Genomic DNA, 143,207 nt, shown 5'->3' on the forward strand with positions numbered 1-143,207 from the left:
GATTTCACCCGCATAAATGTCTCTCTTCTGAATTCATGGAATGCATAATTAATCTCCCTTATTAATGTACAGATCCATGGAATTGATCAGTTTCACAAACCCTCACTGAGTATACGTACTAGCTGGCATGGCATATGGTATTTACTTTTAAAGCAAACATATAGACCACTGTATAGAGTGCCATATGTTTGATTTTGGTGACGGCATGGGTTGGTAATGTAAACATGACATACAGCAAAGAGAGCTCCTTGAAGAGTCGGCCCGAGGGGAAAAAAGCAGCATTGCAGCACAATGGTTACAATGCACTGTCAAGGCCTCCCGTTGCCAAGGAAACAACAGAGGTTATTGACATGATTTTACAAGAGTTCTCAGGAATCCTACATTTGCATAATTTTGTCAATTTCCTTGGTGCTTCTATGTCGGAGCGACTAGCAGCAAAAGCACCTGAGGCTACTTCCACACCCTTTAACATTATATATAACATACAAAAGCATATGTGAACTGTGGATTGGTAGTAGAGGTCTGTTTTTGTTGCACTACACTACACAATTACACCTTATTACTGTTTCCCCCTATGAGTATACTACCTCACAGACATGTATGTATATATGTGCATGAGCAAAAATGTATGGGTCCGCCAGACCACGTCAGCAGTATAGAGCTTTGTTAATTGCCACATTAATTAGGTTTATCATCAAAGATGGCCTCAGTGTCTGCCAATCTGCTGACTGCTGAGTAAAATTGGAATGGAAGGAGGATGATTTTACTGGCTGCCCTCTGGATTCAGGGAGGGTGGAGCAGACAGGATTCATCTTCTGTTACTGATCTGCTGTCAATGATTTATCACTTTGTTTTTCTGTTCTAAAAGCATATGAGCACTGGATCATTGTGGTTCTATATCAAGGCACAGATAGCAAGAAAGTCTACCGGTTGTTTATCAAGTTCAGATGTGGGGAAGGAATTTCCATGTTGGGTATATTGAGAGTGCATATGCTTGTTGAGCTATGGACACAACATGCCTCTGCATGGGGGCTGAAGAGAACAGTGTTTGTTGGGGGGTAGTCAGACTGGAAAGTAATAAAATATACTTACTCAAATACCGCAGAGGGAACTGCACTAATTTACACATGCAATTATCTGTGAGTACAAGTCATTATGCAGATCAAGGTTGTTTGTGTTTTTGCCACTTACAGGCAGTGGAACCAGCTGAAAACACAGTAGACCTGTTATCACCTTATAACGTTGTTACGACAAATCTCTTTGCAAACGGTTGCCTGTTCACACATCCAACTGACACCAAGAAACATAAGCGTTTATTCGTAGTCGGTTACGGTCACTTGGGGAATCTAAGAACAATATTCATTACCTCATATTCTAACTCAGCTTTGTTTCTACTAAATTGGCTCTTTAGCAGCTACTTTTTCCACTACCTATTAGTTGTTTACTTTATATATTTTGTGCTGAGCAGGTTTAGAGTTTATCACAGCTTTTCCACCAAAATCAACAAGGTTGTTGTGAGCAAAACCAAAACAACGAAAATGCTTACAGATGAGAATTTGAATGAGAGTTTAAATCTCTGTAACTGCTGGTGACCCTTTTCATAATACACATAGCCTTGATCCATTGTTTTTTAAAATATTGTGCAACTTGAAGAACACTGTTGTATTATTCAGCTGTGTGTGTGTGTATGTGTGCAAGACTCTCGGCTTGTGTGAGTTTATGTCTAATCTGGTGCTTCGCAGGCTGATCTGATGTGATGGATGTGTCTGGAGAGACAGACCTCAAAGTCGTTAATTGAAAATTGAGACAGTGTTGAGATGATGTTATTGATTTCCACGCTCTCGGCGAGCAGTATACCGAAGTCCGTGCCATTGCGAGAAATGGTTGAAGAGGTGATGCGGGAACAACGCTGGGGTCAAAGGAAGATAGAGAAAATGGGATGGGGGTGGAGGACGAGGAGCGGAGAGGGCAAAAGTAGGAGAGAAGGGGATCATGAGGTGAGGGGATGCAGTAAAGCGGGGTTGAAAGATGGACATTATGAGCCCTTTAAATGCTTGGAAAAGACCTACCATCTTTTGCAGCTTAATTTATGTTACGAGCATAACCCTAAACCTCTGGCTATCATAAAGCCAATGAAGGCTCACAGCTAAGGGAACGGCCCTTCTAACCTGTGCCTTTTCTTCGCTGCATCGATCAGACTGGAGCGAACCAGTCCCCGGGCTGTTTATAAGTCAACATAAACCCACAAACCCTACAACCAGTGCTCAAGTAATCAATAGAGGTGGGAATCGTGTTTACTCCTGTGTTTCATGGCCTTTGAAATGTCTCAGATGGAGGGGCTCCCACTGCTTTCATCTTCTTCCTCATGCGTTTCTCTCTTTGTCAAGCACACACATAAACATGTAGACACAAAGACAAACAGTATACTCTACGTCAGTCTGTCTCTGGTGAGTTTGTAAAGGTGGTTTACACCACCTTTACAAACTCACCCTCACACACACACACACACACACACACACACACACACACACACACACACACACACACACACACACACACACACACACACACACACACACACACACACACACACACACACTATTTTGGGAAACCGTTCTATGCTTCCTAGGAACAATAGCAATCTTGGCTTGATCTGGCATGAGATGATGCAAACCTATTACGCAAATTGCCCACTGATAGATTAATCTGTTAGAATGCCAAGACTCCAGAATATAGTGAATGGGCACTTTGTGTTGAACACAGACCTGTAGGTAGAACCAAAAAAAGCTATTATAACACTGGTAACCTTTCTTGTTATGGTCAAATACTGCAGAGAACGTGACTTATTTAAATGGGAATCTGCAGGCGGTGTAGTGTCGACTTGATTGTTGCCATCCTCTGCTTGTGGTCATCTGCAATTGGACAGAACAGCCAAGACACATGTTAATACCAGGTCTGAACAGGTCTTATATTATTGGACAATTGCTGGTCATCTCCACCATCTTTCTTCTTGAATCATTAAAACACTCAAAGGCATAGATGCAGTACACACCTGGGTACTCACTGTTCCTGAAGGTAGCCCTGAGGGAGTGATGGAGACCAAAGAGAATCAGGAGAAACTGAGGATATATATCAAAGGTGACCACAGTTAGTGCTCTAAATGGAAGGCTTGGAGGAAGGGGATGTGTGTTTGATTCAGGGCTTATTGGTGTAGCATCAGTAGGCAGCTTGGTCCAAATGACCTCTTGGCCATTTACCCCCTCCCTCTGCGGTTAAATGATAGAGTGGCCCCGTTGACATTTCTAGTGGTGGGGGTGAAATAGGAATTAACCCTCCTACGGTGGTGGTGTTTAGTCACTGTGTTAACACTTTAAAGGGAATTTTTTGTAAGAGGAAAAAAATATGTTTAAGTGAAAGCAATGTGAGCACAGAACAGTGCAGATGAGTAGTGAAAAAAAAGACTCCTTCACCCCAGTCTTCAAAATTGATTTAGTTACAGAAACTATTGATATGCTTTAAATCTGAATTCTGTATCAAACTACACTAACTATTTTGGAGAATATTGGGTAAAAAGACCTTAGGCAACCATGATCAGCAAAATCCGACTATGAACGTAAAGCACGCCGTCCTGTGTTGGGACACGTGTGGTTTTATGTGGTTATACAATATCATCTTGCTGCAGCTGCACAGTGTTTGATTAAAGAACTTAGTAAAGGTAAAAAAAAAAAAATCACAAATGCAAGGAATAAATACATGTTCAAGTGCCAATGGCTGAATTGTATTTGAGCTGGAAAACCAATTATTTTACAAAAGAAATAAACAAGGATGTGGCAGGCAGCTGTATAAGTAGTGCAAGTAGCAATGATAGAAAAAAAAGGTAAAAAAAAGTGTTATACCCTGTTATAATTGCAAATGAAACCAATCAAAAACCAACTATAAAATTTGCAGTGGGAGACAGACTACACAGGTTTAAATAGGATTGAGGGACGTCTCGCAAGTGTCACAATTGAGAGTAACAATCCCCAGCTCTGACTGCAGTCTCGAATGCCAATGGGATGACATCTCTCTCTTCTTTGTCTGTCTTATAGGTAACAGCCTTAATCTGGAAAATAATAAATGAATCCCTGGGAGTTGTATTTAAAGAAAAAAAGAATTGTTAAAATGGCGGTAAAAAGTAAGTTGTAGACTGGTTTGGCCCATTTAGACACTTCCAGAGAAAGAAACACATCACCTCAGTGTTGGTGGTAAGATTGGATCAGACTATTTTTCCCCACAGCATCTTACTGCTCCCCAAGAATCCATATACACTCACATACTCGCCAGTAATCTCCTGAAGCTGTAAGTGGCTCCTCTGAGGGATTCTCATTAGTGTGCAAATGTATACTAAATATTTATTTTGGTATGTTCTTAAGCTAAATCTCCCCCATTGAAACAACCAACCAGTTTTTGCTGCATACATCCTGAAGCGCATGCCTCAAAACATGTACTGCTGTTATTAGTAGTATACATATTTACTCTTGCTGAGCTCTTCTAGTACCTTTAGTCAGTGTGCAGTCAGATAAGCTGTCTGTTACAGAGAAGAGCTACAGGTTGTTTGTTGCTTTAAATATCTGGGTATCATTATGAATCATAGGGGTTTATTAAAAGATAAGGAGCTGGCCTCTGGAGCCATTGTATGTCTGTTGATACACTGGTAGATAACAAACAACACTCATGTTGTGATTATTGTGTTATCCAAGGTTGTTTACATCTGATATGACACAGGGAGTAGTTTTATGGGAAATTAAGTTCAAAGTTCAGCAACCTTCACTCTTTTCTTTAATGTAAACAGGTCAATCATTCTTGTTAACTTGATGACTTAACATACATAAAAAATAAACTTAACATGTTTATTTTTTTGAAAATTTGCCCTCTGACAAAGAAATGAACAAACATTGAGAGACTATCAAAAAATAAATCCAGAAAATCACAAAGTTATAAATTGATTTGCATTTGATCGAGTGAAATAAGTATTTGATCCCCTAACAAAACATGACTCAGTACTTGGTGGAGAAACCGTTGTTGGCAAGCACAGAGGTCAGACGCTTCTTGTAGTTGGTCACCAGGTTTGCGCACATCTCAGGAGGGATTTTGGTCCACTCCTCTTTGCAGATCTTCTCCAAATCCTGAAGGTTTCGAGGCTGTCGCTTGGCAACTCTAAGCTTCAGCTCCCTCCACAGATTTTCTATGGGATTAAGGTCCGGAGACTGGCTAGGCCACTCCATGACCTTAATGTGCTTCTTCTTGAGCCACTCCTTTGTTGCCTTGGCCGTATGTTTTGGGTCATTGTCGTGCTGGAAGACCCATCAACGACCCATTTTCAGTGTCCTGGCTGAGGTAAGGAGGTTGTCGCCCAAGATTTCACGGTACATGGCCCCGTCCATCCTCCCCTCGATGCGGTGAAGGCGTCCTGTCCCCTTAGCAGAGAAACACCCCCAAAGCATAATGTTTCCACCTCCATGCTTGACGGTGGGGATGATGTTCTTGGGGTTATAATCAGCATTTCTCTTCCTCCAAACATGGCGAGTTGAGTTGATGCCAAATAGCTCGATTTTGGTCTCATCTGACCACATTACCTTCTCCCAAGCCTTCTCTGAATCATTCAGGTGTTCATTGGCAAACTTCAGACGGGCCTGTACATGTGCCTTCTTGAGCAGGGGGACCTTGCAGGCGCTGCAGGATTTTAATCCATTATGGCGTAGTGTGTTACCAATGGTTTTCTTGGTGACTGTGGTCCCAGCTGTCTTGAGATAATCAACAAGTTCCTCCCGTGTAGTTCTGGGCTGATCCCTAACCTTTCTCATGATCATCGATACCCCACGATGCGAGATCTTGCGTGGAGACCCAGGCCGAGGGCGATTGATGGTCATTTTGTGTTTCTTCCATTTCCGAATAATCGCACCAACAGTTGTCTCCTTCTCACCAAGCTGCTTTCCGATGGTCTTGTAGCCCATTCCAGCCTTGTGCAGGTCTACAATCTTTTCCCTGACGTCCTTAGACAGCTCTTTGGTCTTGCCCATGGTGGAGAGGTTGGAATCTGATTGATTGATTCTGTGGACAGATGTCTTTCATACAGGTAACGAGTTGAGATTCAGAGTACTTTCTTAAAGTGAAAGGACTAATCTAACCGGTATGTGGGAGCCAGAATTCTTGCTGGTTGGTAGGGGCTCAAATACTTATTTCACTCAATCAAATGCAAATCAATTTATAACTTTTATATAATGTGATTTTCTGGATTCTTTTTTTTATATTCTGTCTCTCACTGTTAATAAACCTACCATAACAATTATAGGCCGTTCATTTCTTTGTCAGTGGGCAAACTTACAAAATCGGCAAGGGATCAAATAATTATTTCCCCCACTGTATATGAGTCAGCACCCTCTGGTAGAGTATGTTTACTGTGACATACACTGACAGATAAACTTCAAACTCCCACACTCTAAAGTGAAGCCTCTCAGTGACTACTGCTTAAGGGAAAAATTCCTCTGAATTCCTCTAGCAGATTATTAATGTGGGAAGACGCTGTCGGTCCAGCTGAAATGACTTGTGCTTGTCTTGACCTGACTCCAAGCAGAAACCACTGCAGGTGAGTAAATACCTGGAGGAGCCAGGAGCCTCTTCTTCCTGGGAAATGTCACTTCACTCTGACTTTATTGTTGGGCCCTGCAAACATATTCAACTTCTTTATGTCAGTTAACCTAAATTAAATTAAAAAGCATATTTTCCCACTTTGTTCGAGTGATATCTAGCTATGCAGAAATGTATAAGTATAGCAATAGTATCCAAAGGCTGAAAAAATGAAACCAGAACTATCTTTATGGTTACCACATGGAGAAATGTGCTGCTGTGTTTCATCATGTTAATCTGCTTTTTACTCTGTTGTAAAACATGAATGTCTATGACTGTTTTGCTCCACACATGGAAATCTTCACTAGGATTTAGTGCCAATTACAGAGTGTTCAAAGTGATACGCACACGTCAAGCCAGTGGTGGCATGTAACCAAGTATAGTTACTCAAGTATAGACCCTTTAACAGTTGGTAAACAATGATGAAGTTTGGCAGTTTGGCAACAAAAGTACAGCGGATTTCAATAGAATCTCAAGCTATGAATGCGCATTAATCACCAAAGATCGGAAATGCAAATTGACTTTCCAGATCTGTGTGAGTGGGTAGAATACATTAGAAAGTTGCCCAATATTTAGTGACAATATTTAGTGACCAGATAAATACATGTATTTGGTGAAGAAACCTAGTGTGTAACACTACACCAGCTAGACATTAACGGCATACAAGTCACTAGATGCGTATAAAATTCCATTATTTGCCATTTAGTTTTAAAATGGCAATACAAACGCAAGCATTTTTGATCAGTCCAGTGGTATTCAACACGTTTATTAGCTTGCTGCCATAGATGCCGCCAGTGTTTCGCTTTAACGAGGGACCGTGTCAACTGGTGACTCTAGGCCGAATGCATCTTTGGTTGATCGTGGTGAAGGTAAGTGTGGAAAAGACAAAAAGATCCTAGTAAAAGCCTTAAATCCAAAATTACTTAATAATCTGTGTTGAATATGTACGGCAACCATTTATGCAAGTTACAACAAGCAACCACACACTTTCTGCTGAAAGTCACAAGGCGACATGTAACATTTTTAATTAGGTGTTAAAACATGCTAAATGGTTTGATGGTTGGAGCAAAACGCCACTTCTTTGCCAACATGTGCAGGCATATTTTGATGATGTCGGCTGTAAAAAGGTTTATCTGTCAGTGACTACTGCTTAAGGGAAAAATTCCTCTGAATTCCTCTAGCAGATTATTAATGTGGGAAGACGCTGTCGGTCCAGCTGAAATGACTTGTGCTTGTCTTGACCTGACTCCAAGCAGAAACCACTGCAGGTGAGTAAATACCTGGAGGAGCCAGGAGCCTCTTCTTCCTGGGAAATGTCACTTCACTCTGACTTTATTGTTGGGCCCTGCAAACATATTCAACTTCTTTATGTCAGTTAACCTAAATTAAATTAAAAAGCATATTTTCCCACTTTGTTCTAGTGATATCTAGCTATGCAGAAATGTATAAGTATAGCAATAGTATCCAAAGGCTGAAAAAATGAAACCAGAACTATCTTTATGGTTACCACATGGAGAAATGTGCTGCTGTGTTTCATCATGTTAATCTGCTTTTTACTCTGTTGTAAAACATGAATGTCTATGACTGTTTTGCTCCACACATGGAAATCTTCACTAGGATTTAGTGCCAATTACAGAGTGTTCAAAGTGATACGCACACATCAAGCCAGTGGTGGCATGTAACCAAGTATAGTTACTCAAGTATAGACCCTTTAACAGTTGGTAAACAATGATGAAGTTTGGCAGTTTGGCAACAAAAGTACAGCGGATTTCAATAGAATCTCAAGCTATGAATGTGCATTAATCACCAAAGATCGGAAATGCAAATTGACTTTCCAGATCTGTGTGAGTGGGTAGAATACATTAGAAAGTTGCCCAATATTTAGTGACCAGATAAATACATGTATTTGGTGAAGAAACCTAGTGTGTAACACTACACCAGCTAGACATTAACGGCATACAAGTCACTAGATGCGTATAAAACTCCATTATTTGCCATTTAGTTTTAAAATGGCAATACAAACGCAAGCATTTTTGATCAGTCCAGTGGTATTCAACACGTTTATTAGCTTGCTGCCATAGATGCCGCCAGTGTTTCGCTTTAACGAGGGACCGTGTCAACTGGTGACTCTAGGCTGAATGCATCTTTGGTTGATCGTGGTGAAGGTAAGTGTGGAAAAGACAAAAAGATCCTAGTAAAAGCCTTAAATCCAAAATTACTTAATAATCTGTGTTGAATATGTACGGCAACCATTTATGCAAGTTACAACAAGCAACCACACACTTTCTGCTGAAAGTCACAAGGCGACATGTAACATTTTTAATTAGGTGTTAAAACATGCTAAATGGTTTGATGGTTGGAGCAAAACGCCACTTCTTTGCCAACATGTGCAGGCATATTTTGATGATGTCGGCTGTAAAAAGGTTTATCTGTGGGCAGTCTTCTTAAGCAGAGTTTTAAGGTACTTGTACTTTACAAATTAAGTTTTGTGTATAATCCACTATCTATCACTGAAAATATTGTTTCCGTTTTACTGACAATTTAGGTTCTTTGGTACTTTTCAGATTAAGAGTACTCGAATTATTTAGAATTATACTCCAATAGCATTAATTGCATTGTCCGCCTAACAGCAGATCAGAATGAATGCAGAAGAGATATCTTTGTTATTCCATATATTCTTCCATCTTGTCAATACCTGAAGCCTACATTACCCACAATGCAACTTGACCTGTTTGGGTGTGTTATGCCAGTATTTGGCCTTGGCTAATGTAGCCTTGTGCTACTGGCCTCAAGCAGAGATGAAAAGCACGCTACAGAGGTCTGCTAAACTCTGTTCTAGTCTTAATATTTCAATGCTCTAAGTCTTTTAAGTTTGTGTGTCCAACTGCACTAATTAGCTCGTCTCAATCGGCAGCGTGTCTCCAACTGCAATCAGTATTTCTTAGAAGTAAAGCTTAGGCAAACCTCAAACCCCTGCTTTCCAGTCCAAAACACTGAGTCCAATCGCCCAAATATTATTATCCTGAGAGAGAAAAGACAACCCAAGCGTGTTGATGTAGATTTGGTTTGTGGTGTAAAAAATGTGAGAATGAGAGTAGGCAAAAAAACTGGCACTGTCTGCTTTCCTCCAGGTATTTCTGGCTTCAGTTTCCATGGGAGTCAATGATAAAGCTCCTCGGAACTCCTGTCACTTTCAGCCACCACGGCCAAATACATAAGTCATTCATCATGAAGATACCAGCGAATACACACTAATCTAAATAAAATAAATTTCAATGGGATTTTAAAGTTGAATAATACTCAGAATGTATCAAATGTGAAGAATGTTTTAAAGTTTTCAATTAAGTTTCTAGCTGAAAGTATGTATGAGTACATACCAGTTGAAAATGTGTCAATTGGGCGGCTGTGGCGTAGTGGAGAGCAAGGTAGTTCTCCAATCAGAGGGTCGGTGGTTCAATACCCGGCTTCGGCAGTCGATGTGTCCTTGGGCAAGACACTTAACCCCAAGTTGCTCCCGAAGGCTTGCCATCGGTGTGGACTGGATGTGAATGAATGTTAGTTAGAGTCTGATGGTAGCCTGTCATCAGTGTGTGAATGGGTGAATGATATGTAATATACTACTGATTGTAAGTCGCTTTGGATAAAAGCGTCTGCTAAATGACTGTAATGTAATTTAAATTTCTTGTTTTATCATTAAATTCTGAAATGATGACTATTTCCGCATGGAATATTTCTCAAAGTATGAAAGGTAAGAATTATAAAAGTAATAGCAGTAATGACCTTATTGAGCTGAATGTTTTTATGTTTGAACACATTTTCTACTTTGAAAATTGTCTAAGGAGTTAAGTGACAAAAAAAGGCAACAGATTACTAATAAAGAGTTAGATAAACATAGCTTGTGACACCCAATGATAACGAAAGAATCTAAAAAATCTCTATGAACAAAGCATACAGACTCACACTTTATGTATCTTAGTCCTGGAATTGACATGCACTACTCTCATATGTGCACGCAAACACACATTGACACTGGCATTGACACAATTGTGCTTTATTGCTGTACAGGTAAAGTACTTATAAAACATTGGGAACATAATAATTATGAAATTTCACATACAATCTTTTTTCTTTCCACAAACACATATGTATGCCAGTTAAAATATACTGTATGTCATGTACAAAAGAAAGACTACAAGTTAAAAAAACAAAACACTATGAAAGGCAGTGAGATACCCCGGTTTAGGTGCTAAAATATTGTTTCTCCAAACAACTATACATGGACTAGGGACAATGAGATGGCCGAATGCACTGGCTGTAGCACCAGAGAGCTGATCACGGAGCAGATTCCTGACAAACAGTGATTGGCAGTTATCAGGCTGCCAGAGTAAGGTAACGCTTACAACAGACTGAGCTACGTCAGGGGATTGTATATGATGGAGCTGATATGTGCACTGATCAGTTAAGGGTGGATGTAGATGAATGAAGAGTGTTTGGATGAGAGACAGGGGACAGTGCAATGATTCACAGTGCAGTGAGAAGCAGTTCTTCACATTAGACAGCCTTTTTTATCGTTTCAGCATGAGCACATTATAAAGGACCCAGGCCCAACATGTGATCATGCAAGTTAAAAAGCACTGATACGCTTTAAAAGACAATAAAAAAACAATTTATCTCCTCATTTCATGATTTCAGTAAACATGGTAATACACAAAACCTTAATGCACACAACTAACCAGAACCCTGATCATAATGAAGGACCAATACAGAGGCTATAAATTCTCTTTCATTGGCATTGGCAAGGTTGAGTAGCTTGATCTTGGTTCCTTTCTCTTCTTTTCTTTATCACAGATAAGTTTGAATCCTTGTGTGGATGAGCTGAACCATACTATGATGAAAATGTTTTACATAGTTCTGCATTGCAGTACCGCACTACTCATGCAACCCCAATGGTAGCATACAAGGTGTGAATCATGGAGCGAATCAATACTTTATCAAAAATGCCGCATCCTTAATAACTAGCTTTAAAAAACGAACCGCATACATAACTTCTGAAGACAATAATCACATTAAGGAGTCAAGTACACTGTTTAGATACAGGCGCATGTTCCAGTAATAAGTTACACAGGGTTTCAGGCAGTGAAAGAAAACTTTGCATTTATACATTCAGCCAGTCAGTCGAAAAAACGCAGCTCAGATGATTTGCCATCTCCTGTGAATATCAGTGATCTTCTCTAATTCCTCTGAATATTTGTGCACCTTGGCGCACTGACAGCAGCTGAGATCGATCCTGTGATGGGGCTGCTAATCCGTAAGGCTGAATCAATCAGACACATTGTGGGTGATCAGTTGGAATGAGAAATCAATTAGAGCTATTGATACTTTGCGCCTCTAACAATCCGGACCGATCTTTGCAGACCAAACAGCTTGTTGAGACACACCCAGCCCATTACAGAAGTCAACACGACACCACATAAACATTGTGCAATAAAACATCCATATACAATGAAAACATCTGCCTTGCATCATAGGAACAGGGTCAAGAGGGAACCAAACAACTAATAATGAATAGAGTATAAAGAAATTTCATAGCCATAGACGATCATTCTGAAAAAAAAAAAAAAGATATTTACATTCTAAAATAAACCTCTTCTCTTTACCTTAGTCATTGCATCTAACCCAAGACATTCTTAAATCTCAGTTTCACCATCATAGACAGTATTATCTCATCTCTTCCTCATCTTTTAATTCAATCTCTGTGCTTTTCTTGCTAGAGTAAAAGCTAGAACATACAACACTGGTCACTATTTACAAAGCGGTTACCATGGAAACACCCGTAGAGCCGGTTTGATCCATTCGGAAGGTGTGTGTGTGTGTGTGTGTGTGTGTGTGTGTGTGTGTGTGGGGGGGGGGGGGTCAAAGACCAAGTGGGGAGAAAGGGGTTTGCTTGTTCGGGTCAAGGGAGGGAAAGCAGATGTAGGGAGGACGTGAAAGGGTGGTGTTCGTCTGAGCCGACGCAGCCACGGTAGGGGAATCTGTACAATAATCAAGTTCATCTGTGCGCGAGTTCCTGAGCTCTGCACAATCTTCCTAAGAACAACAAACATGTGAAACTGTTCAGCTGTTCTTGAGACACAATGAGAGTTAAGTTGTGACCCTTCGATCCTAGACTGTTGTTTTTTTCCCTTCCTCTTTTTCGCCATGTTCTTCTGATCCATCTAGAAGCAGACCGTTGAATCACCACTGACTTCCAGTAACAGCTATGATTTGGTCATTAATGTCAGTCTGTACATGTATATATCTGATTTTATAGCTATACTTGTTAGTTTAGATGTATCTTTCACAAGTTGTTTCACTTTGGCACAGCGTTTCATGTTCACAACATAAACTGTATACCTTTCAGCTAAAGTTATGTTATGTTGGCTTTACCTTTATACCTTAAACCAAAGCAGGATTGGCTTTTTTTTTTGGGATCCCCGTTTCCTAGTAAAGGTTTAGGTTGCATTTTAGCTGGAGGTTTTTGTTCCTCAAAGGCTGGTGGTTACAATGGGGAAGAGAAGTGCACCATGGGATATTACTGAGGTTACCCTGACCCCTGGTTGCTCGTTGCCAGGGCCGCAGTAGCACTTAGAGCCCAAACATGAGAAGCTAAGTGAGAGCTGTACCTGAAAGGTTCCCATGTGTCAGCCAGTCCACTGATGCTAAAAAAACTGGATGTGTACAAAGGCGTTGGTCGACATGTAAACTTCAGAGCGGTCTGAGAGGTCTCGGTGGCGCACACACGAGCATTCATGGGAGCATCACAGGACAGCACGTCAAGTATAATCAGCACCATATTCTGGGGTGGAACTCCTTCGCGTGCAGCAGAACAACATGATACAGACAGACTAAAAGGGCCATTTGATATCTGAATGCTATGAAATCACTGCTAGTCTGATCTTTAAATCAAACTCCCATTGATGGACGTCATACATATGGTCTCAGAAGAACTGAAAATAAATAATAATCTGTCTCTTTCTGTTTATAACATCTTTGATTACATAAATAGCACCACGTGGACCTCTACTGTGTCTGAATTCCACATTGTTTTCAAGGATAACCTTTGTCAGTGTTACAGAGTGCTGATCTTATATCACAAAGCTTGGGGAATCTTCCACAGTCGAGGTCAGGAGGCGCGGAGGCAGGACCTTCGGCCCAGGGACAAGGCTCACACTTTTGGGGCTTGGAGCTTTAACCTAGCCCCTGGGCATTGAGGTTACATGGTCCACATAAAAAAAAAAGAGCAGGGCCAATACATGTGACTGCTTCACACAACCTCTGTCATGGAGAGGCCTTCCTTTTGGTCCAGAGCAGCGTGGGGGGCAGGGTCAGGGACCGAGGTGGGCGGTGCTTCCAGTCACCCCGCCCCTCACACTGCGCTTGCCGCCATCGCAGAAGCTCCCCAAGGGTGGCGCTCTCCTCCCTGTTGGACAGACGTAACCGCTGGAACACCTGGTGAGCAGAGGTGAGGCGAGGAAAAAACAGAGCATGTTAACACTTAAACCTCACACTAAATAAAGATTTTTTTTCCAGAATGGATTGACACGCAGATGACAGGAAGCTGAAATGACCAGGCTGTGATTGGAGGAAGTAGGGAGAGGGGCGTGTGAATGACAAGCCGTGCTTTTACATAAAGAAAAAATAAAATCTTATTGTCATTGCAAAAGCATCCTAAAATGGACAAAGATATTTCAAATACCATCATGTCTCCATTGGACATGACCACCTACAGGGCAAGAAAAATAGGGCAGCTTTGTCTGATTCATCATCTTGAAAGAGGCAGTGATCACTGGGCTGGCTTCTCCTCTCAAAGTAGGACAGATTTTCTCATGAATCATTCTAATAACCAACACTGAGATGAATCTGGAGCCAGTACCATGCCATCTCATGAGACAGTTGATACAGAAGAAAGCAGTTGGGGGGGAGAAATCCCTTCTCTGACTGACAGCTCTAACAGCGACCCATTTCCATATTCTGTCTCTGGACCCCTCCATACATCACCTCACAGAAGGTCTTGTGAATTACACAAGGGACCTTTGCACAGTGAGCAGATCAAGTGGCTCCTGTTCTTTCTTGGAGACATTCAGAGTCAAATGCCCAAAGGTGCACACATGCTCATCGTTCTGTGTAAAGAACATCAGTCATCTGCCAGTCAACACCCATGTAAATCACTCAGACAGGAATTCCAATCTGCCTCAGTTGGTAATACCAGCAACAGGACCGAGCCCTACTGATCAAGACCTGATTAGGAAATTGAGGTTGTTATGGTGGCAGTTGATGGGCTGTGAAAGTGCAAATAACTGTTCCCTCATACTCAGATAAGATCTAAGGGATAAGGTTGGCATTACTTTACTTTATATTATTCTTACTGTTAAAAAATAAAAAAACACTAAAAGCAAAAACGTGTTGTTCTGTCTCGCAGCGCTTTCTAACCCAACTGTCCTGCCATAGCATTCCTTCACTAGGAACAACTGGTTCCTACTGAAGATGAAAATCTTTAAATAACGCTCATAAGTATATAGTTAAAAAAAAGGTTAAGTAATACCCTAAAACACATGGGTACTGTGGTTTTCAATAAATGTGACTCAGCGAGGAGTAACTAGTACATTTATCATGGACTATATATATGGACTAGCCCCTCCTCCGCTTTTTATCACTGCTGGAGTTGAAGCTGTAAGCTAAATTAAGTCCGCATGACATTAAATGCAACATTTTCTCTGCATATTGCCAAGCATACAGTACATTTAGTGATGCATTCCACATAGCACTCAGGCACACATAGTACACAGACACTCCAATAAATGCACATTGTACACATTACATACTTTGACATACACACATAGGCAGGATCACATGCACATATCTGGACAACTGCACACCTGTGAGTGTCCATATGCACATGCACTCAAACACACATACACATTGATTGCCTGCACAAGCACGATACTCAGCGACCTAATCCATAATTTACACCTCCCTGCCAGGCTATTCTCTGCTCTGGCGCCAGCCAGGAACACCAGCTACCGGAACAGTAGACAAGTAGGAACACCGTGTCCTTCTGCAATGCATGACTGGACATGGACACCCACACACACGCACACACAAACACACACTCAATGTAATGAACATCAGATACCAGATCATAATCCAATAATTCTGAGAGAAGAACATTTTGAGAGATTCATAGTTGTGGCCTTGATGCTTGTTTTTCTATTATAAACACTCATCGTCGGAGTGTCACAGTAATATGGTATTGCTGCATTTAGATATCACATTTACCCTCATGCTTAAACCTCTCTCTCATGGCAAGTATGTGGGCATTCGAAAATCACACTTATGTGTGGCTCTAATTTCAAAACCACGGGCAATAGCATGCTGCTAGAACAACTTATTGAAACCTGGCTGCAGGGATTTCCTCTCATGCAGCCGTATAAGCTTTCATCAAGGCCAGTCAAGTTCTTCCACACCAAAAAAACATTAATGGACATGGTTTTCTTTAGTGTTGTCTTAAAGAAGGGATTCATTGTATGCTGCAGCATTGAGGTTTCTTTTAATTCAAACCTAGCCCAAATCATTAAAGACTGCCCAAGAACAGAAGTATACAAAACATAACTTTGACGGTAGGGTCTGTGTTTCAAATGTAAGTAGAATTATCGTCTCACGGTTGTATGCCATCCGCCAGTGTTCTTGAGAGAAACTGACAACCCCCCAAAAAAAACAGATGCCTCCTGCCACAGCTGTCCCTGATAGAATATATATATATATATATATATATATATATATATATAATTGGGTCGTGTTCAGAGAGAGAAAACTGCTGTCGATTTATTTTGTCGTCCCCCTGATACGGGAAAACACAAGCACTCACTAATTCAGCAACTTGCGTTTTTACTTGTATTTACCTATACGATCTAGTCTACCAAAACTGATATGAGTGCCATAAAATAATATGAAATTGTTGTAACAATTTCATATTATTTTACAAAAATAAAATTAAAATAAAAAATATAAAAAATAAGTTACAAAAATAAAATTTAAATCTTATGAGGACACCCAGATTCTTCCATTGAAACATCCTTATACATCTGACATTTGAACCGCGCCCTTGCTCACAAGAGCATGGGGGAGGGAGTCCAAATCCAAACCAACATGTTTAAGGATTGGTAATGTTATGGTAATAATATGGTAATGCCTGAAGTCTAGTGGTCACTCCAAACTGTCAGTCACAGGCAAAGTGCCGTACGGCCACAGAGCGTGACAATAACCTCTGTGCTTCTCCTAGGAAAACACACAAACTAAATGCTTGTATGTTTTCTGATTCATCACTCATGCTGTGTGTACATCACATATACACCCTGCACTCTGCAGAGAATTTAAATTATTTACAATATATTGGTGCCTCTAATAAACAGCCACAGCTTTAATCATTACAACACCAGGACAAGGAAAAATAATAACACCTATTCTAGATCTTTTTCAAAGAAGCTATAACAGAGACTTCCCTAAATGCTGTGTATTTCTAGAACCAGTTTATCCAGGAGGAGTAAAAAGCAATGGGCAGCAAAAGAGAGGGACTGATTAGAGGGAGAGATGTCGATGGCCATTGATGACCTCTGTGTGAGCTCTTTCCTGGAAATTTCACAATGGGTTAGGTCACGTGGGGATTCCAGAGAAACTGCTATGATACCTTTATTCACACATATGCTTTAACCCGGCCTAACATGGGGGATTCATTCTGTCCATCTCATCCTTAGTGTTCTTATTCTGAATGAACATGTGACACAGTCCTTCTCCCACTTTAAACATCATTACTTCTGCCTAGATTATATATATTGAAGGCAAGAAACTAAGAATATTAATGTCTGTACCATCCAATCATTTAGTTGGCAGGCAGTCCGCCTATTCTTTGTATGATTAGCTTAGACCGCTGTTGACTACTACCTACAGGAACCAAAACAAGCCAGTCCATTCATTCCTAATGGAGTTGTCCATCCCCCTCTTCTTCCTTCATCCTCTCCTTTTCATTTATCCCATTAGATCTGCTAATCCTATACAAACACGGTCTGGAATGCAGCTAATTGAAAGGCATTCTGGGTCACAGAGTTGTTCCCATCTTTTGAATGAACTCATGGTAATGAACCTGTTCCAGACAACACACCAGATTACTGAAGTAAAGAATCAAGATACACGTTACAATGAAAGCAGCAAGCAACCACACGTTTACAGACCAGTTCTAACACAGAGATACATTTAGACACATGAGGAAGATGGTTGTTTTTTTTTTTACCAATATCCATTAAATTGCTTTTTCTACATTTTCAAATTTTCAGCAATTTCAACTTAATTCTTCATTTTCAAAACTCTTATTTCTTGCATATTTTTCCTCAGGCACTTGCAACCTTGAAGTAACTGTCACATTGCTGCATCAAGTGAAAAAATATTTTAAACAAAAAAGACAAAGAAAATGGGAGAAATTTGCTCCCTTTAATCCCAAAACAGAAGTTTATAGAAATCCTCACAAAGGGAGGTATCAACCTTATCTATTCAAACTGTCAGCATTATAGTAGGTTATAGTTTAAATACATGAAAACACACTTAAGCACTTGAAATTACCAGATGAATCATTCCCAATTTTAATATCAGTGCCAATGCAACAAAATCTCAAAGAATGATACTGTTATAAGAATATGCTGACTGGTCATGTGCACCCCATCCTCTCACACAAGAACTCCATGGAGATAAACTGATTTAGAGATATCTTGCAATCTGGCAGTTTAAAAAGCATCTCACTGAACAACAAACAATGTAGATAGCTTCAAATGAAAAGGAAAGCTGATGAGCAGGTATACAGATGCAGAGAGTCGAGCTAGCTCCAAGAGCGGCAGTTTCCTTACAGAAATGAGGGATAAAAGAAAAGGGGGGAAAAAGCAGCAGCGTCACGGATTCTCGGATCAGACTTGTCAGCCCAGACAGAAGAAAGGGCAGACAGCTAATCTGATTCCAGACCAGTGTTTTAAGGACAAAGAGCACAATAAACAAGTGGAGCTGGTGAAGCTAAAAAGCAGTGGTTTTCAAGATTTATCCTACAAGGGCCCACATTTTCAGAAAATTTGAATCTTTGGATTAAAACTACCAGAAATCTTGATCAAATCAGAATTTCCCTGCCTTAAAGGGGCAGTTCAGCCCAAAATAAAAAATACACATTTACCCTATTAGCTGTACTGCTATTCATCAATCTAGATAGTTTTGGTGTGAGTTGCCATATCGCCGTAGAGACAGCCTTGTTGAGAGCACTTTCATGTGGGAAGTATTTACTTTAAACCAAAGTTCAAACATAAACTGCTCACAATGTCTGTGGATTATCACCAGTAACTGGGTCATGATTTCTAGAAAGAGACATTGCTGTAGAGTTAAAAAAAAAAGAAAATTGTAGGGCAATTTGAGTACCAGAAGCCTAGTGCCATATAGTCCCGTTATATAAGAGAGACGGCAGACATCTCTAGGGCTAATCCCTCCAACACTAGGCAACTCACATCATAACAATCTAGACTGATACATAGCACTACAGGTAAGAGGAAAAATATGTATCTCTGATTTAGGTGTGAACTGTCCCTTTAAATACTGGTTATTATTGGAATACATTTTTGTTCAGTTATCGATACGGGAGCAAACCAAACGTTCTTTAAAGCCATTCTATAGGAGGGTAAATCCTTCATACTAAAAATAGACTGTGGGTCGGGTATTACTAAAAACTCAGACAAAAATTCTGAGGCTCCTTTTTTTTTTAATGATAAGGATCATAACTTTCATGATCCCACACTGGGCCTATGAAAAACACTGCTATTGAGGGTGGAGATCAGCGAGGAATGGCATACACTCACCACATCCCTACATGTGAACAGGTCTTCCAGTGAACCCCCCTGCCCCCCCCTCGCTGTTTTAGAGGGCTGCCCCCGCACCGAACGGAGAAAAGTTGAGATGACCCCTCTGGAAGATAAAGGAGGCAGTGAGAGTAACAACCAAGCTCATTAGAATCAAAGAGAGAGATAGAGAGAAACAGTCAGAGTTATTTCCATACAGCTCTATAACTCACATATTCTGAGTAAAAACTTGGAAAAACTAGACTATTAAATTAGCAGCACCAATGTGGCAGCCTCAAACGCCTGAATTCACCCCTAATGTTAAGGCAACCTGCGGACTGTGAAGTGGGTACATTGTGTGCCCTCCACATCTCTAGTGGCAGTATCTTATGAATGTCCTTAGCTTCTCTGAAAGTGGGACACTCTGTGCTTTGTTCATTCTTGTGCTTCATGCACCACCGACAGTGATACTCAATCATTGACTGAAGCGGTTTGTGATGAATCTGAATCAGTTTTCTTGTGGTGAAACTTTCTGGAACTGGACAAAACAGCTGCATCATGGAATACAGGATGCAGCAACACAGAATATTAAGCAGAGCATTTACAGCGTGAACGCCGTTATGCAAGACATTTTCCCTAGTATGTAACCTGCATTATTTTGACTTCCAGATGAAACCAATGTAGTGGTGCAGTAAAGGCTACAATGGTAACATATGTGGCTCGATTGTTGTTATGACAGCCGGTGTCTTCAATAAATCAAATTTCCTGTTGGAGTTTGCGGGTTCACTGCTCAGCCTGTGGACATGATCTTAGTAACAGCAGAGGGGACGTTTGAGTATATGTGTGTGTGAGTTATGTCGCTTTGGACGTGCTCAGCAGCCACATTTTTAATATAGTTTAAAACTGTTTCGACCACATCTTTCATGTTTTAGAGGTTTAAGAACAATTCGCAGCGTCTTCAGAAGTTCAAAAAAATGCTATGTGGTTGTACATAAATATAAGACAACGCGGTTGCTTTCTTTAACCTGTTTTTGTGTTTACTTTTTGTGACTATTTTGTGATTTAAATAAAGTGATTTTATCTACAGCTCAGCACACTGGTAATGACTGCTGGTCAACATAGTACTTATGAGCTGGAAACATACATACAAACACATTCAGTGTAAAGATAGTTGAACGGGCAAAAGAGACAGGGCCGGTGGACACTCAAACACACGGAAGAATGTTAGCAGAATATCTCCTGCAGCCGGGATGGAGCCGGATAGTGAAGCAGTCAGATCCTGTGTACATTAGCTGTTCATCAGTATTGATTGTATTATTTGTAACCAGATCTAGTCTTTTCTCTCCTTGTGAATACAGGTTGTAACAATTCAACTTCTATGGACTCCAATTATCAAAAGTGGAAGTTATAAGAAGCTTTTAAATCAAACACAGAATTATTTGCTCATCAAGCTAATTCTTTAGGTTTGGTTTATGACTTAGTGGCAAGACAAAAGGGATGAAGAGTGTTGTTATAATATTGTGGTAAATCAATATCAAAAGAGAATATGAAGCTGCCCTTTGTTGATAAAAGTCAATCCTATTGAATGTCTGAGGTGAAGGTACAGCACAGGATAATAGTCATGAGAGCTTTGTGGCTTAATGTTGTTACTGGCTGTTCCTGAAGAGCAATCGCAGGCAATGTGAGTAAAGTGAGTGTGATCAAGCTAGTAAACCCATCTATGTTTATATCTTTAAATAACTAAGGCTTTTTAAAATACATGCATTTATCAGTTTGTGGTGTCTTAGATTTAAAAAAGTTGTTGTCACTTGGCCATCAGAGTTTTATCAATTGCAAAGGCGTGTGTGTGTGTGTGTTTCTGCATGAGAGCATGCGTGTGTGCTGATTGTGCAAGACATTTAATTTAATCCAGTAACCATACACCTGTCTACAGAGCCAGCGAAAGATCACATGTCATGAGTGATACATGTTGTTCAAAGAGGCCACTTTCCTGTCCACTCAAAATGTCAACCAACCCACAACAAAATACAGGCATGATATACAGTAGTCACTTTGTCACTGTCTGTGCGTTAGTGTGCGTTTGCGCTGTTAAGTGCCTGTCTCTGTGTGTTTACCTGAGTATGATGGCTGTCCATGTGTCTGTGCAGAGCTGTGGAACTGGAGGAGTTTGACTTGCTGTGGCTCTCATCCTCCAGCGAACCTGAACACACATTAACAAAAGGACATTAAAAAGCAAACAATCTGACTGCGAGTCCTCCCACACAGATTGAAGGACGTCACACCCTTCAAACACAAGCAGGGGTTGAAAAGTCTTTTCTCACGCAGAAGGAAATAGAACAGACACTGTGTTTGTCAATTATCTGAGAATTTAAAGAACACTGTGATCACTTTTAGCAGCTGAAAACTTTGGGTCCTCTATTATGATATCAGTGGTGTTCTTTCCTTATTTCTCAGATCATTTCATTTAGTCATGTAATTCCCCTCCGCCCCTTCTTCAGTGACCGTGCAGTGCTTTTATTTCTGGCATCTAGATGAATAAGTGATTATGTGATAATGTTCAGTCACATATCTTTGTACAGACATTCAACCTGGACTTGATATTTTTTTTCTTCACTTCACTTCACAGGTTGAGTTTATGTATTATTCATTTATCATTTAATTCTTGTTTTGATCTAGAATGTATTATCTCTTTCACCCTTTGTATCGATCCACTTGGACTTGGCATCTATGTGAAAAGTACTGTGATTTGAATTATCCGTGTAAATGTGCAATATGCGGGTTGTTACCGTTGGAGATCTGGTTTCCGTTTTCTACAGGGGCGGGGCTTTGGGAGTGAGGATGTGTGTGGTTGTTGGCGTTCTTGTCCTGTAGCTGCAGAGACGGCGAGGTGGGGGCAGAGCCACAATCTTCCCTTCCTGGCAGATTGATATTAGAATTGAATCCTGGGAAGAATAAAGCCAAAGGACAACACAATATATGTCAGTACATGTAATATACAGTAGACATCAGATAAAGTCAATATTTATTATAAATCATGCATAGTATTTGTGGGGTATAACAAATTGCAAAACAGTGCAGGGAGTATGTTTTTTAAATTGGTTTCATGCAAACTACTGAAATTTTGGTAATACATTACAATTTTATAATTCAGCTAATCATGTGTTCATTTCCAGTAAGTTCTCTCCAATTACTCCAACTCTTCCTATCTCATCAAGCCTTTTAAAAATGATTCATCTGCTCTGTCTGGCAGGAAGGTGACTCCACATGACCTGCCTCTGCCCCTGCTGCTGCTCCTCGGGGCTCATATGCTGTGACACACGGGATGAGTAAAAGACATGCCGGTACATATGTGCATGGGAGTGTGAATGGGAATTCGTCAGCTGCCGTCCCACACTGAGAATGTGTGCCTCCTGGTCCCCCCATGGTCACAAGATGCCTAAATATAAACTTTGCCATCTCTACTATAGGTCCCACGGGACAGGTGTGTGTTTCCGAGGCACAAAAGGCCAGGTAGAGGGAGGGTTCCCATGTGAGCGTTGCATGCTTGTGCAGAGTCGCGGTGAGTATTTGGATTAGTCCAATAAAGATTCTAATGAGGTAGAAGTTTGACTTTTATCCAGTTTTGGCAAATTTTATATGTTGTTGTCCAGGCATGGGGTGTCGACAGTTATTTCCTGAAGCCTGAAGACCACTTTCCCCTGGCATTCCTGTGGTTTTCTCATTCCCTATGGATGAGTAAGGGGAGGAGGAGGAGCTAGAGGCAGCTGCTCTTCACAGAGATGTCTGGGAGAGCAACTGTAACCCCTGGCCACTCCCACAGCGTCAGGTATCACTCTAACAGCCGAAAGGGAACGGAAGCACGGCCATCCCGCTAAGCCCATCGGCATCCCTCTGCGCTCTGATCTAAGAGGACCGCCTTGCTTTGCCCACTCAAAATAACAGTGAGGTTGTGAACCACAGTGCCAGGATCACCTGTCACACAGACTGTTTCCATGACGCCAGCTCCTTGCTTACGCAGGTCCAGATGCTGACGAAGAGTGAAGCGCAAGATGTCACTTGAGGCACAGGAGGTCAACTTCCTGCCCCCTGAACTACTTACGTTAATAGACGTATGACACACACAATTGTGTCTCATATAAATCACCAGATCCAGAGTAATATGAGACTCAGGCAAGATGACTGATTATTGACACCAACACTTTCACTAGATTGTCATTTTTCAACTGTTCAGGGTGTCCTGTTTGCTGCTGCCGGGCAGTATCGCTGCTTTCAGTAGAACATGAATGAGCTGTTAAATATTTGATATCCATCCTCATCATTGTGCTGCTCATGTATTATTAACCCAGCCACAACAAACACACTTGGAGGAAACAGAGACTCGGACAAAAACACAGTTTGTACCTTCTCAAGCTGAAGTATCAACAGGAAATTCACAATCATAAAGGCACCACAAAGTAATCTCTTTGTGTGTTTGGAACCTCTGACCTGAGGATCCTCCCTTTTCATTGTCTAAGTGTGACAAATACGTTTGGCCCGTTTTTCCAAAGGTCAACCTGTGCATCAGTGTCAGAGAGCCTGTATGTGCTCTGAATGTAGCGCATTGAGCTACAACACACACAAACCCAAGCTAGATCATCCTTACAGCCCAGCACGATGCTAAATGGGCAACACCGGCTAGCTCATTAGGTAACATGTAAGGAGGCAGCTGCTGCGGCCAAAGGGCACTGCATTGGAGACTGTAACAAATGGGTTGCCTCAAGTGGGCCAACGAGGGTGGCTGGCTACAACACCTGAATCAATGGAAGGAGTTTCTAAATCCAGAGAAGGGGGATTTATGAGAACGTCTGCTGGGTGCTGCCTCCATCTCACCTCCCGATCCACGCAAACACAGAGCATGTGTGTAAATCCGCATACAGACTCACACCCCCACACAAAAAACAGGGGGTTATTACTTACCCACAACTGTACACTGCTCCTGCTTTACAAGAGTTAATCACCCAGTACCCAATAAATCATGTGGCACAGAGCCGGCTGAGACTTTGAACATGAACTCATCACAGTAGATAGAACACATAATGGACACATGCACTCCTGCTCATATGTGCATGTGCACGTGCACACACTACCACAAATACCCACAGTCTGGTGGGTTGAATGGGGCACAGTGTGAAAAATTACAACAAAGCAAAGGTTAAATGCCCACCCGCCTTACATATACCCACACACTAACAGGTACATATTGGTGGTTTGACCTGATTGGGCCCAAGTTATCCCAACAGCAAAAGGACCATTGACCCATGAATGTAGGTGCATTTAATTACAACCATTACCATCATGTATCCTCTTTTGGTGTTCAAAAGGAAATATGTGCTATAAATTCCCCTTTGCTAGTGATTTAGATGTGTGCGAGAGTGTGGGGTGTGGGTGTGCATGTGTGTGTGAGCATTACTGACAAACCTCCATCACGCATTTTGCGGCCAGAGTTGGACTTCCGCAGCAGGGTGCGTCCAGAGCTGAACAGAGTGTTGAGCTCATCCAGGGGGCTGGTCAGGGGTCTGCCATTGGCTGGGTTGAACAGCAGGGGAGAGGAGGAGCATGAGTGTGCCCTCCGAGGCTCAGGACGTGACATCTTCGCTGGGGAGTAGGGAGGTGGCTTTCCAATTGGTTCCCCACTTGTCCTATGAGAGGATGATGTTTTGGGGGAGTCCGAGCCCCCTGCGACGGATGCTGCTCGGGTCAGAGACAGGAAGTTAGTCTCAGGCGGGAAGGGGAAGTGTGAAGGAGGTCTGTAGGGAGGCGGTGGGGCGTTGGGGGGAGGAGGTGGAGGTGGAGGGGTGAGAGGAGGTGTGGACTTCTTCTCTGGCATGAGGACAGTGAGGCTAGGGGAGGAGTCAGCCCTCTGCCGGGCATACTGTGGGGACAAAGGGCTGTCTGGGCCGGTGGCATAGTTCAGGTTGGTCTCGAACACCGGCAGCTTCTTAACCTCTAGTGGGGTGAGGGGCGACTCGTCCGACGCAGGAGAGCAGGTGACGGGGGAGGGGGAAACACCAGGAGAGGTGGACGGTGGGGAAGCAAGTTGGGGAAGGGAGCAGGGATGTCACAGCTGCCATCTTTGCCGTGCTGAGTTTTGGGAGCTCCGCTGTTGGACGTGCTCTGTGAGTGAGCGGTATCCATGGCAGCGGTCACCCCTGCTGACATCCGTTTGGTGTCCCTGCTTTGAGCATGAGATGCCCCTAATCCCACCAGGTTCAGGCCTAGTGCCTCCAGTTTGGCAGCCTTGCTAACCACAGTGGAAGGCGTTGCACTATCCTCGTGAGGGAAATATTTCATCTCTTCATAGACTGCCTCTGAGTCAGCCAGCTCTGGACTATCAGGGGGCTCCTGGAGACTTCGAGCCCGCGGCTGGGAGCCCAACATCTCTATGTACACGTCCTCTTCATCTTGGCCCTGGTAAAGGCTCAGCCCTACCCCTTGTGGGGCATCTACAGAGGCTGCTTTCTGCAGCAAACCAGCAAACCCTCCGAATCCCCCGGCACGGGAGAGCAAGGCTAGCTTGACATCGGCAGGACGCAGCTGGTGGATGTGGTGGGCTACAGCGTTGATCTCCTCATACGAGCCCGAGAGCTTAGTGTTGGGACTGCGCTTCGGTTTTGGGGGTGGCACCTTTCTCATGGTTGTGTAGTCGTCACTGTGGGGACGGGGCTTGGACAAAGCTGAGGAAATTATAAAGGCAGCATTAAGTACAGAGAAAGTCAAGGCACTAAAAAAAAGCACCATCTGTTTCATCTTTTAAAGACTAGAAGGGGGCGATTTACCTGCAGGGTCTGTCGGGGACAGCTGGGATTTAGGAGGGCTTCCAGCTGGTGAACCATACCCCTCTGGAGTAGGGCATTCTTTGGCCGACATCGTCAACCCTGCACTAACTACTTCATAAGATGCACTCAGACGAGTGTTGGGGTCCCTCTTTGGTTTGGGCGGTGGTTGCTTCCGGGGAGAGGAAAGACCTCCCCCACCTGCTGAGTCCTCATTGGTATGAGCTACCTGCTGCAGGGCTGGTTTGATGACTGGACTGGCAGAGGAATGGACCATGATCTCCATGGGGAGGGGGATGGGTACTGAGCTGGACCGAAAGTGGCGAATAACTCGACCGCCCCCATTGACAGGACCCTCATAGACTTTCCCGCTTTTCTCCACAACCCTACGAATTGGAAGAAAAACATCATTTATATATTAGTGGTAGAAAGAGAAAAAATATTTGACCATTTGTATCATGTCCATCACCTGTGCTTCATTCATGATTTTAACAGAAGAAGCACAAAAGTTACAGTCCCAACCTTTTTTCCCATCCAATGGTTTTCTGATCCAGATTGATTAATGATGTCATTTAGATCATCAGTATGCTCTAACTCAATGTAGGCCGGCTTCAACTGTCATGCCACAAATATGAGCTAAAGAGGCCAATTGGAGGATAAAGACATAAGAGATTATGCTTTAAATCTAATCTCCTACCAGTGATAACATCAAGTTTGATATTTCGTTTGCTAATCTGTATGAGCCATCTGTTGGTTCCATGATTGCAGGCAGGGGGGGGGCTCGAGCATCTGTGTAGATGATGGGGGAAGGCTTTTTTTTTTTTTTTTTAAACCGGCAAAGAAATTAGGTGAGTTTGGGTGAATATTATCCCCTTTACAAATGGACAACAGTGACTTCTTTTCATTTTTCAGGATGTATTGCTTTATCCTAACGTTAAAACTCAACCTAATAATTAAACATATCAAAAGTACAAAACACGTCTGTGCGTCGTTTTGTCTCAACTCGTATTGCTCAATAAAATGATATGCTATAGTGAGTAAAGTTGAAGTTATCTGGAAGCAAAACACTTTTTTGTGTCAGTGAGTCAGACAAGAAATCTTAAAACAATGCAGTGAGCACACATATATTTTGTCATTTTGTCAGTAATTATTGAGACATTAGCATATTAGTTACCAATCATTGTTAAGCTGAGATGAAAGTCTGTATTATTAACAATGGTAATAATCAGCACAAATGGTAATGCTTCCTCTGCAGAGAAAAAATATGCTGTTGAAATAATAAATGCATCATTTATGCAGTGTGCCATAGAGCACATACAATATATCACATATATATGCAGGTTTATTAGGGCTGAAATGCACAAGTCATATTTCATATCTTGGAAATGGGAGTTTTCAAGATGATGGGTTGCTCATTTAGCACACTCTAAGAGATTCTTTTTTTTTAACCGTTTTTAACTCATGTCATTCTATTTGCTCCCGGAATGGTATGTTATATTAGGATGAGATGAGTTAGAGATAAGGATAACACAATAAGTGCAACACAATACTTATACAATCTGATAATGCTACTTATTATCGGTCTATCTATCCAATGTATAATTAAAAGCCTACAGTGCACAGTGATACAATCATTACTGGAGATGTGTCGCGCCACATGGGTACTCTCATGCAGAAACAAACAAATGTAAATGATTCCTTTATATAATCAATCCTGTGAATGACAGTAACTGCAGCTTGTTGAATGAATGAATTATACTGTAGTTTGTAATAAAAGCCCTATTTCAGTGAGAATATAGTCTTGACGGGTTGCATTAGCGTGAAGTAATCAGCAGAATGGTGAATGTCTAGGATCCAAACTACAGGTGAACTTTTTAATCAAATTAATATTTTGCAAGAACAAGGACAAAATAACATCAGAAATACAAACGGCAAATGGGGAAAAATCAACAACTGCACATCGATATTGCTTGAATCCTCTCGTATCTTTGCCTTCAGATCTGAATGAAGGCGTGTGAATCGAGAGGGTGTGTTCGCTAATTTACCTCCTGACAGGCTGATCCTCCTCCTTGCCCACCGGCTCGGGTCTCTCACCAAGTGGTGGGCTGTTGCCAAGGGTGTTGAGAAGGCTGTTGCCATGGCAGCGTAGGCGGTCGCTCTCCCGTGCGATGTCGGATGCATTCTGGATGACCAACTGGTCGTAGGTTCGCAGCCCCATGTCTTCCGCCCCCTGCAGGAAACGCTGCACGCTGCCCTCTGCTTTCTGCTGTAATGACAGCCTATGACGAACCCGCTGTCTGGCCAGCCAGCCACGCACAACTGAGACATGAGGAAGAGGAAGGAGAGGAAAACAGAGACGTCAGAGCTGAAACACAGATGAGCAACATGTGTTGTTGGTTCATTGTTTTGGATATTACCTTTCTGGCAGGTGATGATCTTTTTATGGAGTTGGTAGCAGCGGTCGTTGAGCTGGTCTGCCTGCCAGTATCTCAGAAAAACTTTGCTGCTGCCCATCTACACAAACAACAACACAAGTCATCATTTATGTACTCTACACCGCCATCATCATCAACTCTAGGGGTCCGGCTGATCTTCATTTGGGAATCTGAGAAGCGTGTTACTCGCTAGCTGAGTGATGGGAGAGAAGTGATGTAGCGATGATGTATGACAATAGGTGGGTGTGTGGAGTGTGGGGAGGGTATGGGGTTTGCATGTTGACTGCATTCACTTCCTGGATTTAGAGGACGTCAGAGGTCACTCCATACCAGGTGCACAGAACTGTGGGGGTGTACATACTTCGACAGACACTATTCATTCCAACACACGCTACTTGAAGAAGTGGTGTGTGTCAAGCAGAACTGCATGAAAAGGTGTCTGCAGCGCATTGTGGAGGAGTGTGTGAGCGTGTGTGAGGCGGGAGCTGATGTGACCTGTAGGGTCACACACTCAGACACAACAGCAGTGTGGCAGACAGGACAGAAAGGGGGGCGGACGGGTCCACGCTGCTGTGTGTGTGTGTGAGGAGAATGATGATGAGGCGGGACAGCTGGAGCGAGTTGTCAAAGATTCCATGGGATCTTTCAAATAGAGGGTCAGGGATTAAGTTATTTGGCAAATCTTTTGTTATTGCTGGAGACAGAAAAAGAGGCATGACATAGACAGACACACACACGAACAGAAAACACACACCTGCCATCCCTGGAGTTTGGACTGTTGCAGAACTGAGCGACATCTCTCTTCTGGTGACAATTTCTTCTTGTCTCCCAACGTTGGTACCACAAGGTCTTTATACCTGAGACACACAAATAAAAACGGAAAACATTAGAGCTGGAATGCTCAAATTAAAAACTGAGATGGGAGATAGCAACACCTCCTTTCTTCAGAAACAATGGGTTTAAAGGTCAGTAGGGTCATACGGCAGCCGAGCCGAACAGCATCTGTTCCTATTGGTGTTGCCCTAGGCAACTGTTGGTATGAATGGTCAGCTGGACAAGGTGGTTTGTTTGTGCCTTGGACATTGAAAGGGGGCTGAAAGGGAGAGTGAGCAAGAGAAATGTTGAAAAATACAGCAGAAGACACAGAAGCATAAGCAGAAGAAGAAGACCCAGAAGCAAAAGCAGAAGAAGAAGACCCAGAAGCAAAAGCAAAAGCAGAAGAAGCAGAAGAAGAAGACGCAGCTGAAAAGAAGAAGAAGACGCATAAGCAGAAGAAGTAGAAGAAGAAGAAGAAATAGTTAAAATGGTTTAACTGGCCGCAGTGTGTTTCTTCTGGCAAATATTTTAGGTTGCTCAACTAACTAATAATAAATATAGTACATTATTGTATTTCCCAAGATCTACTGCTGTACAACATTATGCATCCCCTGCTGCTTTACTGATTATCTACTAAAATGCATATATAAAAAAAAAAAACATTTCCCCCTTCATATGAAGTTACTTCCTAGGCACCCCTTTGAGACCCTTCCACCTGCTCCGGAAATTTCAGCAGCCACACAGGTCGAACTGTAGGATTAAACTTAATTGTAAAGAAGAAGAAGAATTAGAAGAAGAATTAAAAGAAGTAGAAAAATCGGAATTAGAACAAGAGCAGAATTAGAATTAGAAGAAGAAGATTTAGGATTAGAAGAAGAATCAGAAGACACAGAAGAAGAAGAAGAAGAAGACGAAGAAGAAGAAGAAGAAGAATAAGAAGACGAAGAAGAAGAAGAAGAAGAAGAAGAAGAAGAACGAGAAGACCCAGAAGCAAAAGCAAAAGCAACAAAGAGAAGAAGAAGACGCAGCCAAGAAGAAGAAGACGCAGAAGCAGAAGTAGAAGTAGTAGAAGTAGAAGTAGTAAGGAAGCAGAAGAAGAAATTGTTAAAATGGTGTAACTGGCCACAGTATGTGTTTCTTCTGGCAAATATTATAAAATGCTAAACCGCTTCAAAACTAATCATAAATATATTATAGTATCATATTTTCCAAGAACTACAGCTGTATAACATTATGCATCCCTTGCCGCTTTACTGAGAATCTAATAAAAGGCATAATCAACAACAGATTTCAAACACAACTCCTTAGTTTATCCTTATAATTCGGTCTAGGACCTGTAGGTTAATATGACAATATTACATTTTTCAATCAGCGGGCTGATGATATCACACATACGAGGAAAAATAGTACAAGCAGATGGCTGGAAGCATAAACCACTTGTGTTGTCAATAGTGACTAAGTAGGTGCACGTGAATGTGGGATTTGTTTGATTTGCAGGAGTGGGGTCTGTCTGAACTCTCCCTAACCCTCTCTCTGTATGGTAATACCAGTCCTGCAGACAGCACACACTGTCCCTGTGGGCCCATAAAACACAAAGGAACTGTGTAAACCCATGACCTTCCCTATGAGGATATGAAAACCATCGATGGGCTCTACTTTTACAAGACCCTAGGGGGCTCCATGTGGAGTCAAAGAAATGAAATAACCCCTTTGATAAGAGTTTAAATGGAAGGAGACAGGGCATTAACATGGCTCTCTGTGACCAACAGGCCATCAGATTACTGTTAGTGAGCGTCACAGAGGTGGAAAAGGCAACGCAGCTTGAATTTAAAACCACTCACTTCCTTGCTGAAGCTGCTGCTTTCCATCAGCCAAAATTTGTTGCCACATTCTCATATTGGCTTTGTTTAGTCATGGATTTTCATCCAAGTGTTCAGTCTGATGATGATGATGGAGGTAACTCAATAACCTACAAATGTGTGTGTTTATCCATCAGTGGGAGGTAATGAGGACGTGAAGCTGCCAATATAAAAAGCATGACCTGAATGCATGGGAGCTGCATTTGGGATATGCTCTATGAATACTGATGCCTCTTTCTCATCCACCTTGTAAGAAGGAAGATCTGAGCAAAGGAACATGGTTCAAGTGGTAGTATTTGACCTTACACATTGGCACAAAATAAATCCCGCCAGAAAACACATAGTGTATCATAAAAGACAATTAAAAGCAACAGTAAAATAGATTTCCTCATAAATCACTCTGGTTACCAGGACAATAATGTAATTTGCTTTGGGCGGCCACTATGACTTAGTGAACTGGCCAGCATGGTTCTAGTGTGCAAGTGTGTGTTTTGTGTGTACACATTGGTGTGTTTGTGTTCACGAGAATATAGCAACCTCAAGATTAACGGCTGATTTATTGTCCTGTCAGTTTGATTAGTCAAGGGCCATGGCCTGTTTTGAAAGAGTGACAAATGGGCAGAGAAAAAAGAAAGGAAAGATAAAGACTGAAAGGATGAAATAAATTGAAAACAAGTATGAGCCCGGGAAGACGAAAGAAAATAAAAAAGAAATGGCGGTTCAGAAGCGGGAGCTTGTTTGGAAAGGATAAGAAATTGAGTGAGAACGAGCTCTGTGAACACAGCAGTGTAGTCCACCCCCACTCAGCAGCAGCTCCACCTTGGCCAAGGCTGTGTTCATTCATTGGCCATGTCTGTGTTGAACCCAGTGGAGGAAACACAGAGAGAAATTAATGGCACTTGGGCTCGGCTGACTGGTGTCTTTGTGAGTGGCAGCCACTCAAATTAAGCACGGCCTTAATGTATAAACAGCAGAACGGGGACACACGTCAGACAAAGGCGCACTCAAAAGGTCGTTTTGTATGGACACAAAACACTCGTACGCAATGCACACAAACCAGTGCTGGGCAGTAGCGCATAGCTGAATAAAGCACAACAGTGATAACTCTTGCAGTGGCAGTTGGATTATAATTTGAAGTTAAATGTCTAATCCCAGTAACGTGTTCATTAAATATTTTGAGGATTCAGCATGTTTGTCAGTTTATTAAAAGGTGGATTTTTTGAGTGACTTGCCAACAATGATAGAACTTTTTGCATCTTAAACATTAAACAGAAATTTACTGCTCTCTGTTTAAAACATATATGTGGTACTTCTACAACTCTTAATGCAGAATATTCTTCTAATTTGTTTGTCTTAAGTGGACTGGACAGTCTATATTACTGGCCTTTTATCACATTAAACATAACCTTCTCCCTCATTCTGGTACAAGTGCTGGCCTTGGGTCATTTGCAGTGGTGGGTTGGACTCTTGCTCGAGGGAACTTAATGATTCAGATTTGGTCTGTTGATCATTGTCTGTTCAAATCCCTATACTGTGTATACTGCTTTCCAAATTTTGTTTGCCAATTCTCATAGACGTCACTCAGCCAACAGATAACTAATCCTGCCTCTGCAAGTCAAAAGAGTTAGTCAAAGCCGCCAAACGTTGTCGACGTAGCAACCATCAGGGCTCAACAACACAAATCACCAAGCCAAACTAGACTATTTGGAGGAGAGCCTGACACTATAGAAAAGTCTCCATTGCTGCAGCAGTTAGTGGCTGATTGACAACAGCTACCACACTTCCATGGCCCAGGATGAAAGTCTCATTCATGACCTCCTTACTCACAAGGCCATCCCTGGCCTGGGCTACCACATTAGGGGAGCAGTGAGCATCTGCCTGCCAGACTTCCTCGTTTTTTTGGCAGCAGATCTACAGTCTCAGAACAAGAGAAGCAATGCATCTGTATTCTTAACAACGCAGCAATACAGTCGCTGAGTAAACTGAGAAGAAGGACTGCTGTTGCCCTTTCCAAAGTTGCCATCAGTGATTGAGGGAAAGATCAAATGAGCTGACGTCTCTGGAACAGCTGGAGAATCTGGAAGAGTTTACTAATTTAATTTTGCAACCCTTTGCTGGTTTAGTGTTACTAACCAGTCCACTAGAAAATCCACTAGATTCCAGGACAATGAATGAGACCAGAAACCCTTAGGTTAACAGTGCTTCTTCCCTTTACCATCAGGGGTTGCATGAATGACTAAAGGAGCTGACTTCTCTGGAACAACTGAAAGAGTTGTAATATTTGCCCATAACTGACGACAATGGATTTCCTTGCAGGGTTAAATCCCAAACTCTACCTTCAGATACTGGTCTGCTCTCCTTCTCCAGTAATCTCTTAGATGTTGAGGAGCATATGGAGATTGGAATGGTCTAGTTGTCACAGTGGGAACACATACAGTTTGCTGGCTATCAGAGGGATACAGTCTTTACTGACTGTCAAGCTAAGTGTACCAGGCATCCAGCAAAAGATCAGACCTGACAGTGATGTTGAATTTTTTTGTTTACCTCCCCTGTACCCAATTTTATGCTGTCCAGTAAAATCACCCAAGGGAATCACATGCACCAGTATTAAGCTTTCATGGATTTCTTGATGAAAGTCTTGACAAAACTGTGTCTCGCTCTGCACGATCTGCACATTGACTGGACAGCTTGTAAAAAGGAGGAACCGAGAGGCCTGTGTGTCAACTAACCAGCCTCATGTGTAAACTTGAGACTATTGACACCAACCCTACCATCACACTGCCTGTCTGACAATAGATCTCCTCCCTGGTGCTTGTCAATCTCTGGGTCATCTCTGATCCCTCTCCACTCCAGAGACTCTCAGCTGCCTTAGAGGAATACATCAAAGAGGTTTTGATGGTTTATGCAGCCATCCACTTCTCTAGATGGAGCAGGGTTCTCCTTTCTGTGTAAAAATGACGGTTCTCTCCGCCCATGTACGGACAACCGCCCTCTATATGACATCACTGAACTGTTACCTTTTGTTGGCTTCAGATCTTGAACAGCTCTGGGGTGCTACCATTAGTAAGGGAGACGACTGGTGGACATTATAAATTCTGATGTTTGCCGAATGATTGAGCAGTATTTCAGGCCTTGATGAAAGATGCTCTATATGTAACGAAGCTCTTCATGAGGTGTCCTATTAGCCAAATGGTTAAGACGCATAGCAAATATCTGAAATGTCATCTTTAAGGTTATTTAAAAAAGAAAATCTGCATACTCGCAATTAATATGTTTACCAAACCTGTTAAGTGTGGGTTTTATGTCATCCTCCTGTCTTTGTGGCAATGCTACACCTTTGCTTGGGTTAAAAAATCCAGACCAGTCTCAACCACTTATCTTGGAAGTGGATTTGTCAGATGTGGGTACTGGAGCTGTCCTCTCTCCCTGCACACCCACTGACAATAAGCTCTATCCACGAATGAAGAAAACAGTTAGTTAGTGTCTGGAAAAAAAGCTGGCCTTCTTGATGCTGAGTTATCTGCTGGTGATACCCATTGCTGCATTTATGAATATGACACTGACATGCACACACACAAACTGCTTAACAAACAGCTTTCACAAAACCCTCACCAGGAATATTTCATTCTGTAGAGGTATATCCATCAAAAACACAAAGGAGCTGGCAGATGCTTATAGACAGACAATACTACGATCTATATTGGATTCACGTCACCATTTGACATGGTTCTTCAGATTAAATTCCCAATTCATGTTTTCTCTTGTGAAAATCTATAATATATAAGTTTCAATTATCTATTTCACTTGGTGTATGTTGGACCAGGTGTCAGACGATAAACGCAGCACACTTCAACAACACCTCATGGGTTATCATTTTCGCACATACTCTTCATACTGTGAACAATTGCACATTTTATTGTATACTTTGCACAGCTCATCATCTTTGTTTAACCACGGTGCAGATATTTTTAGTTATTTTCACACATATATTTTTAATAATCTTTATTCTACATTTCTATTCTATTTTTTGATTCTTCTTGATTTGTTTTTTTTATTTTATCTTACTATATTTATTTTGACTGTTATGCACCCAAATACCAAGAGAAATTCCTATGTATGTAAAACAACCTCCATGGCAATAACCTTGTTTCTGATTGTGATTTTGCACAATACTCTACAGTGCCTTAGCTTTCCTTTTATTTTGCAAAATGAATTCAGGACAAGGAATGTGACCACAAACCCTTAAATTTACAGAATAAGAGTGTGAGCTATAGCCTTTTTTTTCCTTAAGTAGTAAAATGCTTCAATGCCTATTATTTATTTAAAGTAAAGACAAGCATTCTTGCTTAAGACAGTGATCTTGATTTATCATTCATATTTTAGAACTTATGGGACAGAAAACTACATTTTGTGAGTGTGCCAAGCTGTATGTGTATGTGTGGGCCGATGTGATGACGTATACAGCAGGGTAGTGGAAACTTTTAGGGGGGGTCATGTGACCAGCTTTGTCCTTTCCTATTATCTGGCAGGAATGTTCATTTTGATCCCTTCATGAACAAAAAGAGTGAGAGAGTGGCTGGGAGACAGACTAAAACAATTATATTATTCTCTTTTATTTATTAGAGTGGAATACTTTAAGAAGTTTGATTTGATAATCAAGGATTTCACAGAGCAAAATGACAGTGGAAGCGACAGATTATATTAGGTACATGCAGAAAATAAAAGGATAGTGAGATGGATTTGTGGAGCATTTTAAGTACGGAACAGGGATCTACCACTTTGCAGAAAAGCCAGGTACATGGTGAAAGAGCTATGAAAAGAGAGAAATAATGACGGACATTCAAGTGTGGGGGCACGGAGACCTTTCACACAATTGGCTGCTTAATGAGTGTGTGTCGGGCTGACATGGGAAATGTGATAGTGGCAGTCATCAGCGGCAATAGACTTCCAATAAACTCTAAAAACGCCATTCACGGTCATGTCGTCCTTGTAACAGCAAAAGTTGCTGTGACTTGTCGATGCTAATGTGTCAGTCAGCATGTGAGAACGTGATCCAGTCCAGTCTATGCCCTTGCATTTATTTGCAGATGTAGAGGAGGGATATGCTGCCAAGCTTTTCGGCTTACTTTGACCTGCTCGCCCGGTTACATATAAACTGACAGAGCTCACGGTGACCTGCTGGGAGGGTAATGTATCTGTACAACTGAGATCAGTGAGAGGAAGCAGAGCAATCAGTCATCTTTAAGACCTATTCCCTTAAAGATGAAGCTGAACGAGGAGAGGAAGCTGTGAAGTGAATGAATCAGCATACAGAGCAATACCTTCAGAGGACGAGTTACGACAGTTACCGCGCTACTAATTATGCAACGTGCTCCGACACTGACCTGCTGAGGAAGCCTGGGAAGGACAGGCGGACAGGGTATCCATAACGGATCATGCGCACCATCTCGAGAACACCGATGTACTGCAGCTGGGTGGACACGTGGAAGCTGTCAAAACTGTCTGGCTGACCACTGGTGTTGGGGCGCACACACTCCACAAAGTGAGGAGTGCAGGCCTGCAGCTTACTGATCACTTCTGACAGCGAGTTCTGAAAGATGGGAAAAAGAGAGGAGATACAGTCAAACTAGTCATTTTACAATCCTAACAGAAGTAGCAATATGTAGTGCTTTGATTAGCAACATTTATATGCTGTATGTACTAGCTAAAGGAAGGAAGGGCTCTGGGGATTTCTTTCTTTTGACGTTGTAACTTTATTTGCTAGAAACAGTGAGTGGAGTAAGATCAAGTCGTGTTTGAGATAAAGTGTACTGGTTTTGTCTGTTGAGGAAGCAGAAACACAAAGAGATCTTTCAAAGGGTGTGTGTGATTGTGAAAGAGTTTTTCTTCAAGCCCTGAATTCCCAGATGCTGCATCCAAGGTCACACAGACACACACATAAAGCCACACATTCTTGCAAATGCTCACACGTGTTTCTGCCAAACACTGACGTCAGTCTATTCTCTACATACCCTTAGGTACAATGATCTACCACACCTCACCCCTCGTGTTTGAACGTCACGACCAGCATTCACATTGCCGTCTCTACAAACACGCGCATGTACACACACAAATGCGTGCGCACGGGCACACAGTGGTAGTTGTTCATTGTTCATTCATTCATGGGGAGGGCTTCATGCTTGGCCTGGTACAGCATCATTCTTCAGCCCACTCTCTCCTTCCCTGAGGGACTCGGCAGCCACAAGCCCACAACTCTGATTGTGCAACACACTGGCTTCATTCACACCAAAGGTACCGCTTCTCTGAGCCACATTTCAGCCCCTCTGCGTCACCAGCAGACACTGAACTACTTTCCTCTGACTAAATATCATTGTAAATCAAAGTATCCCGCAGCGATTTCTTGAGATGAGGATTCAATTCACAAAAAACGTCAAGTTTCATTAACAAATCTTTGTATACACTTGAGATCTGAGCCAGATGCTTGCAGGTACTCTAGGTAGGGAACGGTTATTCAGTAAAATAAAGACAAAGGTAAAATGAACATGCTGGTTTTGACTTCAATTCAATTTGAATATTTACTTTTTCCACATACAGTTTAGGGCTGTTGTATATGTGCTGCAGTAAATGCTTGTAATGACAAACACTTCTTTAACAGTATGCCTGTCAAGATCCTTTTTTTTTTTTGGTTCATATTTCTTTACTATTTTGCAGAAGGACTGAGAGACTGAGAGACTTCAATGAACTCCAAAATCCATGCATTGGGCAAGAGGCATGGTACACTGACAGCTGGATGCTCGGCTATTTCAGGGCTAACATATTCAGACAGACAAACACATTCACACCTATGGACAATTTAGAGTCCAATTCCCTGACCTGCACGCATTTTCACTGTGGGAGGAAATTAGTGTGGGAGAAAACCCATGCAGGTCATTCAAACCCCACAAAGATCTGGGGGCCTGATCAGATCCTTTAAAAAAACGACAAATGTGTGTTGAGTGTATCTTACCCTCAGCTGGACAGCCACTGTGATGGGACCACAGCGTTCTAGCCTTTGCAGGAAGGAGCTTGAGCCTTTCTTTTTCAAGATCTGGTAATGAAGAGAAAACATACAACATACATATGCATAATTTTCCAAGAAGCTACTGAGGATTGAGGAATAATTACAACATAATTATCACATATGAACATCAAATTAGGCCGTGTGGCTTTGACTAGAGACCAGAAAATGACACTTATACATCTGCTTAAAATCTAATGGTCTTGATTCTGAGCAGGATGTTTGCAAACCACACTAAACAGCCACATTAGACCACTTCTCTGTCAATCCCAAATTATTCGCCTTCATTTGCTTTACAGTCCTACACGGCCCATTTTTGCCTTCTATTGTGTTATTAATTATCTCTATACTCTGTGTGTTACTGCAACATGGCCTAATGTTAGTGTTTAAGGGTGCTGGGACGGATCAGGGAGGTGAAAGGGGTCTTATGTAAGCCTGTTCTCTGGATGGCTAATGAGCCACAGAGACAGCAGGCAGGACCCCCAAGAGGTTACACAACCACCAAGCATTTCCAGTTACACATGTGTACCAATACAATATGCTTTCTAAACATAAAAAAAACCCAGAAGTGTTTGATTACATGACTGTGTGTGCATGTGTTTGCATGCTTGTGTATTTCCATCTGAAACAAATCCAATTCCCAGAGGTTTATATATATATAGCCCTATGTTGGGAAGTAGCTTAAATTAGATTGTTGGTTGTTATTTTTCCCAAAATGACCATCGCTGTGTGTCCATTGATCGGCACAGCAGTCAGTAGCCCTGTTTGAACAAAGACCTTGTGACTAATTGTCACTGATCGTATTTGTTCAGCTCATCAATTCCTTCATTCAATTTTCTTTTTTCAAAAGCTAGTATGAGTAATTCATCGAATGAAAACAATATATTAAATGACCAGAAAATGAACAAGGCCTTCAACATCATTGGATGCTCAAGTGTATTTTTGAGTTGACCATAGCAACAGTGCAACAACAGACTGCATGTGTGTTTCATGTAAGTCTTGCAGTCACCACTCTGTGAAAAGTGTACTGTACCTTGGTAAGGTCATAGCACCTCCGGGGCTGTTGGGGGACGATGTTGGCAGTGACAAGGGAGGCTGAGGGCATCCTGTGGAGCAACAGAGCAGCTTTAGGCCCCCTCAGCCCGGCACGGCCATGGGCTGCTGGCACCAGAGAACCAGTCTGAGTCAGCTTGGACTGGAATAGCTGCTGCAGTAACACACTCTCACTGGCTGCCGGGCACAAATCACATACAGAGACAGAGAAAGAAAGAAAAAAAAAAACGATGAAAAGAAGCAACAGCATTGGTGGAAACAAGGGGGTGGAGGGGAGTAAAGAAAGGTGGAATGAAGAAAAAGAAAAGAAAGAAAGAAGAGACAGAATGAATGAAGGAAAAACATAAAGAAAGAACGGAAGGAGGGAGGGAGGAACGGTGGGGAGGATGTAAACAAGAAAAAGAGAGAAGTATCAGATGATAAGTGTGGGGAGGAGGTTTAAAGTTAGGCTCCATGTAAACAATCAGTCAGGCAACAAGAGGGGGTGGACCAACACGTGGAGCGCTCCACAACAACAATGAGCTTATTCAGTGATCCAAACAACATGTGTGTACGTGGGCGTGTGGCTCTCATCTGAAAGGCTGAGAGAGAGAGAGAGAGAGAGAGAGAGAGAGAGAGAGAGAGAGAGAGAGAGAGAGAGAGAGAGAGAGAGAGTGAAAGAGGAAAGGATGACGGCAGGTAGGCGTACCAAGCAAAAAAACAAACAAACACGAGTCCTGGACCCATTTAAGGACTTAACTACACACAGTTCCAAGAGTAATTGTCTTTTCATTTGAAGCAATCATTGCCACCACCTGAATATAGACTTACATAGATTCCCTCTCCTCTCCTATTAGCTTAAGGCTTAAACTTTAAGCTGGGAGGTGATGAGATCCGTAACAGGAAACCACGTAGTACGTATGTCAGTGTGTGCGGCTGAATGGCAGCGACGCATCGTCTCGGTCTGACGGACAACAGCCGAGTGTGAGCGAAGGGCTAGCCTTTAGAAGATTAGCCTCATCATGGAAATTATAGCAATTAGGCTGCTGGATGCAAGGCTAGCCTGGCAGTCACACAACGACTGCCTGTGTGCTGCTAACCGCAACAGCCCACATCTGGCACTTTCTATAGACAATATACACACAGACGGTGCTGTCTGCTACATACGGGATGATACACACATGCACAAAAACAACCACACTTAAGACAAAGAGTGGTTCTGTGGGCTGTTAGTTTAGATGATGCCACAATGTGGTCGTACGTGTTTTATTTATTGGGTACTTACACTTCATCGTAAACAGGAGGTTCTGAGGAACAGAGTCCTTGTTTCTTGTGAGTGATCCTGTGAGATCATATGACATCTGGTGGAAAAACAAACCATACATGGACATTCACTTACACAGTGTATTTAATACTATATGCAATATAAAATAGTTGTGAATAGAGACCATCTTGGGAAGGGATCACACCAGCTGCAACACCAAATCGGGGCAGGGGGGCTAAAGTGAGCGGGCCATTGGCCCCTTTACCGCTTCTAGACCCCCAATTTCTGGCACCCTTGCTTGGGCCACACCCGTTTTCAAACTCAGTCTTCATTTCGCTCTCAACTACACACCTGTCAAATTTTGTGACGCCAAATCAAGCCAGGATTGTAAATTGGGGTGGCCAATGGCTCCTTAGGGCCTGTTCACAGTCATATAAAAACCTGGCAAAAATACTCACAACTGCTTCTGTGGTTGCTCCCGCTAGAGTAGGTGTATCCAAGACAACATAAAAATCTACCAGTTTATACTTACCTATATCTTTGTAAAAGCACCACACCAACTTCTATGGCTATACGATGTGGTAGCATACAAATATGTTTATTTGCGAATAACCTACATGTTGCAGTATTTGTTGACAGAAACTTTTTTTTTTTTACTGTGTTCATGGACAATCCACACATAGTCCTCTACATTACAATTTTCCCCTGCATACTGCTTGCTATGAATATATGAATAAATTATTATTAAGTATTTTCGGGTGCAGCCTATTTTTTTTAATCACAGTAAAGACCTTTTATTATTTTTCACTAGGTAATTGGTTAAAAAATAAAGTTTCCATACGTACGCACATCTGATTTCTTATCTGTTAGGAAATTGATTTGTTACATAAAGTTTGAGACACAACATTCAGTGAATATGTTATATATTTGGTTTTTTTTTGAATGGTGATAATTTTAGATTCTAGCAGTGGAGCAAAGGGTCTCAACTTGGTAATTTCTCCTGCATAGCGACTGTTGGTTCCATCATTGTTTCATTAAGTTGTGATTCAGGTTAAAGACTTATGGTGGGCTTTAAGAAGTCTACTGCAAAGATAGTGAGTCATGATAGATTTAATGTTATACTACGCAGCTCTACCACCTTTAAATACATGTATACATTTTCATGTAACACAGACAGACCTGTCCGGCGAAGTGGCTGACAGTGAATGCTGGGCCCTGGTCTTTGGGCGGTGGGTTTCCGTTGCCATCCTTGGTTGTAAGAGAGAGACCGCAAGTCGGATTGGAGTCCAGCTGGGTTGACAGCCTCTTGTACAGTGTCTGCTCTGCCGGCCGCAGGCTCTGGCTCTCCTCATCTAACACGCACAGCAATCCCTGAGGCTTCTGAACGAGGAACAAACACAAGCTCAGTCATGTTTACAAAGAACTCTTGAATATAAGAGTAATCAATTATTTTCATTATGACACTTTTATTGATCTCTATAGGGCATAGCTAACCCTCTGATATCAAATAACCTTTTGGGGGGCATTTTGGTCATTTTAAGTAGAGATTGTAGACAAACAGGAAACATGGGGTGAAAGGGTAACATTCAATAAATGTTGAACAACGGGAAGGTTGCAATTACATTGTAAACATCTTAACCACTGGGCCACCACCAGTCCTACCAGTAATAATCCAGTTTGAGTTTCATTTTTTTTTTTTTACACAAACCAGTTTATATGTATATCATATTTTTGGGGGATGTATAACTTTTAATTAAAGTTAAATTATGAAAAAAGAAATAGAAAATGAAACAGCTAATAATTAGCTGAAACTGTTTCCAACTTTAAAAATTAGAAGAAAGAAAATGTGATGAAAGTGTGAACTTGATCTGTGTGATTTAACAGCTTTAAAGCTTTGGGTGGGCTCGCAATGTTGGATGACATCATGAGACGCCAAACTGGACCGGACTGGTCTAAACAAGCAGAGTACAGTACCTGAAGAAAGAAGTCCAGAACGGCTGGCTGGTTGCCGGGGGAGCGAGGGGTCTCCATGGCGATGCCCTCCTGCAGACACTCAGACTGCTCCTGCTGGAATAGCACCTCGGAGACGTACTGCCTCAGCCGCTCGTTGGTCATGTTCACGCACAGCTGGAATGCACACAACACACACATCGACCTGTGAACACACACTTCAGTGCACATGGTATGAAATTCCTCTTCAGTGACACAACGCTGTATGTTTTTGTTTTCATGCAAATAAATGCACAGATACAATCTGGAACACAACCTGCTGTGGCACCAACGGGGGAAGTCAATGGGGCATAAATGAAATGACAACTCGTATATATAAGCACACCAGACACCAGAGCTGTTTACATGGACACCACATGTAAAGTAATGGATGTAACTATGTAAGGCCTTTATTAAATCTATTATAATATGGACAAAGAGTTCCTGCTGAGACACATGAACTCTTTCTAACCCAGCAGTCAACCAATCACAGCACAGGAGTCACTCAAATGGGAGTTTGTCTGGTGTGTGCGTGTGGAGCACTGGAGGGGAAAACTCATGTGTGACTTGTCACATTGATGTAATGAGAAGGAACACAAAATATGAAGTGGAACAACACAGGACAACAGTCTGCAGCAGCAAGCCGGTTTAAACTTCTCCTGAACCCAAATGTGTCACAAAGTGGAACACAAAAAAAAGTCTTACAGTGTTGTAGTCTAGGAATGAACTTGTTGTGAAACTGTTTTCAAGCCTATTTGTAGTCCAACGTCATGCCACCTGACACGAATACAGATGCCAGACTGATGCAGCCATGTGATGAGAACAAGAATCTTGTAGGTTAGGTTATAATGACTAGCTCATAAATAAAGTGAAAGTGAAAATAATCATGTTTTTTTAATTCTCAAATAAAGCCATGCAGCCCTTAGCTTTGGGGTTATTTACAAGATTTATCCATTCACTAAAAAAAAGGAATGTTTGGGGAAAAATAGAGCAAAAATAAATAAACGTGCTAGTTTTTCTCTTTGTGCAGTGTCATGTGATTGAATCAGAATAATCACAACATAACCCACATTTTGTCTCACGTCCTGCTGACTGAGAAGTGCTGATCTAGAGGTGTGTTGTGCTGTGGCGACCACGTTGGTGTTTTCTTCCATCAGTGTTTGTCTATTCTTTGTTTTCAAGCTAGTCTAGTACATTAAAGGCTTAGTCCCAGCAGGTGGTTGATCGAGTTAGCTCATTAGCAAAGTGCTGAGCAGGTACAACACACTCCTGACAAACACAGCTCTAATTAACAAGCCCTAATGACCCTGATCACGCTGCACACACGAGTTTGCATGTGTGTACAAACATGGCAGAGTGTGAGTGCCTGTTTGTCACTGATGTGTCACATCTACTGTAAGAGATCATCGAGTTTGTTTATCCAGACCTTGCTTCTCCTCTACTTCCTCTGGTGTGGGTGGTGGGTAATGTATGGGATTTGAAACAAGCTCAGCATCAACAATGGAGAAGATGTCTGGGAGGAAAGAGGTGGGCAATGTCGCCAGTCAGAGATAGTGTCTCTTTGTTTCTCCCGTTTGTTAGTCTCCGCCCCACTCTTCCCTTCTGGCACTTGCACTGTGACCCGAAGAGGAAAGGTCACGCAATCCCTCGCTTCCACTTAGATTAGAGAATATCCAGGGGAAGACTAAAACCACTGACATCTTAGTGCCACACACACACGGAAATCTTTGCTTACGTTTATTACGCTTATGTTAGCAAAGACAAGCACACACCAGCATTAATAAAGGCTGGGAGGAGATTTGGTGTTCCTGAGGGAGGGAACGTAAGCTCTGACTAGAAGGAATAAGCACTTAGCCTCTTGTGCACTATGAATTACAAGCTGTGTGTGTGTGTGTGTGTGTGTGTGTGTGTGTGTGTGTGTGTGTGTGTGTGTGTGTGTGTGTGTGTGTGTGTGTGTGTGTGTGTGTGTGTGTGAAATACAGACTTGTCTGCTTGGCTTAGAATGGTGTAGTCTATTAACAGTGAATGCTTGATGAGCACATGACAGATTTCCAGCCCATAACAGGTGAGCTGTAAAGAGTTGCACATGTTGTACTCTGTATACTATGCAATGTAATCAAACACACTGACATAGTGAAAACAACCAAGCATGGCAGACACGCTCATCCATCTGTGTACAATAGACACAGTAAAATACACACTGGGGGGTAGGACAACTGAAAGGAAGAAAGAAAGAAAGAAAGAAAGAAAGAAATAGAGAGAGAGAAAGCAAGACAGTTCAGATACCTATTCTTTATGAATCAAATTAGAATACTAGAGTTGTGGGGGTTTTTTTTAATTGCAGTCGCCTGTAGCTTTTGTATTATGAAATGGAGAAGGAGAAACTAAGTCAGCCAGTCCATATTTAAAAACCTCTCCACAAAGAAAGAGCTTTTTTGTTTTGCTATTTTTAGCTGTGCACTGTTGTGCACTGACCTCTAATACAAGATACATTTTTCTCATGTTTTTAGCAAGACTGCTGATTATCAAACATAACTGGCAAATGAGCTTACTATATGACCACAACACATGACAAAGAATTTATTTACTTTGAAATATTTTAGTAGTTTGGTTGTTGCTTGTAGTTTTTTTCAATGTGCCAAATGTTAACAATTATTTTTAGAAGAACTGTTGGGACCAACTTCATTGGAACAAGTTTTGATTCTGAAAAAAGAATCAATAATGATTTGTATCGTGACCCCAAAAATACACTAAATCATATATATAAAAATAAGATCCACACACACACACACACACACACACACTGGTTAGAAGCTGCCCATTACTCTGACATCTCCCACACAGAGCTGCCTTTGTGTCAGCCCTCAGTTCATTCAAGGACAGTCGAAAATCACGCCACAGTCAGCCACAGACCTCATCTCATTCATTACAATTATAGACCGAAATGTCTAGGCTGAAATAGATAACATTCCCAAATATTTTCACAATTTGATTAAGATCTGTTTGAAACTACATAACCACACACTATTCAGAGAGATTGCTATGGCTCAGGGCGGCCTTCTAAGCCAGTGATGTTAATCCGGGGAATGCAATGAATGCCTTTGGCTTGATTAGGAGAAGAAATCTGTCGGCTTGAAGGGGAAGAGAGGAAACAACATTGAATGGTCTCTTTTGGGTTGACTGAAAACCCACCTGCTCAAATCCATTCCTCTGAACTTCTTCAAACCCGAAGATGTCCAAGATCCCAATCTCCAATGCAGGATCACTGGAAGAAATGAACATAAAGATAACAAATTATGCACAACCACTTTAACTTCGGGTTCAACTTGAGGACTTGTTCGATTGCTTGCGTCACTCTGACAAGAATTATCATGTTTGTGTGTGTGCAACAACCCATCTGAAGAGGGTGTGCCAGTAGTAAGAAGTGTGGTTGACAAATTTATTATGTTGTGTGGTTGGTGTGTAAACAAGGCAAAGCACAAACCCATTCCAGAAGACGGAACACCAGTTATCTGACAGAGTGTGATAAGACCTCACAACATCAACAACACCAAGGATCCATTGGCCTCCATATAAGAATGTGTGTGTGTGTGTGTGTGTGTGTGTGTGTGTGTGTTTAAGTTGTTGTGTGCGAGACCTTCACATAAACCTTGGGAGTGTCCTCTGTCTTGTTGTTCAGTATTTTTTTCATTTCAGTGTACATGCATATCCGTGCATGTCATGCAATGTTAATTATTACAAACCTTCACTCTAAACTAATTGTCTGTCACAATATCAGTGTTGTCACTGCAGAGGCCCTGAGTGAGAGACGGCTCTCTAGTGATGACAGATATATTATGCTGGTGCAGTTTGTTATCAACTGCCTGGGATTCTAGAGAAATTATTTTAGCAGTAAACATTGGAGAAAAAAAAGGCAACCTGTGAGCATAAACACAGACACTTACTCACACATACACACACACACAGACAGACAGACACACAGCTGTACCCGATGCTGTCGTCTTGTCCCTGTAGGTATTCGTTGGTACTGTTGACCAGATAGCTGAAGAGGCGTCCATAGATGGCCTTCGCAAGCTGGTCTCTGTACTGCTCTGACATCTCCACTGTGTGGCGCCTAGTGATCACGTCACCTGACACAAAAGGGACATGGCAACACAATTTAATGATTAACATTTTGGTACATTTGCGGATTTAATGTCCCAATGCTTAAAAAAAGTGATTGTTTTCTGATCAGTGTGTTTTGAACATAGTCTTCCTGCGACTGAAGACACGCTGCTTGTTGTTGAAAGTTACTGCACCTTATTCAAAAGTTTTATTTAGAACTTAAACAGTGTTGAGGTCTGTCTTCTACATGTCTTTGCCGTAAAGATTACTGCAATGATAAACATACTGACAGATTAAATCTGTTTATGCGTGTGGAATAGAGAGGGCCAAGTGAGGGCAAAGGCTAGTTAGTGGATACCTTTGAAGTACTGGACGTCAGAGGTGAGGGCGGTGCTTAGGTCATTGGAGCCCACCTGCAACAATACAGCAACTGTGCAGAGGAAGATCGGAAGAGGAAGAAAGAGAAAGAAGCCGTTGGATTAACTGACAGCGACATGATGAAATTTAAATAACAGCATTAGTCATTAAAAATTAGGATGCCAGAGAGGTAGCTCTGATAACATCCCAGAAATACATGTTCTCTTCCCTACTCTGACGACAACATCACGCTGCCAGGACAACAAGCTGAGCCCCGCTCTAGATCATTCCGACCTAATCGATCAGTAGAGCTGGCAGCAGTTATTCATCAGTGGATTTCTGAGCAGAACCCATAAACAAACAGCAAAAACAGGTGACAGCAACCCGGAATCCCTTTGCTGACATCACTAGCCATGACATCACATCTCCCTGACAACCACTGACTCTTTCCCGTTCAGGCGCTGATGTCATTTGTTTACCATCTCACTAAGGTCAGGGGTCACAGGAGCAAATGTAGCGGTTGCATAATGAGGAAGTTAGAGAGAGAGGGAGAAAAAAAAAAAGAGACACCAATAGCGGGGTTTAAGAGGGATGTTTAAGAGGGATCTCTCCTCACCGTGGTTACGTTTTGGCAGAAAACCCGGCTTACCAAACAGGTGACTGTCTGGGCTTTAGCTAGTGTGCTGGCAAGCTGCCAAGCAGAACACCAAGAGACAGAGAAAGGGAGGAGCGATGACGACGAGGTAAACACGATGAGTGGGTGTGATGCACCCCTCCTTTCTGCCCCGCCCCACCTCCACACAGGGTGGAAATGTGACCCCAGTCATGTGACGGAGGGCACTGACCTCTCTCCAGCAGCTGCAGGTCAGAAGGGAAGGCTGTGTCGGCATCCGTCGATGCAGTAAAATGTAGGTCCCCAATATGGAGCACAGCAGAAAGCAGCATAAACACTGAGTCAGCCTCCTAGCAGAGAGAGAGAAAAGGGAGGGGAGTTAGACAGGAAACAAATATGGAATACTTAGTTGAGTAAAAGCAATCAAAAACGTGAATTTCCCTTTTCCCCTTGGTTAATACCAACATGCAGTATATGAAATGCTGAGGCCTTTTTTCATGATCTTAAATCCAACCTCTGGACTGGCGATATTCCATATTTTTCTTCAAGTTCACAAATGCAATGAAAAATAAGTAAATACACAGACAGAAAATCCAATGCGTTTCAACACATTCACACACTTCTTTCGCTCTGTCCCACTCTCCCTTCCTCTCTGCCCTTGAGTAGAGGACGCTTAATGGAATACCCCATTACCCACTGCTCTGAATCTCTGAGAGGGGGGATGCTCGAGTTTGAGGGTGTGTGCGTGTGTGTGTGCACTCTCTCAAGGCAGGATATTGGAGCTGATATCTGGGAGATAAACACAAGCATTAGTCTCTGTCTGACACTCTATACACAGACAGACTCCCCCTGCTTAGAAAGGGAGAAGAAAAGGGAGGCGAGGGCGCAAGGACAAAAAAAAAAAAAGGAGCGATAGGGAGCGTTAATGACGATTGACCTTTGGGTCTGGACTGGGAGTCTTCCCCTGATTGAACTTAGACAGAGCCCAATGGGTGGTCTATCACTTCCACTCTTACTCCCCCGCTCTTTCTTCTGTCCCTTGGACTCTCTCTCTTATCCAGTGGACACCAATGCCCTCTGATATAAGACGATATCTATTGCTCTATCCCTCCCGTCCCTTAAGCCTTGCCTGCGTGTATTGACTGCTGCTGGATTAAAAGGTGAGATGGTGGTCACTCACTACTGACAGATGCTGACTGGGAATCTAAGAATAGCAACTGATAATGGGACTGGGAACACAGCTGCTGTTGCACAGGACGGTCTGTACCACACACATTGCATTCACTCAGCAGGCATTAATCAATGTCTTCATATGATCTTTGGATAGATAATAGAAAATGAGTCCAATCCCTAAGAGATCCAAACATCTGGTCCGAATATGTCATTGGAAACCGATAACGCCCGTCTCATTTCAATACGTCTTGTACCTGAAGTGGGAGGACACCATGTTGTGTCCTTTGCATCACTCAGTCTCCCGCAATCCATTATGCAGTGGTCAATTGGTTAATGGAGCATGGGCAATCCTCTTCGACTTGAAATGACGTTTGACCATGTCATTATTTACCAGGTATTACTGGGATAACATTCTAGTCATATATTTTGAAATATTTGACTTCACAAATTGAACAAAATCCCATAGAATGGGCTATTAGTTTAGCTGTCTGAGAGGTTAGAGGAGGATCCAGCCCTTGGACGCAAATAACAATCAGTTTGTCAGGAAAAACCTGTGGTGAAATCTCATCAATGACCTCACACATGGCTATTTCAGAGTCTGTAACACTTTGAATGATACCCGCTGTCGCTAACCTTTTGAATAAACAGTGATAATAACAGAAGCCGTATGCAGTGCCAATGGATACCTGCTTGTTAAAGCCCAGGGCTCGCAGGGCTTGTTTGACTGCTGCCAGGCATTCCCTGCTCTGGGCCGAGGCTGTAGCAACTGGAGGGTTCTCCCCTGGATGTCCTCCACTAAGATACCTGGAGTAAAGACAGAAACATTGCACAATGTGGACCAATATTTCAGACAACCACAAAACCAAAATAATCATAAAGGACACAGTGTGTCCACTGGTCAGTGTACAGGTGCATTGGTTTCAAACATGTGTGCATATCTGTGGATGACAGAGACCTAGATCCAAAAGATTTACGAGGTGGTTTTGTGCAGTGTTACATACAGTTCCAGTCTATTTAGGAGGGAGGAGAAATAGCAAACAGGGATTTAAATCTGCAGGGTCACACAGACCCAGCAAAAACACATGGTGACACAATGTGATGCAAGAGGGGCAAGCGGATCAAATCAGAGAAAATCAGGTCAGTGGTTATCACACTGGTGATGTAGTGTGTATAAATATATATCTATAGTGGATATAATATACATACGGCAGCTGACAGACACTGACCTATGAGACAGGACATTGTTGAGGTAAAGTTCGCTTTTCTCCTCAGGCGACAGGCCTTCAGCCATCAAATAGAAGATGTTGAAGCTGTGTTGGTGAGGAGGCAGGTGGACCAGGCGAGACTTCTCCAGCATGTGGGTGTGCACACGGGCTTAAACATCAGATTTGTGTAATACTTCAATAACACGCGTGTAAATTACATTTCATCAGATGATAGTAGTAGTAGTACTGAACATTCAATGGGTGCTCACTGATCAATTTAACTGGGGTGAAATAAGGTAAACAGGACTTGGAGCACAAATTGTAGACTCATGGGCTTTTACTGCCCCCTGCTGGTGTTTGGTATTGAGCACCTGATCCCATAGCAAGTCATCACAGAGTAGATCTGTGCCTAAGATATACTGTAAATCCTGTATGTTTTATTGTCAAAGATTCTGTACTATCATCATAAGGAAGTCTAGACTTTGAAAACAATAGCTAAATGCTCATTTATTTTGACAATAAATATCAGATTTAATTCAACAATAAAGACTAAAAATGTGTGATAAAACATTTAAGGAAACATGTTATGTCAAGTATAGCTAAATCAAAACAGAATAAAGACATTTTGGAGAATGAAGTACAATGTTTTGACACAATCAGTATTTCATCCTATTCCTGTCTCTTATGGAAAATACAGACAATACCATCAATCAGTTTCCATTGAGATAAATGTAGGTTACCTCTGAGCAGTGTCCTCCTCTTGTCACAGTATTGGATGGTCAACAACTTGATAAAGCGGCTTGAGTTGTTGTTCCTCAGAGTCTTTGCATGACCGAAGGCCTCCAGAATGCAGTTAACCTGTATATTTTGTTAGACCAGAGGAAAGGTGAGTCCCAAACAGTGATTTGGAATATCCTCACTGCAGAACATGTATGCCCTTTTTTTCTTTTCCAAAATAATGACATTCCACTTACACAAAGTATCTCTCTGGTATCTCTACACCTGAATCAAAACTTCCACTTTCCACCACTAGATGTCAATATGCACCCGTTATATGGGAACTCAGTGTTTAATGTGTCCTAGGATGATCAGAGAGAGCTGACCCAGATATCGACTGCATAACGATGACTTCATCAGAAATACGTTGCTTGCAGTCCCTGGCTACACACTGCTTTGTTACCCGACTGATAGACTGTGCAGAGCAGTGAATCCTGTGTTAAACACCACGAACATGTCACAATCTGAACCACATCTACACGATGGGGAATACACGACGAGGCAGTAGTGATTTTTTTCTTATTCATATACAAGACCAGGGAGGATATTAAACTCTGACCTTAAATGCCTTGTCATTTTTTTTTATAATAATAATAAGAATGTGTCAGTATATGTTTCTATATGATTGTAGCCTCTTTTGATTTACAGGGAAATGTGCCATGTAGCAGATACAGTTTTGGCATCCTATTGTACTCTCCTATCATTTTTTTAAATCAATACTCCTTCATTAGGCTGTAAAGTTGAAGACAAATGGACTGCACCCTAAGAATAACGGCCAAATGATTTTCTCTGCTGCAAATGGTTCTGTTCTTAAGGAACAGCATCGTAGGAGATAAAGTCATCTTAATGGAAATCTCGATGATTCAATCGAACACAGGTTCTGAATGCTCCAGTGCCATCTTTGACAAATGAAAAGCTATTGAGCAGAGAAGATGAGACTACCAGTAAAGCCCCTCACTGTGTCCGATCCATACGTCTATTCTCTCCCCCAGCACGGCAACAAGAAGAACAGCAGGATACATTTACACCGCTATAACCACTGCCTCACTACCATGCCATGTGAATTTTGTTCAGAGATGACATTTGAGAAGGAACAGCAAGCAAAGTAAAGACATCCTCACAAGGTGAAAGGATGTACGATTCAGTCAGTGCCTAGCTTTGAAGAGCACACAAGTATCATGAGTTTCTCGATGAGGATTGCTTTTGCATAGCACTGAATTTGAAATGAAAAAGATGTCTAACATTACATTATTTTTCTAGCCTTTTTTTAAAAATCCAAAGTAAAGACTCCAGAGCACAAAAGCAACAAAAGGATTCAAGACTCATGCCCAGGACAGCGCGGTTTCATCATATATTCCTTAGCCATGTTAGCCTCCAGGACAACCGGAGTGACTGTTTGAAGTGTAAAAAAGAAAAATCAGGACCAGACTTACATGTTTCATTCTGGGCTCCAACGCAAAGCCTTTGGGGCTGGAGCGGGCTGTCAGGTGTCTCACGATGTGCTTACAGGCCTCTGTTTTCCCAGAACCACTTTCACCACTAGAGAGACAGAAAGAAAATGCTGTTATAATGTCCTTAGGTGATGCTATCATTGTTTAACTTTTTGTCTTCGTCTCTTATGTGTCATGTCTTAAAGGATAGGTTCATCAATTTCAAGTATACTTTAAAACAATATTAGATATGAACGTTGACAGGTTTTGCTTGCTGTGATCATTCCTTGTGTTACACTGGACATTAAGAGATAACTTCCTTTTGTGCTTCCAACATAACTGAATGGGTACAAAATCATCATGTAACATTTTCCACCAACTATTTTATATTTCTTAGTATTTTTTACCTTGTATTGCAACATCTTCATAACAATGTCCAGCACAACTCATGAAATTAAAAGGCTGCTAATAAGGGAAGCTCAACGTCAAGAGTAAAAAACAAACATATCAGTACAAAAATCAAGCATCTCTGTGTGTGTTACACTTCTCTGGATGCGTCTCTGAAGAATAGGCGTAATGCATTAGTCATCAGGGTGTTTTCCCACATCTGTCACGTCGGTTACATGTCTCCACCTACGTGACATCACTCCTTCAGGGACACCCAACCATCAAAATGACAATCTCATCCTCCTCTTTGACTCAACTAACATTGCTCAATTGATCCCCACTTTCCACACGCTGTTACAGCCACAACTTATCTGGCAGAGGGCGCCTGTTTTCAATTAATGAATTAATGGCGTTGATTGGATATTAAATCTGACATAAGGTTCCTCTACAGTGCATGCTCAGGCACTCACCGACATGCAGAGAGTTGAGACAGGCATAGTAGCACCGAGCAGATGGCTTCAGAAGGTCAGAAGCGCAGACTAATGACCGCAGTGTGCTGCGCCGCGCTGTTTGTCTGTGTGTATGTATGTGTGTTACTAGATTTCCTACTTACAGCCCTGCTGAGTGCAAAGTCCACAGGCCTTTCCACTGTCTTTTCATGTACCACTTTTTATTAGATTCCAAGGGCATTTTGTTAGAGCACTGGCCTCGGGGATAATGGCCTCTGATTGCCTGTCAATATGTAGGTGTGTGTGTGTGTGTGTGTGTGTGTGTGTGTGTGTGTGTGTGTGTGTGTGTGTGTGTGTGTGTGTGTGTGTGTGTTCTTTTGTGCGTGTGTTAGGAAATACAGGGAAAACAAGAACAGGAAACAGGAAAGCATGAATGAAAGAGAAACAAGAGATGGAGGAAAAAAGTTTATCAGTGAAAGAATGAAGGAAAAAGGTGTGTGTACATGATAATGCATTGTACGATGTCCTAGCATGTGTGTTTTGTGTGTGTGTGTGAGTGAGATGGATAGCCTGTGGCCAGGGCACATTAACTCTCTGCCAGATTGGTTACAACTCAGCGGGAATGTCACTGGAGAGCCGGAGCGGGTTTTAATTTCAATCAGGGAGCTGCCTCCGTCCAACCGAGGACAAAGAGCAGGACGCTACAACGCTCCCGGCAATCCTCCATCCCCGCGTGAACATTAAAATGGTCCACAGCTCCGCTCAGCCTGAGAGCTATCAAACCCTCAGGGAGTGTTTAACAGGTGTTTGGCAGTGAGGGGTGTGGACCAACCAGGTGGCCAGCTCAACGTCACAAAAATTTTGCACAATTATTCCGCTCTGTTGGGATTTTTGTCTCATAATCCCGAGGCAGAGAGCTCAGCGTTTGTGAGAGTGTGTGTGTTTGTGTGTTGAGGGAGGCACTAAGTACCTCAAAATGAAACACTGCGGGCGTCTCTCCTGCAGCATCATGTGGTAAGCTCTCTCTGCTGAGGAGAAGATGTGAGGTGGAAGAGAAGAGCACAGACGACCCGTGGAGCTCAGGTACAACTGACTCACCTGTGAGAGAAGGACAGGTAGAGTCAGCTAACACAATGGATTGTAACCTTATGCAATAGGGATACACACATGGGGGATAGAATGTTTGCTAAACAAGAGTCACCCTTCCTCCATTGTTTTAGGGCTGTATGTCGGGGCATAATAATAATAACACGCAAATGTTCTATATCTGATCAGCTGTCTGTTTTTTGCACACATGACATACTATTTCAGTTTAGTGGAACACTCTGTAACCGTTGTCTTAAAAAGTTACACTTTTACCCACATTTTAAAATATCCATTAGAGCTTTGAACAATTAGACTCAACTTTAGCCTGAAAATGTTGACAAGCTTTTAGTCCACTGATGTGTTTGGAGAATGTTAGTCAGATTTATGCTCTTCAAACTGGTTCTTATCTGGATATTATTGTTTCTCAGCGTAGTTTTCGAAAAATATGTACGTATATGCTTTTAAAAAACTTAATTCATAGTGATAAAGTGATTCTACAACCTGATATTTGCATTGAAACCTATAACAGAAACTAAAGTTGAAATGTTCCACAATGTACGCCTAAGAAAGACAGAGAGGTTACCCTCCATTGGCTGTCATTCTGAACTGTGATATTACTTTACTGTCACACCCTCTCTCTCTGTAACAAGTCCAGAAGATGTGTGCCAGTACTGCATTGGTGTCCGTTGAACAGAAAAAGGAGGATGGGCCGTGGACCACCAGACCAGAGGGGGTGACAGACGGCCAGCAGATCACACATGTTGTGACATATGTCCTTCTCACACCGGCTCCTCCCTGCTCGTCCACACATCCCACAGTCATGTGTGGACGCCTGGAGTGAATCCAGACACAGGCATGGATGGAACAGCCAGAGGGGGCTTGGTTTCATTCTGTCATTGCAGGAGAAAATGTCTCCCCCTCTATCCAACCCCCTCCTGGGTCCACATGGGCAAGCACTAAGCTGGCATTAATTCAGCTATTTCAAAATGAGTTATCCACTGCTATTCATAAGGTGACACACACGGCTGTTGATTGATATCACAACATTAAACAAATAATAATGAGGTTTGAAAACCATCAAAGACTGTCGGTCATTCACTGGCGGTCTCCTTTAGCTGAGGCAAATGTTCAAAATGCTGCTTTTCACCCCTAGAGATAGGGTTTTTTAAATTAATTCTTTAAAGCGGTGAGGTGGCATAATAAAGTCTGTCTTTGTGTGTGTGTGTTTGATGAAGCTAAAACGGATACTTCTCTTCCCTTGCTGATGCAGAGTCAGCCTTGTGCTGTGTATCATTGACAGGAAGACTGCATTATTTATCGACCACAAGGTCCATTTCATCTCTTCATGTCCTGCTTATTATACAGCAAACATGCCCTCCTTTATATCATGCTTTTGCATGTAAAATGCATCAAATGTAAAGACACGTTTCAAGCTTGGATCATGGTACATAGACCTGCAAATGAAATATTTAGATAGAAAGCTCGGCATATAATATAAGCCTTTGTGAAATAGAGGTTATTTAAATACCTGCTTACCAAAGTGGAGTAGATGGGCAGCTCTTTGTTTGGATTGACCAGCAGGAGGATGTGTCCAATGTAAGTCTACAAAAGAGAAGAAATAACACACCCGAATGCTCTTTTACTCGTGAATATAATTATGTAAGACAGGTGTGAGGTTGACCGTTTTGACATGCAAACAGGATGAAGCTGGTTTATAATAACTGACAGATGGGCTGAAGAACACTGAACTGAAAATAAAAGTGCCGTCACAGGCTTCTTTTTACATCAGAATTCATGGCAGTGACAATCTCTATTAGCATAAGAGTATGGTAATCAAAGGGCAGAGAAAGGTCAAGCAGGGACCTCCGACGATAGCCTCAGTAATAACCTTTGTCCAAAGCCCCCCCAAAAAAACCCTGATTCTGCTCTACCAACCCGCACACACATATTCCCTGAGGCCTTTTAGATAAAATTAACCAACTCTTGATTCCTGACCCTTTGCACTAAACTGCTATCCTTATGTTTCTCCCAAAGAGCCCCGGAGGCTGTTTGAAAGCTAGCGCTCTTTCCCCTGAGAGAGGGCAGACATTGCTAACATTCTGTAACATAGTGCTCTCTCCTTAGGCTCAAGGTTAATGACTCAAACTTATTCCCACTGCTTGCAGACACAGAGCAAGATTCACACTAAAAGTTTAGCTTTTTTTTTTTACTGAGTAAAACTTAAACAATAACTGGTGAAGACTGAATTTATTGACAGAAATGTCACAAGATTTAAACAACAGTGTCTTCAGTCATATCCTTCCCCAGTTCCTTGCTGCTCTCCTCAGGGGTTTAGCGGTGCACTGGTCCTTCTATATTGGCAGAAGGCAGCAGACCACTCATCAAAGCCCCATCTCTGACCACCCTGCTGGGAACATATGGAGCATTCACCGCCTTTGTCCTCCCCCTCTCTCTGTCCTTCATCAAATCTCTGCTTTGTTCACCTCTTTCTTCAAATGCCCCTCTATCATGTGAATAAAGGCATAGCTTAAGAATAAAAAGAAGAAGGTGAAGGAGGGCAGAAACGCAAAGAAATGAATTTATTTGGCAACATGAAAAGTGTCAATGTTCACTTTTAGAGAAAATGGATTTCTTTACATATACCAGGCTATATTTAGGAATATCTTTGCTATAAAACAGAATGGAGCATAACTCATGACTGTAGCATGTGCACCTCCTGGTAGATTAGTTATACACAATCAGATCAGGCATCCTCCTACCTCCCCATGATAGCTGCACATTGTCCTTTCTTCTCACCTTTTCTTCTTCCAAATTGGACAGCATCTCGAATCCAGTCCTCATTATTCTGGATTCTTATAATTTTCTCTTTTCTTCTTCCTGCATTTCTATTGTCATCCCCTTATCTGTTGTCCCCTGCTGTGGCTAACCCTACTGTCTGTTGCCCATCTGGGTTTCTATAATAACAGACTATTACTGCTTCTTCACAGAGGAGAGAGTGAGCTAGATAGCTCCACATTGATCTGGTTCCAGTCTTTATAGAGCTCGGTCCCCATGGAGAAGTTTGGGCCAGACTATAGTTTTAAAGGAAGGGAGAAAATGACAGGACCATAAAATGGACCAATTGTTGGAGATGAAAGCACTTTACTCCCGAATATAGTTATGGATTTATCTTCCAATCGATCTGAATGGTATTGATTTTGCTATCGTCACCAGTGTGAGTATGTGTGTGTGTTTTTAGCTAACACTCTTGCAAGTCAGCAGGCCAAACATAGAGGGGAAGGTATTCATCTGATGAACACAAAAGGGTTACAGACTAAAAAGATTTAACTATATTGAAAAAAAACTACTTTTCACCACCAATCGTTGGCTCTAAAAGTAGTCAGGGGTCAGAGGTCACAAATACAAATATTATCCGCACAATAGTGTTCAGGAGAGAAGGTGCTGTATTTGTACTGCACTGTTTATACTTCAGAAACAGAGTACACTACATGTACATAAGCTGGAGGGAAACCCACTGCGGTGCCCGTGGGTATAAAGATCGTGTGATGTGATCCAAACATCACGCTCTGAAATTCCAAGACCGTAAACAACACAACACTACGGCCCAGTTATGCCAGAGGGAGAGAGAGTGTTTGTGTGTTTCTATTTCTCTCTGTTCTATGTGTGCTTTGTGTTTGTATGCATGTTTAATGCTGAGTGGGACTTCCTGGTTCAGTTGCAGAATAAATGTGGAGTCTTACGTAGATTTGGTCGTTTCCAAAGCGCTTCTGCATCTCGTAGAGCAGGCTGCTGTCCGTCAGCTCACTGAGGGATGCCAGGTCGTCGTTGGGAGCTGGAGGCATCAGCTTGACCTGAGGAAAGCACAAGCTGAGAGTGAAGACCAACGTGCTGCCACTAAGTCGGAGTATAGTACATGACAAATGTAAAGTCTGGGACATTCCTCTGAGGCCCAAAGATATCGCAGCACACTTTGTTCCAATCAAGTTATTCATCAATGTATTTGCTCTATTTTCAAAACTTACATTTGAGAAGATCTACAATATTCTCAGGACTCAAATGCATCTATAGCACTCGTTATTTCTTAACGAGTGCATACTTGATTACTTTTCAATCATCAATTACTGAATTACTTTGTCTATTCAGATACTTCTGTGAAACACCAGAGTTATAACATACTGTGTGAGGTTCAAGATAAAAATGGAGCCTGATAGAACAGAAATGGATAAAAACTTCAAAATGTAAGTTTAAGATGGTCCAGAGCTGAATTTCTTTGGTGTGTGTCAAGATTCTCCTTCATTTATAAAAACAAGGCAAAGTAACAAATTGAATATATGAAGTATTTCTTCTTGGGGACATCTTTGTTCTCTTTGCCTTACTGTGTTTTCCGTGTGCATTAGTTTTAAGAGGACAAGGTACCTGCTCCAGTTTGCTGGCTCCAGAGCTAAAAGGGCCATCTAGGCCATTGTCCTGTGAGGGCTGTCGGCTCAGTGCTCCACCTGCATCCCTGAACATGGCACACTTCTCCAGCAGACTGTCACGCTTGGAGATAGAGAGACCCAGGGGGTTCCTGTGTGATCGGTGGACAGGCAAGGTGTTGGAAAAGACACAGAAGGTGGATTGACAGGAGGCAGATTTGGGGCAAGGGATGAGAAAAATGGGAGAGGGGGGAAGAGTATTTACAATCTATGGCGTAACCATAAGATAACAATTGTGCCAATGAAACTGTTAACCCACAAGTTCTTGACAGGAGTGTTGAGGTCATGAGAGCCGCCATCGTAGCGTTGGTCAGTGGAGGGTAGAGGAGCGGAGGGGTCCTTTAGTCTCTGCATCCAGCTCTCCTCGGCATTCAGCAGCATCTCAGCTATGGGCTCTGACGCAGAAATGTCTGGTGAAAGAGAAAATAGTTTTTTTTCACCATTCTATGCCATTATTTCAAAAAACGTAATATTGTAATCTTGTTAGCCAGAGACCATAATACTCTACACTCTAAAACAACCAGGTACACCTTTCTATTCACTCATCTCTCACCATGCCGACCCTCCTTCACAATCCCTGTGGATGAGCCTACAGTGGTGCACAATGTGAACCCCACTGTGGATCATCCAACTGTGCTTAAGAGGAAGGGGGGAGATAAGATCCCCCATCTGTAATGAGGTCTAACAGGGCACGAGGGAGGAGAATGGCTTCATCCTGTCTCCATTTGTTTCTGACTGACAACCCCCTAGACTCCCATCTCTTGCTCTGGCTTTCTTTCGTCATGTGGCGGCTGATGGAGGGGGTTTGGGGCTTCACGTGAGAAAGAGGGGGGATTGTCTCAGTCTCTGAGGGTTTGTCTCACATCTTCTCTAAGCCTATATGCTAGAAGGAGCTATCGATTAAGCCCGGAGTGAGGCAATCAGAGGTTAGATGAAGCCATGGGAGCAAATGGTTAGAGGCAGCTATGGTGTTCTATCCCATAATGGCGAGGAACCCAAAGCCCTTCTATATTACACATTTCATCACTATCACACTTTCAATGACGACACTGCATTCATCAGCAGCCTGGTTCAGTGAATGGTTTTATATCGGGTCTGTTCAGGATTAGGATCCAAAGAGTTGCTGCTTGTTTGTCTGTGGGAGGGGAATGATTGTTTGGGATCATAAATCTTCAATCCATCATTAATAATAATATATGTTTATAGCCAGTGTTTCTCTTCAAAATACATGGTGTGCATCTTTGAGGCCTTACAAATGTGATAAATGCCTTTTCCTTTCTCCTTCGACATACAGGCCTGGCTAGGAATTGATGATATGTTTCCTGTCAGTTTGAGCCGTTTCATTTGTTTGTCTTCTTCTTCATGTATTATGGCCTGCATGTACAACAAGTTGCATTACCGCTCTCTGCAACTGACAGGAATGTGATCATATTCCTGCGTCCTCGTGCAGCAGAACACGGCATTAGGGCTGAGATAGGACTTATCTGCCTACACTAAACATTCTAAAGATTCTACTGTATAACAGCCAGCACGATTTCTACACAGTAAGTTAAATGTTCAGTCTTATGAACCTAGCACAGCTCTATCAGCTTAACGGCAGATTACACTGGACTGTTGTAGCCTGACTTTGCTAACAATCTACCCCAAACCTGAGAGTTGGAGCAGCGAGCTTCATTGAGCCAACCTCACTTTCTATCATCATTCTCTATGGTTTTGTAGTAAGAGCAAATCACTGCTCCAAAGCACCACTGGTGTTCACAATATTACCGGGTACCTGTAATATAATTTAAGATGGTATAATTTAACTGGGATCTAAAATTAAAATAACACCGCTAGAGCGGGTATCATTTTTCAGATGGCAGCTGTAACAATCTGCTTTTTGCAACTAATTATTTAAATCAATAATCACCAATTAAGTATTTTCTTAACTGTAGTGCCTACCAGTCAAAGCGGAATCCTCTTAGACAGACATCCACATTCACAAAACTTGCCCCACATTGAATCAGGGAAAATAGTATTTATCTCCTCTGTTTATCTTGTAAGCTTCAATTATGAAGAAAAAACCCCAAAAACCAATACATGCCCCTTGATAATGATATGATACCTTTATGCCCGTTAGCAAATTAATCATACAAGCCTCTTTTGATTACTGCGAACACCCCGTTTTAATCAGTGCCTGTGTGTGTGTATGTGTGTACCGGCATGAGTGAGGTGTTAATGATTTATTTTATTAATAAATGAATTCTCTCTCACAGACGCACTCAGATGATCACAGCTAGGCTCAGCAGTGACTGATTATTACGGAACCTCATTCACTGTGTGCGTGTTTATGAGCTTGTGTTTTAAATGATCACGGTGCTCATTAATGCATTTGCAGCTAAATAAGTCAAAATCCATTTCGCCGCTTCTTTGCTTCATTAAGTCTTGATTGCTAAAAACACGTTGGCCCATTCCAGCATTTGTGTGTGTGTACGTGCACATGTGCGTATTTTTGTGAAGGCCTCAATGTGTTACCTGAGGGCTTGTCTTGGTTGCAGTTCAGCAGAGTCGGGTTTGCTCTGTGCCTCAGGAGCTGGCTAACGATGCTTGTCTGTAAGAGACAGGAGAAAACACCCACATCCATTGGCATTAGATCCTCAGAAAAAAAAAAAAAAAGAAAAACATTTCTAGGGCACTATTAACTGCAGCAACTTTCAAAGAGAGAAATTCTCCTATGACCTGTTTTTTGATCAGGTCATTGGAGATATTCCAACATTTGCTGCTACAGTGTAAATGTATAGCGGTAAATGTAGGATATACAGATTCTAGGACCTAGAATTTGAACACTGAGCAGATGATGAAAACAATGTATGCATATCACACATGACAGGTCTACACAAGCACTGCCCCTGACTTGAGGAGATCCTTTGCTAACAAGCGTATCTGCCATCACATGTCACAGTGGAAGAACCCGGTTGTCGTCGACACTCATTTTACCACACGGTGACGTGTGATGGCTGTCACCTCTGCCCTCTATTGTTCTGTCAAGGTTTTTTCTTTTAGTCTAAGCTCTGTCAGGCTCTCAGTTATGTTCTCCTTTCCCTCTCATTGCCCCCTTCATCTTCTTTTTCCCAATTCTCTCTTTCAACACCCCTCTTTGACTCTGTGGACTATCAGCTGTAAAGAATCCAAGACGTGTGATGCACTATGCGATTCTGTGAATACTAAGTGTGACTCCATTTATTGATAATAGACAAGAATCTTCATCGTTTCTTGGTAATGTAAGAAACATGGCGTGACCAAGCAACTGTCTCAGCAGCTAAATAAATAGAAAAACACTGTTGTGGCCGATAATTAAACACCAGAACCAACTCAACCAAAGCAGTCTAGGAAAAAAATAAACCAAATAAACCTAACACATCCCCTTCTACTTTACAACCCCATAACCAAAATAAAACGTTGGCGTTGTAGGTTTCTGCAAACCATGGACTCTCCAATATTTCAAGATATGTGTATAACAAGGTTATAGTGGTTTTACTGCCCGTGGCGCTTTTGGCAGCAAAATGCATTCTCAATTACGTTATGGTTTAGGCAACAAAACTACTTAGTCATGTTCAGTAAAAGCTCTTGTTTTGGGTTGAATTAACTATGATATTTTTGGTTTCACATGGGACACGAAACTCCTGGGTGAAAGTCCTGTGTGACTCAACTATCCACCCCATCCTCCTTCCCACATAGACTTAAATTAGAAACATATTTGTGAACTTATTAGTGAGGTGTAATTTAGGCCGCACTACCACATTTGCACAGCACCAATGCACAGTTAAAAGACTGAGCATGTCTGGAAGATTTTAATTAAATTCAGGACACCTAAAACATATTTCCACTATTTTTGCAAATTCACCTGTGCATATAGAATACTAAACAGCAAGAGACCACATTGTCATGCTTGGCCTAAATTAGCTCAGCTGGTAAAACTAACTACAACTTATGTACACTTCTCAACAGTTCACTGCATCACAAAGGCTTCTGAGATGCTTCAGTAAAAAATAATAATTATAATATAAAAACATAAAGAGGCACTCCACTGATTTTACACATCAAGATGATTTTATTCATCATAGGCAGTACTACTCAGCCTGTGAAAAAAATCTAAACATTTGCGTAACATTCTCTGTGGCTGTTAAGGAGCGTTCCAAAGTAGCAGAACTGTTTTGTACTAATTTAGAGTAAGAGACATCGTCTGCAGCTCAGAAGAGAGTGACTCAGCACATTCAGCCGACTCTGACCCACGTCAACAGCTGCTCGGCTATGAGTCTATAGCATCTCTTCCGCCCACAAACTCTGTCAGCTGCACTCACACCCTATAAATATGAACAACACGTCAGTGGCACCCCAAGATCTTAACTCTTTAATGGGTCAGGTCATTGAATTGGGTTCAGTGGGGACAGAGCAAACTCATAGCTGATGCATATTCAGATAGGCCGAGTAGTTTTTTGTAGTCCCAAATTTCCTTTTAAAAATACTTGTCAGACCTAAGAAAAATAATTAGTAATTAACTTTAAACCTTTAGAAAATTAAACTGACTCAGGTGGTTGTCATATTGCTACAGCTTTTACATGTACCTTCATTATAAAACTGAATTAATGAATCCAACCCCAGAAGGGCTCTACTTAAACATCCTGTCATTTTTGTTTGAAAATCCACACACAAAACCATTAAAAATCCTTCCCTTAAGAGAACACATCTTGAAGAGCCTCGACTCAAATCAAGGACGCCAAGAGCCAGGGTCCAACTTATCACAAGACTGAGCGAGGGAGGCTTAATTAGCTGCAGTAATAGGGCCATGTATCTTCTTAAAGGGTCAGTGTAGTACTTATGCCACGCTGCAGACGGAGTCTTTGGGTTTAATGTTCCAGCTCGTGTTACGGTTGCCAGCAAGTGTTACCAGGCAACAGTTTGCTTCTGCCTCATATCAGCAAAGCTTCTTCTTGCTGGGACCAGTGTTGTAGTTGGCTGTATGCATACCCACATACTGAACCCTTAATATCCTTACTACTGGCATGTCACTGTCAATAAAAGGGATTGGTGATAGGAAGTGTTCAGGAGGCTCAGGGAGTCGTTGGTATGGAGGAGGCAAAGCACTGGCACCAGTAAAGAGCCGATGGCTGAGGTGATTTAGCGCTGCAAGGGAAACTAATCGATTCTCCAATCCTCTAGACTGCCACTCTCAAGTCAGATGCACATACATATTGCACATACACACACCTACACACACCTACACACACACTGGAGGATACTATTCCATTTAGAAGATTGCAATCTGGAAGACTTGCACATTTTGATGTAGTGATTAACGATCATTTTTTAAACCAACAACCGGATGAAGAATCGTATGAGAGGAAAGACAGAAAGCAAAGGCAGCAACTCTGAATGAATGAAACAGAGAAAGGCTGCGAGGTAGCAGAGAGGAAGCAGGACTTTTTAAAACACACTCTAGAGGAGGTAAAATCATGGCTTCAGGCTAGATGAACCAAAGAAGTAGAGAGCGACACTAAACACCCAGTGAATAATTTTTCTTTGTCAGCAGCTCAAGCGCACAGCACAGAAATGTAATTAAATATCCAGTTGTGTCAGCAAGATGTGAATGTGTTCACTTCCCCTCCTTCGTAGTTGGACCCCTCCCAAACCGCCAGATCTCATCGCTCCAACAACTCACCTCCGCTCCATTTGGAAATCAATCTCGCTCCCCTCGGAAGAGAGACCATTAAACTGCTAATCTAAAATGCTGTAACAAACGCATGTGCAGTACTGCTCTGTGCCGGCAGCTTGACTCTTTCTAATCGATAGACCCAAAAAGAGCCGTTTATCAGAGCGTGTGCAGGGTAACTGGAGGCCACTTCCTCAGAGGAAGCACACATCCATCAATAATTTCCTCGTTATTTAATTTACTCAATTAATGATTACAATCACATCAGATCAATGGAGCTAGATGAGTAGAAATTAGGGGACTACTTAATCAATGTCAATGACATTGGGACATTTTGTTGAGCAGCTGTGAGTTACCTGTCCATATTTAGCAGCCAGGTGGAGAGGGGTCCAGAAGTTGTTGTCAGCTGGATGAGGGTCTGCTCCACTCTCCAACAACACAGACGCCACCTCTCTATAACCACTGGCACAGGCTATGTGGAGCTTTAAAAAGACAGAGAAAAAGAGATGCAGTTATGACAGCGAAATTAGTTGAAGATGGACAACAAACAATGACCAGGGGAAGAGAAAGGTCAACGCGCACACACTAACACATGTGACCTTACTTACCAGTGTGACACCGTCATCATTGGGCTGGTTGAGGCTTCCCCTTGTGGCTAAAAGTTGTCTGACATCAGAGAGCATGGTGCTAGGTCTCTGCATCTTCATGGCATGCATGGATGACACGTCCACACCTAAAACACACACAAACACAATTGAGACCCACTGTTACGGTAAGTATTTAGTAGATATGCTTCAAGAAGTAATTTGATATTTTAAGAGACGTTCTATGGCACTTATATCTGTGCGTTAAAATCGAAGCTAAAGTCCCATGAAAAAACAATGAAACAGCTAGCTTGGCTCTGTCCAAAGGATATTGGCGTACACCTCTAATTAATGCGTTGTTTAATCTGAACAAAAAACAAAGTGAAAAATGATCACAGGGCGTTATGTGTTGGACTATTTCTTGGCCGGGGGCAGTAACTTCCTGTTCTAAATCATCTTATTTTAACTCTCAGCCAGTCGATCTCATCCTTTAATACTCACACCTAAGATTCTGCTGTTCAAAACAAACTAGAAGGTTCACTGGGGTTTGCTACATGTAGGGATGAGTTACATTCAAGTACAGGGTTCTGACATATTTAAAGTTTCCCCAGTTTTAGCAGAACTAAATCTCCCAACAGGATTTGGTGTGAGTTCAGCATGGTGCTCTCTGATAGTGGTGGTGCAGTATCAGTGCTGAATTCCAACACAACCACAGTGTGCAATTTAAGGGAGGTTGTGTGTACAGCACTAGGAGGGAAAACACACTCAAACTAACAGCACACAGGAAACCTCATGCTAAAACCAAAGCCTGTCAAATCAAGTAATGGCACAAAGTGATCCTGATGTTGATGACACTTCAATAAAAAATTTGAGGTCATCCAATACTCATAAAGAGCAAGGCTACTGTAGCTCGTCTCTTTGGCCGACACAGCGGTCTACAAGGGCATCTATCCCAAACTATGAAGATCAATGCACTGCTCCACAATCACATTGGTTGCTGTAATAGCGTGGATTGATTATCAATCAATCTATATTTCACTCGGCTAAACTCTAGAGAACTAACTAATGGGACTTCTCCAGGTAGTCTGGTTGGATTGGTTAATCAATACATTTGTCTTTACAGACAAATGAGAGCCAAAGGGTGTGTAGCTTTTTGAGACATGCTCATAGGAACAGAATTATTATTCTCTACAGTGCCAATACTTGGAGGAATCCAGCACTACATGAAAAATAAATGACTCTGCTGCGACAATGTGAAGAAAATCCGAATTCCTTTTTCTCCCTGATGCAGAGACACATGGACAGTCTGTCTGTCTTTTTTTCCCCAAGCGCACAAACCTGATGGGGATAGAGAGCGTACAGCCAAGTTGCTATAGCAACAGAGTGAGCCTGTGTGAGTAAGAGTGGGTTTCATGGTGGCAAAGCCCAGCGTGGTGAAGGGTTGGGGGGGGGGGACGCAGGAGGGAGAGATCACCACGGGAGCTGGCAGACAGAAGCAGAGAAAAGTCTCAAAATATTCTGCGACTGGGGAGTCAGAGAGGGAGGCTATGTGTGTATGTGTGTGTGTGTGTGTATGTGTGTGTGTGTGTGTGTGTGTGTGTGTGTGTGTGTGTGTGTGTAGGGTGGTCTGAGCTTTGATGAGTTAGCTGTCTTCGGTCACAATCTTGAATTTGTCATTTGAACTCGGGGTCAATGGCAGATGGATGAGAGAAGACCGTCCATCATTGTCTTTATCTGTTTCTGTCTAGCTTTGTCAGCACGATTCCTGTTCGCCTTTCTCTGCGTGTCTCTCTGTATTTCTCTGGCACTTTCCCCCTTTCCTCTCCCGCTGTCACTAAATGTCTGTGCCTTTCACCACGTTGGTCTTTGTGTGCCTCCAACTCTCCTGTGCCTTTATCTCTGTTATTTGCAGCCCCTGTGTTGACCTTCTCCTTTCTCTATGGGAGACAAGTGCCCAAATCGCAATCCACCATCATTAGGCCTGTGGGTGTACTTCACCTTTACACACAAACACACAAACACACACACACACACACACACAAACACAAACGACACTTCCTGGTTAACTGCCGGTTTGACATATTAACCATCACACTATCCCTACAATTCCTAAATGAAGAGAATTAAACATTGACTTTTTCTCACTATGCTTAATGGTTTTCTTTCTGAAAGGCTGTGATAATATGGAAATGAGCCACTGTGTTTCATCGAATCACACTTTTAATGGAGCGCATGATGGATGAAATGGGAAATGAACATGTTAGCTCTCCGTTTTCTCATTGAGCAACGCAGAACAAATGAGAGGTGCGCAGAGCTTTACCATTTTCCTCCAGGTGTTTTCGGAGGATACAGCTGGTCTCTGTCCCCTCGGAGGCGTAGTCCAGAGGAATGTTTCCGTTGACGTCCTGCAGCATAACATTCACCCCGGTCTTGATCAGGCAGAGCAGAAGAAAGCAGAGGAGAGGGAAGAAAATTGAGTTTTAGCCAGAGCCATTCATCAGACTTGAAATGGATGATGAAGTGGTCACAATAATCGTGGCTTCCCTGAGGCATATACCTGAGCACAACCATGGAGACATTAGCAGACAATACAGTCAATTAAATAACTGCCCGGGGGGCGGGGCCAGTGAAGAGCGAGGGCCGTTGGTTACCGGTACCTTGGTTCATAGGGGTGAGCGTGGGTGTGCATATGTAAAGATTAATGTGTGTTTACTCAACAAGGACCCTTCCAAAGCAGTCTTCTGTTATAGCATGAGATAACATGGAAGGCTTTCCCTCAGGCTCCTTTAGCGACGGTTACTCTTACAGCGCAGTCGTTGGTCACAATATGGTTTATGATCAATTGCTTCTTTTTGGAAGAACTCCACTGCACTTTATTATTTGTGAAAATGTTGCTATGCTTTACCAGTGAAGCAGAAAGTTGTACAAGCCATGCAAAATGTATTCCTCTTCTGTCCTTTTCATTTTTATCATCCCTTCTTTGGGGTTGGGCACTAAAAGTAACATACATCCTTTCAGGAGGAAATTGTCAGCATCCAGTCATAAATCGCTTCCTGTTGTTTGACTTGACCGTAAAAGACAAGCGGGTGTAACGATCGTAGCTGGACCAGGTCTGATAACAGGGACAGGGGACTCTTAAGTGAGGATCCTTATTGAATATTTACAGCTAATAGAATTCTAACAGCCGAGTTGAAGTGCGGCAAAGAGATTTATGACCCAGTCCTTAGGCAGACAGAGAGGGAAGGGGTGGGGAAAGGGAAAAATGGGAGGAAGAGGGCTGAAAATGCGAGCAGGGAGCAACACAAGAACTGTTAATCTTAGCTCTTTGAAAACCCAGCAACAAAACCACAAGTACACTGAGCCTGAAACCATCAGTGCAACCTTGCAAAAATGTATTAAATCATAAAAAGTTTTTTTTTCAATAATGAAAAACGTTTTGATAATATTCAAAGGAAACAATTTTCATTCAAGAAATGCAGAGCAAATTACAATGCGATAAAGGCAGCACAATGCTGTCAATTCCATGTATCACAGGAAATGTTCTGGAGAGCGTTGCGGTTTCATTGTGCACCCATCTGTGTCGCCTAGTGGGAGCTGTTTACGCTCACTTAGGAGGGTTATTTAGGGGTTAACAAAGGGAATTAATTAACATTAAGAACTATCAGCTGCTGCTTGGTGACTATTCATGAGAAAACAAGAAACCTTATCTCGACGTGAAGGACAGCTTGAAGAACAAGTGATGAGATGGGTGAGTCAGAGTTGCATATTAATATGCCCCCTCCCGCCCAACCCTCCCCCCACAAACACACACACTCCATCCCCCATCCATCCCTTGCGCTCTATTGTCAAACATGGACCGCTCCAGCAATATTCCTAAGATTTGTGCTTTGCTGCCAAATGGTAATTAACTTCCTTATAAACCTGACCGCTTCACACAGGGTTCCTCCGTTTACATGTGTGTGTGTGTGTGTGTGTGTGTGTGTGTGTGTGTGTGTGTGTGTGTGTGTGTGTGTGTGTGTGTGTGTGTGTGTGTGTGTGTTTGCTAGTGTGTGTGCTGCATAGTGGGAAGTAAAGGGGTGTGCTAACCCAGACAATTCACTTCAAGATCCAGTAAAAGTCAATAAGGGTCTGGCTGGATGAAGTTAGATATATCTTGCTCCATCTGTCAGGAAGCCACTCTGTCCAAAACACAGCTGGTGTTTTGAATTCTTTTCTGTAAAAATTTGAATTTTGGTCACATTTTACTCCCAGGGAGGCAATAATTTGTCATTTAAAATAATCACAAGCCAGTAGGTAACATAATGATGTGCACTATGAAAACTGTGCTAACAAAATGAAATGCTCTACTTGCCCCCATGACCCCTAGTTGTACACAAAGAAAAACAACAATAACACACAGCAGTCACTACAGAAATAATTCATCTCAAGATCTTTCTACGGCACACAAAACTCCAAGACCAGAAGACAGATTATGGCGAAGGAAGCATGACGTGTGGACCATTGATCCAGATACATTAATCATCCTCTGAGCTAACATGATAAGTGCTGACAGATATAAACGAGTCGGCGCTAGTTGGCCTCCATGCAGGCTGTGAGGGGTTAACAAGTTGACCTCTGACCCCGACACGCTTCCCAGACACAATATGATGAATCCACCTCGGACATCCCGGAGATGTAAATCTGTTCGTACTACACTGCACGTGGGTTATAATGGCAGTTGTTACATGCAGTGACTGCCACAGAATCAATAACAACTATCAGATATGGACTGAAAGCTCTCCCTGGGGAAGTCACACTGCCTGTCACCGTAGTAACAGCCCGGAGGATTTCATCCAAAGCAGGGGTCCCTATACACTTTTGTTTTTCTTTAAAAGGTCACATATCATGCTAATTTTCAGGTTCATACTTTCATTTGTATTTGGGTTTTCTACAAGAACATGTTTACATAAGCATAATTGATAAGTATTGCTTATTCTTATGAGCCTGCATATGACATCTCCAGACAAATCTGAATGGCCTGTTGAATCACATGTTCTCTGATCCAGGCAGCCCACAAAAAAACGACTGGGGCGTCTTATTTCACAGTTTGTGGATTGGTAGACACTCCAGATACCCAAATGTATGTGCAAATGCACTGACAGAGTAGGCTTGTCATGATATGTTTCCTTTAAATCCATACTGTTGTGTTTGGGGATAGATTATCTGAATCACCTATCTAGGTATCCAAGTCAGACGTGTACAAAGTTTCAGATTTTTTTCAGATTTTCTTTTGTGGTTTTTCCTAAAAAAATGCTTTCCAGTGATAATGAACCTTCATACTTGCTTATCAAAAAGTTATGATGAAGAAATGTACCAGAGGCAACAGAGCAATTATTGTTCTCAACTGATTGCACACAACATCTGCTCAGTTGTGATCCGCTGTGCTGCTCTGTTGTGATGTGTCGTAAACAGCAGAGGCAGCTGGAAAAAAACTGTAATTCTCACACTTCTGAATCCCTGCAAAGCATTTTTGTCTTTACTTTTTGTTGACCATCATGCAGATACTAATGCTATGATAAGACTGCATTGTTGTCCACATTAAAACTAAACTCTTAATTTTAATATAAAATATTTACTCACAATTACAAACAATAAATAGTGGATTTTGTTATACCTAACCAGGAGTTTGTTCACAAATTCTGCATTTGAATGAAAATATAAAAATGTAAATTGTTAGTTAATTGAAGGTTTGGAGTTCTATTTAAGCCGATTAAAGAGCATATGAACGTACAACATTTACTTGATTTCGTTTGGTAGAGGGAGGTTTATATTATCAACAGAAAATCCACAAAAATTAGACAAAGTTCAGAAGTTCTAAATTCATAATTTACATCACGTAAAGTGGGTCACTTCTACAACTGTAACCCTGTTGGATTTTAAACTGTAAGATGAGAAATAACATTTTGGGACAGACCCTGTCCCCCAGGGATCAGATGATTGCGTTACTACCCCGGCCAAAGTTTAGACACAGAGAGCGAGTATCTCACAGGGAGCTAACATATGACAAAGAAGAAAAAAGGAAGAAGAACAATAAAAGAAAAAACTCAGTTGAAGTGCATTGGTGGTAAACAGTTTTTTTTTTTTATGTTGTTCAAGAGTCCATACTTTCAACAATGTGTATTTTCTCTCAAGGAGACATTGAAGCAGAATTTGGAGCAAGTATGCAATTAATCACTGAACAAATCTTTTAAGTCGAGAGTTTCATAAGGAACCAAATTAGGAAGACATAATTCAGCCACTACAAGACGTTAAATATGATAATTATCTTATGCGTGGCTTTGAAATCCCAAGCTAAGATGTTACACATGGAGATCAAAAGCCTCTCTTAAGGATTCCTGATGCATGTGTATGAGCCAGGTCGAACTACACTGGACTATGTTTAAATCTATACAAGAGACAATCTACTGTGTCTCTTAACTGGCAGTTAATCCTCTCAATGACCAACATTAACCAGAGCTTGAGCTAGGAATAGCTTTAGGAGTGTATTTAGGGATGGGTTTGGAATCAGAGAGTTTAGAAATGGCTTACTGCTTCTCCTGCTGTTTGGAGGCAGGAGATAAGACGGTAAACATTACTGCTGATACGGACACAGAGCAACAAAGCACGCCTCCCCTCCTCCTTTCCCCACAAGACAAGCGTTGTAACATCTATGTCAGCAAAAAAAAACTGCTCTGCTTCTCAATGAAGGAACTGGAGACAGGAAATCAAGGACAGACACAGAGGAGGAGGGGAGGGGAAGAGATGGAGGAGTAGGACGCCATAGATTAGTACATATTAGCAGCACTATTCCTTCCTGTGCCAATCAAAGATAAAACTGCCAGTCAAGACCACTATTCCAGTTCTCATTAAAATGTAAACTCGTTATATTCAGAGGGAAAGATCTCCCACTTACAGCTCTGATAAGGCTGTGGCTTGCGGCGCAGCAGAATGACTGGGCACTGGCAGGGCCTGTGGTAGAGGAGACGGGTGTCAAAATGAATGAATAGAAGGAAAGGGGGATTGCATCTCTATCTGAAATGAGGCTTGACTGAAGCTTTTTTTACACTTAGACAGGAATAACACTGGACTTTCCTGCCGGAAAAGAAACCCAAGTGCTAATCTTACCCTAAAGAAAAAAAAAGACTCCATGCAAATGTGCAGAATTTTAGAAATGATTACATTTCAAGTATCCTATCTGACTTGGCCAGTCTCCTCACAACCACATATTGTCATAATCGTCAAAACATCCACAGAAGCATTTTCAGTCGAAATAAATAAGCACTTAAATTCAAAGGACTTTGAAGCTGTGGAAGCTGAAGACATATTTTGGTGTTGCTTAAGTAAGCTGGAATAATTTTGAACTTCTCACAGTGTCGAGGGTGATTTTTGGAAGTTCTTGGAAATGTTTCTTCCTCTTCACTTTTTAGCCTGTGCTCTCTTCTGTTCTGTGGAAACATGACCTCATTAAGTAGAAACTGGTTGTGTCTTGGTGGTGAATGGGAGACATTTAGTTACTGCCTTCCAGGGAGCAGTATTAAATCTCCCTCTCCCCTCTCATGGTATTGCCTATCATGAAAGCATAACTCACTGCATAAATTGCATTTGGCGTATCCATATCACATCGTGCTCTACAAACTAGGCGGCCCGCATGAATCTTTGCTTCGAGGGATTTTAAATGCATGGGAATATGCAAACGCTCACAACATACACATGAACCACCAGTCACCACAGGCTGACAGTTTTCTCTCTGCACATCCTTTGCCTGGAAGCTCTTCAAACGTATCCATCCTCTCAGGAACGTCCCTTTCCTGCCCCCGCACACAGACAGCAATCACTCAGGACCCAATCAGCAGAACCAGTACTGGATTCTATAGAGCTCCAGACTGCAACCGTTAACCCGTGGGTCTAATCAACACCAGCAGAACAGCCCACTGAGTGACTGAACTGGATGTGCATGCCCTCCCCTGCAGCTGGCCCTGCCCTGGTTATGGACCTAATCAGTATCAACACAGCTCTTGTGAAGACAGAGCAGGAAACATCCACCACAGAGCGGGTTCTCTCTTTGATATCATGCTAATGCCCAACTTCTAAATATTCTTATTTTCCATGATTTAGCCGGGTTTGTGAGAGAAAGGCAAGCTGTGTTTCAGACCCTCTTTAATCCAAAACCCCTCATGAATGAAAAAACGCTCCACTTGGACAGAAGATTCTGGATGACTAATGTGAATACAGCCACTGGTCCAAAGCTGATTTCAAACATGGAGTTAGTATGCCAACCCATTCCAAAACACTAATCTAATTTGTAGCTGACACGCTTGGAATTGCAAGGATCAACAGAAAAATGACTAACATACAAATTGTGCTTCCATGCATGTGTGAATGTGAGTTTATTCGTGTCATTCCCCCCTAAAACACAGCAGGTTCACGTTTGCATGTGTGTTTCTTACCAGCAGCAGCAGCAGCACCACGTCTGCATGGTCACACACACACGCTACATGCAGGGCCGTCCACAGGTCTTCGTCCTGGAGGTTGACATTCAGGCCCCGTTCAATCAGAAGCTCTGCCGCGAACACATTATCATGGCGAGCACACTGCAGAATGCAATAACAGTAAATGTCCTTATTATTAGTTTTCAGAAATGTATATTTCCTGAAGCATTGCTCACTATAAACAGTACACGAGTGGTTCGGGGCATACTAATTCAAATATGAGAAAAGGATATTGTACAATCATTTAATTATTACATAGGCCCACTTGTATTGCCATGGGGCTAAAATGATAATTGATACAAAGGCATGGAGAACAGCTATTGGGACTACATAACACAATGTTTTTGCTGCAACATTTTCTTAATTTATTGACATTTTCAAGTTTTACTTTTCGCATTTCTTATCATCTGGAGAGACAACACTTCAGAATGTATAGGGGTAATGTAGGTACAAGTGTCAAAAGGGAACTATTGTCAGGCAGGTGAACCAGCTGAAGAAGTTGCGTGCAAAGACAGTTGAGAAAACACAACTGAGTATAAAAACGTTGACTGAGATTGAATGTAGCTGTAATATCAACTGTAGATAAAAAAAAATATTGTGCAGATTATGATTTTAGAGCTTCTTCTTAGATAAATCTCCTTAAGTAACATTTTTGGTAAAAAATCATCTTTAAATTAAATCAATACATTTTCCACCTTTGCAAAGTATATATTTGTGTGAGGGTCTGTACTTGTATTAATCATGCTGTGCAGACAAAAGCCATTCATAAAAAAAGACAATAACCACTTAAGTGAAGGTTAAGATTGAATTTTGGTTACAATTTGGCTTAGACTATGGGTAAGGGCTAGGAATGTAGCAGTTACAGGTACATTTTGGGGTCAACTCCAAGGACTTAACATAAGTCAGTATAATGTCTATTATATTAGTTATAATAGTGTGTGTCTTACCAGGTGTAGCAAAGATCCCCCAGAAGAAATGGGAGTGTTGGGGTCTGCTCCCTCCTTCAGGAGCCGCAACACTGCAACACAACAAACATCCATAGTGTTAACACCTGCTGTATGTGAAGACAGACAGGGTGCTTAGGGCATATAGTGAAGACGCATTGAACACACACTGATCTGTGGCAGTCACCATCCAAACCAATGTGTAGAGTGTCCTCTGACTGTCCTCGACATGTCGGCTTGGATCAGTGTTAAGGTTGTGTGTGTTCGGTAGCTCCTTGTTGCAGCGGCGGGTCAGAACGCCTCTGGGTTACACACACACATATACATCATACACTGTAAGCTCCAGTGAGTCTTGCAACCAACTCACACACTGACACAGATCGACTGAAGACGACACGAACCACTTCAAACAAGTTCACGCAGTCAGCCGTGAACACATGAGAAGACAGTCTGGGTCTGAAATAGGTCGCAGTGATTTTACTATACCGCTCATATATTATTTATTCACCATGTACCAAAGATGAATGAGACCCCAGCAGGAGAGAGCGAGCGAGATAGAGAGAGAGAGAGAGAGAGAGAAAGAGAGCGTGACAGATACATAGAGCAGGATGGACAAACAAGAGAGGGAGTTGAACACTGTGGTTTGGACATATGTGAATTCACCCACACTGACAGCACTAGATGGATACTGACTAAACCCAGGAAGATCTTCTCCCAGCAAAGCAGCCACCACTGTCACGCAATCCCACCACACACACAAACACACAAACACACACACACACAAGACTGGAGTCTTTGACCAAAGCAAATGGCTCGGTGGACAGTAACCATGGTAATTACAGTGGTAATAAGTCTATCTAATGAAACCTGCTAATGACCCCCATGAGGTCTTTTCACTTAAAGGGTCATTATGAAGACAGGCATGCTTAAATAACCTCATCCAAGCCTGCACACACAGCCACACACACATACACAACAAGCATGTTTTTAAAAACAGTAGAAGTGGGTTAATAATCTTAATAAACAACCACTTCTAATAACTATGTTGAAGATCATTCATTTGTTGCCATAATGCATTGTATACAGAGGATAATAGTAATTGGAGCTTATATATATAACAGTTTACAATACAAATAGAACAAAACCACAATATGGCCTCAAAAAAAAGCATATATGTGAACAAACACACACACACTGTGAAACAGTCTAAATACTTAAAATCTATGACTAGTTTACCTTTATAAACAAGCCACAGCTGTTACACTATATAAACCAAACTTCACTCTGATCCTTTGCATGTTTAACTATTGTTGCAAGCTTGAGCATAATAGCTGTTCTTAGGTACATCCTGGTAAAACAAATAAAGTCTTATAGAAAAGCAGCTCTGCAAGAAATCTTTGTTGTTTGTTGAAATTTTGTATAAAATGTCTTCAGAAGGTGCTGTTTAAACATTATGATTTAAAGGCACTGCAAACTATAGTCTCAAAAATGCATATTTATGTGTATACTGGTTTCCTTGCATCCTATGTATATTTCATAAACACAGATAACTATGTTCAGTTTGCATACAGTCATCTATGCCTTTACAAAGCCTATCCCAGCCCCCATATCAACGCACTTACAGTATATAATACACTAAGGCTGATTATGTTTGTTTACAATAAATAATTATTTATTCATTAAAGTAAATCATTTATTCTTTTGAGAAATTTTAAAAAGAACTGTTATCATTATCAACATGTGGCCTACATGTAGCTTATGTTGAGAGTTCAACAGCAATAGATGTTCAAAATGAAATATATCCACAAATGGCATAAATTATTTGTTAATTAGGACGACAACATTTTCAAATATTTGCTGGTTTAAGTTTTACAAATGTGAAGGCATGCTGTTGTCTAAATTGTATGTGATGTGAAGTCAATGTAGTGGGTTTGAATTTAAACTGTTGGTCGGACAAAACAAGCAATTTAAAATGATCATCTTAAGTTTAACTAGTTTCTGACATTCATCAGCTAAACAATGAATAAATTACTAAAACTATTAATTTAAATCTATAAAATAAATAATTGTGAGTGCGTTCCAAGCCCACATATTTTGTCTGTCCAATTGTTTGAGAAAAAACTAAAATTACTTAATTTTACAAAGAATGAAGGAAAGTGTTGTATTGTAACATTCAAGAAGCTGTGACTAGCAAACATTTGGTATTCTTACTTGAGACATTACTTTTACATTCATCAATACTGTCATCAGTTCATTCTCTGTCTGTTGACTAATCAGTGTACTGACTAATCATTTGGAACGCACATATAGACATACCAACAGGCCAAACACATGCTGTGCACAGACATTTCCCCACTCTTCTAATGGCCTTCAGTGCTTAATGGCCTTTAAGTGGTTGATGAGTAACAGACTGGCCAACCTTTCAGTCAATCAGAACAATTATCTCCCGTCTCCTCAATATACTGTTGGGGCTCCGACTGTAAACCACCAATTAAGGCTCATCTAGCACTGTAGTTCTTACCAGGGAATAAATAATGAGCTCTCCTTTCTGTCTATCAAACAGTTTATCATAGTGCTGCTTAGTACTGAATGTGGAGCAGCGTTTTTAAGCATGTGGTATCATATGATTTGCTTCTTCACAAAAATAAACTATTCATTAGTGCATGAGGTTCAGGAGAAGTCTCTTGACTGTAAAACTTCCCATCTGTTGGAGCCAATTAATGTTAGTATTTGATTGAAGAGCCTACCAGAGTTTTATAGCACATTATTGAATGTGTCTAAAGAGAAGTCAAAGGTCAAGAGCTACATATTGACCCTCAGGCAGTTTAGGAAAATAAAGCCAAGCATATGTCTGGCTATATGGTCATTGGGAATCAATAGTACTGTTGTACCATTGACGGACTCGTCAACACCAACCAATGTTATAGTCTGTGTCCACTGTGTCTTATTGCCTTTTGGACCAGTAGGGAGTTTGACCGCTATATGAAGTAAACATTTCAATTTAACTTTTAAGATTAGTGTAATTTAAAGGATAGGTTAACATATTTTTCATGTGTGTCTTAAAACAATATTCAGTAGTCCATGTGAAGATTGAAATATATTTATACAGCCCATCAAGAGATCTCTTTCTAAGGTGCTGCCATTGGAAGAGATGGAAGAGATGGGAGGAGTCCACTCTCCTGGGATTTTAACCAGGCCACATGTCAAGAAGCAAGTCAGTACAAGGATGGATACAAATGACTCTCTTGTCTTCAACCTCTGAAGCATTCAAAAGTTACAACTAATCTGACAAAAAGGGGCATTTCTCCAGTTAAAAATATGTGATCATATCGTACGGTTTCATATCATTAGGTGAAAAACTAGAAAATGTAGTATTATCCAAGAACCTAGATGAGGAAAACTATCTTATTAGGAGCAACAGACTGTATTTAGGAGGTGTTGCAGGTTGATAGTCTCTTGTTGTATTGTAGTTGAAACTGAAAAGGAACACCGGCCATCATAGAGAGGTTTATCTTTAGAGCAGCTGTAGCATGCTTCTCCCAGAGCAACAGAAGTCATTTTCTCTCTATGCTAAATCTTTGTATGTCAATGGGTGCTTGATTGTACTGCGTAGGCTTTGGTCTATGTAGTGTGTGTGTGTGTGTGTGTGTGTGTGTGTGTGTGTGTGTGTGTGTGTGTGTGTGTGTGTGTGTGTGTGTGTGTGTGTGTGTGTGTGTGTTACCCTCTATCAGGATGCTACTGATAGAGGAATGGCGAGTGGGTGCAAAGCAGAGTCGGCTGTCATTTTGTGGAAAATTGCAAAAACAGCTGTTCAAGAGTATGTGTAGTTTCCATGGCAACCAGATAGGAACTGGTAGCAGAGTGGAAAAGAGAGAAGAAGAGAGGTGGAGAGAGAGAAACCTAAATAGGATATAGATTGATTGACATGGGACATTTTACAGCCAAACTGCAGCTCAAAACCAAGTATAAAAAAACAGTGAATTAGTACTTTTAAGATTACTGACTACTCACCTGCTTGGCTTTAAATCTATGCATTCATTGTGAGTTTGTGTATTGTAATACCTGAATAACGCTCTTCTCTCCTATGCAGAAAATTGCTAAGTAAGTACACTTTCAGGTTCAGTTAAACAAATACACTTTCACTTCTCTTCCAAAAAGGGTTATGCTAAGAAACAATATCACAAACCTCCACAGCAAGCCATGTCAGTGAAAACAATATTATCGGTTGTTGAACTTGAACTTGTTGAAGTAGATATTAAGCAGACGCTGAAATAGCATGCTCAGGAGACAGAGTACAAGATTGAAGAAAAAAGAAAATGTACATCTTCTCAGCCTCTCTTTTTGATTCTTTGGCTTTTCTTCATCTTACTGGACTGTGATATTCCATGAATTCAATAAAATCCTTGTAATGAATCTTCCACATTTTGCGATTTTGTTCATCTAGCCACCAGACACGTTTGTCCCAATCTCCAGCATCACTCCTTGGCAGCCCCATATGAGATTCTGCTCAAATCCCTCACCCTTATCAATGCTCTTGTCTCTTCAGCCCTTAATCACACAGTCATAGCCACAAGAGGCACCGTCTCACCTCACTGCCCCATGTTTCTGAAATGAGCTTTGACATTTTTCCAAGGTTTCTATCCTGATAAAAAAAAGGTAGCGGTACAGTTTTCCAATAATACTTAACTCTAAATGTAGATAATGGTATGGTGAGTTCTGTAGAATGGAACAGGCGTCCCTATGCCCACTTGTTCAGAAATTAGACTATTTTATGGATCGCAGGTGCTAACAGTCTGAAACAATGCCATACATCTACAGCATATACATCAGGGCGTTATGCATTTTCACAAGATAACATCTGCAGTTTTCCAAGGACTAATCTGCAAAACCCTTTCAGAAATGTTAAATCACAACATTCTGAAAAATAGCCTCCATGATTAACATGATGTGACTCAATGAGTTCACAAAGTACTTTTATTTTCATGCTCTCTCTGTGATGTTGATAGGTTTTTGAGAAATGTAACTCCTGTTTGATGTTATTATTCTGGTAATGTCCATGTTGAAAATGAATCGGAAAAATGAAACACATAAAATCCCAAATCTGAAAGCGAAATATAAGTGGTAAGGCGGGAAGACTTTGGCGGCCACCGGGGATTTTTTTTTTTCGACACGCTGCATTGCTTAGATTCAGAAGTATCATCGGGTCATCATCTACTTGAGTGAATACAGCATCAACCAGAGGCCACTTGAGTGCATTTTCAAATACAAAGGTTTGTGCCCTTGATTGAGACTATGAATGAATATGAATATGATCTCTTCTGTGCAGGATAGATGCTCAGTAAGTAATAAAATGGTGACCAGACTGTGGATTCTTTTATTTTTATTTAAACAAAGATATGTTGGTCACACTAAAGCATTATCAGGAAAAAATAGGGTACGTCCCCTGGAATCCCCATAGTTAGTATACTGTATCTTTCTAAAGTTAATACAGCAGAGATGCAGGATGGATACTTATCAACATCACTGTCTCGTTCATCATTTGCTCCCTCTCATACAAAAAAAAGGAACAGTGATGAGTCATCCAGTGAACCAAAGGATTTAATTTAGGAGCTAAGCTAAACACCACTGCCAGTGAAAAGTTTCAATATGCTGCCTGATGACGCAGTAAACATTAGAGGGATCCCTGCTGTATCAGAGAGAGTCTTATGGGTTTAAATTGGATTCCAGTAAAAGATATCATGACATCCTTCTCTACCACCTCTGTGGGCCTAGGACCCCGTTCTGTCAAAAACATGACAGGTGTTTGGCATGCCTTTAATCCCTGGAATGCTCTTTTGCAGAGAAATATGATTGTATCCCTCTAACATTCATATTCACCCATTTCCCCATCTACCAGAAAAGTGGCTGCTCTGTTTGTTAAGAAGCTTTGCTGCACTGATCTGGAGGCGAGGAGTGTATCAACACATATGGCTGAACACATAACAATAGACAAGGTGCAAATATATTTCTTATTTTAGCAATGTTATGATTCAGGTTTATGCGTTGTGTCTAAAGCAGTGCACCAGAACAGACTGAAAGCTATTAGATATAAACTATTACCTCTGCTTGCTTCACTTCCTCACTATGGAGAACTGATTGGAGTCTGTGAGTCCCTGAAAAATGGATCTATACACACACTGATCAATAATTATAGTTCTGACGGATGCTCTCGAGTCGAATTGCAACACTACATGACTTCACGGCAATAAAGCATTATAACACTGAAATAAAACAAGTCCAGCAATGTCAGACGACATTGCATCCTCTGAAATGTGATGCGATGCTAGAGCAGACATGTGGCTTACTAGATGGGTCTCAATGTTTCAATCAAGAATACTTAGCAATGGACACATGTGCTGTTGGTATCTAACATTTAAAGTTGTTACCAGATGGTTTTTCAAACCATCCATGTGGCATCACATGCACTTCCAAGATTATGTGATGTAACAGTCCGCTTTCAATTTTACGCCATCTTTAATTTACATGAAACACTGCTCACCTTTCATTTGCGTTTACAAATGATTTACATAAACTTTGAACATTTATCACAATGTTTTTTGCCAATCGTCAGCTCAAATTCAATACCATTACTCTGTTAAAAGGGAAAGACATAATACAAATAGATTGTTGGGTTTCATGGCTACACTTTGTGTACAACAGCTGCTGCCGTTGCACATGTGCCTTATTTTCATGAAGTTTAAAGATTGGTTTGGGAAAAGCAATTTCACCAAATGTCAAAATGTAAGTGAGCCAGATGTTTGCATATGAAAGATAGGAATGGCAATGGACACATGTGCTGTTGGTTAGGGAAGATATTGTAGGGCTAGTTTTTTCACCTTAGCCCTACAATATCTTCCCTAACCAGATGCGTTGTTTCTGCTGCCTTTCAGTTCCTCTGGCTTTCCAATTTTTCAGTTTCCCCACAATGTTCGACTTTTCCTTTGTTCTCCACCCTGCTTCTCTTTATCTCATTCTCTTCATCTTATTTCCTGTACAAGACAGCTGATAAGAAAATAAATCCTTGTGTGGCTGTATGTGTGTGATATCTCTGATTACCTGGCTGCCTTGTCAGCACACTGAGTTTCTGCTCTATCTGTGAATGTAATTCTCAAGCTCACTCACTGAAAAATGGCTTGAATCAAGACATAACAAGGGTTCACTAATTCTCTCATCCTATTTCCCTCTCGGCCCCTTTGTGCCTTTCTTGGCCAATCTTTTCTCTTTTGCACACTCACAAGTTATTAAAAACAATGAGTTGCCAAAACGTCTTTCAATCGATTTATTTCCATTAATCATCACGTTTTGAAGATTGCTAATCTAAAAGAAAACTAATCAAGCTGGCATGTGCATAGTTTGTTCATGATAACGGCAATGTTAAAGACATCATTGTATCTCAGCTACAGATGTTCATTTTTGACATCTTTTTATGTTTCAACATATTCCATCAGTCTCATTTCACGCTCCACACTTAAACCTTCATTCATAGATCCCTTTAACGAAAATATAGCATGAAATTATCAAGAAATTGTCATATATTTCTGATAGTAACCTCTGATACAAATATGATGAAACAACTTGCATCAAATAGATGAAATCCACACTCACATAAGTTGTTTAATATTTATGTTGAGGTCTGCTTTCCAGGCAACAGACTGGGGAATATGGGCATTGTCAATGAGGCAAATGCAAATCTTTCATTCTTTTACCCCGACCCACCAGATTAACCCCTGGGCTGTCATAGTGTGTGTACACAATCCATCCTTACTTCAAATACCTCTGTAGTAAGGGGAAATGATCCAGAAATGCTCACACATTACTCTGGGGAAAGTCCAAGCTTGAAGCAAATCCTATCACTCTGTACAAAAGGAAAAGAGAGCTAACTTAAGCAGCAACGGTGAGAAAAAGTATTGGCACTCCGTTAACCAGGACCAGTGAGGAAAGCTCGAGAACCATTGTCAAAATGTAGAAAGTACTGATCCTCATAACCACGTGGTTTGGACAGATCCACTCACGAAGAGATAAAAACTGCTATACAGATAGATTACATTACATTACAGTCATTTAGCAGACGCTTTTATCCAAAGCGACTTACAGTCAGTAGAATATTACATATCATTCACCCATTCACACACAGATGACAGGCTACCATGCAACTAACATTCATGCAACATCCAGTCCACACCGATGGCAAGCCTTCGGGAGCAACTTGGGGTTAAGTGTCTTGCCCAAGGACACATCGACTGCCGAAGCCGGGTATCGAACCACCGACCCTCTGATTGGAGAACTACCTTGCTCTCCACTACGCCACAGCCGTTAGATTAAGAAGTGGGGCCAACACAGAACAACACAAATGGATCATAAAGCTTTCCAACGGTCCCTTGACTCGAGGAGTCTGTTAGAAATTAATCCATCACTGTCCCATACCAATGCAACAGTAGCCCGGTACAAGTTCACTGCCGTGGCTGCGCCTGATTGGCAGGTAGGCATTAGACAGAGGGTCAGATCTGATTGATGCCAAGCCAACAAACCCTGGTTTCAGTCGGGCTGTTGCAACGACACACCAGCTGCTCCCCCAGACCCCAGCTGAACCTCATCGGCAGCCAGAGAGTAGAGATTAACACATTGACCTGCAAAGACTGCTGGTAGGAGTGACACCGATACAGCCCGACAGCTGGGTAAACGACTGGCAAATGACTGGCATAGCACAGAAAGAAAAACAGTGAGGTTGACTAAAATAATCAATGTCATTTGGAGTAAAGTGTGAAGACCTGTTGAGTCTTATGAGTTCATTGACTATTTGATCTTCCAAAAACAGCCTGAGTACTCCAGTGTGTCTTTACTGAGAGACAAGCAGTCCTGTTGAGAGCCGAGGCCTGAGGGGAGATAGGATTTACTGCGTACCCGAACACAGCTCTCAAGAGTCCTTTTGCACAGTTGATAGTGGATAAGTGGATGTGTTTTTACTATTACTATCTTCAATGTCATCATTGCATTTATAAAAAACAGAATCAATCAAGCACCCCCAGAATAAGCAAGCTCCCATTTGTTTGAAACAAATGGCTGAATGGCTGAAACAATGCCCAGTATTCATTGTCCCTGGGCTAATATTTTAACACACTAATATTTGTTTGGATGCATTACTTTGTGTTTGTTTTACAAATCTGAAAACAAACAGGAATCCATAAACCAGCCACGTCCAAACAGTGACTCTCAGTGGATTTAAACAGTGGACATTATCATCACAGCTAAGATATTTTTGTCCTTGAGAGCAGTCAGTATCAGGATAAAAGCTCCACTCTGTTCTCCTCAGTCGAGTGGACAGCCTCCAGCATAACAAATTGTGTGACCTGCAGTCAGAAAGCTCTGTTTTGGCCCACTTGTGTGTGTGTGTGTGTGTGTGTGTGTGTGTGTGTGTGTGTGTGTGTGTGTGTGTGTGTGTGTGTGTGTGTGTGTGTGTGTGTGTGTGTGTGTGTGTGTGTGTGTGTGGATGTGTGTGAGCATCCACACATCCACACACACACACTACTACCCTTTCACTAAACCATACACCATCATAGATGCACCCACCTTCTTTGTCGTCATGGCGAATGATGGCATCCTGTACGACATCGGCGAGGCTGAAGCGGACGCGGTGCTTCTTGCGCTGCATGGGCGGCGCTCGAACCTTGATTCCACCTTGCTGGCGCTGAAGGCTCTTCTCCCTCTCGTAGTACGCCCTTATTTGGTCACAGCGCATCCTCCTGACCAGCCGCTGGCGCTGGCCAATGGGGAGAGACTCCAGCAGACACTGGTCTATCTCCATGTTCTGACGAAAGACATTACATAGCTGGAAACAACCTAATGAGGAAAAGAGAAAATCAGTGAAAACACAGCGGTCCGTAGCATTTACTCACTAAACACTTTCACACTGAGCTAATGAGACAGCACCAAAGTGTTAAAACATAGTAACACTGTCAGTCTCATCAACCAGTCACTGATGTGTTTAACTGTTTTGTGTGCATGCATGTGTGCTTGCATGTCTGTCTGCAGTTGTGTGTGGGCAGGTATTTAGGATATTTGCTGTCTGTTTAGCCGTGGGGTGAGTTGAGAGAAGCATCACAGCAGTGATTCTCCTGACTCCGCATAATCTCTCTGTCTCTCCGTGGAACTTAGCCAAACAGATCTCATCCAAGGGAGCTGCTAAACCTATTATGGTCTGCTTGGATGACTTGAATACACAGTGGTTGTGCAGTAGGTAGGCTCAGAAAGAGTTTGGCTGAGGCTGCGTTCCATATCACATACTTTCTGTTTTACTGTAAGTATGTACTGCAGCTGTAGATAATATTTGTCATTGAGAATTGAACTCTGACCCTCTTGCTCACATATCTGATAAATGTGATATCTGTAAATGAGCCGTCATCAGGCTGTCATCTGTCTGTGCTGTCTGTGTGGCTCAGCTGATGTGCAGAAGATTGTGGGTCACAATAGCCAGAAAAAGCATGCTGGCTTGCATACTGCAAAATGCCATGGGATGCCATAGGACATCCTGGTATTTTTGTCATACTGCATTTTACATACTATACTGGGGCATACTAACTATTTTTGAGACAAAATAAGTAGTATGGTAGTATGGATATTTGACTCACAGTAAGTGTAAAAATACTCGAGTAAAAATCGAGAGACACATACAAAAAAAACCTATTACATAAGGTAGGTTTTAAGTAAATGTATGTGCATCAATCTGGCATTTATAGCACTGATAACTTGACAAATTCAGGTCACAGCTACCCCGGAGGACGAGCAAAATATGAGGGGGAGGAGGATGTCTTTATAAAAATATTGTGTTTTTCTCTCTGACTCACCAACTCATCCCTCTTTGGCCCAAGCTGTCTCTATATCTCATTCCTTCTTTAATCAAAGCTCAACTTTGTTGCTCTTGTTTCCTTTGGGCCCATTTTATTTTAAGTATCCCCCCTTTGAGTATCTTTGTCTCTCCATTGATATTTAGTGGTTCTCTATATCTCTATTTCATCTCTGTAGGGTGACAGAGCACAGATCAGTCGGTTTGTTAAGGGGAAAGTTTTGTTAGTGGGACACCTTTGAAGAACTACATGATGTCCCACAACCCCATCCGTCTGTCGTTGGAGGACGGTTGCTACCTTGTGTCTACTTTATACAATAAACTTGCTTTTCTCCTCTGAGGTGCTGAGGTGTGTTTGGACTAGATCTTTATCGGGCAGAGACAAAGCCGTCCAGGCAGACAAATGGAGCGCTCAAACACCTGCCCCCTCCATTCTGGTTTGCCACACATACACACACACACACACACACACACACACACTAATACTGCACAATACACCAGTGCCATCTGCTCTGGTTAGACTTGTAAAAAAAAAGGTGTCTTTTGTGTTCAGGTTCCAGACGAGGGCGGTCAATATTGTACTGTTCATGCCAGGTGTCTGCTTCAACTGTATTTTATTTTGGTGAATTGGCTGCACATTGAGCAGACACACACATACAAACTCAAAAATACACTCAACTGGCTGCCTTTTCCAATATCAGACCACTCCATCTCTCCACAGTCCAGCTCGCTCAGTCCCCTTTCATTACCTCCTTTTTTCTCCCTATGCTCACCTCTTCTACTCGGCCCATTTTGATAGGTGACTTGGAGTAGTAGTTGTGGTGTGTGTTCACAGTGCACACTTATTAAAGTGGGTGCACTGATATATGTTTCCCTGATCTACTGTATGCTGACACATAGATCACTGCAGGGCTACAGTACAGAGCATCAAAAGCAGGGCTTATGCTATATGTACGTGCATGAATATGCATAAACCATACTAGCTCTGTCTGCTTTACCCCACACACAATGTAAATATGGTGAACTGTTTGTCTCCATCTCTGCCTTGACTTTGTGACTGTCATCTCTTCCTTCACACTCTTTGTCAACCTCATATATCATCTACTGCACAGGCAACCAAGGCTACAGTCACATGAACCCCCCATGAACCCCTGCTCATAACGAGGCATATAGAGACAGACAAGACTCACTCACAACGCATATAAAGTATGTATCAGAGGGGTATCCATGAGATAAAAAAATAAAAAAATAGATGATCAAGAACAGCTTAACACCCAGGTTTTTTTTTTGTAAATTAACTTGGTGATACAAATGCACTTGTCTTAATAAATAATGATGTATGCTCAGTGTGCTAAAAGGTTCACTTTAACAGCACAGCAGTTCACATTTGGAACTAAATGCAGTGATATGTGGTGAGGAAAAAAAATCTCTCCCTCATGCAGTATGTTGCTATATGCAATGTGGCTGAATTTGTTGTTAATATACATCATTCCCAGGAGCATTTCCTTGTCTTCCGTTTTTAGATGAACACATCAAATATGGCCAACAGCAAAGATCAATAATAATTTTACCCGCAGTCAATGAATACTTGAATATCCATTTTTCAAATGAAAACCGTATGCAAATTCCCATCAAACTACTAGATGAAAAGACACATCATTCCTCTTTGATTTCATCATTTGAAATAAAAAGTATGACACAATGTCTGCTCTGAATAGTGGTACAAAAATAGCACTCGTGTATGCTGCGGTGTGATGTATGGCTCTGAACGGACGGGTGAAATGTGAATGAGAGAGGGAGGGGACAGCAGTACTAAGTCGAATGTGAAACCGGGCTGAATGAATCTGAGAGAAATGGCGTGAGTGAGGAGACACTAAGAGAAAGAGAGAGAGAGAGAGAGACAGACAGCAGAAGCTTTCTTCTCCTGCCATCCCATCACTGGGCTTTCAGACATTGATTCAATGTGGAATCCGGCTAATAACACTGGCAGCACTGCGGGAGCTTGTAAATTAGAAAACGGCACACACACACACACACACACACACACACACACACACACACACACACACACACACACACACACACACACACACACACACACACACACACACACACACAGGCATCAGTCTGCAGACAGCATTTATTTGCATATTGATATATGTACATGTATGTAGAGATTTGGGGGTGAGACAGGTAGGGTTCTCAGAGTCAAGGAGGGACTTTATGGCATGCATCACCTCTATGATGGAATTCACTTTTTTCTTCTTTTTAATTTCCCCTCTTTCTCTGTCATCACCTCTCATATATCAGCATCACTCTCCCTCATCTCTCCTTGAGTCTGCTCATCATTCTTGGCACCACATGGCCACATTCTTCATATGTCATCCTCACCTCCTTTCCATTTCCCAATCATGCCATTCCCTCCCCTCTCTGCAACACTCCCCTAAATCACCCTCAGTTTCTCTCCATCTGTCCTTCTCCCTTACTGAAATGACTTTATCTCTCTCTCTCTCTCTCTCTCTCCGTCAGTCTGGCACTGTGTTATGAATATGCCAGACGCTCATGGGATCTGCATCTTTGGGACTCTATTTCGTCGTTCCTTCCCTCTGCCGGTACCTGCCGCATTCGCCGGTCAACTTCACACATCTGCAGCAGCTCTCTGCAGCAGCCTCACACACCCACATACAGCGTGCGTATGCACACACGCACACACACACACACACACACACACACACACACACACACACACACACACACACACACACACACACACACACACACACACAGTTTAGATTGTGCTGCTGTGACTGCAGCTGGTGGCCAGACTTCTTAAGCATCTAAACTCACGATATAATGACACTGCATATATATATAGTGAGTGCTGATACAACAGGCACACACCGATGGCCGAGGCACACACAAGTACACTTACACACACACACACACACACACACACACACACACACACACACACACACACACACACACACACACACACACACACACACACACACACACACACACAAAGAAAGAGATGGTGAATGGCTACTTACAGCATTTGATGAAATGGTAGTGAGACATTTTTCTGTTTAAGTCAGACAGTCCGCCAGTCAGGTAGAAAACGCTTGCAGGCAGGCAGAAAGGTAGGCGGGGAAGTCAGCAAGTCAAGCAGGCAGGCAGACAGTGGGCAGCTACAGGTTCCAGCAAAACTAATGCAGAGCTCGTAACCCGGCAGGATGCATTATTAATCTGGCTCCCTGCATGCTATCCAAACTCCGCTCCCCTGTCTGCATTATTCACCAGCAGCAGCAGCAGCAGCAGCTCCGGTTGCAGCCCATGCAGCATCTACAAGCGCACAGACCCAGACTCACGCACACACACACACGCACACACACACACTCACTCACTCACTCACACAGACATTCACTCCCTCGATCAACCCCGTCGGCAAGGGGAGCTGTGGTGTTTCTAGCTCTCCTCGCCCACAGACGGATAACCACTGCACAGCGTCTTCCCAGCCATGACCGTCGCACGTGCTCCGCTCGCGTCACTGACTGACAGCCGGCTCAGCCCACCTCCTGCTCAACACACCCCCAATGACGCAATGCTCTTCACCTCCATACACACCCACCCACCGGTCCCCAGTCTCCTTCTATCACACATACACACATGCAGTGACTCATAAGGATGCACGCCTCTTTGGACTATCCTCTACCATCTCAGCCGAGAGGGGGGAAAAAAAAAAAGAAAAGGAGAGGGTGGGATTAATTGTGCCTTCCTATACTAGATTCAACAGAGAGGGATTAAGAGAGAGAGAGAGAGAGAGAGAGCGCAAGAGAGGCCATCGGAGAAAACAGAAGGATGGAGATAAGATGGGGAAATTGAAGGAATGCAGATACAGCAGGGGGAGCAAGAGAAGGAAAAATAAGCAAAAGACAGGGAGAGAGAGGGAGGGTTAAATTGGATAGAAGGACAGATTTAGAGAGAGAGTGAGAGAGAAAGGGAGAATGAGAGAGAGAGAGAGAGAGAGGAGCTGCTGCAGTGCGGCGTTCGGTGCGGTGACAGGTTAAGTGCTCATCAATGGCCTTAAACTGGCCACAAATGAACTACAGATAAGTATAGTTTACTAGAATGGTGGAGGTTGAGACCAGTACATTAACACACACTCTCCATCATGCGTTTATCATGCTCCGACACACACACACACACACACACACACACACACACACACACACACACACACACACACACACACACACACACACACACACACACACACACCACATCCTCACCTCTGTTTTAACATCTACACCTGAAATAGCAACAACACTTAATTAAGAATTGTTCAACAGGAAAGTCTTTTTTAGCAACCATGTGTCAAAAGCTAAATCTATCTCTCCAAATGTTCCTCTCTGTCTGTCTCTTTCTTACACACACACACACACACACACACACACACACACACACACACACACACACACACACACACACACACACACACACACACACACACACACACACACACACACACACCATACATTATTAGCTTGCAGTGTCAGTAAGGCTGATTTGCATATATGAATACCAAAGCTCTGCATCGTAAAGAGGATTTGCACGAGGAGGGTGAGAAGGTGAGGATGAACGAGAGAGGAGAAGAGAGAGAGAAAAAGGCGGGAGAGAGAGAAGCGGGGGATGAACTGCAGATAAAAGAGAAAGGGAAGAAGATAAAGTGAGTTAGCAAGAAAGACTGCAGCGACACAATGTAGATGAGGAAAAAAAAAAAACAGCTTAATGAAGTGTGCGGTGTGGGACTAAAGCAAGATTGTGACACACATTATTTTATTTATTTTTTTAAATCTGTGCCACGCTGCTCTCTCACATCTGCAGGTTATATAGCATGCTGCACATTCTGAAGGGGGTTTTGAGCGGTTATCTCCCCTTGCTGTCAAACACGGGTATGTGGAGACGGGATGAAAGGATGTGAGAAGCAGGTAAGGATCGTGAGGGTACCGAATGGAGACAGAGCAGCCGAGAAGGAGAGGAAGGCAGAGACTAGGAGATGAATGAGTGTGTATGTGTGTGTGTGTGCGCCAGACTGAATGCTCGAGTAATTCCTGTCATAGGAAATCAGGTCACCGAAGCAACTCGCTGCATCTTCAGCAAAATACTGCCGGAGCAACTTCTCCAACATCGACCTGAGTAAAGTAAGATGCCAGGTTTATGTGTGTGTGTGTTAGCATACTGAGTCCAAATGCTGGCAAAAACTGCTCTATGCCAACTACTAAATAAATCATTGCTAAACACCACTCGTGTTTGCACCAGCACACATTTAGACACTCACCAAAGATAACACGATGACAACCCCGTTGACACTTTACCCGTGACATCCAGACCTCACCGCAGTGGATCTGACAAGAACATATCGGGCCGTTTCATCCGAATGTCGTGGAGCATAAATGGCTCATGCAGAATCCACGCCTGCAGCTATAGACACGTGAAATGCTGTATCCGAGGAGCGCTGATGTGCTGGGGCCTTGGGGCAGAAGGTAACACAAGGTCCTGATGTGAGACACCTCGCCAGAAGGGAAATGTTCTTCGGGGTTAAAGCGACAGGATAACGGAATGTAGTCCCGTTTTAACAATTTCTACCTCTCTACAGCTAGGTTTAGATAATGCACTTAAACAGCAAGGTACACAGAGAGTGCACATTACATTTACATTACATTACAGTCATTTAGCAGACGTACAGTGAAGAAAATTGAGATAGATAATAAAGAGAAGGTGTTCATTATATTGGCCATTTAGAAATGCAGCAATGGCTGGTAAAACAGTTTTTGATAAAAAAAATAAAAAAATGAATTCCATTATCAAATCGTGTGCACCAATATATCATTGTTTAGTATCAGATTTAATGCTGTGATTGGTATCTGGTAGATTTTTACTCCCTACTTCGACACAGCAATGACAAACTCTCATTATAACAGCGTTTGTCCCACAGGAGATGATAAAATGTCATTCTGATTGACAGAGCTAGCATTCTGCCATCGACACCCTCAGGTGTCAGTCAATACTGTGGCTGTGTTACAACCGTGATTTCTTTGGTTACACGCCCTTGTGTGTGTGCATAAGCTCGCATAACAGCACCGACGCTGATAATGCGGGATGTTTGATGCAGGACATTTTTCCCAATTACGGCAAAGCCAAAGGCACTTGGAATGTTTGGGGTGTGATGCATTATATATGAAAAGAGATCTCTTTGGATTAATTATTCATCAAATGGGATATATTTACACAAATAAATATTTATGTATTTTAGCAGACGAATTTGAAGTTTTGAATACTGTTTGCATGTATTGTGTAATGCTTTACATTGCCATGCAAATAAACTTTGATTACTGGCTGGAGCATGGAGGGCCTCTGCATCAACACACACAAAGCTTCATGAGCAAGCAAGCACTGTGCAGAAACAAGAATCCTGAAGTCCCAATGGACTACAAGACTATAGTGATTACAATTATTTTTGAATGAGAAACTCTCTCTCTCTCTCTCACTCTCTTTCTCTCTCTCTCTCTCTCTCTCTCTCTCTCACACACACACACAGGTTAATCTAGCGCCTTTCTATTTACGAGTTGTAGTCAAGACCACCTAAACTCAGACCAAATCATGTCAAAGTGTATCATAACCGACAAGACCAGGACTTTAAGGGGTTGAGATCGAGTCAAGACCAAGACCAGATCGGTGCTAGTCCGACATTTCATGACACACGTACAATAAAAGGTGGAAGATGTAAAACATAAACCCTCCTCAATTGAATCTGGGGGATCCACATTCCAAGAAAAACTGGAAAACAAAGAAGAGTTCCTCTTCATTCACCGCTTTTATTGCCATATATACTGTATATGTGTGTTTGTATAACAGTTCCTTTTTTTCTATGAGCAATCACAGTAAATATGTTAATAAAACAATCAGACAAAGCAAAGGAGATTTAGTAATAATCCCCAGTTGTGGTCTTGACCGTTGTTTAAACAATAAAACCCCCATTGCTCTTTGCCTGAGACCGAGTACAAATGCGTTGGATTCTGGGACAAAACCTGAGACCTTCAACAAGCTGTCTCAAGACCAAGACTGATTTCAAGTACTACAACACTGATATTTACGCTGCCTCCATTGCCTCCTTCTGTCTGTACCTTAACTCCTCTCCTCCGTACCTGCAAGGTCAAAGTAATTTGATTGTGCTGCTGCTTCTTCCAGTAGCATTTACACCTAATTTGTTGATTTTAGGGGACCAACTCTACCTTACATTTTATCATGTTGTTCTCCCACAAGGTTCTATTTTAAAAAACACAGTGAATTTTATAATTTACTAAATAAAAATCTGCTGCAATACACAGTGCTGCGGTTGTTAAGCTGTGGGGACAGCTTGTGTTTTTGTCACTACATTGGGTTTTATTGTTTCATTGCCAATAACACGGTTGTTGTTTGTGTTAATTATGCTACTGACGAAACACTCTGAAATAGCCGATTGTTTATTTCTTTATGTGAGATTTTTTTTAGGTTTTAACTAATTGGAAATTGAACTGTAAGGCATATTCTCAGGCAATGCACTGGATCATAACACCATCGTGACATATGGTATCAAAGTAAATGTTGCGAGTCGTCTCAGGCCCAGTTATATTTTACACCTGAGCTGAATTCTGTCAGACTTACTTATTACTGTTGCCTCTTCTTTCTGTACACTTATTTAAAAACAGACAAAAGTATTGCCATTTGTTTGAGCACATCTTTAAAGCCACATGATTGTTTTAGGAGGATCAATTGCAATATATGCTAAATATGTAAGTAGTGAATTTTAACGTATCACATACCATATGGATGTTTAATGACATAAATCAAAAACTGCTGAAATACTATAAAAGAAATAATAACTACAAATACAGTTTTTTCTTAGTGCAGACTCCTCTGTGTAAAATCTATAAATATAATGTGTATCAACCTTTAAAATGGATTATATTGTAATCCAACCACTTATTCATCCAAAACAGCAGCTCAATCCAGGTTTAAACTGAACAGCAGGGATTACTGCTTAATATTCATAATACAAGTTAATATCCTAGCAGCTATATTGGTCAATTCCAGTGTGGATTGTTGCCTGCAATGGGAGGATTTAAATGCTTCTCTGCATGATGCTGCAGAGCACCGAGAAACTCCACAGAATGAAATAGAGATTTATGTACCTTGCTCAGTTCTAAATCGATGTTAATTAAAGCTGCATTATGCAGTTTATGACCATTCGGGGGCAGAAAAACTCACCTATAGCCTTGACACAATATTAGTTTATACAGTTCTTATGGTTAACAACTACCTTCTGATAAATCCAGAGAAATAATAAAGCAACATTCACCCCAATAGAGTCTGTCCTCTCCAGCTACAGCTCAGCCTGTCGCAGTGTTGAGTCACTACCACTAGCAGAAAACATTTAAAATGAATTAGTGGTAAAACATGGCAGAAGAAAAAGGGTGGACAGATGAAGGTAAGAATGACGTCCATGTAAAAAAAACAAAAAAACAGCCTTCAGTACAAAAGAGATATTGTAGTTTTGCCGGTGTGGCTCACTTGCCGGTGTGGCTCACTTGCCGGTGTGGCTCACTCGCAGACAGTTGTTAACAAGTGTTGCTTTCAACAGCTCAGCGGCTCTGATCGAACAGGCATGGCTGCAGACTGACACGTCTCCTCCTCGTAAATGTGCTTTATGGGCCTGCCTGACACTCTGCAGGGCATTTCCCCGTAGCTTGCTATTTGTTTTTAAATAGAAAGAACACCAACACCCTATACTTGTGAATCCTATTGATGCATTGACACTATGCCTCAATCTCAAAAAGCAGGTAGACATTGTCAAACAGTCACTAAGGGTTGGGTATTTAACTTCACAACTTTTTTAGTAACAACAGAAAAGAGTCTGTAGCACAGACTATCGAAACCTGGTATCAAGGACAAAATGAAGACACTATTCTATTTAGGCTACATTTTTGTATGGTTCCTTGTGTTACCACAGTCATTAACATTTTAGTAGTTTGGCTTCTTTTTGTGAAATATATAAAAAAGGTAATAAAAAAGTAATGTTTTTGTATTGGCAATAGTATTGAGAAATATCAAATAATACACTGCCAACAGTAAGGACCGTTGCAAATACAATCTTTATATTATATTTACATATACTTGTTTTTGTCAAGAGAAACAGTCATACACCAGGTGTGACAAGATAGGCAATCTGCTTGGGAACAGCCTGCCCAGCATGTGAGCCAAAGACCATTCAGCTCCAGTCGCATCATACATGTGGGCACTTAGATGAACAACAAACACTCGCTGTCAGGAAGATCTGTCTGCTAAATGCACAATAAAATGTGGGGAAAAGCTAAAGCCTAAACTTCCTTTGGAATTATTTCACCTTTGAAGATAGTCACACAAACTAACAATCAAGACAAAGAGATTAACTCCCAAGATTCCCCAACAGCAAACAACAGAATGATAAGTGGCCAGACTTATACTTATACTCCTACATTGAGGGATACATTGGCTGGACTACGGAGCAGACGTGGTAAACTTATTTAATTTCACAGTTCAAGAGTCAACAGCTGGAAGGAAGAAGAAGTTAAAGGGGAGGACAGAGAGGCAACATCTGTAGCATCTCCCAGTCTGTAGATTGCTACAAATGGAGCACTGGAAGACTGATTTAACTCATTACTGTTGCTGGCCAGGGGGGAGAAATAAAAGAACATGATGGAATCGTGAGCAAGGGGGAGTAAAGTGAAAAATTGGTCTGAGTCGGGACAATTTGACAGACAAATGAAGCTAATTATAATAAGACAAAGGCAGTGTGAGACAAAAGGATATTTATATGAATCAATAACTTATGAGCCAGTGTCTCGCCCCTCACACTTCATGAATGACATATTTTCTGCCTATAATTATGTTTCTCCCTCTAAATCACCTCCGCTCAACTCTTCAACCCCACAAACTGGAGGCGAGTCCATCTCTCTCTCTCTCTCTCTCTGCCTTTGTCTCTCCTTTACTACCCTCTCCCCTCGCTCCCAGTTTCCAAGCAGCTGGCACAATGGACAACATTGGGAACATAAAGGACGGCCGCGAGCTTGGGCGAGAGACAATCAATAACCACTCAAACAAAAGCGCAGCACAGTCCTGCATGTGAGAAGCTCCCAACTGAAGGGCCACTCGGCACAGAGGCGGCGTCCTCCTCTCGCCTTGTTCTGTTCCCGGCTGACTAAGAGTGAAAACCATGACCACTGCCTGACACACACACACACACACACACTGTATTAAAGTGACTCACAGCGAGGTAACAGACGCACACACAGTTGGGTCTAACTCCTGAACCACATCACCATTCTGCTCATGTTATCATGCCATGCTCACAGCTGCTCAAATTCAAGTACCAATGTCCCCCTCAAATACCTGCTGTGTTTGTGAACAAGTTTGCGCAAACATACTGTACCATTATACTTAACCAGCTGTTTGTTCTTTTTTATTGGCAAAGCCGAGGTACTTGCCGAAGCAACAATATATAGTGACGCAAAAGGGAAGTAAGTGAGGAGAGAGTCATTCATGTTCATTTAATTGTTGGAAGCTCAAATCGTGATGGCGAGAAATAATTGAGTAATTGTTCAGTCCAATGTTATAGCACTGTCAGTGTTGCAAATTGAAACACAGACAGTGTAAATTGTGACTACTTTGAAATAAGACATTCTAGATGAAATGAAATGTTGACATGTATGCAGATATTCAACAACTATTGACTGTGTATCTAGAAAGTGGATTAGACAAGGTTGCTGTGTTTCCTCAGGGTAAGTGGTTTAGTTTGTAGCTTAACTTTGTGAAGTTGTAACAAAGTGCAAAACAAAGATCTTCCACACTCACTGTAATCCCTAAGATTTGCATGTTCTCCCATCGGGTTTATAAGAGAATTTAAACAAACAAACAAAGCAAATATAAAGACATTGGGTCACATTTCTGTCAACAATAGTTTTAATTTCAAGTTCAGATGTATTTAGCTATTCTGCTGCCTACTGGAAAACGATAAACCATTGCAAAACAACAACTTAAAAAAAAAACAGAAAGAGAGGTGAAACTTCGTTAAAAGCAAAGAGTGACAGTGAGATCAATGTAATGGCCTTTATTTAACCAAACGGATCTGAACAACTGAGAAAAGCAGCATCAAGCTGATAAAATATTAAAAAGTGACAGATTTGTTCGAGGCAGAAGGACTTGACAACAGCACAGAGTCATTGTGTCTGAAAAAAATCTGTCGAAGAACTTCTTTTTACAGAACTACATTTAAACATAGAGGTATGTTTTATCTGAATCTCTTACAACTCAACAGTAAAAATAGTAGAGTACAATTAAATTAAATTATATTACAATTACAGGTGCAATTCCCATCCCAAGTTCTTATATGGATACGATTAACAATCACTCTGTGCTTTGAGTCTGACTGAATGCTCCAAGGAAGTTGTAGCAGTCACAAAGCCTGTGTATGAACAGTCAGCAACATGTATTGAGACAACCTCCAGCCCAACGGTTCCTGTCATGTCCTGATTAATAAGTACTGGAGGAGAATGAGCTGTCAGGGTGTCAAGAACTACAGCCAACAAACAAAAAGGGAGTGAGGACTGAAAGGTAATTAAACAGACCATGCACTTGTAACCTCCACATACAGGACGGTTTATTCAAGTACTTTCTTTGTTTGTCTCTGCCATGCATGCTGCTGCACTTCCCACACCCCCAATTGTTACTGCTGCCACGGTCTGGTGAGGAAAAGGCTTTGTTGTTCCAGGAGCATGGGACAGTCTCCACTACGTGAAAACAAAGGTTCAGACAGACATAGAAGCACACACATGCTAAATATATATCGTCTTTCACTGTATCATATATCGAGATATCATCATACACAATTTAGTTGTCTAAATTGAAAGCAAGCACATAATAACTCAAATGTCAGGATTGTGTGTGAAATATTTTGACACTTAACATTACCACTCAGTTCAATGCAATAAAGAAACTGGACTCCAATGGCAACCGTCCAGTCACCAGCTTCTCCAACCTCTAAGATCCTTTACTCCAGAATAAAATAGTGCATACAGCTCAGGACAGGCTTCTCTCCGCTTAATAATGGTGGAAAATATATATATTTTTTATCCATAGTTTCACTGGAAAACTGTTATGTTCCATTTGCACTAAAGTTCTTAATAAAATGAGAAATTAATTAAATATAAGTATTTAATTCACACAGGATTATGCAAAAAAAGGCTTACCATGTGGTTATGTCGTATCGACTTACAACTTATTACCCGATTTATTGAATTACCATAAAAACCTCCTACATCGTGATATATATATTGCTATCGAATTATAAAATGACCGATAATGGGATTTAAGATTTTGGCCATATTCCCACCCGTAGATAAATATTCCAGCAGTAGATTTTGGTTAAACTTCCTGCTGAGTGGTTAGCTGATGGAAAAGGACAATCCAGTGTTCAAAATGCAGGTAAACCTTCCGAAGTCCAAAGAAAGTCTGCCTGTTTCCTCTAAAACCTCCTTCAATGAAAGAGGCGATGAGAAAACAGAAAAAGACACATAAAATATAGTTTACAAGCCAAGGAGAGAGAGAGAGGGAGACAGAGAGAGAGCGCTAGTCAGTTAATCTGTAAAAGGAGCGTTCATGTCACTGAGTTCATGAGCACTGAGTTCGGCCACAAGTCCACGCCACAGCAATCATGATGCACCACAAAAACTTGTAACTGTACCCATCTGATGTCCTTTCAACAAGTACTTCCAGTAAAATGAAAGTTACTGAAACAGTCTTAACCTACAATAAAGTCTCTGTTTAACTCATGAAGGAGACCCACATGCCAAAACCCTCCACAAAGTCTGTGTATGTGGGCATGTTTAAATGTGGGAGTGTTTGTGTGCCAGTCCAGTCACCATATCAGACCACAGTGTTGCCAACCAGCTGACACCACAGGGACGGACAGACTGACCGCACACACACACACACACACACACACACACACACACACACACACACACACACACACACACACACACACACACACACACACACACACACACACACACACACACACACACACACACACACAAGATGACTTTATGAAAGAAACACAACTCCTCATGGCGCTTTTCAACCTTGTTGAAACGCCTCCACCTTTCCAGTAGTCATGAGCAGTGAACACGAGGCACAGAGGGAACTGAAAAGATAAGAATAAATGGAGTGGAGTGGCTTTGATACGACTTCAGATTACTTACTTTGAGCACTGAAAAAATATGTTGAGTTGAGTAGCGTTTTGCTACAGGGCAGCTCTGTTCTCAGAGCGGAGACGAGCAGATAAACTGCTGACCCACTTGTGCCCCCAACCATGCCATCCAAAAAAAGCTGAGATACTTACAGCCTTTCACTCAGCTAGCTGACTTAAGAGACATGCCAGGAGGACTTTGTATTATCTGCACTGGAGCCCTTTAATGTTGAATTCTCCTCACAATACATAAAACAAGCCAACTAGTTTGTGTGATGTGTACGGAATGTATAAAAAGGACCAATCCACACACAAAAAACAGTGACCCACACCTACGGTTTCCTATAACCTGCCAGAGACATTTTTTCCACAGGTACAAATGAATCTGTCTGAAATAGCCTCATGTATATTCATCCCCTCCCTAATCATAAATAATGCACTGAGCCTACCTAGAGATGAAGCCGTACAGATTGACTTTTATCATCTTACTCCTTCTCAAAGACACCTTTACAGCATAAACTGCACCGCTAAACTCTAACTTGCAATAACTCTATAAAGTGGACTAATGTTTGAAGCTTAGTTGACTTTCGCTCCCCCTTTCACATAGCAACAATAACCTTTACAATAACTAAACTATCTGCCTTAGCGTGAACATTTATCAGCCATAAGCATACAGGTAAATGTGTTCAATGTATCATAATGGCTTTGAACCTTATACTTTGTAGTCTGCTGCTGTGATTTTCTGAATAGAACAAGAAAGTCTAGTTAGGAACGGCATCTAAAAGTTGCAAATCCATAACTAAATGTATCTATTCACATATTCTCCCTTGAACCAAACAGACAGTACTGTTCAAATGTACCTGCCACAGAAGGCCATGATACTGGATTGCCTGCTGACTGCAATGTGGTGTCCTTGGAGCTTGAACGCTCTGTTCAACAACAGCGTGGCCTTGATGGTAGCCATTAGCCACTGACGAGATGTGAAACCAACCACCATCCCACATCACCTCCACACTGTGAAACAGGGTGCACTCCAAAAAGATCTGCAGACCAGTTGATAGTTGTAATGATGGATTATATTTTCCAAATCTAGCCTAAATTGTTGAGCCTTTGATCCCCCCCATGTAATCTGCTCCACTATTCTGGATGCTGGCCAAAGTGAAGAGACACTGAGCTAAGCATTCTCATTGGCTTTGCTGGGACCTCTAGCACCCACATGTCAACTCTGGACGTTTGTCCCACAGGGGGTCAATGCAGGTCAACTTTCCAATTAATCACACAGCCAGATGAATGGCACGGGTTTTGCCAATGAACTCACAGCAGGGTTGTGCCATGCGAAGTTAGACCAGCTTTAATTCAGAGGAGCCAGGTTCACGCTCCAATGTCAGGAAGAGCAGCTTCCCTGCTGAAGTGTTCTTTAGCAAGACTTAGCAAGACTGCTGTTCAACTGAGCATGTGCTCTGATCTCCCTGTAGAGAGGGACACCAGCACTCCCAAGTTGCTAGACAACAATGCTGCAACAAGATAGTGGGTCTCTCTCTAACACACATAACACATTGTCACAACAGATTCACCATCATGAACAGCCTCTGAAGTGTGACAACCTATACACAGATACTAATTATTGTTACAGCGAGGATCTCACACATTGAGATCATTCTTTCACAATCAGCTGTTCATTCCCGGCCAGAAACACACACACATTCTTACACACTAAGCATTTCATGGTGCGTATATATATATATATATATATATATATATATATATACCCACGACAACTGCACGGAACATCTGCCTTTCCTTTCATTCCAAGTGGGCATGCCGGGAGCACCACATGACATCCATGCACATTTAACACACACACACACACACACACACACACACACACACACACACACACACACACACACACACACACACACACACACACACACACACACTTCCCTATGTCCGTCTCACATGTTCTCAAGACAGTTATCGGAGTGAGAAATCACACCTACACTCGTCATTATACTCAAAATCAGCCTTCCCTCTGATGAGAGAGGAGGGAAAAGAGAAAAAGCTGAGCCTTACCGGTGAGAGCTGGTCCACGGGAGACACCAGTGCACGGAGGAGAGAGAGAGAGAGAGAGAAATGTGTCTGCCCGACGAGAGCCGCCTCCCTGTGTGCCGCCACCAAATCAATTTCACACTCTCTCACCTCCCCGCCACTGTGATGTCATTCATTCATCCGTTTCCCCCCGTAGCCATGGCAACTCTGTCGCTTGGAGAGGCTAATTCTTTTACATCTGTCTCCCTCCCTCTCTCTCTCTCTCTCTCTCTGCCTGTCAACGTCCCTCCCCCTCTCCAGACCCCAGTGAACCCAGCCCACTTGCTCCATCTGAGGGGGTACAGTTACACCCCCTCATCCTATTCTCTGCTATCACAACGCTGTTGTAAAAAAAAAAAAAAAAAAAAAAAAAAAAAAAAACGAGGAGGAGGGTACAAAACACAAAAAGGGGAGGCGCCTGGATTCACCTCATGTGGCGAACACGCCCTGAAGAGTTTGTGGTCAAACTGGTGTACTTTTGTCAAGGCTGCCCATAAAGACAGAGCTGGCAGACAATGGGAACTGGAAGACGAGGGAGACACAACAGAGCCTGAAAAGGTGTGCTGGAAATCTCTTGGTTAGACATGAGCCATCTGTCTCATTTGCACACAGTAAACAACACATTACGGAGCCCAAATGCTAATGCAGAGATGTGTGTGTCTGTTACTCCCAAACACACTCCAGACACACATCAGCACAAACACTTGGCCAAGCAGCGTTGTGTGAGGTGATGAATAGTTAATGACCAGCACCATAATTACTACTTTGCCTCTCTGCTAATACTCCCCCATGTTGACCTTGGAAAAAAAGGGGGGAGGAAAATCTGGTCACTGAGAGACAAATCAAACAAGGACACACACTTACACACACCACCGGCCTGTCTGAAGCCACCGCCCAGCAAGCCCTCTCTTCACAACCACCACAGTGGTCGGATGTTCATCGACCGCCTCACTTAAACCATTTCCCCCTGCCCCTCGTACCAATCACCATCCTGCCGTTTTCATATTTCAAATCTTCCTTCTGCATCTCCCCTCCTGCCAACTTTCATCTCCCGCTGCAGGACTGAGAGAGTCGCTGAAAGGTATGCAACCACACGGATGGAGAGGGGCAGTTAAAAAACGGGAACAGGAAGACACACGAGGGTAATAACTTCAAAACATCCACTTGTCAGACGGTCACTGAGGAGAACATGGTCTGGAGTGGGATAAGGGACACAGAGGCAGGGGTAATAAAAGTAATCACAAAATGACCACGTAAATCAAGAAGCCATAAGAGAGGGAGAGGCGGAGAAAGTGAGAAAGAGAGGGGGGAAGAGGGTTTCTCTGGAAAAAGACAGAGATCTCCTCTCTGTCACATCTCTTCACAGATCATCTGCTTTTTAATTAGCTTCTCATGCTCTCCTCCTGGAAAATCTCTCCATCTGTCTGCATCAGTCTCACGCTCGTCATTCCTAATCTCTCTGTTGCTTCTCACACGTTTAATAGTGGTTTTGCCCAAACAGCATCTCGGCCTTGTATGTATAGGAAGTGATAGTTCACTTCAGCTGTTGACAGATGTATTCTGACATCATGAACTAAGGTCAAATGCATGCACCTTAGGGTCAGTTTACCTTGCAGGAATTTGATCCCACATTTTTCAAGTTCTTGCATAGTGCATATAGAGAATATGGTGAACACACATGGGCTAATTTAATTCATTTACTGAATTAATAGTTAAATGGGTTACACAACTGGCCAGATCATACATCTACACACTTAGAGGCCAAACGTGGCTGTGTGTGACTGCTAATACTCAACATACAGAAGTCTCCTAATGTTATTTGATCTATAAATCGCCCTGATGCAAATACTAACATTAATGCCAAGAGTCAGACTGGTGACGCTTCATTCATAGAAACAGATACAAAGAACTAGGCAGTCTCTGGCCTCTCATGAAGGTCTAGTTGTAGCCGGGCTGCGACTCCGGGTCACTACGAATAACAGCCTTAACCTTGACTTAGCAACACTTTCTATCACTTATCTACTTATCAGCCCTGTGTTACAGTGAGGTGCGTTTAAGGTCGTGGCTCTAGTTGAGATTAACCCCATCTACTCTGGAATCGGGTCAACTGGCAGAAGTGCAGTGAGAAAAATGAACGTAGACGAAAGAGTGGAGGAGGTTAGGGGGTGATGTGGATTAAATCTCTGAATTGAGGTGCATCAGGGGAATAAAATTACCAAACTAGTGGTTCAAATCTCACTCACACACACACACACACACACACACACACACACACACACACACACACACACACACACACACACACACACACACACACACACACACACACACACACACACACACACAAAGTAGGGAACCTGTAATCCAAAGCCGAAGCAATTCCCTCCACAGTATGTTCTGAGATGTTGCTTTACGGAGACATCACACATCTATTCAGGACGCTTATCTGCTCCCACAGAAATGGGCAGAGTATATGAAATATACCAGACTGACAGATAGTCCCTTATCGTCCCTTCCTCTTCGCCGCTCACATCACCCTTTTTCTCAACTATTTGCCTCACACTCTCTACTTCTTGCCTCACTCTTTCATCCAAACATGCTCCAACTGTTTGACAGGGATCCGTAGCAGATTAGCACGATAGTAGGGTGGTAGGGTATCGTACCATCGTAAGGGGGGGGGGGCGTTAAGTATTGACCTAATTTGATTTGGCATGAATGTGAGCGATGACATGTTTGAAATCAAGCACACACACATCACAGCCAGACGTTATCTTTCATCTCCGCGTAAACTCCCCCCATGGCTTCTTGGACGGATCAAAGCAGTGATTTTTTAAAGGGAATGCTTAACCAGATCTGTTCACATCATTTGCATGGCTCTGCAGCTGGGCTCATAGTCAGCCCTCTAATATACACTGTCTAGCTGCAGGCTCAAGGACCTGCTAGGTGGTTTGTGCCAGTTACATTTAATGCACCTGGCCTCGTACCCCTTTCCAGATAGGGGACACAACGGGCGGCGTCATGATCTACTCTCTTCCCTCCCACCTCTTCCTGAGAGAGACGTTTACCATCTTCCCGTCACCATCTTTGCCACGTCACACGATCTAGTCATTTCAACTCCCACTCCTACGCTCAAAATGACCTTCATAACATTGAAGCACCTATGGAGTGCTAGTTTTCTCTTACCCAGCAATCACAAATTCAAGCACAGTTTGCTCTACTTCAATTTTTACAGGAAAATACAGCTCCCCCATTCCAGTTCAACCACAAACAGGTGGGAAGCCATACATGAACACACACACACATGTAGCGGAAGCCAGTCCAGGCAAGCCCAGACATCGACCCTGACATTGATGTCCCTTATTGACAGGGTTTCCAATAATAGCCCTGGAAGGGAAACAAAGTCTGCAAGGCGGCCAGTCACAGGCCATCGGCAGCAGGCCTGCATTAATATGAGGAAGTCTTCTATAGAAAGATAAGGGTCACATGGGGAGCAGCCGCCCTCTACTCTAACAGAGACTACCATCATATAGGGCTCGGTAGACCGGTGCACCTGTTTGGTATTGGATCCACGCAGACTGAGCTGCTTTGATGACATTGTTTCATCAGATGGGGGAGAATCTCAGACCAAAGGTTTGGATTTAATGTGAGCCTGCTGGAAGTGTTCCACGCCCAAATAACATGTTGCTGCTGCTGCTGCCAGCAGCGCTTCCCACCACCTGTCTTTAGCTTTAGCTGCTGTTTGAGGCTGCCAACTGCCCGGTCACATGGGCCTCACTTAGAAGAATAGTCTGGGATTTCATCTTCATCTCAGGATCATTCAACTCAGAAGGAAAAAAAATGCCAATTATACTGTACATTAGGCCCTCTGTTTATTTGACTTCTATGTATTACATTCGAAGGAATTTGACTCAATCTAGATTATCTGATTTCCAGCACATGATCAATTGACTGTGCCTGTCAAAAGACAAAAAAAAAGTCTTCCAAAAAATCTTAAATTGTTAAACAGCAGATTCATTTAAGACAATTCTGCTTGTATTTAATTATTTAAGTTATCTAAAATAATAATTTTCTACATGGTCTCATGGAATTCCACAGTTTTTACATTTGTATTTACAATTCTTGGGAATTACTACTGCATATGTGAGATATATATAGACAGCATACAGGCTTTTTATGGCTCAAGAGGGTGCTGCGGAAATTCAGAAAAAACTGCCCTCAAGTGATGTCACTTGCAGTCTACGGCTTGATGCTAGCGGCTCTAACCCAAATGTTGCTGGTCAAGATGTAATGTGTGTGGGTTAAGAAGGTGCCAGGTTTTGACAAGGTCATGTGGAATAAAAAAAATACTCTCTTTCTTTCTACATTGATTTTCAAACTGTCCATTGTTAGTCCGACAATTTACCAGAGTGCTATTCTAATTCGGTGAAGTACTGCTTTATACGTGAGGATTTGCTCATCATATACTGTCGACCAAACACTCCTTTTTAAAATATAAAAAAGTTGATGCAGTCCTAAATACAATCGCTTTTGATTCAATTTAAATGCATGCCTCTTATAGATATTGCACATTTCCAGTCATAAATGACTCAAGTCATATTTTGCCAATTATAAATAGCACATTTGTGTGGATTACAATTTGCACTAATCAGATTTGAGGGTGAAACTAATCTAAGGCTTCCCCAGATGAACGCTAACCCCCTTAATCCCCCCCCACCCCCCTCTGTCTGCCTCGTCAGCTGTCTGCCTTCTGACATCAGATGCATCCATCCCCTCGGTGTTTGTGTGTATGTGCTGTTCTTCTGAAGGGAAGTGGGAGGTAACCGGCCAGTCCCATCCAAGAATAGTTATGCTGGTGGACACACCAAGTGTTAGACATGAAAAATCGATACAAACTTCTGACCATCAGGCCCGAATTATTCCAGGTATTCAGGACGTGGCTGTCATTTCTAGTTTTTCCATTTTGAATTTTATTGCAGCCGTGACTTTTACGACCTCGCCACACTTTCCCAGCAGACCTCTGTGTGAAAAACTATTCCCATCCTTAATCATGCATAAAAAAGGGTCATTTAAATCTTGCCAAAGCCGCGGGGCCTCAGCATTGCAACACAGCCGGCAGGCTGCTTTACATAAGTGAAACCATGGGAGGGGGCCTGTATATTCCTTGAACACCTCTGGAGCTCAGACAGCAACAGATCCATCAAAAAGCTTTCTTGTGGGGAAAAAGTATTTGTACAGCCATCCCATTCTCACCATCATCCATTATTCGCTATCATCCTCTTCGGCTCATAAATCAAATCGTAATTATCAGGGAGGGTGGTGACTAAGTCTTGAGACCCTGTGGCTCAACAGCTGACCACAGCGCAGGGAACTGGGACACAGACAGACAGTCTACAGTTTCAACACATTAGCCTCTTGCCGGCTACACCCAAAGACCAATGCAGCACGCTTCGCCATGTTCCAAAGAAGAGAAATATGAAAGAAGAACGACAAGCCAGAAGGCAACTGCTGGGAAACGGCATTATGGAACCATGCAGCTGAGGTAATCTTTTCGGTTTAAAGAGAGAGTAACACCTTCATGCTACGCTGCCATACACGGGGGCCCACAATCTGGCTGAGCAGGAGGACAGATGGGTGTAGGACACACACAAACACACACAAACACACATCTTGTTTTAAAGGGGGCTGTGACTGAAATGGCTGGTCCTCCTTGTTACATCAGTTTACCGTGATTGATTTTTTTTTTTACACAGTATTTCACAGTTACAGCTCTGCTTCCAGAGGGTTTAACGGCAACAACTTCAACACACATGCTCACTCTCAGACACACATACAAACACAACCCTTAGCCGTCTGAATGAGCCCATCTGTGCACTCTTGTGAAACAAAAGCAGAGTTTAGTGGGGTGACACAGGAGGAGTTATGTTCTTGTCTGTAACTCAGCGGCGTTCTGTCACACCAAGCAGAAAAATCTTTACAGATTGTTCTCCTCTCTCCTTACTGCTCTTTTCTGTCTGCTCGTTAAAAGGCTTCTGTTTTTGTGTCTCTGTGTGCCTCTTTTACTTTTTTTTTTTGTATCTCTCGACCGTCTCACTCTCTCCAACAGTACCACCGTCAGATGCTGCACACATCACACAACAGCACGGCGTTTGGGTGAAAGCCGCCCAAGGTCCTCTGAATCTGGAACGATTCCCAACTGACATCCAGAACCCCCGAAGGATTTTTGTGAAGTGTGTGTGTGTGCGCAGTGTGTGCAGTGATCATGCCAACAAACCTGTTTTTTCCTTTTGCTGTGCTGCCAGCCAGCACACATGCAACATATCAGTACAAACAACAGCACGCAAGAGGTAAAAAAAAAGAGAAAGAAACAAAAGGCCAGTGAGACAGACGGTGGCCATTAAAGAAGAAGAAGAAATGGCTTTTCTCCTGGTAAACAATTAAAGCAGAATGAATGCAGACATTTCACTATTTGTGAGATGTTTGTTCAATTACGGAAACACATGTAAAGAATGAAGCGTTCAAAAAGCATCATGAGAAGAAACTGCCGATGATCAAACATTGTGATATCAGGCCTTGTGTGAATGGTAAACAGAGAAACTCAAACACACATTCACACACAGCCAAACAACGACCCACACGGACAATCAGGAGACAAGTGGCACTGTACCTCACTGAAACATCTCCCTCGTAGTTCTTGATGCTTTTCTTTCCAGCTCAGGAAATAACATCCAGAGAGAATCTGATCTCAGCTGCAAAGATCTGACACTCTCAGAGAGAGAGAGAGAGAGAGAGAGAGAGAGAGAGAGAGAGAGAGAGAGAGAGAAATCAACTCGCAGCTCTCTCTACATCTACACCCATAGGCTAAAATCCTCCACTGACAAGGGGGAGAGGGGAGTGTGCCAGTTTGGGTGAATGAGGGGGGGAATTAGTTAAAAGGGGAGAGAGAGCATGAGTCAGTGAGAAATAGAGAAAGAGAGAGAGATGAGAGTGAGCGTGTGTGTTTGCGAGAGAAAAAAACAGAGTGAAACAGGAGTTTAAATCTGTAATTACAACTGCTTATCACAAGCACATAAGCAGCTGGTGGGAATGAGTTACACAGGACTTCATACACACACACACACACACACACACACACACACACACTGCACTGTGATGCTGCTGCAACTTGTGTGTTCTTGTTAGGGGGGAGGAGAACCAAACACTGAAATAATGGACTGAAAGTGAAACAGGATGATAAGAATACAGAGCAGATGTGTTGAACATGAGGGTAACTCCTACCTTACCCACTTCATGCCTTTTCATCCCCTTTACTCCAAGGATTGGTTAGAAGTAGGCTACCAGAATATTTATTTTTTTGTTATACTAAAGTAAAAGTACTTGTTTAACTGTATTCATTTGCCGTTAACACTTATGCACTACAGAATAAAGTGCATTAACATGTAATGCATGCATGTTGGTGTAGATCAAGAGGACAAAACAAGACAGAGACACAGAATTGAGCAATAATAAATAAGAAGAGCACCGATGCGTTCACAAAGACAACACATAGATGTAAGAACAGTATAAACTCGACAGCTGCTACAGCCAATTATTAACCGTAAGCAAAAACAGGCAAGATCTGTTTACACAACGCTTCGTTTCTAGCAGCTGCTGTAAGTTAGTCACGTGTTACCTGCATCCATAATAAATGAGTTTGTTGTTGTTTTTAACGTCGTTTACCTGTCTGAAGGGCATCGTGCTCAGTATGCTTTAGATGAAGCTTCTCTGTTCCTTCATTCCCCAAAGTAAAGTGCCCCAATGCATTCCTCCAATTCAAAACGTTTGACAGCAGAAATGGCTCACACACAAGGTAAAAAAATTGCTAAGTGAAATGTGGGATCCACCCATGGATGTTGGATTCCACCATGAATGTTGGCATAATTAGTATAGCTTGAACCAGCATGCACCAGTTGTGGGTGTGTTTGATTTGTGTCATTTGGCCTGCTGGCCAGGTCGTGCATTAAAGCAGTGATTAGTTAAAGGGACAGTGTGTAAGTTATAGTTGCATCTAGTGGTTTGTGGCAGGTTGCAACCAACTCAGCTCCTCTGTTTCCAAGCAAATGAGTGACCTATGGGGGCCTAAGGGTAGGGGTCGGTATCTTTAGGATTTTAGTACAACTAGGAGCTACTCTTATAACTACTCTGTTTTTTCTACATTACAGTGATCGTTTTCTTTAGAAAGATAAACATATTTTTGTTCGTTCTCCTGGCAGTTTTGACTCAGCCAGCACAGAAGTTTACAAAAAGGAAAACTTTTGGCTGACCGTTTATGCTGTGGTTGTGCAAACATAGCGGCGGTGACCGACTGAATTAGGTTTCACTTTCGTTTAACATGTTCACAGATGTATTGATTAAGTATTGGCTTTTTACTTGCATTGCACGTACAGTACCGTTGATGCTGTCAACTCGAGTATCCTTCACTTCTGTCCACTTCATCTGCTTTGTGCATGCATGTGTTTGGGTCTATGTGTGTGTGTGTGTGTGTGTGTGTGTGTGTGTGTGTGTGTGTGTGTGTGTGTGGTTGGAGGAGCTCAGCCCGACTGAAGGAGCAGAGCAAATGCACGCTGAACGCTAATGAATGACATCAAAAAATGAAATAGTACTAATAAAAAAATCCCCAGTAACATCGGGGCTTATCAATAGTTTCAGAATGTATTCCTACCTTCAGATAACGATTTAAAAGAGGCTTGAAAATGTTGAACACTTCTAGATTGTGCTGTGTATCAGTCATGGCAGACCATGTTCTCTTGTCTTCTCTAACACAGCATATTAAATAACAATATATTGTATCATAACTTCTATTCTATTGTGTATTTGTCAAAGTCTATGTCTATTTTCTGAAAAATTCAAGGCATTTCTTTTTCCCATGGGACCAGATTTCCCCAATTTCTGTGATATTTTTTGTCACTGAAATACTGGAAATAATAACATGTTTTGGTAACATTAACAAAAGAATAATGCAGGAATACATAAATACAATAAACAGACCTAGACAAATGTTCTCTGCGTGCCTCTGCCAAGCTCCATCTTGGAGCCATAAAGCAGAGTGTGGAAATCAGGAGATGGAGAGAGGAAGGGGGGGAATTGTGGCAAACCAAAAATCCTTCCCTCCTCTCTTCTCTTCCTATTTGATGTTGTTTCACTCCTCTGTAATAGGCTCATGTCCTTGAGAACAAACCAACGAAAAAAGGCAAGATTAATCAAGATGTGCTTGAACGGAGACAACTTTTAAATCTGCTCTCACTTTTCTTGCACACATGCAGATTGCAATCCCGGAGTTTCATCGTGGTTGGTTTCCAGGCAGAGGCAGAACTATATGAATTATAGATCAGCTTATATTCCAACAGATCCAATGTAGTCAGGGGAGAAGAAACTAAACCAGCTCTTACATGAACGCCATTAAAAACGAATAAACCGCTCATTCTGCCGGGTCAGTCACGTTTTTCAGATCAAAAACAATTAGTGTCTTCTCAAGCTGAATCGATTAAATATCTAAAGCACGTGGCAGGCACAGAACATGGTGTTTAGACTTTGGAGGAACGGATGGCACAATCCAGTTTGTTGGTAAACCAAATCCTCACTTAAATGAGAAATCCACGCAGTGCTGCTGCCAGTTCAGCTGCAGGGCTCTGGATCAGCCTGATTACTTTGGTACGACTGCAGCAGATCAAAGTAATCCTCAAATACTAGAGAAGAACGTACACGGAACAACCGTGTAGTACACTGAAGCGCAGTGAGACGTTGAGAGTGCTTTACATTTTGTCAGTATTTAGTGGAGGAATAGAAGATGCACGTGTGCATAAGAATGTGTGCGCGTCTATGTGCATGTGCAAATCTGTCTCTACTTGCAGTGTGTGATAGTGTTGGTTTGCAGCAGGAACAGAGCATCCTGGGTTTTATAATCAGGATTCAGGGATCACCTTTAGCCCCCCCGTCATCAGTCAGACCTGTCCTTAAACTCCCAGACAGGGAGAGAGAGGGAGGAGGGGGGAAAAGGAAAAGGACAGATGGGGACACAGAGACGCTATGGTCCACGTTTAACGCAAGGGATGCAGACTGAAAAATGGGACATTGATGGAGACAGGCTCTAAGGGACAGGGACTGATGATTCCACTGATTTATACCTCTCTCCTACAAGCAAGCAAAATAATCTGTACTGATGAGAAAGGTACTAATATCAAAGAACAAAATATCTAAATGAGCTAATCCTGTCTGTTGTACTTCCTGAGGATACGCAGTGAAGAAGTTTTTTTTATAGATTGATCTGATTCTTAAAAAAAGCAGTCTTTAAACATGACAGAGGTTTTTTCTTTTTATATTAGTGTGTCAGAAAGGTTTTCAAGTGTTTTTTGTTAGCTTCAACTAAAAATAGATGAAATAATATGTCAAATGTTCTAATGCAAATGGTGTTCGCTCTATGACTTGTGCACTGAAACAAACTTAATCACTGAAAATGTTAATATGTGTGATATCTGTCTGCTTTTTTCTGTGTGTAATAATAGATGCACCCACATCATGTGTCTGAACTCAACACAATGCCAGCTTGTGTACTCAGCAGGTCTCATTTCCTGATTCTCCGGTCTGATGCTGGTTTCTCTTTTGAGAGGAGAGCCCACAATGACATCAGCTTCCGCCAACACACCAGCCATCTCCATGGCACCACACAAAGACATTTCTGGCCCAGAGGGGAGGGGGGAGCATCATGCTTGACACGTTTATAGTAGAGGTCTTGGCACCCCATATTCTCTAATACTCTCCACCCCCTCCTCCTCCGTCTTCTTCTTTCTCTCGAACTGTGTTTGTACAGCCGCCTGCTCTGTTTACTAGATCATCAAAGAGCTGCTCTGACTTCCATGGCCGTAGTACTCCTGAGTCTGGCCTGCTCTCTCTTACAGCCTCTCTCTCCTCTTCCACTAATGGCTACTGCTATCCATTAAGTCCATTTTAAATATTTCTTACTCAGCCTTCTATTTTAGACTTTCTTCCTCCCTCCCCCTCTTTTGCTCTCTCTTTTTGTCAAATGAAGCCATGACTCCAAGGGCAAAATGCCTAGTGAAGAAGTGACCACCCACTGGGCTTTGTCTAACTTTTTGCCCCAGTGGACAGAAAGCCTGTGTGCGTGTGCGTGTGTGTGTGTGTGTGTGTGTGTGTGTGTGTGTGTGTGTGTGTGTGTGTGTGTGTGTGTGTGTGTGTGTGTGTGTGTGTGTGTGTGTGTGAATTATACAGAGGTAAAGAAAAACCCCAATGCAAAAATACTTTTACATACATTTATCTCTTCAAAACTAAAAAAAGATAGAAAATATCTGGCTAAAAAACATCAAAGGATGCCAACCTATCTGGGGCAATATAGAGCGGCATGTTATGATATTGAGATGTCTCTCTTTTACTGAGTGAAATACCATATTTTTTTAGAAAGCCATGTTAATATGTATAGGCTTTTTTAATGTGGATTAGCTTCAAAGGGTTTAGGCCTTAAACTTAACAAAATAAAATACATTTTCAATTATGTCAGTTTTTCTAAATTTTAAATAGAGGCCTTTATCTGGATATTAATTGTAGTAAGCAGTTTGGTTTTGATCTAAGAAATTAAACTAGCAGCATTATCTGAAAATGAGTCAATTTCAATAACCACAATGGAAAAATATTGTGAAGGGAGAGGATGTCCTTTTAAGGCATTCTGTCCCAAACCACTAGTCGGCGTCCATCTCCAGATGTGAATTTTTCACATTTACCTAAATATTTGAAAAAAAATATATTTTGCTTCAAACTAATGCAAATGTTTGAATCTTGGATCACCACATTTAATTTCTGTGTCTGTGTTTGACAAAATACAGAGATGCTTCCCAACCAACAAAAAATAATGAGATCAAGTGACTTGAAGTACAAATGTGTGGAGGCAAAACATAGACTTAACTGACACTGGGCACAAGCTGAGTTACATGTGGGTGGGTGTCTTACCCCGGGGCTGCCACTGCCACCAAACAAACCTTTAGTTCCAAAAATGAGCAGTGTGTTAGTTGTGTTTGTTGTTCCCTTACAGAAAATAACAGCCAAAGATATAGATCAAACTTAACTTCCTGTATACGAGGGGTGGGTGATAAATATCAGTATTTATATTTTTCCATTATCTATACTGTGTTCCACTATTATGCTTTTCATTAGGCAAAACTATTCTGTGTAAAATAAAACCTATAATAATTCATATTGTACTTTAGTTTTTAATAACCATTTACTCTGTTTCATTCATTTATAAAGTTGATGTGACTTGCACAATAAAATCGCCCAGAAGATGCATTACAAAATAAAACATTAGGTGTAACTCTCCCTCCCCCACTAGCTTAGCTTAGTTTACATGAAGTATCATCCATTGAGCACATATCACTTTTTCCTCCTGGCTCTTCAGGCATTACAAATGAATTGAGCAGGAGCTGCTTTGAATGTGCAGACATCATCTGCCTGTACAGCTGAGCCTCAGTCTAAAAATAGGCACTTTTACCTGATTGTTCCACTGTCACTGCTCAACCTCAGCTCCATTCCTCTCTCTGTTCTGTCACATTGAAGTCTTTCCTTCTTGTGGCCAACAAAGGAACAATAACCTCCACCCAGATTTCAGATGATGTCATATATTTTGCACAGAACTGTCACTTTATTGCATCTGAATTTTTAATCAGTTAATAAACTTAAATCGAATTATTACATTGAGATGATATTTTTTTGTTTGAATATCTAAAATGACATATGAGAGCTATTTAAGTAATGCTGCTGCTACAGGAGGAAGAATATTGATCAAAACAGTATGAGAATGACACACAAGTAACAAATATCTTACAAGTCAGACAAAGTCACATCATTATTTGAAGATAAAGTATTTGACTCTGACAGTTTTTTTTAACAATATTCTGTAATGATGTATAGTAGAAATGAGCATAATACAGCTGTAGCTACATGTATAAGGTCCATCCAAGAAAAGGTCATAAGAGTAAAGACCATGCAATCAACTCTTTTTCATGTCTCCTCAGGCGGAACAAGCTAGGAGACACGCAGTCTATCACTCAGCCCGCACAGATATGGCTGCTTCCTGTATTTTTCTCACCTCGCATAATCACATCACCCCAAAGTCATGCGAGGTCACCAGAACTGTGCTATGCTGCTCTCATCATAGCACCTTTTCCCACCACCACCACCACCACCACCACCACCACACCACAGTGTCCCTCTAGTCTGAAATGAGGTGACACATTTTTAAGCCAGTTTGACAGCACCCAGGAAGGTGGTGTCTCCATACAGGGACACTTTGGCTGTGGAGCGAGGGATCAGCAGCTCCAAGTGGTCCCCGATCTCCAGCTTCACGATACCTGAGGAATACAAATGTACACTTCAGATGTTGAACTGACATTTTGTTTTGTTTTTTTCTTGCTATCACCCATACCCAACTACTGACACACATATGCAGCCAATTCACAGAAATACACACACGCACACACATACATGCTGGAGAGCTTGACTTAAGAACACTGTCTGACCTTCCATAACAGCTGTTGTAAAGTCGGGTGAACATAAGCTTGACATAAACAATAACTCAGACTCGCCTCCCGTGTAGCAGGTGTTGTAAGGGTGGACGGGGTTCATGTTCTGGATGCAGCGGAACAAGATCACATACTGAGGCTCGTCTCCCACCACATTCCTCTTCCTCCGGATCACCACATGGCCCATTGCAAAGGTGCTGTCCATGTAGTAGACCTGAGCACATCACATCAGAAACACTGGGCTCAATCTATTGTATGGGTGGGCATGGGTTTTAACATGTAGAAACACTCAGGTGGGTGGTATGTAATTTGCAACCTTATTTATTATGCGTGCATCATTTGCATTTTCTCTTATTTATCTGACCTTTCTTCAAGGTCTGTTAGGCAGCTGCATGCTTAGATCGAGCTCATTGGGAGTTTTTTCTGCAATGTTTGTAGGCACAATCCCCTCCTATGTAAAATCTGGTGATCGGCAAACAGACTAGCAGCACCTCCCTGTGGAATAAGTATGAAATGACAACAAAAGCAGGCCTACCTGACTGTACACAAAGTAGTAGCCCTCCTCTGTGACTAAGATGCTGTCTCCGTCCACCTCCAGGGCGGAGCCTCTCCTCAGCCCTGCCTGCCAGGGGATACCTGTGTGCGGCTCCGAGTTATATTCTGATTAGAGAAATACAAATATATCAGAAAATATGTCAAAACACTGAGAGATAAATATGTATGGCAACAGTTTCAAATAATTAACTGTTTGGCCTGGTGGTATAAATGTTTATATACATTATATTATAAAAAAAAATGTTTTAACTCTAATGGGTCCATTTTGTTAACACTTCAAAAGTCCAAAACTAACATGAAATAGTAAAATATCAGTTAAAAATCTAAATCAAATTCAATATCACCAAACTGTCATAGCCCAGGTTAAGCATACTGTACCTTTCTGGAAGGTTTTCCTGCTATTGTTTGCCATCAACTGCAGGCAAGGCTGAGAAACTGTGACAAAACATACAACAGATAGACATGTTAATACTGCTCAGAGGTTTCCTTACAATCGGCACATTGCATCTGCTCCCTCCCTTTTTCCTTTCCGGGAAAAATGCGGCACTTGGCAACAGCGTAATGTAAATATTGGTGTCCGTTTCAACCCAGGGATTGTTAAATAGCTCAAGCTGATAGTCCCATTCTGTCCCACATCAGATGTCTTAGTTTTTAAGTGGTTATCATCCACAGCTGGCTGTCTGTTTTAAAGTAAAGACATTCTGGGGGAGATTTTTTCCTTTTCTGAATCACAGGTCTTAGCGTAAAAGGTATGTACGGATTGTGAAGCCCACTTGAGCTAAATAAATAGCTAAAAATAAAAAGTGTCATATGAAATATCATAACAAATAGGAATGGATTATAGAACTTCAAACACCATCGTAAACACTGGAAATGAGAACGGTCACATTCTGTAAATCACTCAATCTTTTTCAAAGTGTCCAATGGAGTTGTGAAACACCGCCAATCTTTATTCCACGAAAACTACAGGAAGCTTATATCTGCATTGTACATTAACAGTGACCTGTCAGACTCAAACAGCCTACCGTGTCTTACCTAATGTCTCTGATCCAGAGACCAATCTTTTCTTCCTTATAAGGGGGAGAGCATGTTGTAACCCAGGTTGGTGCAAGGTCTCTTGGCTGCTTCTCCTACTGATATTGTCACTCTGAAAAGACACAAAAAAGTGTTGATAAAAAAACAAATCATGCTGGTAAAATACTTGGGGATGATGTGGGATGTCCTAATGGAATAGTTGTCTCTCACCTGGCCTGCATGCTTGGCCTCTTGTCCCTCTTCTCTCCTGCGACCAACCTCTGATTTGAGTCCCTCTACCTCCGCTCTGAGAGCCACCAGTTGGTACAGGGACAACGCTGAAAGAGAGGAGGAGGTGACGGCAGCTAGCGTCAGCAGGAAAACCGGCCAGGACAGCCTCCCTTCACCAGTCCTTTGTCCAGACCCAGCCTTCACACCTGCCAAAACTGCCATAGCGGGGCCCATACAGTCTCCAGACAGCTCACACCGGTAGCATGACCAGTCTCAGGCCTGAACTCGGCTGCCTCTCTTCTGACTGACTCGGGCTAGGAATGGTGGATGTTTGCTTCTGGCATCAATGTTGTCTTAAACTTTACCTTAATGCCCGTCTAAAAAGCTCCACTGGCTTCCTTAACTCTCTCTTTGTCCTTCAGTAGCTGGTTCCAGTTTAGTACGCAGGAAAAAATATACTGTACAAAAAAGGGCACAACAGCTTCCCCTCTACTGTTCCGCTCAGCTAACCACATTGACAGCTTCCTGCCTGACCATACGCCCTGACTGAAGTCTCTGTCCTCTTCATCTTGCTCATTTAAAACTGGTAAAACACATCTGATCTTCTCCACATTGTAACATATAAGCCATGTGATTGTTCCAGAGTGGAAACAGGATGAACAGGTTGGCAGTGAGATGAGTAACAGTCTGGTAGGGAAACAGGGGGAGAGAAAGGGAGAAATATGTTAATTAATGACATGCACTGAAAGAAGGAAGTAGAAATATTACTTTGCAAAACAAACAAACTGCGATTCCCAGAATGAAAAAAGTGAAGTGATGCCAGGTTACATTAAAATAACAAAGAAGCTTGTTTACAACAAAACGATCCAACAAGACGAGCAATTTCAATGTATCAATTTATTGCATGTTACAGTACAGAAAATAGAAAGTGAAAATGTGTGCTTACAAAAGAAGTCAACATTGTTTTGAAATAGAAAAAAAAAAAAAAAAAAACATAAGTGAAATGGAAAAAATCTCTCAAACCGACTGCTTCATACTGAAGATAAAGATGAGACATTCAGAAGTCTGACTATTCAGATCATCAATGTGTCTTGGATGTGTCACTGTAAGTCATGGTGGATACACACTAATATTGTCAACACTGTGCAGGTCCATTACAGACTCAACATTATCACATGCCAGCTTGCAAATGCAAATTCAAAATAATGACAACACTTTCAACAGCATTCATTTCACTCTATTAACAATCATAAGAACATATAAAATATGTTCCATAGTGCATTTGCAGAATACCTGGCAAATGATTTTCTATATTGAAAAAAATAAGAGACATTCAGTTTGATTTTCATTTCTTTTCATCAACTGTAGGACAGTGACAATACATTTGGCCAAGATAAAACCCCAAAATTCTAGTTATCATTAATTTTGCTTTAGGCCAGCCACCAAAACAATAAATGAAGTGAAAAGTGAATAACATTTTTTTCTTGAATGAAGAGATGGCGCAATGAAGACTAACAGCAGAATTGCGTAAAACAAAGTGTATGGAACTAAATGGGTGTTTCCTAATGTGGCTGAATTCAGAAAGTACAACGTATTCTACCAACACATGGTTGGACAAATCTAACTTGGTTTATGGATTTGATCAAATATAAACAAATGTCTGACACTGTTCTGTGTCACTGGAGGCAAAAAGTCACACAACAAAGGAAAAAGAATACCATCTATAAGTCATGTCTTGTAAAGCCCAGTTTACATTCATAGCAACCTTTAGATCATTTTTAAGTTCATAATGACACAAACACATTTGGTCTTTTGATGTTTGTTCAATTTTGTTGGGCTTACTGTTTAGAAACAGTATCAAATATGTCTAAGGGGCTCTGTATTCAAATGGCTTTAACAGCACTGCAGTGCAGCATGCTGCATTTCTATAGCAGGAGCAGATAACAGCGTTCTAATCGTCTGGCTCTTCTCTACTCCCTAAAACACACACAGGGAAGGTTAATTAGCTCATTAAAAGCCCTCCAAGAGAGGAAAGCCATTTTGCCCAATAATCATGGGGTCCGACAAGAACATAGAATCTTCCAATTAACTTTACGATGCTGATAATAGCAACACAAAAAAAGAAAGAAATCACATTTGATCCAAAATACTGACATAATTTGTGTCAGTTCTTTAAGGATATGTTAATGTTTCAAGACTATCTTAATACAATACTCACACCCACACTGTGTGTGTGTATATATATATATATATGTATATATATATATATATATATATATATATAATGTATGTTGACAGAGTAATTGGGCGCTGTAATGGTTCCGCCTGTCGAGGGTTGCAAAGGGTCGAAAGATTTGTAGTACTACTAGGTCTTATGGTATGTTTTGGTTAAAAGTATGCCCATAAAAATGAATTGTAAACATGGGGTGCATAATATATAACATGTACAGTTCATTTGGCAGAATCCCATTAAATAGAAATCAGAAGTATGAACTTCTGTCTGAGCCAAAGAACTACATGCTTTCACCTAGGTTTGAATTATTGTAAATGGGATGACTGTATTATATCATTATAATACTCTTAATTAATCAATTTGTATTAATTCTGTATCGTAAAACATATATTATTAATTGGTGGTTAACTTTAATCCCTTAGTATGCACACAGCCACTTTGTCGGTTCAAATTTTCAAAGTACCTTTCCACGTTAGCTAACTTGCTGGCTAGCTAACTCACCACTTAGCTCATTTCACATCATATTTATTAGTACATTTTGGCAAATAAATGGATTATGTCTGCATATAATATGATCCAAGGCATGACATGGTTAATAGAACCTCTGCAAATATATTTCCATTTTATCGCTAAAGATTCACATAAATTCCTGTTAATTCTCGTGGGTATTTTCCACTCTGAATATTGACAGACTTTTGCAACCCTATTGCTATTTATAGTCTAGCCATTAAGAAATCCCTTCCTGGTTCTTATAGAGCGCAAGCGATGGGGGACAGAATCCAGTCCTTTTAATAGGACGCTTTAGTCTGAGTAAAAAACAAAATACGTCTTTCGGAATTTTCCCAGACTTTCCTTGTTGATCTGAAGGGAGGAGCAGCCACACAAAGAGGTCTATTTCTACTCAGTGGACCCTACCTTGGAAAGTACCCACTCGATTCCTCTTACTGAGACTGCTGAAGCCTCATATCACCCTCCGCTCAACTTTGGAATATTTTCTTGCAGAATTTTACATTATAAACATATCTTCACGCTCAGTATGGATAGGAGGATTACAGCGCCCAGTAACATGTCAGTGTACATATGGGTATGTGTTATAGTGCTGTACTCAGATAGACTTGAATAAATCTGCATCCATCATTTATTAACCAAACCACACACAGAGTAATTGCTCCTTACCAAACTACAGGAGCCAAAGTCCCTAAATAGTAACTTTGAGTCTATTTAACAGTAAAAACTATTCTGTGTGGCAGTTGTACTTTAACAGGATACAGTAACGGGGAGATTATCTTGTAGCTTATTCGTGTCGCACTGAAACAAGTAGTTTGACAAGAAATGTGATCTCAACAAGTTATTTTTGATAGGCATAAGTAACAAACAGAATTTTTTTTTGCCTGACCACTTAAACTGTAAGCAAATCAGTAAATTTGTTTTTGCTGTGCCTGACAAAATTTAAAATTGGTATATAGAAGTATTAATCACTACAATGTCATGTCATGCCAAGCTGATGCAATGATGATTCTCAGCAGTGCTCCTCAAAGTATTGCTCAGAAGATGTTAGCCTATTTGGGTAAATCAGAACAAATAAAAGGTGCAATGTTATGTTTTAACAAAGATATATACAGTATAGGCCTACATATTACCAGTGTCTCATTTTGGTTACCAGAAGAAGAGTATTGTTAATTCCAGTCACAATCAGTTTTCACTGAAATATTGTAGGGGCTCACATGGTTATTCTACTATGAGAAAATGTTTCAGTGATTTTAGTTCATTTCTTAAGACCCATTTACAGCAAGTCTTTTGTAGTTGTGACATGTCTTGCATTTGGGCATGTGTGCTCTTGCTTCATTCGTTTAAGGTCAAAAACATGCATTCATAGCTGGAACACAAAAGAAGCCACGAGGGAACTGTTGCCCTCCTTTATAACCTTAAAATTGTAAAATCATGATAACAAATATATTACATTTACAGAAAGTGAAAAGGTAAAAAGAATGAAATAAAATATAAACCCAGACAAAAGCATAAAAAAAATGTACATTCTTTCCAAAAATCTATGAAGTCCATCCAATCAAGCGTTCGACAGCCGTCACTTCCTCCAGCTCATATCCTGTAGTCAACAGTCAGTCCCCTGCTGTTTATTTCAGATAATGGTGACACTAGATGAGGGCTGAGCACTCTCCTCGTGGGCGTGGCTCTTCAGCAGGTCTTTAATGAACTGCTCCAAAGCAGCAAAGTAGCCCTGACACTGCCAAGTGTCGTTGTGTGTGCCCTCTGGAAAGATAGCAAGACGTTTAGTCCGCGTAGGAGACAGCTCATATAGTTGTTTCATCATGACGGGTGGGATGAGCTGGTCCGATAGACCAGACACAAACAGCGAGGGCATGCGGCACAGCGCCACCTGTCGATAGGACAGGAACTGATTCCTGTAGCACCACAAGGGCAGCAGGCGCATGGGCAGGAAGGAGAAGAGCGTCGCTGCCATGTGGGGGATGCTGAGGAAGGTGTTTTCGACAATAATGGCTGCTACGCGGTGAGGGTTGACCGATGCCAGGCGCACAGCCACAGCACCGCCCAGGGAGCGCCCAAATAGTACCACCTTTGTCTTGTCCAGATCAGGACGGGTCATGACATAGTCCAGTGTGGCCTCGGCGTCCAGGTACAGTCCGTCCTCACTGGGCTCACCCTCACTCTTTCCGTAGCCACGGTAGTCCACCAGCACCACATTGGCTTTCAGATTGACCAGCATGAGCAGGGCGTTTGGCACCCTATGACCAATATTACCTGCATTACCGTGGAAGTAAAGGATGGTGGGTGGAGCAGAGGAAGTGGGGCTGCTTTGATTGCCAGGGTTGACTCCTGGAGGCGCGTCGCCTCCCGTGTAGCGAAGCAGGATGAGGTTGAGCTTCACACCGTCCTTGGTGCGAATGTACACATTCTCGTGAGGGATTCCTGTTGGCATGGGAACATAAAGGCGAGAGGAGGAGGGCTGGTCTGGGAAGTAGAGGAGCACATCCTGGAATTTGTAGAGAATGCCTGCCACAGAGGCTAGGATAAGTGCTAGGAGAAAAAATCCTCCATACAGGTGGAAGGTGAGGATGAGGGCCAAAAGGGAGACGCGACAAGCCCCCCAGGACCAGGAGGCCAGAGTCAGGGTACAACGCTCTATTGCCCCCCACAGCCTCCAGGGCTTCTCCATGGCTACACAAGAGCTGAGTCACACAGCACACACTCTGCAAATACAGAGAGGAACAAAGAGAGAGAGCAGGAGAGAGAAGAGAAAGTGGTTTAATGTAAATGTACATAATCAAGAAACAAGTGGTTCTATTAAGAAATGGTCTGACAAAGAACACAAAGTATGTATTTAAATAATATTACAATTAGACACAGAACATCTAGCCATCAGTGCATAATAAATCACATTAGGCTAATGATCAATTAGTCCAATTTTGGGGATTATTTAATCTGAAAAATGACACAAACCCATCAGAGCCCAAAGTGATGGTTACAAATTGCGAGAGTACAATTGCATCAGTAAGAGAGAGAAAAAAATAATCTCACATTTGAGAATCTTTACCATTTACTAACTAACTAACAAACTAACTATTAAAATCTATATCTGGTATGTTTTTGCCAGAAATGACTGATTATTAAAATTGCTACCCGTTAAATGTCCATCCAAACAGTGGAATGCAGTCCTGTTTTTTTTTTTTTTAAATGTACTCAAAATGTCCAGTTTGCTAGTTAGGTCAGTAACTGTCTACGCTATTTGTGTAGGTTATATAAATCTTATTCAAAAAAGCCACCGGTATTAGGCCAATTTCTTCAAATGAGACATAGCAATAGGTGTTTATGGAACGGCAAATGATAAAAAGTACTCACTTTTATTTCTGTAACCCTAACCCTATGAGTGTAAGCTTATCTTTGGTATCAGTAACAGTATTTATGTAAAAGTCATTTAATGAATCACCTCTGTTCTGACAATGTTGTGCATCTCAAATCAAATAGTTAAGGAAAAGACCACTAGATTTAAGATTATTGTGAGGCTAACTTTACTGTCTCTCAAGGGGACTTATTTTATATAAAACACAATCGAGCATTAAATGAGGCCCTTTGTAAGTACATAGAATACTGAGGTAAAAGGTTATGTAAAACACGATCCATTCAAGGCAGAGGACCTTACACAATGGCCATAAACGAAGTTGGGAGGTTTGACCCTTAGCAGCCATGAATTAACCCCCTAATAACCCAAACAATCCCTCTTTGAGGTACTAATTCTGTAACTCAAACCATTTAGCTACTGTCCAGTGAACAGGCCATTTCAGGCCAAAACGCCTTCAACAATACTGACTGCATGCCTGGAACCACTGCTGACATTATCATCATCATCATCATCATCATTGCATTCATTGTTCAGGAGTCTCAAGTGTGTTTAGAGAATTCAAGGGCTGATGGACACCAGCTCTTGATTAAATGAAATCCCCCCAAAAACGTAACTTAACCACAGTAGAGACAGATGTAACTAACAAGTGTGCAGTGGTGGAGCTCTGCCGGACCAGGAATGAGCACCAACGAAGGGATTAACGTTACACTGAATCAAAGCTAATGTTGCCGTCTACAAAAAGGTGAAAACATTTATAGATATTAAAAAGACTGAAAAACGTCTGGACCCCACCCACACACACACACACATACATACATACATACATACATACATACATACATACATACATACATACACACCCATCCCCCACATACATACATAAACACACACACACACACACACACACACACACACACACACACACACACACACACACATACATACATACATACCCCCCCCACCCACCCATACACACACACACACACACACACACACACACACACACACACACACACACACACACACACCCCACCCCACCCCACCCCACACCCACACCCACAAGGAAGTGAATAATGAGTCACCACTAAGCACTGTAACGTTATCTCTGAACTGTCAAACAGAGCTGCTGTTTCCGTGAGGGCGATGTATCCAGCATTGAAGTGACCATCAAACCGCACCAACCCCCATCACACATCACGTTAGCTAGCTTAGCTGAGAGTTAGCAGCTTGACAGGTATGCTAGCTAGCTATCAAGCCGCCCTTTACTCCCATCACCGTATAAACTAAGCCACCCAGGTCTTCTATGGTTAGCAAGTTAGCCACATACTCACCCTTCTCTCATTGTTGGCACCTCAGCTGCATCATGAATATTTCACCAAACAGTAGACACGTAGACAGCCCCGTCACTGTCATGCGGCCCTTTAGCAGTCAAATGAAATACAGTGACAGTAAACTGGTGAGAAAAAGCAAGGTGAACTATTGTCAGGAAGGAACCGGCAAAGCTAGCTACATAACTTGCTAGCATTAGCGCTACTAGTGTGTGTCCCCCTTTCGTGAGTTCCGTGCATGTCTCAGCAGCAGAAGAAAGGTTCCTGCTTGTTCTTCTTCTTTGAAGTTTTACAGCGGCTGGCATCCTGAGTGTTACATTACTGCCATCTTCTGGAGCTAAATAACTCCTACAGTGTCTGGGATGTCATGTTTTTATGATCAGTCATGTGTCCCATAGGAAACTGATGAAACATTATCTGCGTGGCCACTTCCAAGGATACTCTAGTGTGCTCTTGGATCCTGACAATGTTCACAAAGACTGGTTGGATGTTTCCTAAAATGTGGAGTGTGCCATTCAGTTTACTCTGTCGTGACCTCATTTTTTTCTATTTCCTTCCCTATTTCTTACAATAGCCACTCTTATTTGGGTTTAATTGAAAATGCAATTGCAGAGCAGGTAATATCTGTTATTGAATCTCCGTCCTATCTATAAAAACCTGCATACCGTCTGTATATTTACATTCCTTAAAACTATAATTGTCTCTCACTAAATCTGCCCTTTTATTTCTTGCCTTAATTTGAGGTCATTTCAAATATACCAACATAATCTTAAATAATCTCTCAGGGATTACAGGCCACATTATAGCTGGAAAAAAATATTAATATTATTTCATATACTCCCAAAACTCTCATTGCTGCATTTCTGGTAGGTGGTTTTTCCCTCATTTCAAGAGTGTAGCATGTTTTGTTTTTTTGTAACTATCTCCACAATTCAATATATCCTGTCGCGACTTGTAGGGCAGACACGGGTGATGTTCTTATTGCTCCTGTACATAATCAGAGCCTGGAGCACATCTAATAAAAATTATTTTAAACAGTGTTGCAGCATGTCAAAATACTATAATAGAGAGAGCAGCAACCACTACTCCGGTCTCATATGACATTAACACAGCACACAGGGTGTTATTAACAGTGGTCTGATCTGAAGTTGTGTGCTATTCAATCTTTACCCACAAGGTGCTGCTCTTAGAAAGAATATAATCCTGAAATTCACTAAATGTAGGTTCATTTTACAGGTTCAAAGTAAAATCCCTAAATTAAAGTTAGTGGAATGCCTAATGAATAATCTTAAATGCTTTGTTATAGTGCACAAATAGATGGAGGACAGTACCTGTACCATGCATCCATGACATCAAGCCAAGCCAGGAAGTTGGTTTGTTGTGTTGATATAGGCTCCACAAGAATACGGCCACTAAAAAACTAGATTCTGCAGAAAATAGTGTTTCAAAGGTAAAAAGAAGACTGTTGACATAAATTTGTTTCAATTCGTTGACCCCTGAGAGAAATGTCCACGAATAAAATGTCCCTCATTGAAAGGAAAGTGAGGGCAGAAATCACGTTCAGCTGTACATAACACATCAGTTCAAGTTTATCTTGGAGAAAGACTCATTATCACCCCTGACAATTGTTGTACAGTATCCAATGAGATCAACAAATGAACAAAGAAAAAACAACAACGAATTTGAGCTGACCGTTTTTGACTGTATGCACTCGCACTGGTGATTACTTACATTTAACATACAATCATTTTAAGACCTACTGCATCCAATCCATCATTTATAAAAAATAACCTGACGGAGTAAAAGGCTTGTTAGATACAAATTTAAATATTATATGTTGATGTTTTTCTCTCTTCCAAAGGTTGACTATTTGTATTGCTGTAACATCTAGCTCACACTCAGTGTGACCTTGGAGGAGACAGACAGATTATGTGCAGACTAGCACAGCTGTTGGCCGTTCAGTTCTGTCCTTGAGGTTGGTTGATTTGATTCTGTGGCGTTGAAGTCAGCATCAAAACCTAGACGGAGCACGCTTCTATTCTGTTTGATAAAAGCTTCATGAGCTACCAAAATAAAGTCAACGAAACTAAGTCTGTGTGAAAGCATATAGTTAATGTAATTATCGTTGATGCAGAAATGCCGACAGTGGCAATAATGAGCCGCATAGCTGCAGCACGGATGCAGGTGAGGATATTTGCTTTCCACACGTAAGCAACGATGTGACCGTTGCTGGACAAACTGTTGTCTCGACAGAAAGATGTGAATCTGTACATTTTGGTTGGCCTATGCAAAATCTGGCAGACTGTAGGATTTGATATTCAGGCGTTTTGTATTTTTACATTTTTACATTTTTGCACAAGGAGCAACACAAAAGGTTTTGTCAGTAAAACATTCATAGAACTCAATTTTATGTAAGAGCTCACTTGGAAAATGGCCCTTAAAGGGAAAATGGTTTCGTTGAATTAGATAAGAAATGAGGATGAGGGACTATATTTTTTTTCCACAGATTGACTTTAACATTATGACCATGCTCAAGCCCCATTCGTTATTCACACTCTTTTGAAAAAGAAAAGCTAATTACAACAAAGCGTAGTGCTGCGGCCTTTTCACTGGCTGTAGCTCTTGAGAATGCATTGCAGACACTCACACACAAACACAGACATAGACACACACACACACACACACACACACACACACACACACACACACACACACACACACACACACACACACACACACACACACACACACACACACACACACACACACACAGACACACTCGTCTCTTTAGGTTATAGGAAGTGCTGCATTCTGATAGATTCAGCTTATAAGAGAGTGACAGCTGGCGAGTTCTCTCTTTTTACCTTTGACATGCCAGTCAAAACATCTATTACACACACACACACACACACACACACACACACACACACACACACACACACACACACACACACACACACACACACACACACACACACACACACACACACACATTAAAACTCTCATACACACTTACACACGCACGCTCTGCGGCTCAACTCTCGTATCCCACGACTCAATTACTTGAAATATAGCACTCCAAACAGCTGGAGGGCTTGAGCTCAATAATACAGATTCAGAGCGGCTACAGTACGGTGGGGACGGGGACGGGGACGGGGACGGGGTCTTGATGACCTCGCTGGGAATATCATATCATCAGGCCAAGGGACATGCTTGTCATTCACCTCATGCCGCGCACCCAATAGCCAAGCAATTGATACACATTGATTTCTGTCAGTCAGCATCTTTTTTGACTGCTGCTGCGACTTTATATCTTCAAGTGTGAGAGTTGCTGTCATTGCATTTTCGCTGGGTTAGTGAAAGACATAGTTGAGCTCATCTGACATCATCGTGAGTGATGACTCTGATTTGCAAGTCACTGAGTGCCACGCACGGGGTGAAAGATGTGGTGTCCATGGCTACAATAAATGTGTTGTCACCTTGGAGACAGAGCGTTGCTTTGAGTCAGAGAGGACGGCTACATAATGGCAAGTCCTCATTTCAAACACACCACAGAGGAGGGGGCAGGAGTTACATGTCACTGCAGTACAACATTAAACTGCCTTTTTTCCCCTGTCATGCACATTCATGATTTACATAGTAAGAGCTGCTGTAGCTCCTACGGCTGCTTTGTCAGTCAACAAGGTTTAATGAGATTGCACGTTGTACAGTGATGGCCTAATCAGCTAAGTGAACTAGGCAGGCCTTCCTTGCATTGTGTGCATGCAGCATAGAGTGTCCACTATGCCTGCCAAGAATAAATTGGGTGGAAATTGCTGTATGTCTCAGGCAGCAATTAGGCGGCCTCCTGTGGTGAAGACGCAGTCAATTAATAAATGCTACATTTCCCTCGTTGCCCTTGCAACTACACCTTTTTCGCATCTATGATGATATCTATTAATCTTATTAACCTGCAGATATAGGTATGTGCTTACTATTGTGTCTACGTGTGTTCTCCTGTGTGAAATTTAGGACCTGTTTTGTGCAGGGAGTGGTGACGATTTGGAGACTGAGGTTAAGCCATCCCCACAACAAAGCCATTCAGTGACGTAATAAAGAAGTATCAGCAGGGTTGGTGCAATGGTTATATGACCAAATGTATGGATGTCACATCTTTCTACAGCTGAATCCAAACAAGACAGAGATCTTAATATTTGGGGCAAAGGCCCAGAGTCAGCAACTGTCTGTACACCTTCATTCATAAGCCCTTCACAACAAGAACCAGGTCAGAAACCTTGGATTTTGACCTCAGCTTTGAAGCCCACATTACAAATTTCACCAGTGTCATTTTATCCTTTTAGAATCATAAATTAGGTAAGACCATTTCTCTCTCAGGCTGAAACAGAAAAACTAAATCCTCTAGATGTGACTATTGCGTTGCTCTCTCATTTGGTGTACCCCAAAAAGCTGTTGGCCATCAACAAGTAACACAGTAGCCCCAGTACTGAATAAGACAATACAGAGACCAAAAACACTGTATGACTGTTATTTTAAATGAATTGCATTGGTTGCCTATCAGTTTAATAAGTTAAGATTTTCTTTCTAGTATTTGAAATACTGAATGTCCTGGTGCCCGCCGTTCTCTAGGACATGCTTTCTAAGATATTCACTGTGTGTTGAGTCAGTGTTTAGTCACTATGGCCCTCGTGTCTGGAACAGTCTGCCTGAGGATCTGAAGGACTCCACCTCTGTGGACACTTTTAAAAGAAACCTTAAGACATCTTTTTTTAGCCTGGCTTTAACTTAAGGTGCCTCGTCATTTATTTCCTTAGTTTTTGTCTTTTTTCTAATCATTTGTTCTCTCTGCCTACTATTTCTATCTCTTGTAAATTTTACATTTTTAACATTTAATTGTTGTTATTTTTTTGTCTTCCAAAATTCTGTTTGTGAACATCTACATTTTTTCTCTGTGCAGTTTTGATCTTGCTTTGTGAAGCCCCTTTGGGCTGCATGAATGCTACATTTGCAGGACTTGAAGCTCCTTCTGTTCACACCTCATGGTGTTTAATATTCTCACCATGAAAAGTAGATTAAGAAAGATTGGTCACCACTCTGCCTAAAATGCTCCTATCACACCTGCAGCATCTTTAGAGTGTGAATGATCTTATCCTAAACTGTCATTAATCTCCCGGTCTTTGCCCAACCTCCTCTGATGGTAGTGATAGATAATTAGCACATTTAACCACTGTGCCAAAAATAAAGATGACAAGATGACTTTCAGAAGCTTTCTTTGGCTCCCCAGACACCTTGAACAGCCTCCACAGTGGTAACATCAGTTGCCAGAGCTGCTAAATCAGGCAGCCTTCAAATGGTTTGTTAATGCAATTCATTCAAGTTTTTTTTTAGACTAGTATCAATGCCAGCTTTTGTCAAATCAAGTCAAGTCAACTTTATTTATAGTAGTCTAATATCACAAATCACTGATTTGCATGATGGGGCTTTACAATCTAAGACACCTCCGATCGTTAGACCTTCAGTTCTGGCTGTGCATTAGTGTGCAGGTAGGAAGCTAAAGCCAGGAGACATTTAGCCACGCTTTGCTTTAAGACTGAAAGTAGGAGGCAACAGATAGCTTGGCTCTCCCTAAAGTTCAGCAATATGCCTAGCAGCACCTGTAAAGCTCACCCAATTAAATTTCACGCTGCGGGACTAATAAAGGAATCTTAAATCTTATCTTATTACACGTGCTGTGCTGGTAGCCATATTTATGATCTTTGGATAGAGATGGGCTAGTTCTTCACCCCTGCTTCCAGTCTTTATGCTGAGCTAATGACCTACTGATTCTGTCTACAGACAAAATAGTGGCATCTATCTTCTCGTCTTAGTCTTAGCAGAAAAGCGAATAATCATTGTAGCGTCCAAAACTTGTAGCGGAGTGTAAACCTTAAGATAACACGTGTTTCTGGTCCTATGCACATAGCTCACACTGGCACCGCTCGTAGGTGAAGGCAATTTCCCTCATACAAGTTGGTGACAACAACTTATTTTCTTCCTAAAAGTAAGACTTTTTTTAACACAAAAATTCCACAAAGTTTACTCCTTATCTTTATACAAAGCTTTTACTCGTTTTCCCTTGAATGGTCCAAAATGCCAACGCCAACTCTGGAAAGGGGTGGATCATCAGGAAACACTCATTTGTTGCTGTCCTGTTGACCCATGCAGGCGGTGACAGGTGATGCTTTTCAAGATGATTTTCCCAATTGCTGTGGTGGTTCCTTCCACGTGCCCTGTGAAATGGTTCATCAGTTGGCTGACTATGTTTCGGTCTTTCTCCACATTCACAAGGTTTGTGTTTACTTTATTTATCTCTGTAACATCTTACGTAATCCCTTCATAGCCTTCAGGGGTTCTAAGCCATTCCTCTGTTGGTCCTTGGAGAAAGGCTGGACCAGAGATCCATGTGTCATTTTTCATGAAAGCCTCCAAGCTTTCTCCTCTTCTTACATAATCTGCTATATTTGAGGCAGTGTTCATAAATCTCCATTGTTCTATGATTGAGTCTTTAAGGATAGCAAAGATTCGATTAGCCACAAACGAACGGCATCTGGTTTCATTTTGAAGATATCCAACCACAGCAGTGCTATCAGTCCAAAATACAGAGTTGGCTACCTCCAACTGTAACTCGTTTCTCAGCAGCTTGTCCATTTTAACAGCGATTGTTGCAGTGTCAGCTCCATTCGTGGGATGGAAGGTTGCTCTAAAGGCGCAACTCTGGCTTTTCCCATCTAGATTGTGCAGTGAACTTGGTTTCTCTCCTCCCGCAACAGTAAGTAGCTTGCTGTGCTGTAAGCGTCCTCACTTGCTTCCGTAAAGTGGTGCAACTGTGCATATGTAGGATTTCCAAATAGTTGTGGCTTGATGCATCGTCAAGCCAACCTCCCTTTGCACAGATTGCTTTCAGCTCCTGACACGGCACAACTGCCCTCATCCACATAAAAATTCTGAAGCACTGTGTCGCCACTTATGGGTCAAACTCTTTCCTGTGATCCTCAGCACACTCCTCAGAGCAAAACTGGCGCAGCTAGGTGAAGTAGCACCAAATATGTAAACAACCATTTTGTGTTTCAACAAACCTTGCGTGAGGTCTCCCCCAGGTCGCCATAGGAACATAAGAAGCTCAGAATCCTCTTTTGCCACCTTGACTTTGTGTAACATCGACTTCACAGCTGCCATATGTGCCACCGGTTCTTGCCTGAATCGTATTTAGACACCTTCAAGACGGCTGCTTAAGTCTGGTCCAGAGGAAGTTATTTGTTCAATGATGTATTTTGGTGTGATGCACCACAGTCAAACACCACCTTAACTTCTGCTTCACAGGATGGTTTATACCTAGTGGGGTATATAACAGACTTTACCAGCATTATACCTAGATCGCTGTAGAGGTCTGTCACTTAGGTGTATTACTTACATGTAAATAAATACATACAAATAAATATTTGACTGAAAATTGAATTATACTCTTACAATAATATTGAATGAAATGTCAAACTATTCCCCTAAGGCAATAACAACCTCAGCTGCCACCACAATAGCACTCATCCTCATCATCCTTACCATCATTATAAATCCCAGTTATAATAATATATTGCTGTAACAGTTAACTTGTGCCCAGAGCTCTTCACATCAGGAAAAATCTTCAACACGTCTCTCTGTGAAGGACATTTTTTAAAGGAGGTGCAACCATGAAATAGTGTCAGCAGCAAGCCCCATTTGAAAAGTGCAATATCAAGGGCATGCTGTAATTACAATGCGTTCAATTTAGCCTGTGGAGACTTCAGTCTTTGCAGAGAAGTAGAACCCACTGCCCTTGAAAAATGCAGCCGCATTTACACTTCTAAGGTAGGTCACAAGGTTTCTAAAGGTGATGTAAACTGTAGGAATGTGTGTGCATAAAGGGCCATGTTGCTATCCACTTAAAGAGCGAATTCACTCAATTTAGAGAAAGCTCAGTCACTTTGTGAAGGTCAGTCAGACCGGAAGGCGTAATAAGTGATTATTGAGTTGTTTTGGGAGATCACTCCCGGCTGAGCTGATACCAGAGGACATGTGGACTGTGGTCACCAGTAAAAAAAGACAGGGTTGTGGTCCAGATGAAAGGTTACTGTTTTATCCCGTGGGGATGGAAAGGCCATCTTTCATTTCTCATTTAATAAGCGTGTATGTGTGTGTGTGTGTGTGTGTGTGTGTGTGTGTGTGTGTGTGTGTGTGTGTGTGTGTGTGTGTGTGTGTGTGTGTGTGTGTGTGTGTGTGTGTGTGTGTGTCTGTGTGTGTGAGAGAGTGAGTGCATTTGAGTTTGGGTTGGTAAGGGGAAAATGGTAGGTTTGAAAGGAAAGGGTCAACAATGTTCTCCCAAATCTAGGTATTTGACCTATATGAAACTGATTTGTAAAGCTGATAAATAAGAAAAATCAGTGGTGTTTTCATACTACATAATGGATCTTTATTTTTAAATTAATGTTATTCACAGTGGAATAAAAGCTTACACAAGAATGTTGTGTACATTCACTGCAATATATGGGTTCTCTCAAATACCTAGTACAAAACATTGTCATTGATTAATGCATGTTATCATTGCCTTGAAAGCAATGCTTTGTGCGATGTAAGTGAGAGGTTGGTACTTATTCTTGTAGAGTGTGTGTCAGCAGGTCATGCTCTAGAGATGCTGCAGCAGTGCATTGCAAATAAAGACTAATAGCCCAGTTAGGGGGAAATAAGTCTACTCCCACTTAAACAATGCTTTGTAGGCAGCAAAGGCTCAACAGCTATCCATCCAATTAGGATCTTGTTGCATCCACACTGGACTGACTGACCAATGCTATTTATACGTCCATCAAGTAAACAGCGAGTCACATGAGATGGCTGCTATAAAATCAGAGTTAATAGTAATAGTCATATAGCACAGCATGTGATTTATAAAATTTGACATATTTACCAATACACAGTTAGTTCTCCAGGTAGAAAGAGTTCCATAGAGGAGGTTATGTGTAAAGGGACTACAGCGAGAGAGAGAGGAGACAGGAATGATTGGGCCTTTAGACCAATATCTTCATTCGTTGGTGATTTGTTCTGAAGAAAGGTCCTAAGAAAAAGTCTACAACAGATTCACAGTATTTTCTTAAACCGCAGATTTTTCTTTTTTACCTGTGTACAGGTGGTGAATCACATTTTCCTCCTCAATTAAAGGCGTGTAGATATAAATAAGAGAACAATAAGGATTTTAAATTGATCAGATTACTACAAACCAACAGGCTATCTGTTAACTTACGTGCTTTAAAATTCTGTGATCTTGTTATCTTAAAAGTGCACAGATAATATAGGAATCATAAAAAATATTTTGTTTCCTAACTGTATTCAGACTTTGTCTGAAATTAGTGAGAAAACCAGTGCAAATAAAATAGAATAGGTATGATTAAATAAGGAATAAAAAATATTTTCACATTGCAAATAAAAAATGTTCAAAAATAAGGTGGTAAACACAAGAAAACGAGGTATGCTTTTTACTTTGTAAGACATTTATGTTTATGTTCTGTTTTGTTTTTGTAAATCTAGCGAAAGGGTTGCCATTGGGTAGGTATAATAAGCTTAAGCTTCAGCCAACGCCTTTTGGGATTGTTTTGCATTCTTTTGGGAAAACTGTCAATTAGGACTGAAATGTATTATTAACACTACTTATACTACAACTCCAAACATAAAAAGAAAAAAAGAACTTGGGTAGTTCTGAAGATTAGGGAATTCTGCTGTCGTATTAAGTAGCTTAGTGGAGATAATATAACACAAAAATTGCATGGGATGCTATTACTCGTTCAGCGTTGAATTGTTAGAGTAATGTTTCATGGATTCTTTTTTCAACTTAGTACAAATCCTGAATAAATAAACGAAATGTCAGAAACTTAGTGAAAACTGCGTATGGGGATTTTAAGAGGAAATTTATGCTTAAGAACGGTTGATGAATGAGGCCCATTGAGAGGAAGGGCCAACATACAAGTCCATGTAGTGATATATGGGTCTGGCTTCCTATATCTCCCCCTTTCCAGTCATATGACCCTGTAGTAAGTCAGCGTTATAGCCTCGGAGAGCCTTGTGATTTAAAGACAAGAGTTTCAACCTGTGAATCTGGACGATATATCACTGCCTCCCCTCCTCATGTTACCTTATTTATCTCCACACTTGGCTCTTAGTTGTTGTCTGTTTCTCTCTCTCTCTCTCTCTTTCTGTTGCCCTCTCCCACACACCCAGGGAGACACACTCTCCCAGACACCTCCCCTCCTCACCCTTGAGGCCCACACAATAGGAGCTTAATGAAAAGGGACTTTACACGGCTGGGCGGCTGTGGCGTAGTGGAGAGCAAGGTAGTTCTCCAATCAGAGTATCGGTGGTTCGATACCCGGCTTCGGCAGTCGATGTGTCCTTGGGCAAGATACTTGCCGAAGGCTTGCCATCGGTGTGGACTGGATGTTGCATGAATGTTAGTTAGAGTCTGATGGTAGCCTGTCATCAGTGTGTGAATGGGTGAATGATATGTAATATACTACTGATTGTAAGTCGCTTTGGATAAAAGCGGGAGATATCCGTAAATGTCACTGTTAATGGGAAGAATTAGCAGAAAGCAGGGTGTTCTTATCTGTGTGTGAACGTGTGCATCCTGATGGCAGTGTATGATACCTGGATAACTGAGGTATAGCCTATTTGTCCCACTGTGTGTGTGTGTGTGTGTGTGTGTGTGTGTGTGTGTGTGTGTGTGTGTGTGTGTGTGTGTGTGATAGTTCACCACCCAGCAGTACATAGTGGCAGTTCACGCGGTTGATTTATGTTCCCCAGGTCGCCGCTCTGCAGACCCTGGCTTGATTACAGTGTATCGCTGCAGCTACAGCCATGACTCCATTGTGACCCCATAAATTAACCACATTGCATGATGGGAGATTGCAAAATCAGATAATGCCAATCTACTCGAGCTGATTAATTTGATTTGACTCTATCATTTATTCCTACCTTCTCCTTCCTGTAGCCTAGAGGACCACAACGAAAAAGGATTGATGTTCTTCCATGGATCATTGCTGAGAGGCTCTGATTAATGGATGAAGCTATGATTTACATGCTTGATAAAGAAGGTGTTAGAAAAAAGAAGGCAGATCATATGCTGTCTTACAGTCTCAGTTGATGAAACGCTGTCAGATGGAAAAAAAGGCACTTCCTCAAACTCTGGTTTTACAGTGATACACAGTACACAGTAGCAGTGCAGAATTTATCACTTTTGACCTTTTCCTGAACTTTACTCCATCTGTGGCAGATATTTACAGAGCCTTACAGAGAGGAGCATGACTGATGGAGAAAGACGGATAAGTGTCCAAGAGAGAAAAGAGGGTGTTTTTCTAGGAAGGAAGGAGGTCACAAGTAGTTTGTGTCCGTGTGTGTGCTGGGACTTAGTGCTGTAGAGGAGGCAAGCATCCTTCACATCAAAGCAGCTTTTAGGGAGCAATTAACAGAGCTTCAAATAGGCGGATAACACCATTAACAGAGACACAATCTTTACATTCAAAATGGCCCCAGGTTAACTGAGTTTACAGTGGGGCATCTAAAAAGCAACTTGTGACCAGTTGCTAATGGATGTCACTCCTCCTTTGATTGTCTCACTTAGGTGTCGATTGTAGATTGCCCGGAGAAGCACAGATGTGTGCTGTGATCAGAAGTAGAACAAGCAACCACAGGGAGAGGGGGAGAGATTTGCACGTGACTGGTAGACTGCAGAGTGTGTCTGCAAAGTCATCTGAGGTCGGCCAGTCTGTGTGATGAGATAGATGACGCAGAGAAAGAGCTTAGGCCGAGTACAGCCCCGTGCCACTCGGGCCCGGGCCCCACACACAGACTGCACCACCTTGCATGCTAGATTTGATAGCGGTTGAAATTTGGCCTTATTAGCAAAGAAGAAAGCAACACAAAGAGTGTAACATGCGGAATCAATCTACACGATAGCATTAGCAAGACCAAGGGTCTACAGCTAATAGCGGCTCGGTGAGGGTGTGCTTGGGCACAGCGGTGCTTTGCACTAAATTCATATGTCAACTTACATGCTCACAATGAGAATTCTATTAGCAGGTATAATGTCTACCATGTTCACAAACGTAGTTAGCATGCTAACATTTCCAAATTAGCACTAAGTACAAAGTACAGCTGAGGCTGATGGCAATGTCATTTGCCTTGCTGATAGAAATTAAAATGTTGGCCTGATGACGGCTCTAGGTGAAAGGTCAGCCACCAAACCACCAAAGTTATTAGGATTCATCCTCCAGGGGCTATCAATGTGTCCATACAAAATTCAATGCCAATCCATTAGATAGTTCTTGAGATAATTCAAGTGTCAAAGCTACTGACCGACTGACGGACAGCATGGCAAAAAATTATATAGCTGGTCAAACACCAAATGAGATGCAATAAGGCTACAAAAAGGCAGCTACGGCACATTTATTGTAAAATCGTTTTTTGACGATATATTATATCTGATCTAAGAAATTTCCACTGCAGATCATTTTTTTTGCAATTACACAGCAAGACAGAGATAATATGAGCAAGACAGAGATTGAAGAGAACGGAGGAGAAGACATTGGTATGGACCAGTGCGATTAGCCCTGTGGGCTGTGTTGTAACACAGTGGCAGCGACCGCTTAGTGATGTCCTAACACTCGGCACACCACTCCAAGCTGAGGAGAGGAGGAGAGGGAAGGAGAGAAGAGGCCATGGGAATGGAGCAGCGTTGCCTGGCCTTTCTCCAGCTCCATCCAAGGCACAATCTGGGTAGTAGCTATATGTTTAATCCTGTGTACACGCCACTTCTACATGATGAGAGGTGACTGGATCTCAGCTCTGGATGCTTCTCAGGTTCCATGTTAGCCAGGATTTGACTTCATTCCGAGTCTTCAAAGGCTTCAACGTGCATTTTTCTTCCCATTTTCCTGTTGGATCCAGGGGCAGACATATCCCTTTCATCAGGAGGTGCTTTTCTCTGACAGCACAGATTACTGAGAGGCAAATGCATTTAGAAATGCCAGCCTCATTTCCCTTGCTCACACACTGAGTCCTTACCACACTTTGCATTAATAAATGGTTCATCCAAGGTCTTCTATCTGTTGTCCCATGCATAACATTCAGCATATTATTTATTTATGTAAGCTCAAGGAATACTAAGTTCAAGTGATACCAACAGCTCTGTGCAGAAGAAAATAACCTCAAATCAGTTTGATCTCTATTTTTTCAATAAGTAGAATTCAGTGTAAAGATAGAGACTATAGGAGAAGAGGGTATATGGACAGATGGGGAAGGTACTGTGGGTTAAGTTCAGGTTGGTATTGACAGCAGGGGTGCTTGGTGACAAAATCACTTTGGGTTCTCTCTGCTGGAGTGTGGAGCCTCAGTCTCAGCCCCGGAGTTCCTGTAAATCCTGCCTTCTGCTGTTTACACTAGGGTTGGACTAATATTAAAGGGACCAGCTCCTTCCATCTGGAGGAAGCAGGCCCCTGGTTTTGGTGTTGATCAAGACACTCCTTGAATTTAGGATCTCCTCTTAAAAGAAATGTGTGGCTATCTCTGATTTGCTTGAAAATAATGTAGCTTATTAAATCACTTTGCTTAATCACTTTCCCTAAAACCACTCTATGTAGAATGTTTTAATTTCTGGTGCCTCCATGTTGTAAAATCAACCAAACTACAGTGTTAAAATGTTAATATGCTGATTTAAATCAGCTATAATGTTTACACCATGTTCAACATTTTAGTTTAGCATGTTAGCATGCTAACATTTGCCAACTAGGTATAAACCAAAGTACAGCTGAGGCGGATCGGAATGTCATTGTTTTTTTTTAGGTATTTGGTCATGAACCAACCGATTACAAATTGTAAATTTTACCTGATGTTGGCCCTAGATGAACGTGTTTAGCAATATATCCTAAATTTGTTGAGACATTTAACTCAAACCACAAATGTCAACCTCTTGGTGGCGCTAGAGGAAAAGTCAGAAGATTAATAAAGTCATCAGGTTTCATCAGCTGGAAAACAAGCCACTGTGGATGTAATATTTTGCAGAGATTGTCCTTTGGACCTTAGCAGCTGTAGCAGCTCAAAATACCACAGCGCCAGGTTGACGGACGTTCAGTTAGCGGAGGGACGGTGGGGAGCGCTAGCTAGCTAATTCTTCTGCTGTTGCTTTGTTCTAAACCTGGGAGATACCCTTGCCCCATTAATTTAAATATAACAGAATAATTCAAAAGAGCTGGGAAATAAATGAGGCATTATTAAATCAATTAAGAGATTCTCTGCACACCAAATTCAAACATTTTGAGGACGCAATAGATTAATGCCATATACTCCTCATCAATTCTTTATAACCATCGTAATCTTAAAAAGTAATTTTATTAAAAAAATAAAATCACATCACAATTGTTGCTTAAAGACAAACAGTCTGTTATGCTGTTAGAGCTGGAGTAAGAAGAGTTGAACCCACGGTGTGATTACCATATTTACAGCCTTCTGGTCCTTTTCAGAGAGAGCAATCATTCCCTTCATAAGAGACTGTGTAGAGACTTTGAGCGCATACAGTCTCAGTCCACCAGTGATGTAACATCACGGCAAGAGAGGATGAAATCTAACGCACCCTAACAAACACAGATACATTTAATCATGGTATGCACACATTCAACAGCGTTTCATATGACTGTTGTGATAGTGGTATCGTGGGAAAATGTTTTCAACAAGAATGTTTTATATGTTGTGGTTAGTGCAAAATTTTAAATCAGATGTTGTTCAATAGGGCATAAAAAGATTGCTACTCATACAATGCTAATTATGCTCATAATAACACAAGTGCCTTGAAATCAGTAGATTTTATTCTAACACAAACATGTCTCCTTTGCTATGTATTTGAATTCTGCATTCCTTGCCAGGGTAATAGATGCCTTTCCTGACAGGCACATTTCCTTTGAAGCTTGAGGCTGGTGAACAGAGAGATCCAGGTTGCACGGTGGGAATATAGGCCAGGAATCCAGGATCATGGATATGGGAATAGACAGTGTCCTTGGGAAAATGAGCTGTGTTGATAAGCCGCTGAGGGATTCCTGGAATGGAAATGGAGTGAGCCAATCGATCAGGAGAGTAAAACCCTAAGGCGGAGCAGGGGTAGTGCACGATGGGGTGGAAGGTTGAACTGCATGATGTTATCTCCATCATCAGCCTAATCCCCCTTCACTTCCAGGGACCAATTAAAAAGTCTGAACAATGTACAATGTTTTTATCACATACATGCAAGGACCATACGAGTAATGCTGCATTTTTTCATGGATTTCTTTTATCTTCCGGGGAGGCCATTGCTTTTCATAATTTCTCCATGGTGGGATATAAAATGTTGGAATTTCTTTGGTTTTGTCATCCATCACACAACAACTAGGCATTCGTTTTTTTTGCAAAGTTATGAGGCGGCGCTGTGCACCATTTTTGATAAATAAATAAAAAATACCAGTCAAGACAGTTTCAAGAATATTCTAATTGATTTTTAAACCATAAAAGAATAAATGAAAATCAACGAGTGTCAGTAAGTAAGTCATAACATACATAATGACATAATGACATACACAAACATTTTAAATAAAAAAATCTGTAAACTCTTAACAATCTCTCATTTGAAGAGGAGATAAATCAGCAAAAACTACTGCAAAAAATTATGTTTTTGATAAACTAATACATTAATATTACATTAATGACTACTTGTTATCACATGACCAAAGTTCCAAAGTTGATGATGACAGAGCAAACACAATTTGCTTATGGAGACACGTCAAAGTTGCCTTTGAGTTAATTTTGTCAAACTAAGAATTCTCAGGTCAATAATGAACTTTTACATTCAAATAATAATTATATCAACACAGTGGGACACACTCAGAGCATCAGAATGCATGGACACATTAGACAATTACACAAACCCAAGCATGTATGCACACACATATGAACAAAAACATATGATACCATAAACCATAAATCACACATCTCTTGTAACATCCAGTCCGGACAGTAAGCCAGGGCTGAGGGTGTTGTCCTCTCTGACCAATCAGAGCTGAGCATGTCTCATTCTCCTCTCTGACGTCAGGCAGATAAAAGAGAGGAAGAATGAGAGACAGAGAAAGACAGGGTGATGGTGAACAAGAGCTTAAGGAGGAGTAATAGAAGAACAGTTGAATAGGGTCAGCTGAATGACAGAAGAATGAAGAAAAAGATGGAGAGAAATGGTGGCAGAAAGAAAGAGGAACAAAATGCTGTCAGACCATTTAAAAGGAGGGAAAGGGGGCAAAAGTGAATGCAGAAGAGGAGAGAAAGAGAATACAGAGCACGCATCTCGAACCTGGTTGTTAGTGACAGATTCACTTAAATAGGTCAATTTTCACGCTGACACAGTGTGCAGGAAGTTTGATGGTAGTGGATTTGCAAATTTCCCCGCTGCGGGACTAATAAAGGATTATCTTATCTTATCTTGATGTCACCTGTCTGTTCTCCTTCACCTTGTCTCCTCTCCTCTTCCTTAGTTGTTTGGTCCAGTCTAGTCCTGTCCACCTCTGTTGTCATCCCTGTCTTCCTCCATCAGGAATGCCAAAGGCACAGAGTGGAAAAAGGTCTTGCCAAGAAGAAGAAGAAGAAGAAGAAGAAGAAGAAGAAGAAGAAGAACAAGAAGAAGAAGAAGAAGGAGAAGACGACATGCTTAATTGATCCCTGAGAGGAAATGTAACTTCTTTACTCTGTTGTTTTCTAACCACTGCACACGCACAACCAGGATATATACACACGGAAAGATGTCAGAGTGAGGCTGCTGCCCATGGACATGGAACCTGAGCAGTTTGGGGTTTGGCACCAAGAGCAAGTGCTCCTTGAAAGTGCCCAAAAGGTTATCGATCCACTCTCACTTTGTAACCCCCGGAAACCCTCCTGTTCCCAAGCCAAGTCCCAATGGACCTAGCTACTGCCGTCAGCACGCCTCAAAAAGCTTCAAACAGAGAAGTGAAATGGCAATGAACCCCCTGCTTGGTTATTTTGGATTTGTTTATTAAACATTTTTAAATAGATTTTCAGAAATAGATGGTTGAGCTTTGGCAAGCCAGACAGAACAATTATGTAAAAATAGACATAACTGGCGTTTTGATGTTGAATATGCAAATGCTTTTGTTATTTTATCTGTTTTGATTTCCTACATACCTGAATAGAAAAAGAGGTATCAGCACAATGAGAAAATACAACAATTCTACACATAAATAGTTGATTCAGGGAGGACACACACACACTTTCCCAAATATGGATAGCGAGTCATGTCTGCCAGCCCTTACTGTTACTTTGATAACTCCAGATTCAAGGACAGCTATCTGCACCCACAGACAAACACTTTCTCTCCTGTATCTCTGGCTCTGTCTCTCTACTCCTTCTCATTCTTGCCCTCACACTACTTTGGTCTCCTTTACACACACACACACACACACACACACACACACACACACACACACACACACACACACACACACACACACACACACACACACACACACACACACACACACACACACACACACACACACACACACACACAAACACAGGTAGGGAAAGTGTTTGGAGTGGTGTGAAACTGACAACTCTCTGCTGTGCCAGACACACACTCCGTATGTTGTTGATTGGCCACCTCTCAGGAGCTGACATAAGTCAGGCGTTCAGCTCAAACCAATCAAGTTGCAGATCTGGAAATGGTATTATGAAACTCCTGGCTGGGTCCCTATATCCATATGTCTACCAACAGTGCAGTGGGAGGCAGTCACACATGTACAAACACACACACACACACACACACACACACACACACACACACACACACACACACACACACACACACACACACACACACACACACACACACACACACAGTTCAGAGACAGAGAGGGTCAGAGACAGAGCAGGAAATTTAGCAACTACAGTTAAAGCTAGACTAGACAATCCGAGTCAAAGTAGGACATCTATCCCCGCGAGGCATGATCACAGCATCCTGCAGTGATATAATATGTGAGAGCAATGAGTGATGAATGATGAGCATTCAAGCATCCTTAGCAATGACACAACAGATGTTAGCCATAACACCATGCGCAATTTGAAATTCAGTTGATGTTCCTACCAAAATTCAGGCCTTGCCAGCTGAATTTTCATTTTCCAGTAAGATCATGCTTGACATTTGATGATAAGTCAGCAAATTATGTTAGTGACATGAATTGTTCCCTCCACACAGAACATAATATAAATGACTAACATTACAGGGGTTTCTGATTGTTTGGGTTTAATAGCTCTGAAGTACACTCAACAGAAGGTGCAATGCCACCAACAAGAGGGAATAAACATCTATTTCTGTTGTGATTGAGAGACAGCAAACTGAGTAAAGTGCAGTTTACACACAGTAAGTGCTGAGCTATCCATTGCGATGGAATCCAGTGCTGTTCTCCCATAGAAACCCCACACAATAAAAAAAATAAAAGAATTAATTCCCTGCGCTATTTAAGATGTTGTTGCATATATTTTGGTGCAGAGAGACACTGGCAATACTAAAACTAATTGGATTGTCGTCGGACGATCACTTTTCACCTTCAACAACAAATTGTAGAATAAGCTGCCTCCCGCCCTGCCTTGAGCACAAATGAATCAGGTAATCATCTCTTGTTTAATATACGGCCCATTAACATTAAGCAACACTCACTTTGGTAGCACTCCAGGCCATGCTGACAATGATTAGTAGCTCTAAGAACCAGGATAAATACTGTAATTTACTTTCAGCACCCTAAGAGCAACTACCTCCTATCTACCACACACACACACACACGAACACACACACTGGGACATTACATACAGGGGCCATAGTGTAAGTCATGTGTTTGTTTTAAACCCACTGAACAAACATAACAATAACTGATAAGATGGAACCCTTGCATGGAACAGGTAGATGATATTGTTAAACCTATAAGCTCACACTTTGCTTGTTCAGCTGCTCCACTTGCCCAGAGGCTCAAGCCTGACTAGTTTTCAGTAGTGTGTCAAAGCATTCATTTTCACAATATATATATATTCACCTTCGTCTCCTCAGAGCAAGAAATTGAGCAATGTCATTTTGAGAATTTATGGCATGTGCAGCCTACATTGCGTTGATGAAATGGGCCAGATCGATGCATCTTAATGACTATATCGAAACAGGCAGAGTGATGTCTTACCTGCATTGTTGTTCTCGTGAAAGGACTCGCGTCTACCCTGCACCAAAAGCAAGATGTCGCCAAAAGTATGTGTTTGTGCCCTGCCAAGACAGTATTTGGGGACTATTACTCATGAACAGCAGAGAGGATAGCCTAAACACCCTAAACCACCTTTATGTGTGTCTGTTCTCTCTCTCTCTTCCTCCCTCCCTCCCTCCCTGTGTGTG

The 143,207-nt window shown here is 41.8% G+C and overlaps 3 protein-coding genes across 4 annotated transcripts; all 3 read right to left on the reverse strand.

Moving 5' to 3' along the window:
- Positions 1 to 13,974: 13,974 nt before the first annotated feature.
- myo16 (myosin XVI) lies at positions 13,975 to 88,566 on the reverse strand. The gene is given in 36 exon segments (XM_054615270.1): positions 13,975 to 14,154; positions 21,677 to 21,762; positions 22,349 to 22,504; positions 25,020 to 25,598; positions 25,601 to 26,275; positions 26,378 to 26,760; positions 28,420 to 28,693; positions 28,792 to 28,888; positions 29,564 to 29,666; positions 36,869 to 37,074; positions 38,491 to 38,571; positions 39,575 to 39,771; positions 40,859 to 40,934; positions 42,017 to 42,217; positions 42,812 to 42,964; positions 46,019 to 46,091; positions 46,815 to 46,956; positions 47,289 to 47,360; positions 48,133 to 48,250; positions 49,760 to 49,877; positions 50,300 to 50,447; positions 51,019 to 51,136; positions 52,489 to 52,594; positions 54,292 to 54,419; positions 55,944 to 56,009; positions 58,148 to 58,258; positions 58,824 to 58,974; positions 59,142 to 59,292; positions 61,397 to 61,472; positions 64,928 to 65,053; positions 65,180 to 65,304; positions 67,476 to 67,584; positions 73,621 to 73,764; positions 74,610 to 74,680; positions 84,213 to 84,482; positions 88,539 to 88,566. Coding segments are annotated over 36 exon segments (5,889 nt in total). The 3' UTR covers positions 13,975 to 13,983.
- A 24,191-nt stretch (positions 88,567 to 112,757) lies between these two features.
- On the reverse strand, positions 112,758 to 116,720 carry tnfsf13b (TNF superfamily member 13b). The gene is made up of 6 exons (XM_054615272.1): positions 116,263 to 116,720; positions 116,053 to 116,164; positions 115,396 to 115,452; positions 114,998 to 115,122; positions 114,526 to 114,676; positions 112,758 to 114,291 (listed from the first exon to the last, which is right to left on the reverse strand). The coding sequence occupies exons 1-6, from the start codon at positions 116,494 to 116,496 to the stop codon at positions 114,179 to 114,181; spliced, it is 792 nt and encodes a 263-aa protein (XP_054471247.1). The 5' UTR covers positions 116,497 to 116,720; the 3' UTR covers positions 112,758 to 114,178.
- A 166-nt stretch (positions 116,721 to 116,886) lies between these two features.
- Positions 116,887 to 123,981, reverse strand: abhd13 (abhydrolase domain containing 13). 2 transcript variants are annotated; one of them, XR_008531802.1, is made up of 3 exons: positions 123,704 to 123,981; positions 119,411 to 121,722; positions 116,887 to 116,949 (listed from the first exon to the last, which is right to left on the reverse strand). XR_008531802.1 is itself a non-coding variant. In XM_054615271.1 (2 exons), the coding sequence occupies exon 2, from the start codon at positions 121,686 to 121,688 to the stop codon at positions 120,633 to 120,635; it is 1,056 nt and encodes a 351-aa protein (XP_054471246.1). In that variant the 5' UTR covers positions 121,689 to 121,722; positions 123,704 to 123,981; the 3' UTR covers positions 118,561 to 120,632. The 2 variants fall into 2 exon arrangements, 1 of the variants encoding a protein (XP_054471246.1); XM_054615271.1 differs by lacking the exon at positions 116,887 to 116,949 and having other exon boundaries at positions 118,561 to 121,722.
- Positions 123,982 to 143,207: the final 19,226 nt, after the last annotated feature.

The sequence above is a fragment of the Anoplopoma fimbria genome, chromosome 16 (assembly GCF_027596085.1).
Source record: "Anoplopoma fimbria isolate UVic2021 breed Golden Eagle Sablefish chromosome 16, Afim_UVic_2022, whole genome shotgun sequence".
In the NCBI taxonomy this organism is placed as follows: domain Eukaryota; kingdom Metazoa; phylum Chordata; class Actinopteri; order Perciformes; family Anoplopomatidae; genus Anoplopoma; species Anoplopoma fimbria.

Coding starts and splice junctions, on each gene's coding strand:
- tnfsf13b (XM_054615272.1), bottom strand. CDS start 116,496: ATGGGCCCCGCTATGGCAGTTTTGGCAGGTGTGAAGGCTGGGTCTGGA. Junction 115,453..116,052: donor CTCTGGATCAGAGACATTAG/GTAAGACACGGT, acceptor GTTTTGTCACAG/TTTCTCAGCCTTGCCTGCAG. Junction 115,123..115,395: donor CAGGAAAACCTTCCAGAAAG/GTACAGTATGCT, acceptor TTCTCTAATCAG/AATATAACTCGGAGCCGCAC.
- abhd13 (XM_054615271.1), bottom strand. CDS start 121,688: ATGGAGAAGCCCTGGAGGCTGTGGGGGGCAATAGAGCGTTGTACCCTG.